General features: G+C 60.7%; 5 protein-coding genes across 15 annotated transcripts; 1 reads left to right on the plus strand and 4 right to left on the minus strand.

Moving 5' to 3' along the window:
* The first annotated feature begins 6204 nt into the window (after positions 1-6204).
* On the plus strand, positions 6205-22578 carry TCFL5 (transcription factor like 5). Of its 11 annotated transcripts, XR_009048344.1 has the most exons (8): positions 6205-6887; positions 7554-7740; positions 8022-8184; positions 9669-9915; positions 11791-11932; positions 14019-14200; positions 21320-21678; positions 22439-22578. XR_009048344.1 is itself a non-coding variant. In XM_057701195.1 (7 exons), the coding sequence occupies exons 1-7, from the start codon at positions 6238-6240 to the stop codon at positions 21360-21362; spliced, it is 1614 nt and encodes a 537-aa protein (XP_057557178.1). In that variant the 5' UTR covers positions 6205-6237; the 3' UTR covers positions 21363-22125. The 11 variants fall into 11 exon arrangements, 10 of the variants coding, with proteins under 10 accessions (XP_057557178.1, XP_057557175.1, XP_057557177.1 ...); XM_057701195.1 differs by lacking the exon at positions 22439-22578 and having other exon boundaries at positions 21320-22125; XM_057701192.1 differs by lacking the exons at positions 21320-21678; positions 22439-22578 and adding an exon at positions 18442-18990.
* LOC130832656 (eukaryotic translation initiation factor 1-like) lies at positions 15870-16760 on the minus strand. The gene has a single exon (XM_057701204.1). It carries the CDS (start codon positions 16648-16650, stop codon positions 16309-16311), a length of 342 nt encoding a protein of 113 aa, XP_057557187.1. The 5' UTR covers positions 16651-16760; the 3' UTR covers positions 15870-16308.
* Positions 22579-22743: 165 nt separating the features above from the next.
* On the minus strand, positions 22744-52781 carry COL9A3 (collagen type IX alpha 3 chain). The gene is given in 38 exon segments (XM_057701191.1): positions 22744-22934; positions 23821-23898; positions 26013-26195; positions 26794-26848; positions 27019-27165; positions 27341-27373; positions 28634-28678; positions 29135-29170; positions 30104-30175; positions 30281-30334; positions 30817-30870; positions 30964-31017; positions 31167-31211; positions 31397-31450; positions 31582-31635; positions 32504-32557; positions 33351-33404; positions 33774-33827; positions 34264-34317; positions 34516-34569; positions 35223-35276; positions 35691-35747; positions 36788-36829; positions 37229-37282; positions 37577-37630; positions 37860-37883; positions 38086-38121; positions 39271-39324; positions 39954-40025; positions 40646-40681; positions 41867-41935; positions 46993-47093; positions 47096-47141; positions 47755-47821; positions 48578-48656; positions 49537-49615; positions 50249-50317; positions 52340-52781. Coding segments are annotated over 38 exon segments (2568 nt in total). The 5' UTR covers positions 52490-52781.
* A 2215-nt stretch (positions 52782-54996) lies between these two features.
* On the minus strand, positions 54997-59717 carry MRGBP (MRG domain binding protein). The gene is made up of 5 exons (XM_057701203.1): positions 59513-59717; positions 59044-59165; positions 56886-56967; positions 56560-56634; positions 54997-56114 (listed from the first exon to the last, which is right to left on the minus strand). Exons 1-5 carry the CDS (start codon positions 59658-59660, stop codon positions 55927-55929), a joined length of 615 nt encoding a protein of 204 aa, XP_057557186.1. The 5' UTR covers positions 59661-59717; the 3' UTR covers positions 54997-55926.
* Positions 59718-85567: 25850 nt separating this feature from the next.
* On the minus strand, positions 85568-128796 carry NTSR1 (neurotensin receptor 1). Its single transcript, XM_057703884.1, has 4 exons — positions 128083-128796; positions 88999-89200; positions 86177-86267; positions 85568-85817 (listed from the first exon to the last, which is right to left on the minus strand). The coding sequence occupies exons 1-4, from the start codon at positions 128794-128796 to the stop codon at positions 85568-85570; spliced, it is 1257 nt and encodes a 418-aa protein (XP_057559867.1).
* Between the last annotated feature and the right edge of the window lie 8835 nt (positions 128797-137631).

Consider the following 137631-nt stretch of genomic DNA (forward strand, 5'->3'; position numbering starts at 1 on the left):
GTTGCTCTGAACTTACCGTAATGGTTGAGGAACTCTCGAGCAAGCAGAGGGAAACTCAAATTTTGTTCAATGTCCTATTTCTTAGTCCTATAAATCTATTAAACAATATTTTAAGAAATCCTTAACCACAATATCAAACACCAAATCACTTAACAATTAATTTTTCCAAATATTTAGAAATCGGTCACAAAGATATTTAATCGAATTCTCCTAAGCGGCTGATGAAAGTCACATCTCTAACGAAGGTTTCTCCGATTCTCTTTCTCCTTAAGGAGTAAACAAAACTCACCAATCACAGCAAGAGCAGGACGTGCAGCAAATGGTTTGCAGCCCCTGGTGCGGCCGTGGCTTTCACTGTCTCTTCGTTATCTGGGCCAGAGAGAGACAAGGCTGGGGAGACGCACCAGAGCTTGGTCCGCAGGCTTAGCCCCGGCTGTGGAGCTGCTGCGGGCAGAGCTGGACGGGCAGGATGGGCAGAGGGAAGGGTGGGGAGGGCGAGGCCAGGCCCCAGGGGCAGGGACTAGCCTCTCTCACGTGTTTCCACCTCCAGCCTTGATGGTGCAGGCACCCGGCCTGAGAAGCTGGCTTTGTCGTAAAGGTTAGAGGCACACCTGGCCGGAGAGAGGCTGAGTGGATTCTGGGGAGGCGGCGGGGCCGGCGGGGCCAGCGGGGCCGCTCCCACCCAACCAGGCGTCCACCACACGTGTGAGCCTGGATCGACCCTCCGAGTAGAAAAATCGGTGCAGCCGTTGCTCCTCTTTCGGCCTCCAGATCTCGCGCAGAGCTCTCCCTGCGGATCCCCTCACCTGTGAACTCACAGGGGAGCGGCTTCTGAGAAGAGGGGCCCAGCCAGCCCGCCACCCATCACCTCGGCCCGCGCACCTCCCCACCTTGCTTACAGCTGCCCTCTGAGCCGACTTCCCAAGACAGACACGCACCCACGCTCCCACCCAACACGCTGCCACCCTCGCCGCTGTCCCCGCCCCTAGGAGAGGAGATCGGCCCTCCTGTCACTTCCGGGTGGGCTGCCTGGGCCTGCAGGCTCTGGGAATACGGCCCGCGTTCTCACCGCATCTCATGTTAGATAATCGGGGAGAAGCGAGGAGGAGGAAACAAAAGCGTGTGGTTGATAAACACACAGGCAAGAGCAGGACGAGATGCGGCAGCCACAGCGGTCCCTTCTGGCCATGGCGGCGGCGCTGGTGTGGCCAGCGACCCTCCTCCACGACCCCATCCACGCTCCCTGGGCCCTTGAGCAGCCGGTGGGGGTTCGTGGCCTGGCGGGTGACCCAAACCCCCGCTCCTGCCGGCTCTGAGCCTCGGCCGTCTGGCCCGAGGGCATCACGGTGGCTGTCTCTGCCGCCGGCGTGCAGGACAGAGGGGACCCAGGTTCCCCAGCTCCTCTCCCGTGAGAGTCGGGCCCCATCACCCCTGCTCTGGGCATGAAGCGTGCAAAGTGGCCAGGCCAAAGCCTCCACCGACAGCCCCGGGACGACGTCGCCGCGTCCCCACGAGGAAGCTCGCGTCCCCTCAGGACGGAGCCCTCCAGAACTGAGAGGCGCAGAACAAGAAGCACGCGTCACAGATTCTGCGGGGAATCAGGAGAGGGAATAGGGAGAGGGGCCGCCCCGTTTCCACCCCTCGATTCCAGATCCAGGAATCCCAGAGCGAGTGCACCTCTGGTGGCGGAGCCCAGACCGTGTCCCGGGAGACACTGCCCCTGCCCTGCCTCGCACGGGGTGGCCACCTCGCTGGCACCGTGACGGCGTCTTCAAGAGGCCGTCAAGCACACCTCTTAGACTGTGCCGCGCGTGCGCCGCTGACAGCACCAGACGCGGGCGAGGACGTGGAGCAGCAGGAACGCTCACTCATGGCCGGTGGGGACGCGGAACGGTGCAGCCACTTTGGAAGACAGTTTGATGACCTCTTACAAAACCAAACATACTCTTACCGTATGCTCCAGCAATCACACTCCTTAGTATTTACCCAAAGGAGCTGAAAACGCGTGTCCACACCGAAGCCTGCACACGGGCGTTTACAGCAGCTGTTTGAACAGTCGCCAAAACTCAGAAACAACCAAGACGTCCTTCAGCAGGCGATGGATAAATAAACTGGTGTCCATCCAGACAGTGGAATGTTACTCAGCACTGACTGAAACGAGCTATGAAGCCATGAGAAGACGTGGAGGAAATGTAGATGCCTTTCACTAAGTGAAAGAAGCCAATCTGAAAAATCTACAGGCTGTGTGATTCCAACTCTATGACATTCTGGAAAAGGCAGAACTATGGAGACAGTGAAAAGACCAGTGGCTGCCAGGGGTCAAAGGTCCGGAGAGATGGGCAGGCGGAGCACAGGGGGTTTTAGGGCAGTGAAACCACCCTGTATGTTAACATGCATGTCCTATACATGTTCTGTTAAACTTACACCTCGGTTTTTCTCTTTGGAGTGATTGTAGGTGCTGTTATACATGTTTTTAAACAAATGTATTTTATTTTATTTATTTTTGGCTGTGTTGGGTCTTCATTGCTGCACACGGGCTTTCTCTAGTTGCGGAGCAGGGGTTTCTCATTGCGGTGGCTTCTCTTGTTGTGCAGCACAGGCTCTAGGCACACGGGCTTCAGGAGCGGTGGCACGCGGGCTCAGGAGTTGTGGCTCGCGGGCTTCGTGGCTCTGCGGCATGTGGGATGTTCCCGGCCCAGGGCTGGAACCCATGTGCCCTGCATTGGCAGGCGGGTTCCTAACCACTGCGCCAGCAAGGAAGCCCGGGGGCTGTGGTCCTCTAATTGCAGTGTCCACACGTCCACTGGTAGGCTGCAGGCACCAGCTGCTGTGTGCACCTGGCCGTGTCCTCTGACCTCACGGAACTCACGGTTCTGCAGGCTTCTCTCCCCGGATCATCGTGCCGCCTGCCGAGTAGACAGCTCCACTTCTCGTCGTCCCCCTGCAGGCTCTGCTTTCTCTTGCCCTGTCACGCTGAGTAGACCCTCCAGTGCCATGTTGAACAGAAGTGGCGACGGCGGGTAGCTTTCCCTCTTCCTCATCAAGAGGGGAAACATTCCACTTTTGCCATTTAAATGGGATGTGAGCTGTGGTTATTTTATACGTGCCCTTTACCAGGTGGAGGAACTTGGTCTCCATGGTTGGTTTGCCGAGTTTTTACTGGGAATGGATGTTAGATTTGCCAGCCACTTTTTGTTTTCTTTTTTCTTTTTGATGTGGTCATATGGTTTTTCTCTGTGGTCTATGAATACAGGAATTTGCATGCCTGATTGGTAATGATTGGTTACGGATTCTTTATGACGAGTTATTTTTTTTAAAGAAATCTTGCTGGGGACTTCTCTGGTGGTCCAGTGGTTAGGAATCTGTGTCCCAATACAGAGGACGCAGGTTCAATCCCTCACTGAGGAGCTAGGTTCCCACATGCCCCTGGGCAGCTAAGCCTGAGTGCCGCAACTCCCGAGCCCACGCGCCACAGCAAAAGATCCCGCGCAACTAAGGCCCGAGGCAGCCAAAAAGAAAATCTTGTTGGAGGCAATTTGTTAAGCTTCTGGTGAGAATGTCTGCCTACCTGTTCGCGCCCGACACTGTTTTGTAGTTTTATCTCCCTGTGACGTTGTCCTCTGGCTTTGCTACGCAGCCCTGCTGGTTTCACCAGATCCATGTATTTGTACAACGGTATCACGTCCAAGGCTTGCCCCCGTCACTTGAGGTTCCCACGGGTGCTGTGCCTGGGTCTCTGGCCATCGGTCCAGAGCCACTAAACTTTGTCCCCCACTGAGGGTCTCCCCCACATGCTGGCCTGTGCACAGAGCGGCTCCCCCTGTTCTTGAAAGCCAGCCCTTTGCATCGGTCCACGATGGTGTTTACTTTTTTTGTTCTTTGCATGTTTGGGGCAGGGGTCTGCTCTTGGCTCAGGGGAGCAGGCGGGGGTGGGGCAGGGGGGCTTTCTCCCGCCCTGACCTGCTCCCCGGGGCTCTGCCTGACTCCTCGGCTAGGGTCCTCAACTAAGGAGGGCTGCCCCTGGAGGGCTAGACCAGAACCATTGGGGGCCACGTTTAGAGTTTGAAAAAGCCATGTTTGATACCTTCTTCACATTTTATTTATAAAATAAGCATCGCTAAAACCAGATCATTCTCACGTTTCCTGTCTAAAGAAAAGAGGGCTTGAAACTGTAAGGAATCCACCCAAACCAAGAAACACAGAAAGCAATGGAGGTGCCAATGGCCTTTATTTCCAATAAATATAAAGCCAAGCTGAATGTAATCTTGATTTTATTTTCTCTTTCAAGCATTGTAAATTTCACCATACTCTGTGATTTTGCTACTCAGCGTGGGGTCAACCGATCAGCAAGCACACGCGTCAGCTGGGGGGGGTCCTTAGAAAGGTGGGATTCTGGGTTCCACCCAGGCCTGCTGAATCAGAATCTGCTTTTTTAAAAACATTTTGTTTATTTTTTGGCTGCGTTGGGTCTTCAGGACTGCACACGGGCGTTCTCTAGTTGTGGCGAGCAGGTGGGTGTGTGGGGGGGGTGGCTACTCTTCATTGCGGTGCTCAGGCTTCTCCTTGTGTCAGCTTCTCTTGTTGTGGAGCATGTGCTCTTGGCTCACGGGCTTCAGTAGTTGCGGCACACAGGCTCAATAGTCGTGGCGCACGGGCTTAGTTGCTCCGCGGCATGTGAGATCTTCCCGGGGCAAGGATCGAACCCATGTCCCCTGCATTGGCAGGCGACTGCTTAACCACTGTGCCACCAGGGAAGTCCCTAGAATCTGCTTCTCAACAAGATCCGCAGCACAATTCTGTGCACATGACGGTCTGTCTTGATATGCTTAGCTAGAATCTTCTCGAAGATTTTATCAATATCCTCCTATATATTTAGTGATTGTATATATTTTGCTTTTTAAATTCAGGTATTTGAATGATCTGAAGCTAATTTTTATATTAGGTGTGGGAAAAAGTGTTCTTAATTTTTTTCCTACACCTGATATCTTTTATTAAGTGGTCCATCATTTCCCTACTGGGGAGAAATTAAGTGGAAAAAAAGAAGAGCAAAAAATATATATGTTTGACATAACATACATATTTACTTTTATATACATTACATATAATATATACTTTTACGTTTCGGCCGCGCCACGCAGTATGTGGGATCTTAGTTCCCCAACCAGGGACTGAACCCACGCCCTCTACAGCGGAAGCTTGGAATGTGAACCACTGGACCACCGGGGGAGTCCAGGATGATCTTATGCTGTTCAAAGTAAAGATACTGCAAAATAAATGAACGGTACCCCACAGAGAGACGTCAGAGCTCTGACAGGATGAGCGGAAGATTCAGAGCCGGGTGGAAGAAAACTGCCTACATCACAGGCCCTCCTGCGAGCCCCCCGGCGCCTACGCAGAAAACAACCGCCGGCTGGGATGGGTGAGAGGTGGGTACAGTCACTGTCTTCTGCAGAAATAATTCTTCTGCAGACCACCTCTTCTCGGACAGCATTTACAGGGCCGGCGGACCCACAGGGGCAGGAAGGAGGTTAGCGGGCGGGAGCGCTAAGGGTGTGGGGCTGTCCGCGCGGGGCAGACGGGACGCGGGCGCATCGCCTGAGCCGTAGCCTTAAGCGCCGAACCCGCAGGGCGCGCAGGCCGCTCATCACCGGCCGGTGCTCCTCGGGCACTTATTCACCTGGCTGGGTGTTCACCTGGTGCAGGCCGCCTCGTCACACCTGCCTCACCTGGGTACTGTTCAGGCCCCTTGCCCCGAGAAGGGGGGTCCGCCCCGCACCCCGTGGGTCCATGAACTCGCGGCGAAGCGTCACCTGCAGAGGCGCCTCTCGCGGGCGCCCTGATGCCCCGCCGGGCTCCGGCCATGTGCGGCCGGGGCGCGCTGGACGCCGGCGGTCTCCACCCACTGACGCTCGGCCCGGGAGGGGGCGCGGGCGGGGCGGGGCCGCGTAGCTGGGCGGGGCACGGCCGCGGAGCTGGGCGTGGCCGGGGCGTGGCGTGGCCGCGGCGCGGATGGGGCGTGGCCGCGGCGCGGGGGAGGGGGGCCGCGGAGCCGGGCGGGGCGGGGCGGGGCGGGGCGGGCGGTTGGCGCCGCCGGGCCGCGGGGCGGGGCCGCGCCGGGGAGGGGCTGCCGTTGCGGGCGGGCGGCGCAGGCGCGCTGCGGCCGGCGGTTTCCGCGCCCCCGCCCGCCCGGCCCGGCCCCGCCGGCCGGCCGCGCGCCCCCCCGCCGTTGGCGCCGGCATGTCGGGCCCCGGGCCGCGGGAGCCGCCGCAGGCGGGCGGGCCGGCGGGCCCCGAGGGCGCGGACGCGGCGCTGGGCGAGGCGGGGTTGAGCTTCACGACGGCCGACCTGAGCCTGGTGGAGATGACGGAGGTGGAGTACACGCAGCTGCAGCACATCCTCTACTCGCACATGGAGGCGGCGGCGGCCGACGGCGAGCTCGAGACGCGCCTCAGCTCGGCCTTCCTGGCGGCGGCGGCGGCGCCGGGGGGCTTCGCGGCGGCGGGGGGCGCGGCGGCGGCGGCGGCGGGGGGCGCGCCGCCCGTGTACCCGGTGCTGTGCCCCCCCGCGCTGGCCGACGGCGGCTTCGCGGGCGCCAGCCCGTGCCTGGGCGCCGTCGACGTGCAGGAGCTGCGCAGCATGCTGCTGAGCGAGGCGGGCGCGGCCCCCGCCGCCGAGCGGACGCCGGGCGCCGACGGCCCGGGCCCCGGCGCGCCCCGGCCCCGGGCGCCCGACGGCGCCGGCAAGGAGAACGCGGAGGGCGGGCCCGAGGCGCGGGCCAAGCCGGCCGTGCGCGTCCGCCTGGAGGACCGCTTCAACAGCATCCCCGCCGAGCCCCCGCCCGGCCCGCGCAGCGCCGAGCCCCCGGAGCCCGGCGTGGCGGTCAGCAAGTGGGTGCCGCTCCCGGGGGGCGGCGGCGGGCCTGGGGGCGGCGCGGGAAGGCCGTGCGCGCCGTGCGAGCCCGGGGAGCAGGTCCGGCGCGCGCTCGGCCTCTGCGCACGGGGGCCCGGGAGCGCCAGTCTCCCGCCGCAGTGCCAGGAGGGGCCCCGGCTTCCCCCTGTTCGCCGCGGGCTGAGGCTGACCTCGGGGGGCACAGACGCCGCCCCTGGAAGGCGAGGTGTCACGTGCTGAGGCTTCGCGTGTAACATGCAGGCGGCCTCACCCTGCAGCCAGACGGCCGCCGATCTCCCGGCGGCAGCTGTGGGAGGGGGGTGGCCTGGCTGCTGCGCTGTCTCCTCAGCCTTCTGCCTGTCCCGCCCCGTGGTTTCCCCCATTTTGCCCATAGTTGTCAGATTTTGGAGGATGGCCAAGGAAACCACAGAGATTGGTGTCAGAGTGTGATGGGAAGGGAGGTGAGACTGAAAGATGACAGGGCGGCACCTTCCCGTGTGCACTTGCCCCCTGCAGCCCTAGTTGGTAATTGCTGTGTAGGGCTTTCCGTGATGAGGGGCATTCGTGGTAACCGATCCGAGTGCCTGTCTAGTGTGTCAGTAAGTGACTGTGGTGTTTCAGCAAACTTACCTGCCCCTGTTTCTGGGCTTCTTTTGTCTTGGCAGTTTGGTAACTCTTATTCGTCATCCATCCGAGTTAATGAATGTGCCTCTTCATCAGCAGCAAAACAAATGTACAACATTAGTGAAAAACAAAACTGCTGCTGCAACGACCGCTTTGCAGTTTACATACCCTCTGTTCACTACCAGTGCTTGCTCTACTAGTGGAAGTTCTAATCTTTCCCAAACACAGGTAGGGAAAATGACTTGCGAAGCTTTGCTTTTTTGTATTAAATGGATAAATTGTATTTCAGTTATGTCCCAAGGATGTTTTTTTCTTTCATTGAGCTCAATAACTTTTTATAATCGAGGATATTTATGCGGTTGGGAGGTGTTTAAAAATCCTTAGTGCACCTAAAGTTCTTCAGGTTCACATGAATAGCTCTGACGTTGCTTCTGTTAAAGTGTTTTATTTGTGCCTAGAGAGGAGATTGTCACGTGTTGATAAAGTTTCTGTTGCTGTATTTTTTCCAGAGTTCTAGTAACTCATGTTCTATACTCGAGGCTGCCAAGCATCAGGATATTGGATTGCCGAGAGCATTTTCTTTCTGTTATCAGCAAGAAATTGAATCCACTAAGCAGACTTTGGGTGGTAGAAACAAAGCTTTGCCGGAGCAGGTTTGGATTAAAGTCGGAGGTAAGCAATAAGGCAGAAGCTGGCGGGTGCTTTCTCCTTCTGCCCGAGCTTTGCCCGTGATGTCGGGGTTTTTGACCACGGGTGGGGGAAGGGGGAGAGGTGGTTTATAAACATAGGACATCATCTCTGAAGTCTGCTTGCGTCTTGGGAGTCCTTCCATCCCTCGGCCCTGGTCCCTCACTTTGAACATTCGTACGGATTTTGAACATCGGGTTTGTACTTGGCCTGGAAACGCTGAGTTTAGAGGCTCGTGTTTCTTAAACAGAGCAATGAGAGCGTTAGTGTACCTTTCTCGTTACCTTCAAGTTACTGACGGCACTTACAGGTTTGTTTGTTTTTCTTTCTTATTTCATGCTTCATGAGTGAGGCAGGAGTCTGAAATCCGCTCACAGCTTTAGGGGACAATCTGCAAGTGGGCAGAGGATTGAGTTCGCAGCAAGAGGCCATGAGGTGATTCAGGAAGTTTTAGAAATAAAGAAACGGCTGAAAGCAAATTTTGCTTACCTCTGACATTAACTCTCAATCCGTTTTTCCTGGGAAACATTCTCTTTCAAGTTTTCCAAGACAGCTTACACTAAGCTTTTCAAAAGCCGATGAAGACAGGATAGGGATGGAGGGCTCCCGCTTTCCCCCACATCAGTGATTAATTTTTCCGTGTTACTAGGACATGGTATGCAAAAGTATACGTTAACACTTGTAAGGTATAAAGGTTAATGTTAAAGTAGTCCCTGTACTGACTACTCAGCTTAAGAAGCAAAATATTACCAATACTTGTGAATTCCCCTCTGTGTCTTTTAAAAAGTTATCACCGTTCTGAAATTTGTGTTAAGCGGTTCTTTCGCTGTAGGGGATTTGGCTTTGTACAGAACCTCGGGCACGCATATCACCACACGCACTAATGAGAAGCCTGCTGTACTTTGATGGAAATTTGACATATTTCTGTAGCACAAGTCAAAGCTATGATGTGACTATTTCTTTTGTAGGGCGATCTCACTTGTAAGATGAGGGCATGTTTAATCCCAAAACACTTAGGTTTTGTCTTCTGGGCATTGCAGTTAGAATATCAATTGTATTAGAATAATTGCGTATCAAGAAAATCTTTTGGAGAAAATGTTTTTAGGTTGTTTTTTTTTCCCCATTCTGAATATCAGAAAAATCAAACAACTTCTAGGTTTTTCTATTCATAGATGACTGTTAAAACGCCTGTTGATTTAAAAGGGGGACTTCTGACAAGCCGTATTGATTATCTAATACTTGGGGTGTTTTAATTTAGTTTATGTTCCGTTTTATAATTTGAAACCTACAGCTTTGTGCCAGCTGTTCCTGTGGGATTTCCGAGGGCTTCCTGTTCGGTTCTGTGTGCTCCTTACCCATTTGTGTTTATATCTTGGATTGAAAATACCAAAAAATATATTCGGCATTCATGACGGTAAGTTAAGAAGAACGAAAAAATTAAAATACCACTTTTTCCTTCTTTTGCAAAGAAGAAGCGCTATGTAAACAAGCAATAAATAAGAGGAATCGGAGTAGGATACGCCAGTTGGACACGCACATAGAGCGAAGAGCCCTTGGAGAGATTCAGAACGTGGGCGAAGCCTCCACAGCGGCGCAGGCTGCTTGGCCGTCGGCGGAGCCGTCCCAGGCCACCCTCGGGGAGCAGACACAGAGCGGGCCCCAGGGAGGCAGGTCCCAGCGCAGGGAGAGGCACAACCGCATGGAGAGAGATAGAAGGTAATGCCTGGAGTAGATGGTATACAGTTGTCTTAGACGCCAGGCTGATGGCAGTCAGTGGTGCTAACGGGCAGCTTGGTGTAGAAAACAATGGTGTAGCCATTTCTGTGTTCCAAGGGAGAGGACGTGGGCAAGAGTCATCAGTCCCCTCGTTTTGCTGGGTGGGTGGGGGTACCCAAGCCCACCCCCAGGTCTGATGACTCATCAGGAGGCGCGTGGGGAGAGGTCCAGGGGGCCCGGGCGCCAGCTCCCAAGAGCCCCTCCTCCCAGTGGAGCCACACAGGATGCCCGTCACCCCCCAGCACCGGTGACAGGTTCCCAGGCAGGAGAGCTCCGAAGAGGCTCGGGGCCCCGGGATCCTCCTGGGGGCTGGTCGTGGGGGCTGCCCTGGGAATGCTACCTGGCATGCAGCCAAACCCCAGACGCCCGCCCGGAAGGAAAGCTGGTGTTTCACATGAGCCAGTGGCTGAGGGTGGTGGGAGCCCTCCCGAAATCCCAGTTCCCAGGTGCTGGCCGGGGCCGCTTCCGGGAGGGAGTTTGCCTGCATGCTGGCTTCCTCGGTTTTGCTTGGTTCCTTTAGGGATGTTCGAGAAGGAGCCGGTTACAGCTTGTGCGCGTTGTTTCACCTGTAGGTTTCGCTTGCGCTGTTCTGTGTACGGTCAGAAGGTGGTTGATTTTTCTATCACAGCTGGGTTTCTACATGATGATTCCTTCACATAGTCAGTTAACTTATTTATTGAGCACTTTGCCCCAGTTTCTGTTTTAGGCTCAGGAAATAGAGCATTGAGCAAGACAGGTACTCATCTCCGAACCTACAGTGTTGAGCAGTGGAGATGTGTGTATTTAAAGGGATGGATTCAAGCGAGGCAGCTAGACAGCTTTCCCAAGGATGTGTCCGCACACACATGCTAACTGAAGAGCGTCACTGAACTCACCGTGGACCATAACGGGCACTGTTTGAACTCTGACGTTTATTTAATAAGCATTTACCGGATACACACCGTCTGAAAAAAAGCCTTATGCTTACTGTGTGTTGACGGTAGAAGGTTGAATTTTCACGTGCCATTTCCGCGTTTAACAGCCTCCTACACATTCTTTACTTCTCCTCCTGAGCTTCTTGTCTGTAAAATAGGGATATTACCTACTGCGCAGATGGGACTCAAGAGTGAAGCTGAAATGCAGTGTCTGGCCCCGTGCCTGCAGTCACAGAGCACCTGCTGGATTCCTGCTACTGTCGTTACCTTACGAAGTTGCCCTAAAGTTCTGAGGGTCCGGGTGGGAAGATGAGAAACAGGGCTGTGTTTTATAGGTTGTTCAGTGCCAGCTCGTATAGGACTGAGTGTAATACGTAAAAGTTAAAAATGGTCTGAGAGTAAGACTCCTGTTGTGACGTAAATCGTCTCTTAAAGAGACCGGGTTTGGGGATACCGACAGACTGGTCGTCTGTGGGCCTTTGTGAACCGGGGCCTCTTGGAGAATCAAAGCTGTGAGTCCTGGCTTGTGCAAGTTCCTTGGCCCCTGGAGGGCAGGTGAATACCTGTTGAGTGAAAGAATGTCCTGCCCAGAAGAAACTCACACAATTTTGCTTCCAGTCTCAGGGGTTTGGGTCCATCCTTGGTCTAGAGACTTGGACCTGACCCTTGCTCTTGGCTCAAGAGAAGTAAGCGGGGGAAACTCTGCAGGGAGTGCGGCAGGGCTCCGCGGGCCACCCAGGGGGCTGGCGGCTGTAGAGGGGAGCCCCGAGGTGGACGGCTGCCCTTCCTAAGCTCTCCGCGGCCAGGCTGCGAGCTCATTGCTCGCGGACCACAGACACTTGCTCTGTTCCTTTGTTCTGCTTCAGCTGCTCTATGTGATTACTTTGGGTTTTGACTGTAGGCGCAGAATCCGCATCTGTTGTGATGAGTTGAATCTTTTAGTCCCGTTCTGCAACGCCGAGACCGATAAGGCAACGACCCTGCAGTGGACCACGGCCTTCCTGAAGTATATTCAGGAGAGACATGGAGATTCTCTTAAAAAGGTTAGTGTCTAGGCCAGGAGATTTTCAGAGTCCTGTAAATGTATCCGCGTTGTTATTTATCCGCTTTCTTCTAAGGCGTCCCAAACCGTCCTTTGTTTCCGGGAACCTGATGTCAGGTGCCGAGTCCAGGGCACATGACGCCCAGCTCGTTGTTTATCAAGGTACTGGTCACAGGCTGGGTCTGCGGTCGGCTGGCAGTCAGGCACCTGCCGTGTGCAGGGGGTTGTTTGGGGGCTTGAAGGGGTGTCAGGGATCTGCCTGTAGGATGTGAATTTTTTTTTTTTTTTTGCCCCGAGAAAATGTTGTGAAAGGGATAAAACACAAATAGAAAAAAGAAACACAGAGGCGACTAAACGTGAAATAAATAGTCTAGATTTCAAACATGTTCAGAAGGCAGAGAAGAGGCACTGCGGCCTGGCAGACAGGGGGCGCCTCGGGGATGGAGCACTTCCATGCCTTAGTCCAGCCAGCTCAGCCCTGACCCTGTCTTTTTTGGCCGAGAGGCCGTCGATCCCCTGCAAGCCAGAGGGGCTCCAGATGCTGGGCGTGAGTGAGGGTCCCGCTCGCCCCCTCCTTGGGGGTTCAGATGAGAGCACGTTTCCTGCATTGGCTTCTCTGCTCTGCCTCGGGGGCACCTCGGGTCCGGGTACCGGCCTCAGAACTCTGGGGTCAGGGCGCGTGGTGATGGGGCCTTAATGAAAAGCGCCCTGGTTTTGCTCCTGGTCCCACCTGTCGTGTAGTCGCTGTGTTGACGACAGCGCGAGTGGGTAGAGAGCTGAGCGGAGGTTGGCATGATAAACGGGGAACCTTTTTAAAAAGAGCCTCCTGTGTTCAGATCCCAGGGGGCCTGAGCGCTCTCCCCCCGCCCACTTCCGGCCGAGCGCCCCAGGCCGCCTGGGATGAGGCCCCTGGGCTGAGTGCGGAGCATCTGTCTTCTCTGGTTCCCTCTGCGGTGCCCACGTGCATTGCCATCTTGTGTCTCATCCTTTCGTCCCATTCCTTATTCCCACTGTGTGTTTCATTGCCTTTTACAGCGATGCCTGGGTCGCACGTGTGCTAATTGCATCCGTCATGGGTGGGTATTTATAATGTGGTTACGTTATTTTTTAGCGCTAGACTTGATTTACTGTCATAAAATGGAGCTTTTATATTTTAAGAAATGCTCTTAACGGCTGGCTCTGTGCACCAAGTCTGGGAAGTGATTATCTGTGAGTCATTCAGGCGTGACACAGGTGTTTACAGCAACAACAGCAAAGCGGAAACTGTCTCTGCGGAAACTCAAAGATGAAATAAATTAAAAACTTATGGACGTGAATTTTTATGCATATGAGGATTCCTGAATATTTCTGAAATGTAATTACCTTGAATGTGTAGATTGTTTCTGGGTCGGATTACAGGACCCAGGAAGAAACAGGCTGAGGCGACGTCAGCGGCACTTTGCGGGGAGCTGGGGTGTAAAGAGCCTGAACCTTTGTGTCCTTACTGCTTCCTGAGTGACTTTCCCCCTCTTACTTACATGAACTCTTTTGTTCTAAAAGATGCCATACACGAAAGTCTTCTGTGATTTTCCTAAATTATTTCAGTACACATCGCATCCCACAGGCCTTTCCGACTAACCAGGCTTCTGTCCCAGACACGGGGGGCACTTGGAATAAGTCAGCGACCCCGTGGGCCAGGTGGTCGAGGATGAGCGGGTCGCCTCCGTCCCAGTGTGGGGTCTGGTTGACATGTTGCGAAGGTAGTCCTCCCCGCGGTGCAGGGAGCTGGACTCCAGGAGGAGAGGTTGGGGGGCAGGGGTGAGACGCAGACCCCAGCCAGGGGCCGCGGGACCGGATGTGGGGCTGCCGGGCTGAGGAATCGGGGACTGTGGGGCAGGGGTGGTTTCTGGCTTGAGCCGTGGGTGGATGGTGCTGTTTGCTGAGATGGGAAGACGTGGGGAGAAACAGGACGCGTGGGGCGGATGCCATGTTCTGTGTCTGTCGGGCTAGGTTTTCAGTGCCCAGGAGGCGTCAGGGGGAGGAGCTGAGAAGATAGACGAGTCTGCGCGTGGGTGGCTCCCTTTGTTTTATTTCTCCGATGAACACAGAGTCCGGTGAACAGCTGCCCACCCCTCACCTGGTCCGAGCCGTCAGCACTTACCATGTTCAGCACACACGCATGCACGCATGGCACGATTTCAGAGGCCGCGACAGACGCCATGACCCTCCACCTCCAGATAGTTTCGCCTGCGTCTCCCACGTGGCCCGCCGCCACTTTCCTGCTTCACAGGTGGGTAGTAGTTCTCATACCACCTGCTACCCAGTCCCTAGTCCCATTTCCCCCACGTGTTCTAAAGATGACTTTCATGGCTGCATTTTTTTCCAAACCAGCATCCCGCCAGCATTATGCACTGCGTTTAATGGCACGTTTCAGTCTCTAAGCCGCAGTGGTGCTCCCTGCCCCGCAGTTTCTGTTATGGCATTGAGATTTTGAAGAGATCAGGCCAGACAGGTGTCTGTAGAACCCTGGGTTTAGATGATTCGTTGTGTTTATTTATGGAAATTTAAAATTTTTAGAAAATTTTAGAAAATTTTAAATTTGCAGAAAAATTCCAAGATGAGTGCCAAGAGCTCCTTGTGTGCACACCCAGGTTTACCCAGAACCCCCGGTTGTTCACATTTTGCCCCATTTGTTCTGCCTCACGCACTTCGAACCATTGGATGTTGAACTGCAGACACCATGCCCCTTGACATCCGAACACTTGTGTCTGTGATTTTAAAGAATATTATGTTACCTTACGTAACCAGAATAGGATGGCCGAAATCAGGACACTTAACATTGGTGTTTTAGCCTTATCTAATTCCGATTTTCCTCTCGTCCCGATAACATCCTCTACAGCATCTTCCCCGGTCCAGATCCCGTCCAGGGCTGCTGGTGCCGCAGTTGTTGGGAGGGGACATTTTGGGATCGTGACCTTGAACCCCAGCCAGGCTCTGGGGCTGCGGGGCAGCCTCTCGCTCTGCGCCTCCCTCTCCTCTGGCCTGTCACCGTCATCGGGCAGGACGGGGGCACTGCCTCCCCCGCTTTGTCTTCCCTCCTCCATCTGAAGTTGAGCTGGGGGCCGCCCACACCCACATTTCCTTGGGCACCAGCCCCGGTGATTAGGTGCAGCCGTACTGTTATTTATCCCTTTCCTGTGCAGTGGGCACTCTGTCCTTTTTTTAAAAAAAATTAATTGAAGTGTAGTTGATTTACAATCTTGTGTTAATTTCCGCTGTACAGCAAAGGACTCAGGGGTGTGTGTGTGTGTGTGTGGTTTTTCATATTCTTTTCCATCATGGTTTATCACAGGATATTGACTGCAGTTCCTTGTGCTATAATGTAGGACCTGTTGTGTATCCATCTTAAATGTAATAGTTTACGTCCGCTGACCCCAGACTCCCAATCCTTCCCTCCCACACCCCCACCCCCTTGGCCGCCACAAGCCTGTGCTCTGCGTCTGTGAGCCCGTTTCTGTTTTGTAGACGAGACTCTGCTCTTTCTAAGGACAGCGTTTTTTTGTTTTTTTTTTGTTTTTTTTCTGAAAACAAGTTTTATTTAAATAAGGATTTAAATACATTACATAACATTAAAACTGAAGGGGAAAAAAAACCCACCAAAAACCAGTTTGTTACTTCACATGGCATTGGGCAGCTGTTGCTAGTAAGTTGCAAGCTCTACAGCTACATGACGGATACATTGGTTTGAAATTTGTTCCCTTGTCAAAAGTTTACCTGATGGAAGGTTGGCCTCACATTCTAGTTTGGACATCAATCAGCTAGGATATGTCTGGTCAAAAAGACCTTGGTGGCAAGCCAGATGTCCCATCACCTCACTAGAGGGAAGGTGAGGCTCTAAGCTCTGCCCACCTGGTCACATTGGAGACAACAGGGGATCTTTCCCTGATGATCAGACTCCCTGTAGCAGTGCAGCTGCCATTGCTGCCTTACCCCATCCTCCACTCTCAGCTTCACCGAGGGCTGTTCAGGTGGTGACATTCTCTTAGAGCAGGGAACACTGTAGAGGGATTGCTGAGGAGCTTCTGGCCAGACATAGCCTGTCTGTGATCTTGGGGCTCTGGACTTGGCTGACACATCACTGTTACTGCTTTGTTTCAGGCTGGACACTGCCAGGTGCCTACTGCTTGACCTCTGTTTAAATGAGGGACTTCAAGACTAGACAGCATGGCTCTTTTCAGTTTATTGCATGAAGGAGTTACCCTAGTCCAAGTTAAAAGCAGACCCCAAATGGTTACATGATACAAGCTGTGAGGTTTTTAAACTTGTGACAAGGGACAGAAGGGAAATTCTACTCATTGCAAGGAAATCCTCACGTAAGCTTCAGTGAGCCAAACGCACTTAAAACCCATGAACCTTCAGCTGGTCGTCCTTAGCCAGTCCAGTCTCCACGAGGAACTGGCATATGTTCTTGCGCTGGTCACCCGGTAGCTGAATTACTTCTCCATGTTCTGGATGCTCAGGTACAGTACGACTGCAGGCAAATTTCTTCTTAAACGCCTTCACTAGTTTCTTTCTATCGTAATCATCAGTGATCCCTTGGACCGCAGTAAGAGTCTTCCTGCCGTTTCTCTGTGGAATTCTTACATGGGTATAATCCTCAGTGCCAGCAGGAAGCAGATCGTCCCCCTTACTCGCATGCGCAAAGGGGTCGAAAGAGTGGAGGTTCTGGAGAGCGGACATACGATACGATTCCTTTTCCTTGGTGGACACGGCCTGCGGAAGGCGGCGGCTGGAGAAGGCGGGCGGGGGGGACGGAGCGTCGGGAAGCGAGGGGGCTCGAGGGGGAGGCTGCTGAGTCCTCGGCGGCGGCTCAGTGACTGGGCAAGGACAGCGTTTTAGCTGTTGCTCGCATCTGCTCCTCACGTTCTGATGGGTGCGGATGGCAGTTTTTAAAAGCTGGCTGAGGCTTCCATGGTGACCTCTCACGTGGTCAGTTTTTTAAAATCCTGTACTTGGAAAGGACGTGCATTCTCTGGTGAATTCTATATGTTTATCAGGTTGAGGTTGCACCTTGTGGTTCAGGCCTCTCCTGTCCTCTCGTGTCTGTCAGACCCGTTGCTCTGAGACCCCGCGTGGCGCCTCGCACTGTAGCTGGCCTCGTCCCGTCTCCGTGGGGCTCTCCGCGTGGCGTCGGGGGCAACTCTCCCACCTGCGCCTCGAGGTTTGTCATGAACGCCTTGCCTTTGATTCTCTCGTCTCTCTGTACAGATGAAACCGGTTTTCTTCCTCTTCCTGACTTCCTGGTATAATCTCTTGACGTGTAATTGAAACGATCTTTCTTTTTCCTACTAAAAATAGCTTTTGTTATTGGCATTCTCCTATTTACACATCTAGTGTGAGTATCCAACTTTGACCAGACGTCACCTCAAGATGTCTGTTGAATTGTAAAAAGCCCTTAGAACTCAGCTATTTCACTTAAGTTTCGTCAAAATAGACACTGAGAGAGCAGAGTAACAGTTACTAACTTAGCGTTGGCGCAGTTGAGGGTAGGAGACGTCCACTTGCCTCCCTCTTTCACGGTCACCCTGAGTCCCCATGAATCGTGTCCCAGGGACCTTGTGAGAGTCTCGATTGAGCTACCCCTTAACCCCACTTCTGGCAGAACTATTCAAAATAAAGACGCGTGCCCAGGGCTAGCGTCTGCAACGTGTGAAGATTGTTTAGAAAATCTCTTGAAGTACTTTCTTACATCTGAGAGATGATTATTTTCTTCTTTCTGACTTGCATTTAGTTCTTTACAAAGGTAAACTCTACCTTCTCAAATAAGGCAAATGTTTTATAGTTGGGCTTTGGGTATCAGAATATAGAAAATGATCAAACCGTGGTTCATCTTACACTGCATTAAGACGCACTGAAAATCTTTTAAATTTTGGGAAGAAAATTAGAATATATTTATATGCAGATATAGCTTCTGAGTGTAGGTGGTTGTTGCAAATGGCAGATGGCCTTGGTACGGATGGTGCTTAGCGTGTGGATGGGTGGAGTGCCCCGGCTGTTCCAGATGACTCAGAAATTCGAGCAGTGGCGGCAGAGAGAGCGCGTATACTTCCCTTCCTGGACACGAATTCAATATAAACCTACTATAGTCCAGCAACAAAAAGACAACACAATTCAAAAAAAGGGCAAAGGACTTGAACAGACGTTGCTCCAGAGAAGATAAGCAGATGGCTGAGGAGCATATGACAAGATGCCCAGCGTCACTCACGACCAGGGAAGTCAGAAGCACTTTAATGGATGCGAGATACCAGTCCACACCCATTAGCTTTGGCTGTTACAAAACAAAACAACAAGTGTTGGTGAGGATGTAGGGAGATTGCAACCCTTGTGGTTGCTGGTGGGAATGTAGAATGGTGCAGCTGGTGGTTCCTCAGAAAGTTAAACAGAATGACCATGTGATCCAAAAGAATAGAAATTACCCAAAAGAGTAGAAGGCAGGGACTTGAACAGACATTTGTACACCAATGTTCACAGCCGCGTTATTCACAGTCACCAGAAGGTGGACGCGACCCAGTCAGCAGACGGATGGATAAGCAGGATGTCTGAACGGCCAGTGGGTCACGACTCAGCCCTGAAAAGGAACGGCGCTCTGGCACGTGCCCCACAGTATCGACGGGCCTCAGGAGCAGGATGCTGCCCGAGAAAAGGCAGACACAGGAAGACAAAGACCGTGTGATCCCACTTATGTGACGTGCCTGGAGGCATCAGATGCACAGAGTCAAAAAGTAGAATGGTGGGGGCCAGAGCCTGGGGGAGGCGGATGAGGAGTTAGTGTTTAATGGGGACAGAGTTTCAGTTTGGGAAGATGAAAAAGTCCTGGAAATAGTGGTGATGGTTACACAACATTGTGAATGTACTTAAGCCACTGGATTGTACACTTACAAATGGTAAAAATGGCAAATTTTATGTGATATGTATTTTACCACAATAAAAATATATAAACCTAGACTTAATTATGTAAGAATACTATGTTTAAAAAAAAAAAACCACTTACAGAAATGTATACATGCACAGAAATGGAGAGGCTAGAATAATGAGTTCTCACGTCCCATAACTCAGCTTCAGGCATAACTTTGTTTCACCTGTATACGTCCCCATCCACTGTCACCGAATTATTTTAAAGCATTTCCAGACATCACGTCATTTTCGTTAACAAATGTCTCTCTAGAAAGAAAAGCACTGTTTAAAAGCACAGCCACATCATCCTCATCTTCCTTAACCTCCATCCCTGTCCAGATTTCTCCGATGGCTCACAGCTGTCTCTTCCCAGCTGGCTTATTTAAATCGGTGTCTCGGCACTGCGTTTGGCTCATAGATCTTACATACCCTTTGATCTGCAGTGGTTCCCCGTCCCTGTTTACCTTGCTGTTTATTTACTGGTGAGGCTGAATGTCACTGAACTGAATTTGGGTCCACTAGCCTGTGCACAGCAAAGCCAGATACCGACCTTGGGTTGTGGAGAAAGAAAGTGCAGCATTTACTGCAGGTACCAAACAAGGAGTCTGGGTGGCTAAAGCTCAAAAGACCTGAACTTCCTTGTTTGGCACCTGCAATAAACGTTGCCCTTTCCTTCACCACAACCCGGTGTCAGTGGATTGGCTGTACTCTGCGTGGGCGAGTGGACCCAAGTTCAGTTTCTATCCCACCTGGGGTGCCAAACGTGGTTACCAAACCGAACTTGGGTCTGCTCACCCATGTGCAATGTTACATGTCGTGAGTACTTACACTCCGTGATGACTTCAGCAGAGAACTTTTTTCCATGTAATGTTTTTCGTGTAATTTGACACACTAAACAATCTTAACTCGTTTAATATTATTAGACACACGTCTTGTACCACATTAAAGAGAAAAACCGTGCTGTAGGAAAATGTAGGTTTTTAGAGGTTATAGAATGTGTTCATAAGCTTGCCAATCAAAACATGCTGATATAAAGAATAGTTCAATTACTTGCTTCTTAGTTTTCACTAAAGTTTTTAAGTGTTAAAAATTGTAAAACACATGTAGTTAAGCTACCAAAGGTAATAAGGGAAGCATTTCAGTGTGTAGAAAAAGTAGGATATATGTTGTTGGTGAGAGAATGTACAAAGAAGGGAAATGTCTTTGTTAAGGGAAAACAAGGAGAATAATTTTGTCCCAGAGCTGGTTGTTTCTGGCTGGGAAAAAATGAGGGACAAACCAGTGTGGATACAGAAAGTGATGGAAAGATTGTGGAAAAGGAAGCTTAAGGAAAGAGTTCTGCATGGGGTCAAGATTGGCTCAGATTAGACTGAATTTAATTAAGTAAATGAGCTTTGCTATTAAAAGTAAGCTGGTGCAGACTGGATGTGGCTTTCTCTCTCTGTTAAGAGAGCAAAATTTTCCTGGAATATGGAGCTGGTTTTGATAACAGGTTGTAAATCTCCTTCTCTAGCTGACTTTGAGATTTCCAAAAGGCCCCTGAGGCATCTCAGAGAGAAATATTAAACGAGTTAAGATTATTTAGTGTGTCAAATTACATGAAAAACATTACATGGAAAAAAGTTCTCTGCTGAAGTCATCACGGAGTGTAAGTACTCACGACGTGCAACACTGCGCGGCGAGCAGACCCAAGCTGGGTTCAGTCACCTGAATACTGCCTCCTGCAGGATGGGCCACCTTCTGCATCTTCTGTTTCCTGGAGGCCAGTGAGCTTTGGGTTGTCTGCTCACACCTGCCTTCTCCTTTTGTGAGCTTGAGACTGACTCAGCCATTAAAATTGAGGCATTTTACAGTGTTTAGAGGCAGAGTGGCAGGAACTTGACCCGTGGCCAGCAGAGCACTGGGGAGTCAGCTCTTAGTCTGGCCCCGTTGCCACAGCTAATACCGAGCACTCGGGGGGGTGGGGGGGGGGGACAGAAAATGCCCATGGCGGGAGGGGTGTGTAACGGTGCAGAGTGTCTGTGTGGGTGGTAGAAAGTTCTGGAAATGGATAGTCGTGGTGGTTGCAGAAAAGTGTGGACATACCTGATGCCACTGAATTGCACACTTACAAATGGTTAAAATGGTAAAGGTTCCGTCTGTTACCACAACGAACATTTTTTTAAATGGCTGCTTTTTAAAAGACTATCAGAAGGGCTTATAATATGGTCAGGCATTTTGAGAATCTGTTGGAAAACTAAATAAAAACACACGTAAAGGTAACTATTTGAGAAAAATGTTTGAATCCCCATTTTTATCGTCTGTATCCCCTCACAAGATGTGACATACGTTTGTGAGTGACACCTGAACTATATTCTGAAGTCGTTTAGGTCTTAATTTCAACCTTTTGGGTTTTTGAAGACAGCAGTTTCCCATCTGTGCACATGGAATATTAATGGTCATTTCTCAACTTTAGGAATTCGAGAGCGTATTTTGCGGTAAAACTGGCAGAAGGCTAAAGCTGACCAGACCAGACTCCGTGGTGACGTGTCCCACACAGGAGAGTCTACAGAGTAGCCCGGCTATGGAGATCAAGTGACTGAACGTGAACACGGATTCCTGGGACGTAAACGGCCGCTCCTTCGTGACCCGTGAACATTTCCTAGGACCCTGGGACTCTGCTCTGATCGTCTAATTCTGAAGGGACATGACTTAGCTGATGGGACTCCGGTGGGGACTTTGAAAGCACATTTTGTAAAAATATTTATCTGAAACAAAATACTTACCCATTAATGTCCTCTTAGACCATTTGGGGATGAAGACATCTTGACAATTGTAAGTACTTTTTCAATTATCTGTCTGATTCCATCATGTTTTCTTAACATGATAACTTAAAAAGAATTAACATCCTTTGTAATCGCTTTAGTCTTAAAAGGGACATTGCTTTTTACTTATTTTATTTACATTTTAAATATGCCCCCTTAGCGACTAGAACAAGTTAAATTGTTCTTAACTATAAGTAGTTTGGAAATTTTCTTTCATTTGTTTATCGCTTCGCCTTGTGACGACTTCTAGCTGCATAGAACTGTATTGCAGGATGCAGTCCTGTTTTCAACCTTTTTGCTAGAGGTTTTCCAGAGATCGCCTTTAAAGGTGCTTTTGTCCACAACTGAAATACTGTCACAGTGGATTGCTTCAATGCCCTCATTTTCATATTGAGAGTCATTACTTTCTGTGTAATAAACTGTAGTGTTTGGAACTGAGTTTTTCAAATGAGTGGCTTTATTTATTACAACAGATAATACCAACAGACTTTAGTGCAATACAGTCACTTTCAATAAATACTGTCAATAGGAGATAGTTAAAAGTTTGTACACAAAAGAAGCAGGTAAATCAGACGAGACCTTTGTGTGGAAGGGATACCGTACGTTAAATTCTTTATTTTTTTGTAATACTGTGGCCAGTCATTAATCTGAAGATTTCACATATCATTTTATTGAAATGTCTTAGTCTTTACACAAATGCCATGTAAACAAGGTACTGCATATTTTTTCTCGGGTGGAACTGTACAAAACTTGTTACATGTACACCCTAGATCCTGTGGAATGTCGGGCTGGCGATTTTATCACATAGGCCTGTGTCTGAGGTGTGACGTCACAGCCGAATGGACCAGTGTCAGCACATGTAGAGACAGAGCACTGGTGACAGCAGCTCGATGGTGGATGCTCTCGGGGACCAAGTGTCGAGTCGCTGCCGCGGAGGATGGGGAGGGGCAGGCCTCGCTGGACGGCACGGCAGCGTCCGCCGTGGACGCCAGGACACTGCTGGGCCCTGAGGGGCCTTGCAGAGCTGGCTGCTTCAGTCGGCATCGCTTGCTCACTTGCTTCCTGAAGTTGTGTTTTAGGAGCTCCTGGGACCCGATTTTTCTGCGCCCCCTCCCATCACGGCTCCTTGGCAGGCGGAGGTGTCACAGATGCCAGGGGTCCCCTGAGTGCCAACAGCACCCGGAAGGCCAGGATCGCCAGGGAGCCCGGGCTCACCGTGCGCCCCGTCGTGGCCGTCTTTGCTCACGCCAGGCACGCCTTGTGGTCCTTGAGGCAGACCAGGAAGGTGAGTGGAGACACAGAAAGAGGACATCAGTGGTGTGTCTGTTCAGCCAGCCCAACTCTTGGGTTTCTCTAGCTCGTTCTTAACTCTGGGAGGGGCCCAGGCAGGGGAGGCACGCTCAGGCCAGAGAACAGCGAGGGCAGGGGCCCCAGGAGGGGAGGATGAGCCCCAGGGTGCGGGAGTCCGGGTTCTGTCCTAAGCTGGGCAGCACAGACTTGAGAAAAGTCAGCCGGCGCCTGGTGAGGGGTGGGTCTGGGTTGAGCGAGGGCGATGCGGGTGATGATGGTGGTAGCCACGGAGGTGGGCTGGGTGTGAGACAGGAAGCCCCTCCCCGCCGCCACCAGGTAGTGGGCGCCTGGGCAGGTGGGCGGCAGGTGGAGGTCAGCAGAGGAGAAACCAGGAGCGGGGGGTGCGGGGAGGGGTGGAGTGAGCAAGAAGAGGGGCCGACAGGCGTGTGCGTCCTCCCAGGACGCGTGTGCAGGGGAGGTGGCCCCAGGACAGCCCCCGTGAAGGCTCGGGACGGGACGCGGCGGGGGCTGCCCTCCTCCCTCTTGGCAAAGCATTTATATTTGACATGAAAGTGTCAACACGTGGTTCAATTAAGAGAAAATTCTGTTAGAATTTAACTGAAATAGATACTTGATGGCTTTCACTGAATAGAATTTACCTGCAGCTCCTTAACTAAAACAGGCACAGGGCGATCTGTTCATTGATTCGACTTTTACGTATTAAAGTGGTTATGAAAGCAGCTCCTAACCTGGACTCTGAGGATGCTTTGCCAAGAGGAAAGTTGTGCCCTTAGGGACTGGGGTGATGCGCGTGCCTGTCACCCAGAGGTGCCGTGCAACGGTAGCGCCGGTAGCCTCGTACCTTGGAGCCCTTGGTCTCCGTCAGGCCCGTCCAGGCCCTCGCCCGCCGAGCCTTTGTCTCCTCTGTCCCCCTGGTTTCCTGTCAAGGGCGAGGGACACACGCACGTGCTTAGAAGCCCTGATTCAAGTTCAAAGACGGACTTCCACTGAGGCGAGCGAGTGACCCTGCCTTTTAACAAGTCGGGTGCCCGCTTCCTAAGCGTTTCACTCAATCGAAGCACGTTTAGAAAAGGACACACAGCAAAGCGTTGGGCTCGATGGATTTGACGGAGAGAACCCACCAAGGGGTGCGCCGGCATCAGGGCGGCACTTCTGGACTTCTAGTTTCTTCAAAATGTGTGTGCCTGTTAAACGGCTAACTGCTGGTCTTGTATTCCTGAGTTCAGCGTGATTTTTGACAGAGTGTCGAAGGTGTTTTAAATGACCCCTCTGTTCCCACGCCTCCACTGCCAGCTGGTTTTAGTCTTTGTGGCCCGTGGCCTCCGGGAGGTGCACGGAGGCCCCGCTATGAGGGCCTGCTTGCCGGCCTGTGCTGTGTGACGCTGCCTGCAGACGGCTTATCCTGAGGGATGGCTTTGGAAGATTGAGCCTCTTGCCAACACAGTGGCGCTCAGTGAGGCAAACGGCGTTGCTGGGCGCGGTCTGTCCCGCCCGATGTTCGGAGCAGGGACACCCGTTTTCCTTTGGTTTCTGTGTGTCACTTTTCCCATCGCAGAAGGAAACACACCTTCTGCAAAGGATCAGGAGCCCTGGGGCTGGGCAGTCGGGGCCTCCTGTGGGGCCTGGGCGTTCCCGGCCTCCGGAGCTGGTCCCTGACCTGTTGTGTCTCCGGGCGGGGGGCGGGGGGCGGGGGTGGGGGCAGGGGTGGAAGCTCAGCAGTGACAGGGGCTTCTGCCTGGACCTACAGCATGCCTCCTCTGGGGGCTGCCGGATGCCTCCTCTGGGGGCTGCCGGGCTGCCTTCTGAGAACCCATGAAGGTGACGAATGCTGTTTTTGAATTTTATTTTCAGAAGTCCTAAAGGCATTCACATCCCTGTTTGGAAGAAACCTTGTTTGGTCTTTGAGAACAAGCCTCCCTCCCGCAGACTGTACTGGCACAGATGGCCCAGGGATGTCAGAACGGTAGACGCGTCTCCAAGGCAACAGGGAGCTGTCTGATGGTGCACTTGGGACCGGATGAGAAGGCGCATTTGACACGTTTGCCCTCTAGTGTTGAAACTATTTAATCTCTCAATGTCTTAACAGTAATGAAATGATACCTCTAACTATGGAAGCATTTTCATCTGCTGAAGGACTTAAAACGTGACCTCACAGATGAAGAAAGGAACTCACGGAAGTGAGTTTCCCTTGGAAACTTTTTGCTTAAGCTGTTTTTCAAGAACAGAAAATTATTTGGTCAATAAGTTCGGAACGAACTGCAATCATGAGCTTTAAATCCTGAATTCGGGCCGGGAGCCTGGCTGCCTGGAGGCAGGCCAGCGGCAGCGGCAGATGGTTAGAATTCAACGGGAACTAAGTGTTGAAAGCGGTTTTGGAAAAGGTTTGCGGCCAACCGCCCCCACGGTTGTGTTACTGTCTGCCCCCCGCCAGCCCGCGTGGGGTCAGGATTTTCACCTTGCTCCTAGTTCTTTACGGTCCTTAAAATGGATTTTTGAATTCTATAATTTTTGCCTTTGCCACAGAAATGGTCTCACTTGCCCGTTTTCATTAAGGGAAGTGCTCTTGCGTACAAATGGGACTCCTGTCCGTTCAGTCCTCACATTCTTCTCAACCCCTTCTCCCCCAAAGGTTCTAATGGTATTTGAGAAAAACATCCCATTTTGAAAAACGCTGTACTACCCGTGGGTTTAATAAGGAATTACCTGAGCTGGGCCTAAAGCACGTAGGGCTGTACCAGAGACAGCCTAACCTCCCGGGCTTTTCCAGATGAGCCCTGGACCCGGGGGGAGGGGAGGGGCAGGGGCCCCGGAGCAGCTCAGACGTGTGTGGGGTGTCAGACACGAGATCCATCGATCTGCGAGGCCAGAAGGCCCCGGGCTCAAGTCCAGGTGACCTTGGGCCAGTTTCCCCTCTGGGTCTCTTCCCTGCCCTGTCCCCGCAGGGGAGCAGGGAGCATCTCTTCGTGGAGGGGGCGGGTTTTACAGCTCTGGGACGGGCAGGTGTGGCCACGTGCTAGGGTGGACTGCACTCACCTCTGGGTCCGGGGTCTCCCAGCTCTCCGGTGGGACCGCGGTATCCGGGGGGCCCTCGAGCCCCAGGGTGACCAATGGAGCCTGGGGGGCCCGGGGGACCGGGGGGGCCAGCGGGACCTGGCCGACCGATGGACCCCGGCGCTAAGGGCTTCCTCAGGTGCGCGGCTAGCTGTGCGATTTGCTCTTTTGGAAAACAAAAATCAGAAATCTGTTCATCAGAGGCGTGTTATGTAAACCATGAATATACTGCCTTTCAAAGGAAGCTTGTTCATTGACCGAAAAGGCCTTTAACTGCTTTGGGTATGTGACAAATGCAGTCAGAGTCCTCGGTGACCCCAGGAGTGAATCACAGCCCTAGAGAGGAGCCCCTCGGAGACCCCATGAACCAGAGTAGCCAAAAGATGTCCACTTGGTCTATCAGAGCCGAAAGGGCACAATTATCTGTCCCTTGTAACCTCTTCATTCAGCACCAGGCACCACGGTGAACCCTGGAGGAGGAGCCCCATCCAGTACAGAGCCCCAGGACCGTGGGTGGTGGGCCCGCCCGGAGCGCGGCTTGGCTGGAAGGTGGTGGAGGGTGAGGCTGGGAGAGGATGAGGGTGGGGGTCACGGTGAGGCTGGGGGTGGGGATGAGGCTAGGGGGGAGGCCGGGGGTGGGGTGGGGGTGGGTTGAAGGTGGGATGGAGGTGGGGGGGGGCTGGGGGTGGGAGTGGGCGAGGCTGCGGCTCCAGGGGGAGGAGCCTCGGACGGGACCGGACGGGACAGGCTGGAGGGCACTCACCGCTGACCATTCCCCCACACAGCTCCCTGATATGCTGCTCACTGGCTTCTTTCCCCTGAAACGCACCCCAAAATCCATCATCATATTGAAGGGCACGCTGGCATCTCTGAGGCACCCCCACTATCACACGCTTCAGAGCAACCTCGACCGTCTAGAAAAGACTTGCTCTACATCCAGGAAAAGCCCAGCACGGATGAGCCCTGGCTCCAGGAGGGAGACACGTACCGGGACTCCGGGTTTCCCAGTGATACCGGGCACGCCTCGCACGCCCTGGAGACCCACGGGGCCCGGGGGGCCGGGGACGCCGTCTACGCCGCTGGTGCCGTTGGGGCCCTGGATGCCCTTGGGGCCCAGCTCCCCTCGGCTGCCGGACTGGAGGGAGACGCAGGAAGGGGTGGGTCGGGGCTGAGCTGCCCGACGGGCCTCTCCCTCCGGGCCGGCGCGTCCCTGACTCCTGACCAGAGCCGGCGTCTGTGCCCTGCCCGGCCGTCCGCGCCCCGGGGTCGGCCTGGGGGCCCCGAGGAGCCAGCGTCTGCCAGGCACTCACCTCTCCTTTGGGTCCAACAGGGCCGCTGGGACCCTGCAAGAGAGCAGAAGGGAATTGTGCGTTTTAATGATGTCGTGTTGTTAGCTGGTGGCAATTAGTTCCCCAGGGACCGATCTCATTGCTGGCTGGGGATGAGAGAGAACAGGAAGTCGTCCCTGAAGCGGCAGCATGGTGGCCACAGTGGTTACTCCCTTTTAGTCCAGGTTGGTGTCTTTTCCTGTTGCTGAGATTGTATTACAGCTATTGACGTTTTTAAACGTATTTTCCCGAAAGACTGTTACTTGCTGCGTAGCGCTCGTCTCACCCACGGTTACTTTGTTCCCACTCTTCGCTGTCACACGTGAGGCAGCGCTGAGGGTCTCTGCCTAAGGCTCCCCCTTCTCCAGCTGTGACCTCGGGAAGCCGCCTGGCAGGACGTGGACAGGGACGGGGCCCCAGCCAGACAGCCGACGGCCCAGGACCACGCGTCCATCCGGCCGCCGGCCGGCGCGAGCCCGATGCCAGCCTCTGCTCAGGCCACAGCTGGTGCCCCCTCGAAGCCGGAGGGAGACGCAGGGGCCACGCTTTTCAGCTCAGACAGCCCGGGCGGTACGTCGCTGAGCGCACAGCGCGAGGGGCCCTGCGCGCCCCGCAGCAGGTTAGCGGAGCGGGGGTGGGGAACGGGGGGAGCAGTGGGGGCTGTTCCCAGGGTCCCTTGTGTCACGGTCATCGAGGAATTCACCGCGACAAACAGCACCTGCGCACGCAACAGAGCACCTCGGCTCGCGCTGGAAAGGTCGGCTCTGGGCTGCAAAGTTAAGCCTGAGACGCGGGTCCCTGGGGCTGAGCCTTTTCTGTGTCCTCCAGATGCAGGGAAAGGCTCCGTCACAGAACCAGAGGCCCTCGCCACGCGGGGGCCGTGCCCGCTGACGTTGTCCCCAAGCCCCCGGACTGTTCCATTTCGGTCACCTCCTGAGGCGTGACCCCATCGGGGTTCTATGCGAAGCGTCACCTGAGTTTTAGCTCCGTGGAAGCAGTTTTCTGTGGCTCTGTCTCAGCTCTGGCTAATTCACGCTGAAAGGCCACAGGTGGAGCGCAGGAGGGTGGGGTGGGAAACCCTAGAGCCGGGCCTGGGGCCGCCCTCCGCCTTAGGGGCTGGTCAGCGGCCAGGGCCTCAGCTGCCCCTCGGTCCCCGGGGTCCCCGGCTCGGCCCGCCCCCGCCTGGACCCGCACACGCTGCCCTTCCCCCCACCCCACCCGCACGGGGCGAGTTCGTCCTGTTGTCAGAAGTGAGGCCGACGTCGTCACACTCACCAGTTCTCCTTTATCCCCAGGAAGGCCGTCGGCGCCCGCGATGCCCTGAAACGACACAGCCCGAAGTTGCAGAACCATCCACGCTACCAGCCCGCAGCCTTGGTGGGAGCCGGTGCCCGAGACCCAGGCCCAGGCGCCAAGCAGACGGCGAGCAGAGCCTCAGGTGGGTCTAGACTGTTCTAGGTCCCCCTGGGGCTCCTGGGAGGCCGGACGCAGAGCCGCGGGCCCCCCGCCCCTGGGCCCTCCAGAGAGAAGGGGCTGCGTGGAGAGCAGACGCGCGTCAGTCTCCTCCTGGACCCAGGCAGCCAGCAGGCGACACGCCCCCTCTACGGTCCCAGAGAAGCTGCCCGGGCCCCAGGCGGCCTCTGTTGGACCCCAGAGCCAGCTGGTTAGCCTGGGGGGGGGCGGCAGGAGGGGGAAGGAGAGGAGAGAGGTGAGGCGGAGGCCCCCACCCTGAAGACAGCAGCAGCCCCGGCGCTGACCGGACCGCCCGCTGCTCACCTGGTCGCCCTTTGCGCCTGCGGCTCCGCCTGGGCCCTGGGCAGAGAAAGCTCGGCGTTAGAGAAACCTCGGGCTCCCCGGGGACCCGCGCCCGCTTAGAGCCGGGACGAGCGGGGGGCACAGGGGCGGCTGTGGAAACAGCCCCCCCCCCCCGACGTGCGGCGTCCTGGCGTCTAGGTGTGCCGGGCTCCTCCTGCAGAGCCCTCGCCCCGCGTGGGTGCGCGAGCGTCCTCCGGGCCTGCTGCCGGACAGCACGCAGGCCCAGGGTGGCTTCCCGACGCGAGCTGCCGAGCCAGGGCCCGAGGCGCGGACTGATCATCTTTCCTGGGGACTGGGGGGTGAGGGGCAGGTCTGGGAACGGCCGGATCCCCCCTAAAACGCTAGAATGAAAACTGTCCGTCGCTTGGATGGCCGTGTGAGGAAGAACCCGCCCAAAGGGCGGAGCGAGTGAAACTTCCCTGTGACCTCCAAGTGCAGATGCGGGTGACCGTGGCGGGTCCAGGAACTGGCCCCCCACCCACCTCCCTCTCTACCTCTCAGAGGCCCTGGTGTCCCCGGCGTGTCCCTGACCCCTGGAACTCCCCGCCTGCAGGCTGATGAAGGGCCCGCTGTGCCAGCCCCAGTGCAGGGGCACCTGAGACGGCGGCTCCCGGACCCCGTCGCCGCGGGTGGGCGGGCCAGCGGGCGGACGGCCAAGGAAGGCACCTGGGGTTCCCCTGGGACCTGGTGTAGCGTGGCCTGGCCGGAGCCCAGACACAGCCCACAACCTCTTCCCGGAGGCCCCTGGTCACCCAGCCTGGGACCCTCTGTGTCCCAAATACATGGGACGACGGACCGCCACAGCACGCGACCACTGAACACCTACAATGTGAGGGGCCTCTGGGGGCCTCTGAGGTGGCGCCTCTGTGTCCCGTGGACTGTGGGGGTGGGGTGCAGGGGCAGGACACCCCTGCCGGGACAGCCACTTACCCGGTCGCCCACGCCACCTCGGAGGCCTTGGGGGCCCGGCAGGCCGGGATCTCCCATGCTGCCCTTCCGGCCCTGCAGACAAGGGTCCAGCGTGTCAGCACCACAAGGGAGCCCCGTGGAGACCCCTCCCCAGCCCGGCCGGCCCACCTGCGGCCCCTGGGTGCAAACCTCACCCACCTGGAAGCCACGGATGCCAGGGGCCCCCGGGGGACCTTGTGGGCCCAGAGCCCCCTGAAAGACAGACAGTGTGAGTCCAACTCTGCCTCCCCACGGGGGCTGGGCAGACGCAGGAGGTGGTCCCCAGCCGTCTGGCCCAGTCACTGGGGAGAGGTGTGGGGGGTGGGTCCTGGGGGGCAGCCGGGGGTCGCAGAGGTCAGGCGTGCCCTCGGGACCCGGGCGTCAGCCGGGCTTGGTGCCGGGCACTGATGCCCTGGGCCTCCCTGGGCACCGAGGCCGGTGGTGTCACCACCTTGGTTTAGGTGGGGCCGCGAGGCGGGGGTGCTCCCTCGGCTGGCTGGGTGCTGGGACCTTGCTTCCTCAGCACGGAGGTCTAGGGCAGGACCGCACGGGCCTGGCCACCACCATGTCCCAGCTCTCACGGGCTTGGCCCGTTCATGCATCCAAAGCGCCACCCCAGGCCGCACAGAAACAGGGGCCGCCGGCCGCGGCCCCCTGCCCACCCCCACCCCGGACTTCATTCCCCGAGGACTCACCGCGGAGCCCCTGTGGCCAACCTCGCCGCGCTCGCCTGGCACGCCTGCATCTCCCTGCGTGGGGGGACGGGGGGGACAGAGGGTGTCAGCGGGGCCACACGCGGGGCCACGCACACTGGGTCGGGGCTGAGGGCTGCGGATACTCACGGGGACACCGGGCTCTCCCGAGGGGCCAGCCTCGCCCAGCTCTCCGGTTCTGCCCTGCAGGGGAGGGGCAAGCCCTGTGTGAGCCCTGCCCACCTCCCTGCCCAGGGTCCTGGCTGCAGCCTGTCCTCCCCCCCCCCCCCCCCCCGCTTCCCTCCTCTCCCCCTTCCCCTCCCCCTCCCCCCTGGAAGGAAGAAGCCACATACCAGTTCTCCTTTCTCACCCTTGGACCCTGCTCGTCCAGGGAGACCCTGGAGGTCAGAGGTTGGAGGTCAGCATACAAGGCCAGAGGCAGAGCATCCCCCGAGGGTGAGGGGCTCCTACAGCTTCTCCAGCCTTGTGGCAGAGCCCCCTGTGTGCGCCCCCACTCAGGAGCCCACTGGAGACGACCCCTGGCATCGTCCCTGGGGCCACGGCAGGAGCCCCGTGCACTCACCGGCAGCCCGTCGGGACCCTTCTCTCCGGGGGCACCGCTGCGACCAGCGTCTCCCTGGGGGAGTTTGGGGGGACACGGGGTGCTGAGGCCCTGGAGGCTGAACTCCCTGCAGACCCCTCCTCCCCTGCAGACCCCTCCTCCCCTGCAGACCCCTCCTCTCCTGCAGACCACCGGCCAGGACCAACCTTCTCGCCATCGAGTCCTGGCAGGCCGTCCCGGCCGTCCTTGCCCGGCATGCCCTGGAAATGGGGGATGGTGTGAGGCCTGGTGGGCAGTGGGCCCCTGCCCCAGCCTGGTCCCCCTCCAGACCACGCCCTCCAGGCCGCTCCCTTCCCCATCCCCCCGCACCGGGTCTGCCCTCCTGGGCTCAGGGGGCAGGTGAGGGCAGTGAGGAGGCACTGGACCACGTGCTGCCCCCACGTGCACCCCGACTCTTCGCCGCGCCCCTGGGAAGTCCTGCTGTGGCCACGTCACAGATGGGGAGGTAGGCTTGGGAGCCAGGGTTGGGCTCCGGCATATCTGGTCCCACAGGCACGACTCATTTTGGAACCGTGGACGTGGCCACGTGCTGGGAAGGCGGCAGGAGAGCCGCTGGGGTCCCTGCCTCCCCTCCTTCAGCCCTGCCTTCCACCACCAGGCGCTGCTGGCCCTGGGGGCCTCCCGGGGGCCCATCCTCTAGGACCGGGGTGTGGGGGCCAGGAGGAAGCGGGGGTCTGGGCTGAGCACGGCACGTGGCAGGGGTGAGGGGGCACAGGCGCAGAGGGCCAGAGCTCGGGACCTCAGAGTGCCCCCCGCCTGCGCCACCGGTGCCCCACCGCCCTCACGTGCCTGCAATACAGCTGAGCTCAGCCCAGGACCCGCCAGCTCTGTGTGGTCCACACGGCAAAAGACTGTGCAGCCTCAGGCAAAACGCAAGTGTGCGGGCCGGTCAGCCACGCACAGGCATTTCCAGGTGCCGACAGCAGCGCTTAAGGCAAGGGAGGGCCAGCGGCCGCAGTGGCCCGAGGACAGCCCAGGGCATGGGAGGGGGACGACTCCCCAGGGAAGCAGGTGCAAAGGGCAGGAAGGAAGGGGCCGGCAGAGCAGCCCAGCACCCCCCGCACTCACCGGCTCTCCCACCGGCCCGGACATGCCGAGAACGCCTTTAGGACCAGGCCTGCCCTGAAAGATGGCAAGACGCGGCAGTCAGGACCACGGGGACCGCTCCTCCCAGATGCCTCACGAGGGCCGGGGAGGGGGCCGGGGAGGTAGAGCCGGGCGCCTCGGACGTGCCGTGCCCACCACGTTCTAGACTTGGGGTGTTGAGGTCGGGCGGGGGACAGCGTGTAGGCCAGGCCCGACCCCCAGGGTCAAAAGGCCCGTCCACTGGGGCGCTATCTTAGGGTCCTGTGGACGCGGCGGCACTTGCGCGGCTGCCTCCTGGACCTCCGGCCAGTAGGCTCAGGCCGGGGGAAGATGGGATTGGTTTGGAGACCGTCACTTCAGTGCACGTCACGAGATGCTTAATCATCTCTCGGCTTCACGTCTGTTCTGCTTAACCCGAGAGTCGTTTGCTCTGTTATCCGTCTCACCGCTGGGCAACCCTGGCATAAGGTCAGGCCCCACTGCCCACAGCCTCTCGACAGACGTCAGGGGCCGGGATTCGCACCCAGAGTGTGGTCCCCCGGCCCCTGCCTGGCTGCTCCCGAGAGGAGCTTGTGGAGGTGGCAGTAGCTCCGAGGAGCCACGGGGGAAGCAAGGCCGGGGGGCTCCCAGGGGCGCCGCCTGGGCGGGGGGGCGGGGGAAGGGCCGGGGCCCGCGGCGCGGCCTGGCAGTGTCCAGGGGCGCTCCCCACGCGCAGGAGAGACCAGCCGCCCCCGCCCCTCACTCCCCGTGCGGGCCACACTCCTCCGCCTCCCCCAGCGATCAGGTTCTCCTGAGGAAGGACCCAGAGAGCCCAGGTTCTCTCACTTACGAGGTCACCCTTGGGGCCGCGGAACCCCTCTGGGCCCCTCTCGCCTCTGTCACCCTGCAACGACAAGGGGGGACAGTGAGAGCGTTAAACTCAGGAAAGCGGGGGGGCAGGACAAGGCTGCTGAGGCCGCAGAGGCCAGAGGGACGCTGGCCACGCCTCACCTCACGTCTGGAAAGAGAGCAAGTGTCCCACGAGGGACAGGCAGGCTCCTTTGGTAGGTGCGCCCCTCCCCCAGCCGTGTCTACTGGTACCTGCCCAGGTGTCACGTGTGACACCCCCCCCAGGTGTGCCCACGGGACGGTGCAGCCCTGGGAAGGGCCGGGGCAGCTCAGTGGGGCTGGGGAGGCGTCTGATGGAGGAAGAGAGGGGGGAACAGAGCCTGGGCCTGCACGGGGCACCCTCCACCCCCGGGCACACACGTACCACTTTCCCAGGGGCTCCTGGGATCCCAGGGGGCCCGCGGAACCCGATGGGACCCTGCGGAGGAGAAAGGTGCGCTTGAGCCTCTCGTCTGGAGCCTGGGCAGCGCCCCCCAGAGCACCCGGCTCTGTCCAGAGGGGCGCTGCTGGGGACCCCCACCCGAGCCCACCGTGGTCCCCAGGCCCCCGCCCCCCCCACCCTTGCCAAGGCCTCCCCTACTGTCCCCCATCTGCCCTCCCATCCCCCTTGGGCCTGAGCCACAAAAGTCTTCACAGGCCCTGGTTTGGGGAACCGTCCGGCGCGTGGAGGCCCAGAGGCAGCCCTGCGGAGGGCACACAGCCACCTACGGCCACTGCCGAGGGCCCGCGCCCACGGGGCCCACCTGGCATCTGGAGGTGCCCCCCACAACCACCTCTTGACCTCGGGCTGGCCCACAGCCCCTCAAGGGCCTGGCGAGCCAGGGGCGGGGGGGGGTGGAGGCTGGCAGACTTACGCGGTCCCCGGGGGGTCCGAGTGGCCCTGGAGATCCTCGTAGGCCCCGTGGACCCTGCAGGGAGAGAGCTGGAGCTGCAGGGGCCGGCCTGGCAGCCCTCTGGACTGCACACCCCCCCGAGGAGCCACCAAAGGGCCCTGGTATCGTCCCTAAAAGCCCTCGCTCAGGACCCACACCCCAGTTCCCATCCTGGGAGTTGGTGGACGGGCCCTACCTCACATCCTCACCTGTCAAACCCCTCCCCCTACTCACCTGCAAACCCACGGTGCCCGGGATGCCAGGGGGCCCAGGGGGGCCAGGGTCGCCCTGCAAGAGAGGCGGAGAAAGCAGTGGTTGGTAGGGTCAGCCCCGAGCTCTCCATGCCCGCTGCCCGCCCCCCACCCAAGCCCGTGCGGTGGGAGGCACTGCCCCCCTTCACAGCTGAACCTGGGAGGCCCAGCGAGGCTGCCCTGTGTGCTCCGCTCCAGCAAGGACGCCAGCCCTCCCCAGACACCTCCTCCTGGGGGGGGGGGGGGACGGGCCCTCTGCGGCTCCCGTGGCTGTCTGGCCGCTCCCACCACGCTGGAGGGCGCCCGGCCCCCGCCCCAGCCTGCGGGCGAGGACGCAGGGATGGCCTCCAGGCAGTGGCCATGAGGGAGGGTGGCAGGGACTGTTGGGGGCCCCTTTGGGCCTGAAGCCAACCTTCTCCAGCCTCCAGTGGGCCTGTCCAAGCTCAGGGAGCTTCCACGTGAGGCCAGGTGGGGGAGGGGTCTGTCCAGAGACCCCAAATCCTCCGGCTCTGACAGCCAGGCCCCGAGAGGGAGGTGTGCACAGAAGCGGCTCTGTCAGGTGCGCCCACACCCGCGGGGCAGCCAGTGCCGCCCCACGCGCCCCCGACCCCAGCAGATCCCAGCCCCCGAGCGCCTCTTCCTCCCCGCCCCCAGCCGGGTCGCCACCGCCGCTGCTCCTGCAGGTTTCACCTTCTCCCCGTCCTTGCCGACCTCTCCTGGCTCCCCTTTGTAGCCGGTGGGGCCCTGAAAGACAGCGGTGGGTGCACGGTCACAAACCCGCCCCACAGGCAGCCCTGAGCCAGTGAAGGCCTGCCTGCCCCCCGCCCCCCACCCCCAGCCAGGGAAAACGGAGGCCGGGTTGGGAGGAGCTGGGCCGGGCCCGGGGGGCGGTGTGGGGGCCTGATGCCAGCTTTCCCCCAGGCCCTCTTTCAGTGCCCCCTAGCGGGTCACCAGAGTGAAGGGGACAGGGACAGAGCAAAGTCCCCCAGCAGGGCAGGGGCCAGTCCCCCTTGCTTCCTGCAACAACCCCGCAACCAGAGCAGGCTTTCTGGGCCCCCACCTCCCCGCCCCCGGTCTCCGCCCACGTGGGGGCCTGGCCGCCTCCTACAGGGTGTGGAGGTGGACGGGGGTCTGAGTCCACCCTTGGGGGCCGCTCACCTTGAACCCTGGCATTCCCGGGGGGCCTGGGGGGCCTGGCGGGCAGATGGCCGGGCACTGTTGGGAAGCAGATGGGTCAGACCCCTCTCAGTACAACAGGGGCCGGCGCGGAGGCCAGAGGCCAGGGATCCTGAGGTGGGCCAGGTGGTGTGGATGAAGGGGCGCTCGGGCCACAGGGGGCCTCCTGGCGAGCCCGGACAGGGCCTCACCCAGGGCCACCACGGGGCGCGGCGGGGCGCCGCGGAGCCAGACGGCGGCCGCGAGCCCCTCCCAGCCGCCTCCCCACACCCCCAGGGCAGCGTCAAAGCAGCTATTCAGGCTGGTGGCTGCTGGCTTCACAAAGGGGCCTTTATCCCGCGCCCGGCTCTGCTCGGCGGGTCCCCTTGGTGCTCGGGGGCCTCAGGGAGGGACGGGCCGTCCTTGGGCACAGGCCACGCGCGCCACAGCTGGGGTCTCGCTGAGCCCGGGGCGGCGAGGGGGTTTCGGGATCATTCCACGCTGACGTCCCCCAGCACCCGGGGCCCAGGCGTCACGCATGGGACGCCGGCGGGGGCGACAAGGGCCGGCAGGGGCCCCGGCGGGCAAGCGGGCTGGGCCCGGCTCTCCCGTTAACAGCTTCCAGCCGCTCCTCCGAGGAGGCCGGGTGTGGGCCCCGCCCCGGACAGCTGTACCCACGCAGCCCACGAAGCTCGGCCTCCAAAATCACTGGTTTTCTTCTTAAATGAGAAACAAAGCTCGACGACCAAAAGTGGGTCCCAGAGCCTCGTCTGGAAACGTCTGCGATGGGGAAACCTCCTGTCTGCACCCCCAGGGCAGCCAAGCTCGAAGAGGAGGCGTGGGATGGGTCAGCACGTGATTCCGCTTAAATGAACATCGATGCGCGACCTGCGCTGCCGTGCACGCGGGGGGATGGGGGGTTGTGCTGGTGCAGCGCCAGACCCGTGGGGAGGGGTTGCTGTCCTGAGAGCTGGTGCCGCCGGCCCTGTGCCCGTCCTTAGGGCGCCCCGTGCCTGCCTGCCTGTGCTCTCCAGGTGGGGCCCCTCCCACCAAGACAGGCGCCCCCACAGAAAGCCTTCACAAAGGCTGCACGTGCTCACCTGAAGGTCCGTCGCGCCTTCGGGAAGGACCCCTGGGTGACCCTGGAACACAGAGGCGCCCCCTTTGACGTGGCCCGCGGACCCTCCCTGCCCACCCTCCACCACTTGACACCACCTGGGGACTTGGGGCCCTTCATCCCCCCGGGGCCAGTGCCGGGTCCTGCTGGCTCCCACCCCGCAGGGCACGTGACAGTGATAGAAACCACCTGCCCTCGGGACAGGGTGGCCACCAGGCCTGAGCCCCACGAGCCCCAGGGCGGCTGACCCACCCCGCTCCAGCCTGGACGTGGCCAGACTCTCCACGCGGACACGGGTCCTGGGGCGGGGGACCCCGGGGGCCTGAGGATGGGCACCCTGGGGACAGGAGGGGCAAGCCCACCACGCAGTCATTCACGCCTGGGACTCCCCCCAGGAAGCTCTAGAGCCCTGCCCAGTACTCACAGGAGGGCCAGGTGGTCCCGGGGGGCCAGGGAGGCCTGGGAGTCCAGAGGGTCCCTGTGGGGGGTCACGACTTAGAGCAGGACCAGCCCCACCTGAGGGGGGACGGCCAGCTGCCTCCAGAGAGACGCCACCCCCTCTAAAGATGCCCGTACGGGGGCGCTCCCGACACCGCCCCCTGCCCCGCCCCGGCCTTGGGCAGCCTGAGATCTGCTCTGCCCTGTCCTGGGCGGCAGCCACCAGGGCCCACCAGGAAAGGGGCGCAGGAGGGGGAGGGGGAGGGAAAAGGGAAGAGAAGCTGAGAGCCCCCCCCTCCATGGCAGCATCTGGGGAGTCCTGGGAGCCACTCACCGGGGGACCCCGGAGGCCAAGTCCACCTGGGACGCCGCTCACCCCTGCCTCTCCCTGGGGGAGGTAAGAAGTGAGATCCCTGGGGGAGTCCAGACCCGGCTCCCGCATCCCCACACAGGGCCACCTGCCCCTCCTAAGGGGTGGGGACTCAGGGTGGGGGGTCAGGCCGCTGTTCCCTTCCAAGAAGCCCCACCCCCAGCCCTGGTTTGGGACCTGGTGGCCATGTCGGCTCTGGGTGTGGCGGGCACGCCTGGGGCGGGGCACAAGGGTTCCTGGTACTCACGGGGGGTCCAGGGAGGCCTTTGCCCTGCAATGCCAGGCACGGGGTTAGAACTTGCTGCGGACGGGAGGAGGCTGTCCACCACCCACCCCATCCCCCTGAGCGGTCAGGTGGCTTGTTGGGGACGAGGGGCCCAGCCAGGGAGCAGCCCCAGGAGAAGCTGCAGAGGGGCTGCAGACGTGCAACTTTGGGGCCCTTCAAACTCCCACCAGGAGGAGACAGTACTCACCCCCAGCCCAGGTGGCCCTGGGGGTCCCAGACTTCCCTGCAGAAGGAAATGGGGCGTCAGGGGTGGGCTGGCCCATGCACCCTTGCCTGTGTCTGCAAGCCTGTTCCCCGCCCTCCCAAGTCCATCTCCCGTGAGGAGGCAGTCCCTGTTTTACAGAAGACTGACGGTGGGGGGACCTCTGATGTCCCAGGGGCCTGGGACGCGTCCTTTACCAACAATCCTGCTGAAAAAAAGCCAGAAAAGGTCCCTTTGTGGGGGCGCTGCTGCAGGCAGGACGGGCCACCAGGAAGGCCCACGCCAGGTGTGACCTGAGCCACACGAAAGAGCTCCTGCAGGAAGCCCTCGGGCCTCCTTGGCCCACCGCTGGGAGACCCAAACCTCAGCAGCTGCCCTGCCTGTCTGCTCGGCACCCTCCTGGCCCTCCTGCTGCCTTGCATCCCAAGGAAGAGGTCCTTGTACGGGAGACCCCTTCTCTCCTGTGTCCCAGGCTCCCTGCCGAAAAGTCTGGAGCCAGCCCACCCTCCCTTACCTCCCCCCCGCCCCCCCCAACCCGCTCGGCATCACCAAAGGACCTGCCGGCTGCAGGCAGCCACTCTCTTCCTTGTTTCGCACTCAGAACACTCCCATAGCCCAGTTCCCAAAGGCAGGGCTGTGTCCTGAGTCCCTCCCACCCCCACCCCAGCGCGGCCCCCCGGCCTCTGCACCCCAGGGCTGGGGGACGGTCTCTTCTTGAAGGCGGCACGGAGAGGGAGTGTTGGGCTCAGCTTTGCACTTGGAGCCACAGGAGGAGTTGGTTGAACAGAAGGGGGGTTTTAGTGAACAATGGTCAGACTCGGGGAACGGGCTGGGTGACCGTGGGCCACTGGGGTGGGCACAGAGGGAGGGGCAGCGGTTCACCAGGGCAGGAGGGCACGTGGGGCCAGTCACGCCCCACCCATACCAGCCCCCCCAACACAGTCTGAGGGCTGGGACAGCTCTGACCAGAGGGGGCGGGGGACAGGGCACTTACCCTGTGTCCACCTGCCCTCCCGCCCCCTCCACCCCACGGCAGGGGCAGGGCCCAGCCAGTGCAGTCACGGCAGCTGCTCAGAACCCACGCCCTGCGCACGGGCGGTGCTCAGCCCGGCCGCCCCGGCGGGGACCTCGCCACCGCGCTGCCCCCGCTGGACGTGGCGCCCGCCTTACCCGTTCTCCGGGCGCGCCCTTGGGTCCAGGGTGTCCATCCTGCCCGGTCAGTCCCTGGGGAGGAGGCGAAGGAGGCCTGGAGGACCCGCCCCCGCAGGGGAGGAGCCAGCCACGGGCCCTTCCCTAACTAAAGCCAGTCCAGAGAACAGGAAGACCCTCCGGTCTGGCCCCTACCCCTCTGGCCCCACCCACCGTCCGCCGGGTGTGAGGTGCCAGGGTGGGGGCAGGGGTGGGAAGCTGGCTGCCCAGCGGGCAGGAGAGTTCCCCCTCGGACCTCCTCCAGTGCGCGCAAAGCTCCTGGTCCTGGGGCCAGGCCTTGACTCCCAGGGACCCCCGCCCTCCCCCGCCAACGCAGCTACCCCGCAGCTCTGAGGGTCTGGATAATGGGCCTTTGTTCCCAGAGAAGCCAGAGCTGGCGGACATTCACCTCTCCTGTGCGCTGGCGCTGTCGTCTGGCAGACAGAGCCAGACACTATCGGGCCTGGGATGAAGGCCAGGGGACCCTGCTGGGGGACATCCGGAGACCCTCTGGGGCCTGGCTTTCCGGCTTGAGCTGCCCCCGCTGGAGAACAGCCATTAAACCTGACTCCTGGGCGCCGGGATGGAGCCCCTCCAGGCCGGGAGGGGAGTGGGGGGCTCGTGGGAGGAGGAGGAGCAGGGGAGGGAGGGGCCCGCACACTCACGTCCACACCCGGCAGTCCCGGCGGCCCGGCCTCTCCCGCTTTTCCTGGCTTCCCTGGGGCCCCTTTCGGTCCCTGTCGGGGGAGAGGGCGGAGGCGTGAGGGAAGCTCTGGCCAGAGCCTTGGCCTCCACCAAGAGGGAACGTGTCCCCCAGCGGGGCACGCCGCAGCAGCCCGCCAGGGGCCCCTCTCCAGCACAGCCCCGGCCCGCCCTGTTGGCCGGCCCACCCCTTGCTGGCCCCAAGAGGGCGTCCCCCTCCAGCTGCCTCTACCCTTCTCGGGTCACATCTGCAGGACACTCCCCCAGGTGCTTACACCTCCCCAGTGGGGCCCTTTGTGGGACCCCCCATGGGTCCGGACTCTCAATTCCGGGGCCTGAACAGCGCCAGGACGGCTCACCTGTGGGAGCTCTGACGGGCTGGACGTGCAGAGCTGTCTCGACCCCTCCCCTGGCCCGCGGGGCACGTGCCCAAACAAGCTTCAAAGCCCGACGCTGCCCGTAGACGCACCGGGCCCCACCCCCTCCTCCTCCCCCCCTCCCGCTCTGCTCCTGCTCTGAGGCCTCCCCTTTGGTGACCCAGGCCCCCGCGTGGTGGGAAGGGGTGTCAATGACCCCCCTGTTCTGAGCCCACCCCTCCCCTGCAGAATACAAGGAGGCCGCCTCCCCCCTCCCCCACCGCCGCCAGGACACTCACCGAGGGCCCAGGCACACCGGGAGGGCCAGCTTCTCCCTGCAGAGGGGGAGATGCCCACGTGTGACCAGCTGTCCCCGGGAAACGCCGCCCCAGGGGAGGCCCCGGGAGGTGAGATGGAGCCCCTCACCCTGTCGCCCACCCCTGGGGGCACCTCCCCTCTAGGGCCAGGCGCAGAGGCAGATGGTGGGGGGAGGGTTGAGCCGGACAGACTGGGGCGTGAGGCCACTCTGAGGGCACAGGGGCACCCCAGAGACGACGGGAGGTGTCAGGAAGCCACACCCCTCCTCCTGCCTGAGAAACTCCAGAAGACTGGTGGGCGGTGGCAGCCGCCCAGACACACAGAGGACCGGGAAGGCACCCTGGCACCCCCCACCCTGACGACCACGAGGTCTGGAATCTTCTGCTGGAGGCTTCCAGCCCCGGTTTTAAGTGGAAACATCCCCAGAGGGAATGACTGGGCACCTGGCTCCTGTCCCCTGGGGAGCCCTGGGGCACCAGGTGTCCAGCCCCACGGGAGGGGGGGGGCGGCCACCTGGGTCCAGGGCCCCACGCGGCTGCACTGAGCCACGGCCCCGTGGAGGGTGTGGCGGGAGGGAGACTCGGGGCCATCAAGGGCCAGGTGGGGCCCTGGGGACTCAGAAGGAGGCCGGTGAAGGGCGGCCCCCCCGGGCAACAGTGCTGGTGAGGAGAGGCCTGGAGGACCTGTGGGCTGGGGCTCTCTGCCCAGGCGGGTCCTGGGGGCAGCGGCCGGGTCTCACCTGCCTCCCACGCTGCTTGGGGCACGCTAGGCTGGGACGCCTTAGAAGACGCCACGTCCGGGGCACCGCCAGCCCCCAGCCCCCTCCAAGGCTGACTCCAGCCTCGAGCAGCTGCCAACGAGGCCCACCCAGGGGACAGGCCGCGCACCTGGGCCTCCAGCCCCAGAAAAGAGGAGGGTGGGCCCCTCCGGGGACCCAGAGACACACACCCAGTGCCCACACTTCCAGCCCAAAGAGCACCACGGAGCCCCCCTCCCTGTCCCGGGGGGCCACCCCCGGAAGGAACAAGGATTGTCTTTGTCCCCTTTCCCATCCCACGGGGTGCCGCCTCATCACCCCAACGTCGCCCCAGCCCTGGGAGGTGAAAGCAGTTTTCTCCCCATCAGGCCTGGGGCTCGGGAGGTCGGGGCCGGAGCGAGGACCCCACAGGTGCTCCCCCGCCGTCCCCATCCCCCAAACTCACATCGATGCCGTCCTTGCCCGGCTTCCCGGGTGGCCCTTGGGGGCCGGGGGGGCCTCGAGGTCCCAGTTTCTGAAATGGAGAAATGGCATCCGACAGCTGCACCCCCGCCCTCTGCTGCTGGGGCGGTCCCCCTGGCCGGCCCCGGGGCCAGCCCGACGGCGCGCCCCTTCTTCCAGCGCTGGAGAAGAGCGAGGGCCTGCTCAGGGGCCCGCACCCTGCGCCCCCCAGACCCTTGGGCCTTGGCAGTGTCCCCTGCGGCCTCCCCTGGCCAGGAGGGGCCGCGCCAGGCCCCAGCGCCACCGGGGACAAAGGCCACATTGTGCCCCTCTGGGGGGGACACAGCGCTGGCCGCGAACCCCGCCTGGTGAGGAAGGGCAGCCCCCGGCTCATCTCCGAGGTGTCCCGGCTTCCGGAGGGGCGCGGCCGGACGGTGGGGAGCCCGTGCCCAGGCGGTGAGGAAGCTGCGGGGTGACAAGACGGTGCCTGCCGTCCCCAAGCGCCCAGGGCCTCCTGGCTCCCTCGCTGACCCAGGGTGGCTTTGGGTGGTAGCTTCGGCGGGCGACGGGGGGACGCTTGTTCCCGGCCGCGAGGCTCGACGGCCGACCTCGGGGCCACGGACCCCCCCGGATCGTGTTCGAAGGCGAGCCCAGCGTGCCCGGGGCCCCGTGCTCACCTGCGCCCTGGTCACGGTCACGGTCACGGTGACGGCCAGGAGCTGCCCGAGCAGGAGCAGGGCCAGGGCGGGGGCTCCGGCCATGGCTGCACTCGCGCTCTGAGCGGAGCCGGCGGTGGCAGGGCCTGAGCTCAGCTCGGCGGGCGGGGCTGGCGGTGGGCTGGACGCCGGCCAGTTCCCGCCTCACCGGCTCTCCTCGCACAAGCCCCCCATTCAGCCGGGCCCACCTGGGTGGGCGGGGGCTTCCGTGCGCCGCCCCGCGCCTCCCTGCAGAGCCAGCCACGGGAAAAAAAGAAACCCAGCGGCAGTCTGGGGGCCAGCCTCCGAGTTAAAATTATCCTGGGACCGGTGAGTTACACACATACACCTTTCAGCAAAAAAGAAAGAGGCTCTTTTCTCCCCTTGGTCCTCAACCAGGGTGTGGAGAGGAAGAACCCCACGCTGAAGGCCTCCTTTGGAGGAGGGGCAGTCCTAGTTCTGTGGGGGAGGTGGGGTGAGTCTCCCTCTCCTCTCCAGGGTCCTGAGAGGGCCCCAGGCTGCCCAAGGCCCGGGGAAGACCCCCAGGGAGGGCGGACGCGCCCGCGCCAGGGCCCAGAGGGGGCCACCACGGCCCTGATTCCTGCTCCGGTGCCCTGCTGTGGGCAGAATAGTCTAGGGTCATGCCTGCTAGGCTGGAACACTGCCTCCCTCCCAGCCCCCAGGGCCCTCACCCCAAACTTTAACTGTACTGGGTGGTCCGTCCACGTGAACCAGCACGGGCACCCGGCAGCCCCACCCCCAAATCAAAGTGGGGGCCCGGCAGAGGGGAAGACCCACCGTAACCCTGGGGCCCGCGCGAAAGCGTGACGAAGAGGAGCTGAGGCTGGTGTCGGCTGTGCCTGTTTCGCACAAGCCTTGGCAGCTCAGGGGTCGCCACATGCGGGCAAGCTGTGCATGGGGAGCGCACGGGGACAGCAAGGTAAGGGGTGCGCCCAGGACAGCACCTGGGGCCAGGAGGACTCGATCCCCCCGCAACACCCAGGTCACCCATGCAGCCCACGGAACGCTCAGAACCCCAGCCCCGCCCCAGGTGTCCGAATCTTTAGAATTCCCCAGGAAATGCTGCTTTAGCATGAGCTTCTTTTCTGCAGGTGGGAACTCAGAACTCCTGAGACGATGGGAATTAGCCCAGGAGGCAGCGCGCACGGAGGCCAGTTAAGACGCTCCCTCCCTGCTGGGCTCAGCTGTGGGCCGCGCTTCAGGCGTGGCCACACCCCCCAGAGGGAAGGGCCCAGAGACTCTCCCAAGCTCCCCCGCTCCGGACAGGTCAGAGTCCTCCTAGGACGGGGCGGGGCAGGCTGCTGCACCCCACCGCGACCCCCAAGGCCTCCTGCCTGGTCCCCCTCCTTCCAGCAGCCCCATGCCCGCTACGTGCCAGAGGACCCCTGCGGGACCACACTCCGAGGAAGCCTGGCTGGGAAGTCAGGGAGGCGACCTGCTGCCTGGACTCGCGCCCCCGCACCGCGCCCTACAAACCCGCTCCCCGCCTTCTGCTGCCGGGAAGCACCCCTCCCCCTGGAAAGCAGCCCCTGCCTCGAAGCCCGAACAGCCGCAGTGGCCTGGGGGGAGGCCACGGGGCCGGCCGGCCCCACGCCCACCTGTTTCGGGCCATCGCTCTCCCCGAAGCTGGGGGTCAGGCGGGCCCCAGCCGCCGGCCCGCCCGGCCCCAGGCCCCACCGAGGGGCACGGACCCTGCCCCCCGGGGTGGCTCCAGTGGGGTCTACCCACTTCAGGCTCCAGGCTCCTGCATCTGAACCCGAGGCCCACGGTGGTCTGGACGGAGACCCTGACCACCGGGGCCACTGGGAGCTGACGCCGGCCCCACGCCCATCCCAGCAGGCGACTTCCAGCTGGTCCACCCCTCCCCACGGGACGGGAGCTGCCGGGAGCCTCCGCCGCTCAGAGCGACCTCCACTCCCTTCCCCACCCGGAGGCGCGACCCCCACCACTTCCGCGTCGCAGAAAGGCCTGTGTCAGGAGGGGAGGGGTCCCGGCCCCGGGGACGAAGCCAGCTGAGGGGCGGGGGCTGCTGGGGGAGGGGGCGCTCCGTGGTCCCACGCCCGGTCTCGGAGGGCCTGGGGGTCTCTGTGCGGAGGACCGCCGGGGTGGGGACAGAGGGGACAGAGCCGCGGCGCACACCACGACACGACGCTGCTCCCCAGCTCCGTCTCCCCACACTTTTGCACCCGTGACAGAAGACAGCCAAGGGGCTGAGGCTCTGGGAGGGCGTGGGGTCAGGGTGCGTTCTGGGGCTGAGTGCTGGGGGGCACGCGTGCCCAGGAGCGCGGCACCCCAGGCACTTCCAAGGGCAAAGGGGTGCCACGGCCGAGCCACGTTCACCCATGGGAGTCCAGCCAGGGTCGCTCACGAAGCCAGCCCCTCCCCCGCCCCGGCCCCACGGGGCCACTGTCCACGCCCGGACGCGCAAAGTCAAATCCGTTTATTCAGAAAAGGAAAGGCCTCCGCACCAGGTTAAGAAAATGAGCCCCCCTCCCACCCCCAGACCCTGAGGGGCCACGTTACGACGGTTGGCGGGGGCCCTGGTGAGAGGAGGAAGGAGGCGGGAAGTGAGGTTGAGGTGAGGAGGATGCGGAAACTTTGGCCTTCCCCGAGGGCGGGGCCCGTCCTTCCCGCGGCTGCAGTGACCGCTGCAGTGACCCCCAGGGAGAGGCCCGCAGAGCTGGGCACTGAGAAGAGCTGGCATCATGGCTCCCGGGCCAGCGACAGGGCAGGGCCAGCAGGCCCCCGCGCATCTCCTTCCCTAAGGCTCTCCGGGCTGGACAGAGGACCCCGCCTCCGTGGCCTCCGCACTCTCAGCCCTGTCATCCGCCTCTGGTCCTGCGGTGGCGGGGCTCCCGGGGGCACCCTGCTCTGGCCCTGCCTGGCCTTCTGCTTCCTCTTTGACCCCATGCTCACCCTCTTCGGCCTCTGGGCACCCTGAAGGGGCAGGGGGCTGGGTGGCGGCCGGCGTCAGGGCACCGTCAGCAGCTGCCACCCCACTGCCATCCCTGGCACCCTGGTCCGTCTTCCTTCGCTTTCGCACCTCATCGGCCACCTTGGCCCCTAGGGGCTGGGGGCAGGGCTGCGCGGCCTCCTCCGGGGCCTGGCCGCCCACTTCCTGGGTCTCCGCCCCAAGGCTCCCCTGGCTGAGGGCACAGCCCTCCAGGTTCAGGGCGATCTTCTCCACCTCCGAGGCGCTTGGGCCCGGCTCCGCTGGGGCCCGCTCCCGCAGATTCGCCTCCAGCTTCCTCTTCTTGCTCTCCTTGGGGCTTGGAGACTCCGGCCCCTGCTCCTCACCGGCCTCATCTCCCTGGTCCTTCTCCAAGGCTCCGACCTCCCGGGGCTCTGTGCTGGGCGGCTGCGGACCCTCAGCAGCCGCGTCCCCCTCCTCGTCCCTCCCCGGCCTGCAGGTCTGCCCCTGGGTGCCGGCCTCAAGGAGGGGGTCCCCGGGGCTCTCCTCCCCCTTGGCCCACGTCGGGCGTGCTGGCCGGGGCGAGCAGGGCGGAGAGCACGGCCTGAATTTCCGCAGCCTGTCGTGGGGCCCCCAGACGAACCTGCAGCGGGGCCGGAAGTGCTCCCAGGCGAAGTACAGCAGCTCGCGGCGCTGGTGCCGGCACCGCACGGTGAACACGAAGTAGTCCAGGGTGCTCTGCCGCAGGCCGGGCAGCTGCCGGCGCACCAGCGTCTCCTCCAGGAAGAAGCGGGCCAGGGGCGCCTGGTAGTGCGCCAGGCCCAGCTCCCCCAGGGACTTGAGGATGCGGGTGATGCGCAGGTTGTTGTGGCTGTGCCTGGCGGGGACGGGGGGGCGCTGGCGGGGCTGCACGTGGGCGGGCGGCGCTCAGCGAACCCGCCCTTCCCCCCCCGTACCCCCATCCTCCCTCAACAGCCTGAGGTCCACCAGCAGAAGCACTCTGGCCCACAGGCCAGTCCCCATCCCCACCCGCTGGCCCTCCAGGGCCCCACTCCCCGAGGAGACAGCCTCTGGGCCTGGGTCGTGTAGGTGGAGGACTGTGATGCGTCCTCCAGAAGGGCGACTGTCCCCTTGGTCCCACAGAACACCCACCCCCAGCACGGCCGGTGGAGAACCAGATGGGGACCCTCTAGAGGCGGGGGCCTCAGTCACCCATGTGCGAGGTGCTTGTCCCATCAGCAGTCATGCCCTGTGCCCCCCCCCAGCCCACTGCTTCCCAAGGGGGCAAGGGGAGCAGGCCTGCCACGCCCACCGGGCGAAGGTGACGGAGCCCTCCGGCAACGTGACCGATGCCCACGTGGGCAGCAGGGCACAGCCAAGCAGCCTGCAGCCACGTGGCTTTCTTTAGTTCTCACAGCCCTATCGGGAGGGTCCACCTAGACACGGAAGCAAGGAGGACGCCCAGAGCCTCAGGCCCTGGCCCGGGAGAAGGGGCGTCCTCACCAGTTGAGGTTCTGGAAGCGCTTCTGGTAGTTCTGCGCGCGGCACACCCGGCCCGTGTCTCGGTCCTTGAGCTGGATTCCGAAGAAGCCCAGCATGAGCTCGTAGGCCTGGACCAACCGATCCCTGACCTCCGTGGAACTTTTAAATGCCTGGAAAACACCCCCAAAAGCAGCAGAGAGCTCAGTAGTGGCACCAATGCGGTCGGGGGGCTGCACACCTCCCTCGGGCCCCGATTCATCCCTGGCCTCAGCTCAGACCCTTAGAGTAAAGCGCGAGGGTGCGGAAGCCCGGGGACTCTCTTTACTCTGAGCTGCGCAAGGTCTCCCTGGGGCCGGAGGGATCTGCTGCAGCCCCGAGAGGAACTCCCTGACCTGCGGGAGGACCTAGGAGATTCTGGGGCTGGACGCGGGGCAGCAAGCACCCACCCGGCCCCCCGGTGCACCTGCTGGGCCTTCCTCTCGAGCTTCCTGGCTCCTGGAGTCCCCTCCCGACCCTCCAGGGTATCCCCGATCCAGCCCAAACCAGGGCTGACCGAGGCAAAGCCCGGTCACAGACTCTGGACCCTGCCCTGGACCCCCAGATGTGAGCAACCCTTGCCGTCCGATTTCTCTGGAAGTCTGCAAGGAACACTCGGGGCGAAAGATGAAGACCGCTTGGGCGGGAAGGGAACCACACAAGGGGGTGGGCGGGGGTGTTTCTCCCAAAGGGGCACGCGAACACCGGCGGCCAGCTGCGACCCCTCCCCAGGCCTTCAGAGCTCACCTCGACCTCCTGGAGCGTCAGGGGCTTGGCGTGCCAGTTCACTCCCGGCTCCCGCAGGGGAAACAGCCTGTGAGAGAAGAGATGGCACCGGCCCCGTCAGTGGCAGACGTGGGCCACCGGCCCCTGGGCACTCACTGGCTGGGTGGCCTGGGGCAACTCTCTGCTCGACTCCGGGGGCTGGCTGGACCACACGTGCCACACGTGCTGTGGCCTCTCGCCAGTCAATAAAGCCAAGGGGCAAGGGCATGAGAACTCCAGGGAGGGTGCCCGGGATGAGGGCCCAGGACAGACCCACCTGCCGGAGTCCCAGCCCAACCGCCCAGCAGCACGGGCCCCTGCCAGCCACACCCCGGGCAGCCCCCATTCCTTTCCACGCTCGGTCTTCTCTTCCTCCCGTCGCTAACGCTGCCGGATTACTCCCCGGGGATACCTGTGCCCCGGGGAGGACCCCTGTAAGCCACCCTTAAAGGACTCTGCGTCTGCGGGGCAGCGTCTGGGGCACCTCAAGGCACGGTGAGAACCCGCCCCGCGGCAGAGGGGCTCCAGCAAGCCAGCGGGCCTGCTGCTCTTCCTGCCCCCCAGGAAGGGGGGGTCAGCTCCCAGCGGCAGAGGCTGTTGACAGCTAGAGAACCCAGAGGAGCCCGACCTGCGAACCCGGTCTCCTCCACGCTGGCGCGTCGCCGGGCACTGGGCACCGAGGGCACCGCGCCTGCTCAGCAAGCACCTGCCTGGGGAGGCGGAGCCAGACCCCAGCCTCCGAGGGGCCTCGAGCCCCTCCTCCAGAGCCCCTCCTCCGGAGCCCCGCCCGGCCCCGCCCACTCACCACTGGATGTAGGAGTGGTTGTCCTCCAGGAGGTCGTACTCTTCCTTCCAGTTCTTAAGTATGTCCTCAATGAAGCAGCCTGGGAGCCCCACGGGGACAAATCAGGGGACACGTCAGCCGGGGCTCCCGAAAGCCCCTCGCCTCCCCCCACCATGAGGACCTTGAGGCTTGTGTGACTTTAACCCAACTTTGGCTGACTGCCACTCTGCAGTCTGGAAGGCGGGCCTTTACTGCTGACGGAGGGCAGCCCCGAGTGGGCAGCCACGCTGGGCACTCTGGGTGGGCGAGGGCCCGGGAGGCCCCATCGGGAAGGGACAGGCAGTCCCAGACCTGCAGCTGCCTTTGCGGAAAGGGGCCTCATCGCACCCCACAAAGCCCAGGCTGCTCGGGGGAACTCTGCCCTCAGGCAGAACCTGCAGCCTGGTCCCCCGCAGGGCAGCCCATTTCTGCAAAGGGCCAGGAGGCGGAGGGTGGAGGCTGTGCGGCCACGGGCCTGCGCTGTGACCGGAAGGCAGCCACCGACGATGCGTAAGCGCACAGGTGTGGGTGGTTCAGGTGAACGCTCACCATGGACGCCGAAAGTTGAATCTCGTGTGATTTTCATGTCACAAAATGTTATTATACCTTAAAGTTCCCCCATACATTTAAAAACATAAAACCTGTTCTTTTCTGTTAGTTTATATAGGCGGCTTTCCCACTAGAGAGAGTCAAGTAGTCGTGACAGAGGCTGTGGGGCCTGCAAAGCCCCCAACATTCACTGCCTGGCCTTTCTCAGAGAATGTTGGCTAACGGGTCCGGCCAGAGCGCTGGGCCCCGGCAGCCCCTCAGCAGCTTCCGGGGGCCGCCGTGAGGCTATCTGGGAGCCACATGTCCAGACCAGGTCCCAGCAGGCCAGACAGGCAGAGGGCAGAAGGGAGCCCCCCCAGGACGGAGCTGCCCGTGGCTGAGCAGGTACACACCGTCCGGCAGGAATGGAATCTCATTTTTGTAGAAACTCAGGTTGGGCATGTCCCCGTTGTCATCTCCTTCTACCAAATCCTGAGGAGTCAGAGAGGGTGACGGTCAGTCAGGACCTCAACAAAACAGGCTGCCTCCAAGGGCCCCTCACACGACAGCATTTCGGGACGGGTGGGAGGGAGGGGGGCGTCTGCGCTCGGCCTGGGAACCTCCAGACATCCCGAAGGCTGGTGAAGAGCTCCTGTCAAGCCTGGGCCCCCCGCCCCGCAGGTGAGGACCGGCCTCCACACTTGGGGGCAGCAGCCCCGCTGACCACCAGCCATGACCTTCCCCTCCTCACCCATGGGGGCCAGGACTGGGAGGTCCCCTTCATCTGCACCCCAGAGACAGCCCAGGGGTTGCCTGAGACTCTTGGGTGCAGAGGGCAGGGGCTGAGGGTGACAAGGAGGCCGAGGGCTGGGCTGGCGGTGACACCCCCTGTGGTTGAGCTGCCAGCTGCCACCGTCACGTGTTTAAAGCTGGGAGTCAGGGTGTCGCGCTGTCACCCTGCGATTCGGGGAAGGAGGAGCCGGCCCGGCTGGGGTTTCCAGCAGGACATGGGACAACGTCTGAGAAGAAGGGCTGGGGGGACGCTGGCCAGCTGGCCTTCTCTGGGAGGAGGATTTGGTCCTGGGTGGGCTGCAGGGGTCAAGGGCGCTGCAGGCAGCTACGTACCGGGTAGTGGTGCCGGTACCTGCGTGTGTCCCGTGCGGCTCGCCAGTTTCGGGACCCTATCACCTTGAGCTGGGAAGAGAGGAGCCTAGATGAGACCCTCCCCACTCCTCCAGACAGCCAGCAAGCAGGACCCACCCCAGGGAGCCCCCATCCCGGTGAGGGTAGAAGGACCTGGGCGAGCTGTCAGCAAAATCAGAGGGGGCCGGAGCAGCTGGCGTGACGCGGGCCCCCTGCTGCCCGCTCCAGCCCTCAGGACCCCCAGGCCAGTGTGCATTCTTGGGGCGGGGCCCGGGTGGGGCCCTCTCCCACTCCAGCTTCACCGTCTCCTCCCGTGTCTGCTGGCTACCCGGCTCGGATCGCACCCCAGGACCTCACCTGGGGACCCCGCCTCCCCAGCACTTCCTCCTTGCATTATGCTCTAAATTGTCACCTAAGGGGCTGTGTCCCTAAGGGCAGTGGCCTTGCCACCTACAGCCCCAGGAGGGGCCCCGGATGCTTCCCACGAGGGGCTTCTTAGCCAGATGCCAGTCTGGCCAATGGACAGCGGGTGAAACTGAAACTCAGCAGAAGCTGGCAGCACCCATCCATCAGGTTCCACCTCTCTGTCTTCCTGGGTCAGCGCAAGAGGCTGGGTGCTGACCGACGCTGGTCGCATGCTCAGAGCAGGACCAGCTGCATGAAGGACAGGGCCCAGGACCAAGCACCAAAAAAGCCACACGGGGACCTGGGGGGGGGCGCCGCTGGGGAGGACCACAGAGGCCCCTGGGGGATGGGGAGCGGACTGGGGCTTCGTAAAGGGACGGAAACCACAGCAGGGAGGAGACAGGGAAGAGGGCAGAGGACTGTGGGCATCTCACAGGGAGGTCGAGGTGCCAGCACACTGCTTTCGGAGCGCGGCCTACGGAACCATGGTGGGGACCGTGTCCTCCCACTCAAGCTGTGCCACGCCCAGTGGGCGTCTGGGGAAAGACCCAGATTCCTGCCCTGTGACTCCTGTGATCTGTGACCCTGACCACTGTCCAGCCGACCTCCCCGAGGAACTCGGGCCCGCCTGAAACACTAGAGATGTGCCGAGGCCGCCCCTGGGGTCCCTCTCACTGGCCCACCACAGAGAGAAACCTGAGACCCAGAGCTCTCATCTGCTCCAGGGGGAATCCAACCCTGAGACCACACAAGCTGGAATTCAAGACTCCCTAGGCAGAGTGCCAAGACACCCTCGTCCCAAAGCAAGGGGGACACATGGTGACAGCTGTCCCCTGGGGCCTCTCTCTCACCTGGAACCCCAGCTGGAATAACCGCACCCACTCCGGGAATGTGACACCCGGTGGGTGCTATCAAGTAACCGCTGGTAATGAGTAACCGTGGTTGTGACAAGTAACCAGTGGTGACAAGTACGCGTAAGCGGTGGGCACAGCCGGCCGCCCTGGCTCAGGCGAACCGCACACGTGTAGCCTCCAAAGACGACGTGGGGCCAGCCCCAGCCGGGGCGGGCGGGCGCGGCACCCAGGGCGGGTCAGCGGGGGCGGGGCAGGCCGGGGGCTCCCGGCCTCAGGGAGGCTGGAGTCTCCGGCGCTGGGGCAGGGCCAGGTGCTCCCCGAGCAGCGCCAGGGTGGAGGCAGGGAGCGCCAGGAGGCCGAGAGGAGCGGCGGAGGTGGCCAGCGCTGAGGGCCGGGGCCTATGAGAGGACAGAGCCGAGGGCCTGAGGCTGGGATGCACAGGGCCGAGTCAGGGATGTGCGGGCATCCCCTTGGGGAGGTGTCACCACGCAGATCTGGTCCTGGGGACACAGGTCTGCGGGGGCCCATGGGACCCCTGCAAGGTGCCCTGGTGGGGGGGGGCGCGCGGGAGCGGGTGGGGGCGGATCTCCGGGTGTCCTGGGGATCACGACGGGGAAGGCGGGGGCGGGGACAGGGCCGGGAGGAGGGCAACCGCGGGAGATGGGAAGCCGGGCCCCACGCCGGGGCTCCGGGGAGACGCCTCCACACCCGGCCCCGGGGTGGGGGGAAGCGGTTTTCCAGGAGCCGGGCCTCGCCCCCTATTCCGCCGCGGCCTCCCCGGGGGCGCCGGGTCCCCAGCGCGCGGGGGCGGCACCTGGATCGCGATGGGCCGCGCGTCCGCCTCGGCCTCCGCGTGCCCCGGAGCGCCGGCCTCGCCCTCCTCATCGACCCCGGCCCTCCGGCCCTCGCCGTCCTCCTCCTCCTCGTCCTCCTCCCAGGTCGAGTCGCAGTCCGGGTCCTCCATGCTCCGGCGGCGGCGGCGGGACCCGCTCCGGCGGAAGCGAAAGTGAAAGAGGGAGGAAGCGCGGGGGCGGGCCGGGGGGCGGGCCGGGGGCGGGCCCGGGCTGCAGGCTCCGTCCGCCCCGCCCGGGGGAGGCCTGTCCCCAGGAGGCCCCACGGAAGGATGTCCCCCTGGAGGAGGAGACCCGTCCCCCCACCCCAAGAAAGCCCCTCCAGAGGTTGCTCCCCCATACCCGCCGTGGCGGTTTCTCCCTGGAGAGTTCCCCTGGAGGATGCTCCCCGAGGATACCCCTCAGGAGCCCCCCAGATCCCCTGGGAGAATGTCCCCCTGCAGGATGCTTGCCCCCAGCCCACCAACCTGAAAAATCTCTTCCATTGCCTGGGCATGTTCCCCTCCACCCCAGGATCCCCACCGGGAGCGTTCTCTCTTGGAGGATGCCCACCCCATCGATGTCCAGAACCATCTCCTGGAAGAAACCACCCACCCCCACGTTCCCCTCAGAAGAATGCAGCCCAGGATGCCCGCTCCTCTGAGGACGTTTCCAGAGGATCCCTGTCCCCCAGAGCACCCCCTGCCCAGAATGTCCCTTCCCCTCCAGAACATTCCCCCCGGAGGATACCTCCCTCCACCATGATGCCTGCCCCCCACCCCCGGGATGCCCTCAGGGAGGATGTTCCCCTGCAGGGTGGCCCCCCTGGAAGCGGTCCAGAGCAGATGTCTCCCTCTCTGCGAATGTGTGGAGGATGTCCCCCCAAGGATGCCCCCGGGCAGCTGTCCCCCAGGTGTCCCCCATCATGCCTTCCTTGGGAGACCCCCCCCCCCAGGATGCCCTCCAGGTGTTGACTGGGGCAGCCGTCTCATGAGATTTCCTTTGGGGAGTGACCTGCTTTCAAGCCCCCTCAGAGGGTCAGCAGAACCCATCTTCCTGGGGCAGTAGGACAGAGATCCCTGTGTCCCTCCCGAAGGTTCACAACGGGGCAGTGTGCTTCTTCAAGGCCAGCAGGAGAGTCTCTCTCCAGTAGGGAGAGTCCCATAGCGTACTGTCCTGGGGGGCTGACCTCCTGGCCCCTTTGCTGCATTGTAACGGTTATGAGAAGGCACAGGTGCCGCCGGGACGTACGAGCAGACACCAGGCAAAGACCCGAACACCGGGAGGCGGACATGACCAGGGGTCCCCCTCAGGGCTGTTCCACACAGACTGAGGCCCAGCCCCGCCCCCAGGGATGCCGACCTTGCCCATCCCTGCAAGTCAGTTACCAGGCCTCGGGGGATGTGACAGTCCTCGGGACATGACAGAGCCGCGCAGCTGGGGACGGCCCAGAGCTGAACAGAACCTGCTGATCTCAGCCGTGGGCGCAGCTGAAGAACCTTCTTGGTGGTGGTGCCAGCACCTTGCAGGCTTACCAACCTCCATTACCTCTCCGGGTACCATCTCACCTGGACCACTTTCTAAAAGGACAGTGGTGACTCCCCCAGAGGTATGGAGCTCTGGGCATTTCCGCAAATCGTCTGCCACTGATGGCTGGGTAGGTGTCGTAGGTGCCACGAGGAGCAGGAGATAGAGGCACTGCCCACAGTGGGTGGGGCTGGCCCACCGCAGAAGGCAGCCACGGGCCTGGCCTTCTCCTTAGCTGACTTGCCGCTGGCTTTGGGGACCCTGTCTGTGACTTCTGGGGGAGTGGGGACCTCTGACGGAAGCATCGATGGGTGCTGGGGTGCCCTCCAGCGCTGGGCGGCTCTGAGAGCACTTAGGGGCACAGGCTCCCCCCATCAGCCCCAGAAAACAGACAAGCACGCAGCAGAGGAGACAGGGCTGCGGGATGGCTTGCGGTGCTCAGAGCACGGCCTGTCCACGGCCGCCTGCTGCCACACACGAGGCTCGTTCTCAGCCGTTGCCCAGCTTCCACTTTACAAGTGCCAGTCGCACCCAACAGCACCTGGGCGCCGTCGAGATCCCCCCCCGTGGCAGGAGATTACATCCGACAGTGTGATCTTCCGTTGGAGTCGCCCCACGGGGCCCCCACGCAGCAGGTCTGACGGTGGGGGTGCCAGCTTCGGCCCCAGCTGCCCGCACAGGGTGGCTGGGCTGGAGGGCCAGGGCTGCTTGGGGTCGGCAGACCTGACACAGGACCCCCTGTGCCGGGCGTCGTCGGCCCTGCTGGGAACGTGGGCCCCGGCCGCGTGCTCACAGGCCCGAGGTGGCCGGGGACAGACCCCGAGCCGGGTGACCTCTCTGCCCATGGAGCTCCTGGCCTGGCCTGGTGGGCTCAGCGTGTTCTGACCTCCTGCTCCTGATGGGGGGAGACGGGTGGCATTCAGTGTCCTCGTGGTTTGTCACGATGAGGGCGCACACCTGCTGTCTTACTTGGGGGGCAGGCTGCTCCTCTCAAGACCAGCTCAGCCGGGATCCTCAGCTTTGTTGGTGGGAAGGAGGCACCCGCTCCGCCCCCTCCTTTGACATTTTGAGTTGGAAGTGGTTCGCGGGCAACAAAGTAGCCCGTCTGAACCTGCTGCTAGTTTGTGTATTCAATGTATCAAGTGCTGGAGTGCATCAAAGGGGAGCTTCAGTTATAAATCTTTCAAAAATACAACTTCCTATTGTAGGAAAAGGAAAAGTTAACTTAGTTTGGTATCAAACGCAGGCCACTCTGGGTTGCTTTTTGTGCTTTAATGTGCTTCCTTCAGTCAAACGCCAAGCGCCCCTCAGGCAGCCCGGGGCCCAGGCTGCGGCGGGTCGGCCCCCGTCCTGCCCCCTCCACACGCTCATTTGGTCTGTTTGCAAGTTACTCAGGAATACAAAAATAACCGCTACAAATTCTCTGTATCCGGCATATAAAAACTGAGCAAAAAGTATGTCAGTAGTCTGTTACCTTAAAACAAAACATCTCAGAAAAAATACAACAGGGGCTTAACTTCTGCAGTACTTTTTTCATATAAAACACTAGTAAAATAGGCTTCTTAAAAATTAAATAGTGAAATACCAACCAAATTATATACATCCTTACAGTACAAGTGAATGAGGCAAAATACCCAGTTCTCAGCCTCTCGGGTGGTGGAGGGGCCAGCGCCTGTGGCCTGACGCTCTCCCGCGGCCGCAGTCAGTTGGGAGGGAGTGGCGGACAGACGGGGAGGTGGGGGCCTCAGGGCAGAGGGAGGCCGCGTGCGACTGTCTGCGGTACCCGGCGCTCTGCCCACGCAGCCTGGTCCTCAGGCCCGGGCCGCCGCTGGCCACAGGCGCAGCTGCCCGACGCCACGGAAGCCACGTGTGTCCTGGGTGGCTGCGGCCCAGGCTCCCAGGCTCCTAGCTCTCGGGTCTCAGCAACTGGGCGGGGCCCGTCCTGGTCCTCGGGGGCATCCGGCCCCATGGGCTGAGGCACTGCGGGAGCCTCTGGCCCGAGGGCAGGCAGCAGGGCCGCGGGCATTCACTGCCGCTGCGGTGTCTACGTCCGGCGCCGCTTGGCCGCGCTGGGACTGGAGGGGTTGCTGTTGGCGGTCAGGACTTTGTCGGTGACCCGGCTGCGCTTCCGCTTGTCCGGCCCCTCTTTGGACCCCAAGTCCAAGTTGTTCTTGTCTTTGTCTTTGCTGGGCTTTTCTGTTGCTTTCCCCAAGCTTCCTGAAGATGAAAAAACTGGGAGACAAAATCATTTGGCTGAAAACAGAATATCCAAAATTTTATTTCATCTTCCTGTTCAGTGGAAAAGACCTACACCTACACACACGACACTGACCCCCAAAGGCTCCTCCCGAACTAGGGGCGCCCGTGTGGCCTGCCCCTCGGGGGAGCGAGGCCGGCCGCATCTGTCTCTGCTCCTCGGGGTCCGCCCTGCACTCTGACGGCTGCTGCCTGTCCTGCGTCAGTGGGACCCCCTCCTGCACCCTGTGACCGCTGACCAGGCCCGGGCTCAGGCCGCCCTGTACTCTCCCCCCACCACCGCGTGGGCCTGCGCAGCGGAAGCTGCCTTCTCAGCCGCGGAGCCAGACGCAGGGCCCTGGCTGCCCGTGACGCGGAGGCCTTGCTGGCTGGGTGCTGTGCCCCGGGGGCCCCAGGAGGCGCGGGCGAGCTCCACACTTACCATCCTCGGCCCCGTTGTGGGGGTCCACGTCTTCCTTCATTTCCTCTTTCATTTCCTCCTCAATGATCACCTTTCCTGTGGGGAGACGGCTGACCATGACCTAGAGCCCACGGTGGTGGGCGCCGTGACCCCATCCGACCTGCCGTGGCTGCTCCCGACCCGGGGGGCGTGTGTGTTCTTAAGGAAGCACCCGCCCCCGCCACCCCGGGGCCGCGCCCCCATCACCCTGCCAGTGACCCTCACTCCCCGAGGCATGTGACCGTCCCCCGGCACCACCGCCTGCCCCGGCTTCCTGGTCCCCAGATCTGCCCTCACCCAAGTCTCACCTTCTCGGACTTCTTGGATGATTTCTTCTGGAAGCACGAAGTTCCTCTCTGGATTTGGGAACGGAAGAATCTCAGACTCGTGCTGATAGCAAATAGAGCATTTAGGTTTTTTTTAAGAACCAAAAAAGAAAGTGTGATTTTTATATGTGACTTTTAAATGTCACATTTAAAAGAAAAAGTGACTAAAAATGTGTAAGAGCCAACTCAGGAGTGACCCACGAACGCACGTGACTGTGGGGGGCTGCAGCAGGCAGGCGCGAGGGGCTGAGACTTTCCTTCCTTCTCTTGTACAGTCTAGGAGGGCTGGCTTGTCACAGCAACCCCGAGAAGGCAACACTACAGTGTCAGCTACAGCAGGTGTCGTGGTGGAAGAATAAGGGTCTAGTGTCACCTGAGATGATGCCCGGGCAGCCCGGACGCTGGCACGCCCCCGGGGGCAGAATCAGGCCGTGCTGTCATGCTGCCTGGCGGCTGCGTGGGCTCTCTCTCCAGCAGGGTGCCTCCAGAGGCTGTGGCAGCCGTGAGGAAAGGCCACAGGGCCTCTGGTCCCGTCTACGGGGGTGGGAGCCCGGGAGTCAGCAGGGAAAGCCACCCCCATGGAAACCAAGTAGGTAAAGCAACATGGAGGGAGGTCACACATGCCAGAAGGGACAGAGACCCCAGAAACACAGACCAACGGACGAAGGGAAAGGTGAGCTGGCGGGAAAGGTCTCTGGGTTGGGAGGGAGATTCAGGAGACAGGGCTTCCAGTCCCCAACTCGGGAGCGGTGCTGACATGCCAGGTGGTCAGCGTGTAAATGTGCCGAACGTGTCGACCAACATCCGGGGGCTTCACAACCCCTGAGGGCTCTTGGGCTCACGGTCACCTTGCGGGGTGGGGTCCACGGACGTATCTTTACAAGGCCCCAGGTGACCGTGGCATCAGCTCCACAGGGGTGCTGGGGTCTGAGGAAGCGACGGGGGAAGGACTACCCGTCCTGGGGCTGAGACCCCTGGGTGGCCCCTGCAGTGTCACGGGGGCCCTGTGCTGGGTGTTGCAGCCACCGGACCCTCCGAGCCAGCGTTTGCACCATCTGTGTCTCCTACCGCACCAGGGGCCCCCCAGGACAGGGGCCCTGTCACACTCATCTCTGTGTCCAGCTCCTGGTCCCCAGCTTGGAGCTGGGGTACAGGAAGTGCCTGGGGGCCAGGTGACCCCCACCATGACAAGCACGGGAGCCCCGTCAAGCCGCTGAACACGGCGATGCTCGGGGAGCACAGCCCCAGTCCGCGGGCGCGGCGCCTCCGCACGGCCCGCTTTAGCTCAGAGGCTGCTCTCCCCTTTCTGCGCAAACGACTTGACTCGCCCGAGGCCCCCAAGGAGCGAGCAGCAGGGCCGCTTATGGACACAAGAAGGCCCAGGCTTCTCTCTCTGCATCAAGGACGCGCACCGGGTCTCAGCTGGGGGGCGGTGCAGCCCCGAGGGCTAAGGGGAGGCAGCGCCTGCCTGACCCCAGCACAGGCTCCCACCTGCTGGTCACCTGGCATCCCCACGCCCACCCACGCTCCAGACACCCCGGCCTCCTCTGTGTCCCCTGATGCACCGCTGCCTGCTGCCGCAGGGCCTTGACTCCTGCTGTTCCTCTGCCGGGAACGTTCACCTGTCTTTTCTGCTGTCCTGATTACCTAGTTAACCTGCTACCCCTCAGACACGGCCAGCTGCGGGTTCCGAGAAGCCCGGGCCCCTGCCTGCCTGCCTGGTTCACGTGGAAGCCACCACGTTCATCTTAATATGACCCAGACTTGGTCACCTCCCTGCCTACAGCACTCAGGGACCTTCCTCGAAGCTGACAATGGCCTAAGAGCCCCCTCCCATGGGCCTCGGCTCCCTAGTTATCTCCTGGCGAGATCTTAACTGACACCCCCTGTCCCCTCACCTAAGTTAGGTTCCATGCAATAACTAGCTATCGTCACCAGGCCTGTTTTTTTGTAAACGACTCAGAGCCATCTTGTTTAACGACTGGTCCCCCGTGGGACCTCCCAGACATCAAGGTCCCTGAGACCAGGGCCCGGCACAGACCCCGGAGGTGGAGAGGGCTCCCTGCCACCAGCTCTGTCTGGGGGAGGGAGGGAGGGGCTCTGGCCCCGGGAGGGCTGGGGAGGGTGGGGTCCAGCTCACCAGGGCCTGCATGTCATACATGGTGCTCAGGTGGTCCCAGATGACCTTGGATGGGACCTGCCGCCCGATGTTCTGGCTGAACTTGTCGCGGATACAGATCATGTGGAAGTGGCGGTTCACACCTGCAGAAGGAAGGGGTCAGCTTGCGGGGGCGCGGCGGGCCAGCAGGTCGGGTGGAGAAGAAGAGAGGTGGGGGGCAGAGGGGACACGAGCCGGGGGTGGGGGGGGAGAGGGAGGGAGGGAAGGCGGGAGGTACGGGGGGAGAGAGTGGGGACAGGAAGAGGCGGGCTCAGCGCGGGAGGAGGAGCGGGGCCCAGGCGGGCGCGCGGGGCGGGAGCGGGGGGCGGCGGGGTGCCCGCGCGGAGGCCCCGCCCCGCCCCGCGCCCCGCCCCCGCCCCGCGCGCCCCCGGCTGTTGCCCCCGCCCCGCCCCCACGCGGGCGCGCAGCCTCGGCGCGGCGCTCCGCTCACCGACGGGCTTGTGGCCGAGCATGGCGTGGAAGAGGCACACCTCCACCTCGGGGCTCCACACCACCGTCTCCTCGGCCGGGCTGGTGGCCGCCTCCCCCGGCCCCTTGTCGCCCGCCGCGCCGCCGCCGCCCGCCTCGGCCTCCCCCATGGCCCGGCCGCCCGGCGACGAGCCGCCGGCGGGAGCGGGCGCGGCCACGGGCTCCGCGCAGGCGCACTGGCGGGGCGGGCGCGCGCTCGGCGGGCTCGCAGTCGGGCCCGCGCGCGGCGCCGGCGCAGGCGCAGCTGAGGGCTGGGTCGCGGCGCCCCCTGGCGGCCCGCTCCCGCGGCGCGGCGCCGACCGAGCCGGCGGACGCCCGCAAGGAGTGTTTGGGGAGGGGGGCGGATGGGAACGCCCTGCATCGGGCGGTGGCGATGTCCGCACAGCTCGGGGCGAATCCCGCTGACCTGTACGCTCTAAACGGCGGAACCTCAAGTCACGCCTCAGTACAGCGGCCACGAAGAAAAAGGACAGGCAACCTACAACGCCTGCGAGTGCGGGCCCCAAGGGCTCCCGCTGCCCCTGGCCGGCCCCGGCCTGAGGGCCTCCTGCTCACCGGGGCAGCGGCGTCCGGGTCGCGCCTCTCCCACCCGGGCCTCCAGACCCGCGGGCCGGTGGGCCCTGGGACCTTAAGCTCGGGCGCCGGGGCCTGGGCGGGGCCTGGCCGCAGGGGGCGGGGCCAAGCGAGGCGGCGGGCGCGTCGTCAGAGCAGCAGCCAATCAAGGCCGCCGGCCCCGCCCCGCCTCTCGGGCTTCTCCCCGCCCCCTCTCCGGCAGGCCACGCCCAGTGCGGGCCGGGGCGGGTACCCGAGGCGGGAGTGTTCCGCGCCTCCCGCCGGGTGTGGACTCGCCGTCGGGCTTCCGCGTCCCCTTCCGGGCCTGCGGCCCGCCATTTGCGTGAGCCTCTGCAGGCCGCAGGGTCCTGCTCCACGCGACGGGGCCGACGACGGCGCCTTACCCGGGGGTGCTGATGGGGGCTGGTTTCTGCACTGGCCTCTCTTGACCCCAGGGACAGCTCGGGGACCCAGAGCCTGAGTCTCGGCTTCCCATCTATGAAGGGGGCTGATGGCCATGCCGGTCCCCGCAGAGCGGGGAGCCGTGGCCCAGAGAGGATTCCACAATGGCCCAGGGCCAGCAGCCATCCTGGGAGCCACGATGTGGCTGGACGTGATTCCGGCCAGGCCTGTGCGCCCCTCCTCTCTCAGACCCACAAGTGGGGCTCCCCTCCGCGGTTGCTGCGAGGCGGGAAGGAAGCACGGCCCAAAGCCACTTAACACAGGCTCGGTCACACAGGATGTGCTGACAGACCGTGGCCCTCACCATTTATCTCCCTGTGGTTCCCAGAGAGACACCTCGTGGTCCCTGCTCCTCCACCAGGCTCACCGTCTGCTCACCCCCTACCCCATCCCATCCCTGTCTCCTTCCATCTGGAGAGCCTCCCCCTCAGGACCCCCCCCCCCCCACGCCAAACCACCTTGGTCTGTCTTGTGCAGTCTCTTCTGCCCTGCCTGGGGTCACCTCTGCCTGATTATTTTCCCTACTGCACTGGAGGTTCTGGGGGCTGGGCTGTGTCTTGGTCCTCTCTGGTGGCCATTGCACCTGAACCGTGTTCGGCCAGCTGCTGTGGTCCGTGGACACCTGGTTCCTTTTGTTCCAGGCAGATCCTGGAATGTGTACTTGGCAATCAGACTGGATGCAGAAAGATGGGTTGGATGATTTGGGCAAAAGGAAACCGCCTTCTCCACATCTTTCTTACTTGAAGCCTCCCAGTTACTGCCTGTTTGTCTGCTCTACCAGGTACATGTGGAACCAACTCTACCAGTGGGTTTGGTGCCCGCCTCTGTGCCCAGTGTCAGGATGGAGCTGAATGCCAGGCTTAGCTGCCAGGACTTTGGCTAATCCCAGTGATTTGGCTCATTTCCTCGTGTCACGCAGATGTGAGCACAGTTGGAGCTAGACTTAGCAGGATTAAGGAATCTGGAGCTCTGTGTCTGTGCCTTCAGCCTCTGGGTTTCGGTGAATCAGACATCAGGCCTCAGAGGGATGCCCAAGCCTAGACTGCACTGGCGACCCCGCGTGGGTGACCGGGCCATCTAGGAGTTATTTAGGATGGGCAGCCTCAGAATAAGATGAGGAAGAAAAAACGTTAAAAAGTCAAAGGCAGCTGGGCAGAGAGAAGTGTGTGGGCCCAGTGTGTGTCTTTCTGGGACAATCATGAGAGTCTGGGCTGAAGGAAGCCCCTTTAGCCCACAAGTGGAGAGCTGCTGGGGAGAAATTCCTCCGTTACGGGCAGTTTCTTCCCACCCGGTTAGGAAGGCAAGGGGTGGGTATCATCTAGAGATGAAACATGGCTGCTAGGAAGGAGGTGGTCACTCGGGTGTGTTAGCAGTTGAGTGTTGAGTGCCTCCTACATGCTTGGCATGGGGGTGTGAGGAGGAACTGGGTGTGGTGCCCTCTCCCCTGGGAGCCCATTGTCTGGGGATCACACTGAAGAAGATGTAAGACCTTATGTGAAGGAGCGGAAGAGAAGGGAGCATCCCTGGGGATGAGGACAGCCCCAGGTGGCAGGACTTCAGAGAGAGGCCACAGGTGCGACAGGACCCTGACTCTGAGCCCCACACTCCTGATCTCAGTGCACAGGGGCCCCTGGATCCTGGCGAGGCTCAGACATCACCCCCAGACCCACTCTGTGTGCTCGAAGGCCTGGACATGCACTGCAAGGGCTGGCTAAGACTAACGGCTTCCCCTGGACATTCTGGGCACCTAGACCTCCAGGGCCCTGGGAGGGGCGGGGGGTGGGCAGCTCCTCCCCCAGTAAAGAAGACATTGGATCAAAATAGCAATGTTATGCTTCACAGAACTAGAACAAATAATTTTAAAACTTGTATGGAAACACAAAGACCCCAAATAGCCAAAACAATCTTGAGAAAGAACAGATCTGGAGGACTCAGGCTCCCTGACTATACTGTGAAGTTACAGTCACCAAAACAGTATGGCACTGGCAAAAAACAGACACATGGACCAACAGAACAGGATAGAAAGCCCGGAAATAAACCTACACACTTATGGTCAATTGATCTATGAGAAAGGAGGCAAGGATACACAATGGAGAAAAGGCAGCCTCTTCAATAAGTGGTGCTGGAAAAGCTGGACAGCTACATGTAAAAGAATGAAATTAGAACACTCCCTAACACTATACACAAAAATAAACTCAAAATGGATTAAAGAGTAAATGTAAGACCAGAAACCATAAAACTCCTAGAGAAAACATAGGCAGAACACTTTTTGACATAAATCATAGCCATATTTTTTTGGGCTCTGTCTCCTAAAGGGAAGGAAATAAAGGCAAAAATAAGCAAATGGGGCTTATTAAATTTAAAAGCTTTTGCACAGCAAAGGAAACCATCAACCAAACAAAAAAATCTACTGAATGGGAGAAAATATTTGCAAATGATGTGACTGGTAAGGAGTTAACATTGGACATATAGAAACAGCTTATACAATTGAACATCAAGAAAAACAAACAACCTGATTAACAAATGGGGAGAAGAACTGAATAGACATTTTTCCAAAGAAGAAACGCAGATGCCAACAGGCACATGAAAAGATGCTCAACGTTGCTGATCATCTGGGAAATGCGAATCAAAACCACAATGAGATATCACTTCACAGCTGTCAGAATAGCTTTCATCAAAAAGAACACAAATAACAAATGTTGTCGAGGATGTGGAGAAGAGGGAACCCTTGTACTCTGTTGGTGGGAATGTAAATTGGTGCAGCCATTGTGGACAACAGTATGGCGCTGTCTCAAAAAACTAAAAATAGAACTACCATATGACCCAGCAGTCCCACTCCTGGGTATATATCTGAAAAACAGAAACAGAAAGACTAGTTTGGAAAGGTACATGCACCCCAGCGTTCATAGCAGCATTATTTACAATTGCCAAGATGTGGAAGCCACCTATGTCCACCAACAGATGAATGGATAAAGAAAATGTGATATATGTATATAATATATACATATATATAATATATACATGTGATATACACACATAGACACAGTGGAATACTACTCAGCCATAAAAAAGAATGAAATTTTGCTATTTGCAGCAACATGGATGGACCTGGAGGGTATTATGCTAAGTGAAACAAGTCAGACAGAGAAAGACAAATACTGTATGTTATCACTTATGTGTGGAATCTAAAAAATTAAATAAACTAGTGAATATAACAGAGAAGAAGCAGACTCCCAGGTATAGAGAAGAAACTGGTGGTTACAGTGGGGGGGGGGGCAGTACAGGGGCAGGGAATTAAGCAGCACAAACTGTTAGGTGTAAGATAAGCTACAGGGGCTTCCCTGGTGGCGCAGTGGTTAAGAATCCGCCTGCCAATGCAGGGGTCACGGGTTCGATCCCAGCTCCAGGAAGATCCCACATGCGGCGGAGCAACGAAGCCCGTGTGCCAAAAAAAAAAAAAGATAAGCTACAGGATATATTGTGGGACACGGGGAATAGAGCCAATATCTTATAAAAACTATAAAAGGAGTATAAACTTAAAAAAGTGTAAATCGCTATATTGTACACCTATAATATATAATATTGTACATCAACTATACTTCAATAAAACAAATTAATTAATTAAAGAAAATGACACTGAGTTTCCTCTCCATCTGACAGTGGGCACTCGCCAATGCCACCCGCACAGAGCAAGTAGAGTCATGTGACCAGCATCCTGTCAAAGCCCCTGTGCCCCGTGCGTGAGGTGCTGGGCGGCTTCACTGCCCTTCCCGTGTAAGCTGAGGGAGGGTGGGTGGGCACACCCCGGGGGCTACAGACCGGCCAAGGGAGGAAGCACTGGGAGAGGCTGGTGGGAGAGGGGAAGTTGAAACGAGGTACTTGGGGGTTGTGTGTGAATGTGTGTGCACACGTGTGTGGTAAGGAGGAAGCCTTAGGGAAGTAAGCCCTGGGAGAGAGAAATACTGATAGAATCCACAGATAATGGGTAAAGAGCAAAAGTGCTGTGTATTAAAAAGCAAACTTTGAAAAGAAATCAATCTACCATCTACCTTTCCATCCTATCATCTATCTATCTATCTATCATCTATCTATCTATATCTATCTATCTATCATCTATCGTCTATCATCTATCTATCTGTCATCTATCATCTATCATCTATCTATCTACCCATCTGTTGTTTATCTATCTATCCATCTATCATCTGTCTTTTCTACCTCTCTACCTGTCTGTCTATCCATCTATCAACCTTTCCATCTACCTATCTATTTATCTATCTATCCATCTATGTATCTATCTACCAATCATCTATATACCGATCATCTATCTACCTTTCTATTTATTCATCCATCTATTTATATCTATTTATCTATCTATCATCTATCTATCTATCTATCTATCTATCATCTACCATCTATATCTATCTATCTATCTATCTATCTATCTATCTATCTATCTATCTATCATCTATCCATCCATCCATCCATCCATCCATCCATTCATCCATCTATCTATCTATCATGGGAGGTAAGAGACAAATAATAGTGGCTCCAAGGTGGGGGAGGTGCTGGCAGATGGGGTAGGGGTACAGGGAGACCCTTTCCCATGTGTCCTTTTGTACACAGGGTTTTTTGAACCACACAAAGTGAGTTGCCTATTCAAAAGATTAAATGAAAAAAAATCTAACCTGCAACATACTTGCAATCATTAAGAAATGATAAATCTATTTTTTTATGAGGCATGATTGACATGTAACATGCTATTAGGTTTTCGATGCACAGCATAGTGATTTGATATTTGTATACTTTGTGAAATTGTCTACTTATTGAGAAAAGATGGCAAATTTCTCATCCGCAAAAGAAGAGGTTTGTGAAGAGCCAGTGGGTTGACGCCGGGGAGGGGGTCCTGAGGAGGGCAGAGCTCCGGGGCTCTGCAGGGAGACGCAGGCTCGGCAGAAACCTGGGCTCTGCTCTGAGCTCCGGTCGTGCGTTCACCGCGACCCCCCCACAGCCTCCTCTGCAGGTGCCACAAGGCTGGTACGTAGGCCACCTTGCCATGGTCCCACAGCCAAGGACAGGGCCAGGAATTGACCTCCAGAAGCCAGCCGCCTGTGACCCCCTCTCTCCCGGCCGGCCAGGCCTGGCCTGCTCTGGTCCCCACGTGACCTCTCCTGGGCTCCCTGTTGCAAGCCACCCTCCCGCCCCCCAGGGCCACAGATGCCTCCCCTACCTTTGCCTGTCTCTCTCCTGCCCCGACGTCAGCTCTCAGGTCCAAGGCCGCCGGCCCAGGGGCCTCTCCTAACTCCCAGACGAGCGGGGCTGCTCCCCTCCGGCGCCCCTGCGGAGCCCCGGGAGGGATACAGGGAGGCAGGGGGAAGAGCTGGGGGGCCAGCTGGGGGTCCTGCTCCCCAGCGTCCACCTGCTCAGCCTCGGCCATGCTCGGGCCTCGTCCGGACACCTGCACCTGGAGGACGGCTCTGCCACCCCGGTCCCGGGGCGGAGGGGCCTGGACCGTGAGGAGCCAGCCTCGGCGTGCAGTCCCACATCACACCGCTAGGGGGTGTTTCCCACCCACTGTCTGGACCCAGACCAGGCTCCTGTCTCAGAAACCTGCGGGAGGAACCAAGGGAAGGCGCCCTTGTCCCCAGGGCCTGGCCCAGCCCGAGGGCGCCCGTGCGGGTGTTTGGGAAAGGAAGTCCAGCTCTGCACACGGTGATGACCGCGGGGGACGTGCGTCCCGCCTGCTGGCCGAGGCTCTGTGCTCAGCAGCTGCCCCGGTACTGTTAGGGCCATCCATGGGGCCCGGCGGGGGGAGGGGGAGGTGGGGAGCCCGGGGCGGGGGGCTCAGCTGCTGGTCACTCCTGACTCGTCGGGAGGCGTGCCTGCTTTTGGGGGGTGCCGGATATAACACGTGAAAATAGGGGGTGCTCAGGTAAATCTGAATTTCAGGGAAACAGTGAGTAGCTCTGCAGTGCAAGTGTGCCCCAAGTGCTGCATAGGATAGACTTATGTCCAAAATGACCCGTAGTTTATTTAAAATTCTAAGGTAACTGGGCCGCCGGTCTTTCATCCGCTGCTCCTACTGCTTCTGACGGGGTTGCCTTCCGGGCGGCAGCCTGATGCGTCTGGAAACGTGGGGGCCGCCGGGTCCACGGTGTTCCGCCGGGGTCCTGCTGAAACGAGCGGCGGAGGGAGGGACGGGGCGGCGCCGTCCCCGCGGGGGGCCCGTTAGGACGTGTAGAGGGACTGGGACGCGGGCCCGGGCCCCGGCTGTCCAGCACTGGTGCTGTGGGTGCAGAGGGCCCCCAGGGAGGGATGCACAGCCTCCCGCCTCGACGGGGGGCTTCTCTGTGCGTCTGTGCTACGAAAGCCACGAGGAACCCTGCGCGCGGGTAGGCCTGCGGGAGGAGGGTGCACGTCCTGAGAGCCCGGGGCTGCTCCGTCGGCCTCTAACCGCCAGCCTCGGCGTCACCTGGGACTTGTCGGCAACGCAGACTCTCCCCACGTGTGCACACACACGCGTGAGCAGGCACACGCACACGTGCACACGGCTCCCCTCCAGTGGCCTCGCAGGGGGTGGGCCCAGGGCTGAGCTGCTTTTTATCATCTTTTTATTTTCCAGCCTCTCAGGGAAGGGGACCCCATGTTTCCTGCCTGTCCTGGGACGTGTGGCTGTCCGAGCCCCGGGTCACAGCCCTTTGTCATCAGAGCCTGGCCCCGCTGGAAGGGCCTTTGTCCAGCTGGCAAGTGGCGGCTGTGAGAGCGGTGGCCTCGCCTGTGAGGGCAGGGGCTGAGCTGACGGGAAGTGAGTGGAGGGTCTCCTGGCAGTGGCCGTCCCACCCGCTTTGTGGTGGGGAACTGGGGCAGGCCGGGTAAGTGGTCCCCCATACCGGATGGTGGCCAGGCTGCGTGCTCTGCTCCTGCGACCCCAGAGCACCAAGCCCCGCCCTCTCACCGCCCCTGAGGGTGGGGTCCCAGGGGACAGCGCTCATTTTCCCCTTCCCTCCCCCTCTCCTCCGGTGGCCCCAGGGAGCCCGTGGACCCCTTTTCAGGGGTGCCCGTCTCGGGGAGGGGACCACCTCTGAGGGCTGTGGCGGGGGGTGGCTCGAGGTGCCGGGGAGGGGCCCTGCCGCACGCAGGAGGGAGAGCGGCTCTGGGCCGAGGCTGCACACAGGGTCCCTGTCCTCCGCTTCTCCGTGTGGTGCGGCCCCGCCCGCGGGGTGGGAGGCAAGGAGCAGACCCTTGATCTCCAGAGGCTGGCATCTCACTGCTGTCGGCTCTGAAGACCCCTGTCCCCAAGGTGACTCAGAGCCAGCTCCAGCAGCGCGCCGGCCCCGCAGAGGCCCCCCTGCTCCCCCACACCCTGTTCTGTTTTTTCAAACGCGGCTTTTCCGCGGCGGCTGGTGGCGAGGCATCCGTCATTTCCCGCCGTCACTCTTGCCGCCTGGAGCCCTGGGACGATTAGGACTTCAGAGGCGCCGCGGGACGCGATGTGGCGGTCGCGAGGTGCCGCGGAGGCCATGCCTGGTGGCCAATCATCTCTGCTCTCAAGTCAGTTTCAGCGGGACTAGCCGCGCTGGAATGTATTTAAAAAGATGGAATCTCTCCCCATTAATTCAGCTTTCAAAGGCCAGCTGTGCTTCCTTGTGCACAGACAACAAAAGGAAATGATTCTTTGGGTCGACGTGGAAAACGGATAACGTTGTCTCTGTAAAGGAGCGATTCCTTTCACAGGCAAGACAAATCATTCCGAATTAAAATCCCTTCTGCCTCGCACTTTCTGGAGCCGGGCTCCACGGCACCTGGGCCTCGGCGTGGCTTCTGTCCACCCTGAGGAGGGACGACGTGGCCTTTGATGGTCACCAGCCTGGACGCCAGGTGCGTACAAGCTGCAGCTCAAACACGGACACAACGCAGGGGGACAGAGAAGTGGCCACTGGGCTCACAGTTACCCGGCAGGACCAAAGCAAAGGGGCCCCTCCTGGTGACGTCTCAGAACCTGGGGCCTGGAGAGATGCCAGGAGCTTGGAGAGAAACAGGCAGGGCCCTTAGAGATGCAGAGCCAGAGCGACTCAGGCCAGTGAGGTTCACGAGGAAAGGGACGTTGGGCCAGGGCCTGGCCAGCCCGCACCTCCTTCAGTGGTGAGGACGAGGCGCCACCAGGCGCGGGGCCTCCCTGGGCGCCACAGCTCGGGAAGGAGGTGGACACACAAGCCAGACGTGACCCCCAAAGGGAGTGTGGGCGCGGCGGCCTGGTGGGAGGCAGCGGCACACTTCCATTCCCTCCCCTGGGGCCGCCAAAACGCGGAGCTTCTGGAAAAATAACGTCTCTGTCGTCGTAACGCGTGAGGACTGTCGACCCGCGTCACCTGGTTAGAATCACTGTTGACCAAAGAGGACGTCTTGACGGTGTCGTGGAGCAGAAGGTGAAAGTCCCAGATCAGACACGCGAAGGGCCGTCGTGACTGGCAGGGAAGGAGCGTTCACACCAGACGGCGGGGGCGGGCGGCCAAAAAACAGGTTTCACCGTGTTCTTGAAAGTTACGAAGGCGTCCCCTGGAAGACGGAGAGTAACGATGCTCTAACCGAGGGAAACGGGGGGTGGGGGTCAGGAAGGCACATCGAGGCCCCAAGGCTACCATCCTTCAGAGCAAGCGAGCGTGTGTTGAAAAATCAGGAAATAAAGCGGCCGGCAGATTTAAGGTTCTTCGGTCACCCTGTGTCCTATAGCTCGGGCTGCTGTCACGGAGACCGCAGACGTGGGGGGGCTTATTCACAACAGACGTTTGCTCCTCCCGGCCCTGGAGGCTGGAGGCCTGAGATGGGAGCCGGCGTGGCCAGGTCCTGGTGAGGCCTCTTCCCGGCTGTAAATGAGGGTCTTCTCCCTGTGTCCTCACGAGGCGGAGGGGGCGAGGGGCTCTCTGGGGTCCCTTTTACGAGGGCACTAATCCCATTGCGGGGACTCCTCCCTCATGGCCTCATCACCTGCAAAGCCTCCACCTCCTAGCACATCACTTTGGGAATTAGGGTTTCCACACAGGAATTTTGGAAGGACACGAACACTCAGACCGTAGGACCCTGGAAGAACTAGGAGGAAACCCTGCAACAGACCCCCCCCCCCCACCAGGGCATGGGTGGGGGTGAAAGGAGGGACCCGAGAGGGCCTGGCTCCCCAGCGTCCCAGGCTGTGGTGAGCACCTGCTGCCCAGAACAGAGCCTAGCACACAGCCAGGTGCCACAGGCAGAAGCTGTCACCACGTGACCCCTCTCTGTACCCGCGGTGCTATCCAAGCTGTCTCCCACCAACTCTCTGTACTTTTATTAAAAAAATTATAACCCACAGAGGCACTGATCTCAGACGGCCCCGAGAGGATCCGTAGAGAGTCGGGGGTGGGACAGCAGTGCCTTGGTGGGTCTGGGGGTGGGGGCGGGGGGTCGGCCAAGATGCTCTTATGAGTCATGCAACTTGAGTTTGAAATTATTTCAGAATAAAAAATTAAAAAATATATAGAGGTGGAGAGGAAAAAAGACATGTGAAGGAAACCTACCGCAGCGGTGAGTTTTGCTTTGTTTTAGAAAACAGCATTGTGTAATTTCATACATGATCGCTTCCCAAATCCTGGCCTTTCTAGGTACTCCAGGGCAAGCCTTTCTGATTAAACAAATTCCTGAAACCTGCTTTGTGAAATGAAATCATTTCCATTTCACATTAATCCGCAGATGGAGGCGGTCAGTGTGAGGTGGGGGGGGAGGCAGAGGGGAGGCAGAGGGGAAGTTTCAGGGCTGACCCCTTGGAAGGGTCTCCTGTGAGCGTTGGGGTACCTCCCACAGGACCACATGGACCAGTTACAGCCCTAAAGATGGGGTGGGGGGCCTGTTGGGGTAGGGGCCACTCTGGGATCCTGGGAACTCACCTAGATACAGGTCCTGGCGCTTCTGGAAGGTTCCAGGGATGGTCGGAGGATACGCAGTGATGAAGAGCTACCTGCCACTTGGTTTTACACAGGACAGGGAGGACCCCCGAGCCTTGGCCTGGGTACAGCTGAGGACCCCCATGGCTGCTGGCGGTACCAGAACCCACCGTGTGATCCCGGGCCCCTGTCCCCCCAGCACCCACCACGGTCCTGGCCGTGAGCGTGGTCTGTCCCGGGACGGAGTGTCTGGCGGGAGCTGCCCTGAAGCAGTCACACGTTATCCAGCCCACCGGGTCCTGGCTATGAGTCTTGCCCATCTTCGGGAGCCGAGTTGTCGCCGGCACCCGCCAGGGCAGCCCTTGCCCAGGACGGGCTGGTGGACCCGAGGAGGCTCGAGGCGGGATGGCCCCGGCCGGCAGCTTTCAACCGTAAGTTCGCAAAGACAGCAGCCGCGGCTTTGCACATCCTCAGCGTGAGCGCGCACGCCCGGCTGCGGGGCCTTCCTTCCTTCCCGAGGGGTCTCCCTGGTTTCTGTGCTGGGGGTCTGGGGTGGTGAGCGGCAGAAGGGAGCCTGGCCGGCGCGGGGGTCGGGGCTCGCAGAGCTGCCGGGGCGGGGCGCTGGGGCCGGGGGGGACCGCCTGCTCTCCAGCCAGGCCCCCGTGCGGGGAAGGTGAGTCTCCCCAGTGCTCGCCGGCTGGACGGGCCCCGGGGTGGGAAGGCGGCCCCCGCGGAGGGCCGAGGTGCTGCCAGAAGGGGCGCACCCCGCCCCCGAGAGACTGTCTCCCGGCTGCCTGCACGCTGGCTCGCGGGGCCCGGGAAGCGGGGTGGCTTGGGGAAAGCCAGGATGGGCCCCGACAAGCCACCCTAAGCAGACCCCGTCTGAGAGGCCCCCTGCCTGGGCTCGGGCTCTGTCCCCGGGTCCCGGGCCCCTCGCCTCGCCTGGTTGGGGACGCCCACCTGGGGCCTGGGCTGTGTGCCCCTCTTGGTCACTCTCTGAGGTCTGCGTGAGGCCAGGGCAGGGCGGCCGCGTGTGCGGACCTGGGTCAGGTCAGAACAGATGGTGGTGCCGGCCCGGAGCCCAGCGCCTCTTGGTGTTCATCTGTCCAAGCGGGGCCGTGCCGCCCGTGAACGACCCTTCCCATCCTCCAGCCGAGGCTCAGGGTATGAGGCCTGGGCAGCGGTCAAGGCGGAGGGCTGTGCTCAGTCCCCTGGGCCCCTCCACGGTAACGAGGGCTGTCTCCCGTCTGCTGGGCGCGGGAGCCAGTCTGGCCCCGGCCCTGCTCTCCTGACTGTCCTTGCCGGGAGATGCGGAGAACGCGGGCGTGGCCTTTGTCTGAAATGTCCAGATAATTAAGGAGCATCGACTTTGCGGTCACGGAGCCCGAGCAGCAAGGCTGGCTTTGCTGTCGTCGGAGGCCTCGGGGAGGCTGCTGGGAGTTTCGTCCAGGGAGGCTCGGCAGGCACGGCCGGTCTCTCGGTGGGGCCACCGTGGTCTGAGCCTGGGGACAGAGGCTTCCGTAATGGTCCCTGGGTCCAGAGACCAGAGAGCCTCTTCTAGTTCCCTGGGTGCACCGGGTCGGTGGGGGCTCGGGGACGCCGCCCTCGCGGCCTCGGCGCCCGGTTAGCCTCTGGACCCCGGCCCTGTTCCCGCCCCCCCGCGTGAGGACGCCCGGCCCCTCCCTCCTCGTGACAGCCTGCACGCCGGCGCGCTGTGACTCCTGGGGGGGAGACCACAGCACTCCCCATGTTTTCCCGAGAACCCGACCCATCACAGCTGACTCACAGTGTCGTCCGCAGACGCGGCTTTCCCCAGAGGCCCCCTGGGGGCTGTGGGGGAGGCGCCGCCATTTCCTGGTTGGGAGCTTCCCCAGAGGAGCCACAGGGAGGAGGAGGTCCCCCCCGGGTCCACCTGCTGCCCAGAATCGGGGCTCGCCGCAGCAGACGGGGAGGGTGCTCCCTCCCTCCCGCCTCCCCACCTTGTCCTCTGGCCGGGATGCTGGGGGGCTGCCACCCACCCTGTCCCTCCCCCATTCCATCCTCACGCCATCCCCACCCCCCCGCCCCCTCATCCTCTCCCCAGGTCTAGGTTTCCCTCCTGCTGTCCTGGCTGTGTCCTAATCGCACCTGGCAAACTGAAAAGAAAATGCAGAATCTTTTCCTTCACAATTGTTGAATCCAGCCGGTGGACATCCAGGTGCCCCCTGTGTACTCTCTCAGCTTTTCTGTACGTGTGACACTTTTTCATCATAAAAAAATAAAGAATATAAACACTGTTTGTATGCCGACAAAGAAGATTATCATAAAAACCAAACAAGTGATCCCAACATGGTAAAGAACATTCTGGCTACAAAAAATCTGTGTGGAAAAGCCACCTAGGCCCGCTGCCTAGAGCTTGGTTTTCCATCTGTAATTCCCCTAATTAAAAAAAAATAAATAAAGACACCCAAACCAAAGCCCACTCTGCCTGCTGCTAACCCTTCACTTTGTTTTTGTTTTTTGAACATTCATGTATTTATTTATTTATTGGGCTGTGTCAGGTCTTCGTTGTGGTGTGCGAGCTTCTCCAGGTGTGGCACGTGGGCTCCAGAGCACACAGGATCAGTAGTTGCAGGGAGGGGGCTTAGTTGCCCCATGGCATGTGGGATCTTAGTTCCCCAACCAGGGATCGAACCGCGTCCCCTACATTGGAAGGTGGATTCTTAAGCACTGGACCGCCAGGGACGTCCCTTCACTTTGTTTTTAACACAGCAGTTCGTCACAAAGATGATTCCATTTCAGCCTGTGTAGATTTGCCTCACTTGGCAAATACTTGCTGAGAGCTGATGGCAGGCCAGCGAGGCCTGGGGGTGGGCTGGGTCCCCGTGCGCAGAGGTCCGAGCGAGACGTGGCCGTGGACACGCCGCCTCTGTGTGTCCTGTGGGCTTTGCTGGCACCTGGGGGCCTTGGTGGTGAGCCCCCCTCCCCCGCCCCTTGGTGGGACCTCGTGGCGTCTCTGCACCATCCCCGAGGAGGCCCTGGTGGGACAGAGCCCCTGTGACCCACAGATGTGCTCGTTGACCCCCGACCTGCTCCCGGATCTCCTCCCAAGGACACTTGGCCCCCTTGTCTTGGGCTGCATCCTGGGACTGGGGGAGCGCTGGCTGCCGCGGTCAGAGCAGCCAGGCTGGGGCTGCAGCGGGCATGTCGTATTTGAGAAACGGAGCAGCTGGTGGCCCAGGTGGAGTGGATGGGGGGCGGTGGCAGGAGGTGTGAGCCCACAGCTATCTGGGGACCAGAGCAGGGGGCCCCCTGGCCACCATCTGGACCCGGGGTTCTGTCCGGAGTGAGAGGGGAGCAGAGCAGGGGCTGGGCTGACCAAGGTGCGGACGTGGAGGGGCCAGCGGGAGCCCGTGCCCGGTGCTCAGGATGTTTGCGTTCTTAGGAGCAGCGGTCAGCACTGAGGCACACACACCTCGGCCCCCAGGCCGCAGCCCCCCTCACCGCCATCACGGGCCCAAGGTGCACGCACTCCCCACGCTGGGTGGCCGGTGGGAGGGAGGCCCTTCCTGTGGGAAGCCCCTGGAGGGGGAGGAAGCATCTAGAAGCAGCAGGCAGAGGGATGGTGGGGAGGGCTTGGGTCCCCAGCCTCCACGTGGGGCCTGTTTAGGGTTCCCTGGCACAGCATTCTGCACCAGGTCTGGGCCTTGGCCCGTGACTGACATTCTGTGGCCACAGTCACTGTCCCACCCCACCCGAAGCAGCTGGCAGAAAGTTCTAATTGTGAGGTGTGCGCTCAGGCACCAAATCCCTTCTAGTCCTCTGGGTGGGCACAGCTGTGCAGCCCATTTCCGAGCTGACGAACCTGTCAGAATCTTCATTTTCAAATGGAAATTTCCTTGGCAAAGTTCAGTAGGCACTGGCCTTGTTATTGACTGCTATTGTGGTTCTACAGGCAAGGAGATTCCCCACGTTGCCTCTCTGCAGACAGAGGGACAAAACAATCAACAAGCAGACCATGGTGTCCTCCTGTGGTCTCCTTCCTTTACCACCCACCCATCCATCCACCCATCCATCCACCCATCCACCCACCCATCCACCCATCCACCCACCCGTCCATCTATTCATCCACCCACCCATCCATCCACCCATTCACCCACCCATCCATCCACCCATCCATCCACCCACCCATCCATCTACCAATCCACCCATCCACCCACCCATCCATCCATCCACCACCCACCCATCCATCTATCCATTCACCCATCCACCCACCCATCCATCCACTCATCCACCCACCCATCCATCTATCCATCCTTCCATCCAGCCATCCACCTCTCCATTCATCCACCCATCCATCACCCATCCCGCAGATATTTGCTGGATGTGCACTATGTGCTGGACAGTGAGGTGTGAACACACACGATTCCTTGTGTTTGAGAGACAGGAACAGATGATAAGAGAGCAAATCAATGCATCAATAGTGGAAAAAAGCAGGACAGGGCGGAGGTGAGTGGGGTCTGACACTTTAAGTGGCCCCATCACTCAGAGGCCACGTGGTACTCATGGTGGGGGGGTTTCTTCCGGCTGTCGCAGGGCTCATCTTTCTGCATATCTGAGAACTGTCTCTCCCTCAGAATTGTACCGTCCACGTTGTCCCCCTCACACAGCATGACGGCATGGCTGCTAATTATCTATCTGTGTGTCATCATTTCCCACCCACCTCGGCTCTCGGCCACTGAGAACTGTTTCCCACAAGAATCGACACCTGTTTTCCCACAGCCTTCCCTGCCCGTCCTCCACTCTCTTGCAGAGCTGGGGACAACGGCTGCCTTCGTGGGCTTTGAGGCTCCACAGGGGCCAAATCGGGCGGGAACGCCCGACCATGGGAGTGAGGGAACCCCGCCTCACGGCGTGGGGGCCACACAGGCCAGGCCGGGACGTTGGACCAAACTGTTTCCTCCACGCTTCTGGCACCACCTGCTCGGTTCTGGGATCGGGGTCCGCTGCACCCCCCGGAGGAGTCTGCGTGTGTCGAGAAAGCGCCTGGAGCATTTTCCCGCGAGGCAAACCCTTTCTCCTGAGCTTGAGTGAGACACGGACCAGAACATTCAGCCCGTCTGAGCACAAACCTTCTGGTCACCCCAGAACCGAGCCTCTGTCACAGCCGGACTCTAGGGGTCACAAAGATCCTTTCCAGGAAAGGCTCACGGGGCGGCCACCCGAGCAGGTGCACACCGGCGGCCCCGGGACCCGCAGCAGAAGAAAGCGGCCGGCGAGGCCTGGGTCCCAGCCGGGGGCCTAACGGGGCTGGAGTGCACGGCCACATCCTGTCCCCGCCGTCCCCTCGCGGTCCCAGGCTGCTCCTGCCCTCCAGCCGTCATCCTCAGGAGCAGGGCCTTACGGCTTCAGGACCTCAGAGCCGTGCCCTCCTTGCAGCCAGGCAGCCAGAGCCCCTCCCCACCTCCCTTGTCACCCCTGACCCAGGTCCAGGACGCCGCCATCTCAGGACGAAGCAGGTGACGCCGCACAGCACCCAGGGTCAGGCGGTCCCCGCGGGGAGGGCCCCGGGGCGGCCGGGCCAGCTCCCGGCGGCGGCTGGGGGCCTGCGCAGACGCAGCCTCTCAGGGCCTGCAGGAGAGGGTCACCTCAGGGCTCAGGAGCAGGTTGACCTGCACAGCGTGTGCCCCAGACAGCGTGCAGGGGTACGTACTGCAGAAGTTTCTTAACAGCAAAAGACTGAGAAGAACGCAGGTTTGGGCCGACAGGGCGCTGGTGAGGAGCAGCGGGGAAGAGCACAGCAGGCGTGTGTATCGATTCCCCGGTTCCCGCGGCCGGGGCAGCCGCGACAAGTGACCACAGCGTAGCAGCGCCAAACAGCACCAGTGACGGCTTCACGTTCCGCGGGGCGGATGGCCCCACGGCTCAGGCTGAAGTCGCAGTGTCACCCGCTAGGCTCCAGCCGGCTCCTGGAGGAAGCCGTTGCCCGTTCGTCCAGGCCAAGCTCATGCGACCCCGCTGGGCCCACCTGGGAATCCAGGAGCTCCTCCCCGTGTCTGTCACATCTGCCAAGTCCCCCCGCCGGGGCCGGGCTCCAGAGCCCAGGCAGACCTGTACGTGAGCCTGACATGGGAGCATCCGGAGCTGCCGTGAGAAACGGGGGCTTGCGCTCACAGAACGGCCACCTGGTCACCCACGTCCCTGCGGGGCTGCCTCTGGGGAGGACCAGAGGGGACGTGGGGGAGGGCCGGTGACGTTTCTCAGCATCAGCTTTGCGCCTCTTTCGGCTGCGCTGCGTATATATCACCTATTTGAAAATTTGTATCTATGTGTATGAAAAAGGCATGTTTTAAAAACAAACAATGAAAAGACCAGATGTAGAATCAGCTGTGGGGTGTGGGTTGGTGCTGGCACTGAGGCTTACATGTTGGGAAGCTATTTTGGGCCCCCCAGCAGGTCATTAGTGGAACGTCATTCAAAGTCACCGGCAGGCACTTGCCTTTACAGAACCCCGAGCTCAGCCGGGTGTGGTCGGGGGCCAGCCGCGAGGCTGCCCTTGAATCACGAGTGGGGTTGGCTTTCTGGATGGATGGCAGAGCGGTTACACACTCGCAGCCGGCCGGCACCTCCCTCTGCCCGGGAGGCAGCAGGGCATCGGGGCAGCGGAGCTGAGTGCCTCCTGCCTGGTGGGCAGGTCTGCCTTTTCTTTCCGGGGGTGCCAGCATCTCGGTATGGCATGCTCCACTCTCAGGGCACACGGGCTCCTTTCTGGGAAGCATATCTATGGGCGTGTGGGCTCCGAACTGGAAGACAGCCAGGTAATGTGACGGGGACATGACGCCAGGCACGCGGTGGCACGCCACGCGACACGGGGTTGCGGTGTCGGGGAGATAGAACTAGGAACGAAACCTGCCAACCCGGGAAACCTCTCCCCAGAGGGAGAAGAGGAAGAAAACAGTTTCCTTAGCAGTGAGCATAACGCAGAATGGGGGCGCATCACAGGTCCTCTGCTGAGAGACGCGGAGCCCCAGGGAAGTCGCGGCTCCGCTGCAGCCAAGGGGACACACCCGTGGCCCACACACCCTCCAGGTGAACAGCTGCGGACCCTCAAGCCACAGGCTTCACCATCTGTCACACACCGTCCATCCTAAGTCCACCTGGCCGTGGAGGTGACCACCTGCGGCTCACTGGCTTCCCCCAGAGGAAGAGCAAGCCTCTCGCGTCTCTGTGGCAGGAGGTAGTCTGGGGTCCGACGCCGGCTCCCACCGGGGCTGGGACAGGGCACCATCCTCCTTCACGACTGCGTCCCGCAGAGAGGTGGCTCCCAGCTCCCTGAGAAACACAGGCCTGGGCTGGAAGCTGGCAAAGGCTCGTTTAGCTTTTAAAGGGACGTATTCTCCTCGCAAAGGGCGGTGTGATCCCAAGCCTCTGAAATAAACACTTGAAGACGCGGGGAAGGGACTCTTTCCCGTTTTGCACCAGGGAAAATTCTTTTTTTCTTTTTTCGTTTTACCCATACGGGGGCAGCAGGGCGGTGTCCTGGCCAGCCCTGCTGTGGCACCCGTGGGCCCGCGCTGAGCACACGGGGCGCTCAGGCCCAGGGGGCCCTGGCTCTGGCCCCCAGCCTGCCGCTTCTCCCCGCCCGGGGGTCCCAGCCAGACTGCCTGACACCCTGGAGCCTCGGCGCCTCGGGAAGTGGCTGTGCTGACAGTTCCTTCCTCTGGGGCCACGGCACGGATGAAATCGCAGGGCGCGCTGGAGGTTCCAGCCACCGGTCTCACTGCTGTGGTCACGAGCGGCGCCCAGGACGCACTTAAGGGCACGTGGGGCACGTGGGGTCTGCAGACAGGCTGCCACTCAGGGGGGGCGTGGATGGGAGGTGGGTGCCACAGCAGGCTTTGGGAACAGGGGAGCAGCAGGAACGGGGCCTCCTAGGCCAGGCTGGGACCCCCAAAGTGGGCATGAGGTGGTCAGAGTCCATCGCAGTCACCCTCCTGGTCACAGATGCCACCTTGCCATGCACGAATCTGCCTCTCTGGCTTCTTGGCGCCCCGAGGGCTGAGGCCAGGGCGACTCTGGCTGGGGTTGGGGTGGGGGAAGGGGGGTCAGGACCCCAGGGACCCCAGGGTGGAAGGTGGGCTTTAAAAGTCCTTCCCTAGCCAGCCCCACTGAGGCTGGATCCCCACACCGGCCGCAAGGCAGGGTCTGGGGGACAGACGCTCAGGGACACAGGCCTCTCCCCTGGCCTCTCCCCCAGCAGTAAACCAGGAACAATGCAGGGGCCCCTCCTGGCGCCGAGGGGAGGCTCAGGAGGGGCCGGTCTGCGCCGGGCAGGACCCCATAGCTTCTGGGTGAGTGCTGCCTCCCAGGCTCCCTGCGGGAGCCCCAGTGCGGGGGTCCGAGCACCGGACAGCCTGGCGCTGCAGGGGTGCTGCACCGGGGCAGGGGGGCCTGAACGGAGGCCGAGGAGGCCTCCCACCCCGAACCCCCGACAAGCTGCTCCCTCCTGGCTGGGTGCATAGAGTAGGTGCTCATTAAATGTGTCGAGGGATGGAAACAGGCGCAGACAGGTGGGCTGGGCTGTGGGGCTGGGTGGGAGGCCCCGGGGGACTGCCGTCAGATGTGGGGGGGCTGTGCGGGTGGCTCTGGGCCCCGTCAGCCCCGGGGTCAGCTCAGGTAAGGGGTCCACGCCATCAGACCGGAGGTGGGGCTTTGCCTCCCGAGGCCCCCCCAGAAGCGTCACCCTCTAATGCAGACGAATGACAAGGCCGCTCGGAGGAGCCGGACTGACTGCCTGCGGAGGAACTGGGTGATTAAGTGTCATTTGGGCCCAAGCGCTGTGACTGATGTGGACAGACAGCCTGCAGCCCTGGCCGCCCTGCTGGCCCGGCTCTCTGTGGATGCCGGGGTCCCGTCGCTGGGCTGGGACCCCTCCTGTAACATCCGTCCTAGCACCCCTGCCCACCTGTCCCCCTTCTACCCTCGGCTCTCCTGTCCCAGCCACACAGGCATCACCATCCCGGCCCCCGAGGGGGCCTGCTCTTCCCAGCCTCTCTCTCCGCCTGCTCTCTGAGAGCCCACCCTTGACTCTCATGTGTCCCCCCACCGGCCAGGCCCGGGGTCCCACCCTGCTCACCACTGTGTCCCTGAACAGCCCGGCCTGGCCCTCAGGACCCCTGGGGCTCAGGTAAATGCGTCTACAGGAATCTCCACCTGCTCAGTGGGCTCCGGGGGAGGGACGCCAGGGCGGCCCCTCGCTGCCTCCTCCGGGCAGCCTCTCCAGGTTGGAGCCACCGCGGGCCTGGGGGGTGGGGACTCTGCTGCTTCCCTGCGGGTGGGAGGCCCCAGGGACCAGGGAGGGTGGGGGTGGGGGGAGTCGGCGGTCTCTCGGGCACCCACTCCCTGGTCCCACTGGGGCACCAAGGGCGAGGCAGGCGGTTTTAAAGTAAGGTTTCCGTGTCTCCATCAGGCTCCTCAGACGACCCCGGGCGGGAGAGGCCGGGATCTGCGTGTTCATTAGTTGTCCGGTGAAAGTGCATTTGGAGGAAGAAGGGATAGTAAGGTGACCGTTGCGGGGGGTGTGTGTGGGCTGACCAGGGCAGAGCAGCTTCCCGGGGGCTGTGGACCTGTGGCCAGAGACGGGGTCGGGAGAGGGGCTCCTGGGGGAGGGAGGGCCAGGCCGGAGCTGGGAGACCCGAGTGCCCCCTGCTTTGCCAGGGACCCCGGGTGGTGCGGGCAGAGACCCCCCTCTGAGCCTCAGTCTCCTCATCAGTTAAAGGAACCACCCCCTTCCCTGTGGAACAGACGCGGACGCCAAGGCCGGGGGTCCCAGTGGCTCCTGTGAGTTCGCACACCCTGAGAGAGGGCGGGGGGGTTTCGCGTCCCCTCCCTGCCAACCCCCCCTCCTGTCCCCCTCCCTGTCCCAGGCCCCTCTTTGCTGACCTCTCAGCCTCACTTGGGCTGCACCAGTGACAGCAGATAAGGAAAGGGGGGAGGGGTATAAAGGGCTCCCCGTCCCAGCCCCCCAAGACACCCCTGAAGGGCCAGCCCCATCTCTGGGCTCCCGTGGGGTCGGCTGAGGCCTGTCGGGGCACGGCACGTCCTCTGCTTGGACACTTGGGGACGTCTCACCCGCACAGGATGGCCTACGTGCCTCTGGAAACTTCTGAGTGTCAGAAATTGGTTTTAACGTCATGTCTAAAAAACGACTTTTTGGGTGCACACGAAGGAAGAGGGGGGCGCGCAGTGCACTGACATGGCTGAGCTGTGTGTGCAGGCGTGCGTGTGTGCATATAGGTGTGTATATGTGCACGTGTATGTATGTGCAGGTGCACACGTGTGCATGTAGGTGTGTGTATGTGCGTGTGTATGTATGTGCAGGTGCGTGCGTGTGCATGTAGGTGTGTATATGTGCACGTGTATGTATGTGCAGGTGCACACGTGTGCATGTAGGTGTGTATGTGCGCATGTATGTATGTGCAGGTGCGCGCGTGTGCATGTAGGTGTGTATATGTGCACGTGTATGTATGTGCAGGTGCACGCGTGTGCAGGTAGGCGTGTGTATGTGCACGTGTATGTATGTGCAGGTGCACGCGTGTGCATGTAGGTGTGTATATGTGCACGTGTATGTATGTGCAGGTGCACGCGTGTGCATGTAGGTGTGTGTATGTGCGCGTGTATGTATGTGCAGGTGTGCACGTGCGTGGCAGTGTGCCCCCCGTTCAAGGACTGACGTGTTTGCACGGCAGCGGCTGGCAGTGCCCACGGCCCCGGGTGGTTGCTCGCCTATCTGCCGGCCGTCATTACCTCCAGGTGGCACTAAGCAGAGACTTCACTCTGTACTTTGTACTCTTTCATGTTATTTCAGTTTTTCACAAGAGAGTGAATCGCTTTTATAACAAAAGATAAAGGTTTTGCATCTTGAAAGTTAATGTGCGCATAGCAAGCTAGACAGGCGGGGGTTCCGGCGGGGGAGCACCGGGTCTAGGCGCCCCTCTGCAGCCGGCCCACTCCGTGGGTCCTCACGCCCACTCCATCCCAGGTCCAGTTCTCTCCCTGGAGAGGCGGAGCTCACGTTCTTTGAGGAGAGAAGAGGCAGGTAAGAGGGTGTGTGTGTGTGCGGGGCGGGCGGCGCCTGGAGTCACGGCCCGGCTGGAACCCAGTGCAGGTGCCGGGCACCGGCTGGACCCGCGTTCCCACTACCGCCTGGGGTGTCCTTGGCCGTGGCCAGCGTTTCCCTTGAAGCTTCCTTGTAGCTATGCCGGGGATGCCCAGGGGGTTCCGAAAGCAGGATAAGGCCCCATGTATCTCTCTTCACCCCGAAAGGAGGAGGGGATGCGGGCCTGGGGGGCCCAGGTGGTCAGGACGGCAGTGTCCAGGGGCCACCCCCCCCCGCCCCAACCCCCCCGCCCCGAGCTGGACCTCAGGCTGAGAACTGGCAAGCTCAGAGCCCAGGAATGAGGCCTGTGGGGGAGGGGGGACGCAGGTGCAGGCTGGGCGTGTCTGTGAGCACATGCGTGTGCACGGTGGGGCTGCATGTGTGTGTGTCGGGGGGCCCTCCCGGGTGAGCAGCAGCCCCCTCACGGCCCCCCTTCTGCCCCTCCTCCTCCCCCGACCGGTTCCCGGGTTTCCTTGTCCCTTTCTCTCCTTCACGCATTCAGCCTGGATGTGGTTTCCATGGTGTTCTGATAAAAACTGGAATTCAAATCATAATTGTGGGAAGCGGTGGGGGGCAAGGGGGGGGAGGGGATGGGGAGGAGACCGTGGGGAGGGAGGGTGGGAGGAGGGGGAGGAGTCTGGGGAGGGGCTCCCGCAGGCCGCCACTGGCTGCTCTTCTCTTTCCTCACATGGATTTTAAAATGTATGGAATTCTCTGCCAAGCCCTCCTCCTGTTGCCTAGCAACAGTGATGGGGTCAGACGTGCCTTCCTGTAAGAGAGTGGATTCCTCTCCTGTCCCTGTGCTGGAACAGGGACCGGAGCCCAGAAAACCTAGAAGAGGCGAGGAGGGGCTCGTCCAGAGCTCTGGCACCGTGGGACAGTGGCATTGAGGTGCGGCTGGGGTTTGGGACTGCCTGCCACTGTCCCCAAATCTCTCTCTCCGTGACTGGCCTGAAGTCCCACTGTTAGAGCTTCATTCCTTTGGCTATTCTTGTAAAATGTCAGTGCACGTATTGGAGCTTGCCGGTGAGTCCTTTACACCTCAGAGTGAGCGGGAGTCCTGAGACGTCCCTGCTGATGGGGGTGGGTGAGTCAAACGTGCAGAGGCCTCGACCCTCACACAGCCCCGTGCCAATCAGAGTGGGGCAGCTTTGAGGAAGCCGGGCCTCGAGGGGCACCGGGCAGGTGAATGAATGAACGAAGGGGAGCGGGGGGAAGACCACCGAGGAGACTCAAGGGGGAAGGACAGCAGGCCTGTAATCTGGAAGGACGTTTTCCTTCTCGTCCCGCAGGCTGCGTGCCTCTGGGGACGCTGCTGTGGTGGGATGAAGGAAGAGCAGGGGAAGACGAACGAGAAGGAGGGGGACACCCTGCTGCAGAAGCCCGGCCCCGCCCCGCCCTGCTGCCGGGAGGCTCCAGACAGGGCGGCTGAGGACAGGCTGAGTGCCCGCCCCCCGCCCCAGGTCCTGGCTCCCCACCTGCGGACCCCCAGGGAGGAGCTGCTTTGTTCCCTCACTTCCCCGGGCTGGTCGAAGGGGCCATGGGGACCAGGGCCAAACAGTCACAGGACCCCGCATTCCCCTTTGTTGGACCTCACCTGTGACACGGAGGGGCATGGGGTGGCCACATGACCAGTGTGGACCCAGGTGTCCTGACTCCGGGGTCTCGGAGACCAAGAACATGTGTTTTCCATACAAGGGCCCAGTGGGCGGCTGTCTGCTGCGTCAGTGACCCTCTGATGAATGGGTGACTGAGTGAGCTAGGGGCTGCAGGCGGCCGGCTGGCTCCTCCGCGTGGAGTGCATCCCGGGTCCACAGGCTCCTTCGTTCCTTTATTGAAGGTCAGGGGCTGTCCCGGTTGCTGTAGGACATGTGGGCAGTTGGGGGGGTCAGTGCCCACCGCTGGGTTTTGCCATCCCTGTGACCAGCCACACGGGCGCTGGGCTCTGAGACCGGACACGCACAGTGCACAGAGCTGGCCTCGGGGCTTCCAAGGCGACGGGCCAGGAGCTGGGGCGGTCAGGAGGGGTGTCTGGCAGGGCACGGACACGGGTCCCCACTGACGTGACGTGGGCAGACGGTAAGAAGACGCGGGGCTCAGCGGCGGACCCTGCCCGTCTGCCCCCAGGAGGGTCCGGGTGGCGGACGTCTCATCCCGCGTCCACTCTGCCCCCACCTCAGGGAGCAGTCCCTGCTGTCCGTCCCGGACCGGGTCCTCCAGGCCCGTCACGTCCAGCCGAGAGGGTGGAGCGACCACGCCCACTTCTCAGATGGGGAACCCAGGGCTCCGGGGAATCGTGGTGTGCCCGTGGCCCGGGGGGCCAGGGAGGGCTGAGGGCCTGTCGGGAAGAGTCCAGGGCCTCCTTCTGAAGCAGAAGCCCAGCCCAGACCCAGTCTTTGCTGAACCCTGATGCCCACTCGCTGAGCAGGGCTGGGGCTGCGCTGACCTCAGGCTCGTCCACTGGACTCCTCTGTCCCCTGCGCAAAGCAGACGCCTGCTTGGGAGCTCCGAGCGGGTCTCGTCGCCGGCGCCGGCGGCCACGGGGTCACGGGAGGGTCGCCTGGCCCGGGGACCGCCTGTGGGCCTGACTCCCCGGCCCTGCTCCTGGTGAACGGCTTGGGGGAGGATTCTGTGATACCCTGACCCGCAGCAGAGCCCAGAGCTGAAGTGGCCACGGATGTGGTAGCAGGAGACTCACCATTTTTGCGGGCGGGGGAGCTGAGTCCCAGCTAAGCCCAGACCAGGAGCGGGTCTCCTGATTCAGAGTCACTGCCCCCATGCATGGGGTCTGCCTGTCTGCCTGTCTGTCTGACTGTCTCCCTTCCGGGCAGATGTGCTCTCAGGCCCAGGGAGGACCTGCTTTCAAAGGCCTGCATTTCACTTCTGGGCCCCTGGGCACCCGTGGTCCCAGCTGGTCCAGGGCAGCTCCCCTGGGACCCGCCTTCCTCTGGCTCCGGGCACCTTCCTGGGGCCGGGCCATCCTGTCTGGAGACCGGCTCGCAGAGTCCAAGGAGGCGCCTGCCCTTCTGGGCGCCTGAGCTGGGGCCGGGCCTGCCTGCCGGCCGTGACACATGAGCTGGGGCCTCTGCCTGGCTGCCGGCACCACGACTCCTCCTCCTCCTCCCCTGTGGCCAGGCCCCAGGGCTGGCCTCTCTCAGAGACCCAGCCGACTCCCTCCTGCCTCGGGGCGTCCACGCTGGAGCAGCGCAGAGCTGGGCTGGAGGAGCCCAGCTGGACCCGGGAGTGAGGGCGCGTGTGGCCGTCCCCGTCCCGGCTTGGGTCCCTGGGATCCCACTGGCCCAGCCTTGCATCCGCAGAGCCGGGATGGAGGACCGTGAGGCTGAGCTGCCCGGTGGTAACCCTGCAGAGCTTTGACGCCTCGGCCTGGGAGGACAGGCGAGGAGGGAGGCCCCGGGCCGGGCGATGCCAGGCTGACCCTTTCATTGACCTCTTGTGACATCAAGGCTTCCTGGGGCTCGCCCTTGGAGAGGTGGGGGCCGGCTGCCTGGTGCGCAAGGGGCTGACTCGGTCCTGAGCTGCCCAGGAGCCCCCTCGGCGGTGCCAGGACAGTGGTGGTCCTGCCGGCCAGGCCCCTCCCAGCACCCGCCCAGCCGCCTGAGGGCCCGGTCCCGACTTGCTCCTTTCATTTCTTCCTCCCTCAACATCCATTAGTCCGAGAACAAAGAAGACTGCCTTTCACCCGACGCTACTTTCTCCTCATTAAAGGCCTCTTTGGATCTGGGAGAAGATCAATCTCTCTCTCTCTGGCTTTCAGAGAGGAGGGGGCGGCAGGGAGGGTGAGCGAGGAGAAGCTGGAAAGAAATGGGGCCTCCGGGGTGTGGGTGCCGGGTCCTGAGCCTCGGACGCCACGGACCTGGCCTGGGGCCGACCCCAGGTGCTGGGTGGACAGGGCTGGAGGCCGCGTGGCAGCCCCTCCGCGACCCCGCCCGGCCCGGCCCTAGTACAGCGTCTCCCGGGTGGCGTTGCTGGAGAAGGTGTGGTTGCTGGACACGCTGTTGGCCTTCCTCGAGAAGGCCGGCCTCCTCCTCCTGCGCCCCCACAGGGGACAGAGGCAGGCCAGCGTGGACAGGAAGACCTGGCGGAAGTTGGCAGAGACGAGGTTGTAGAGGACGGGGTTGATGGCGGAGCTGACGTAGAAGAGGGCGTTGGTCAGCATGTAGAAGTAGTGGTAGAAGTCGTAGAGGAACCTGGGGTGGGAGAGCGTGCTCAGGCCGGCGGGGGGCCTGGGACGGTCGTTAAAGACGGCTTGGACATTTTTTGAGGTGGGGATATTTCATAATAAGTTCTAGGGCTCTGGTTTCTCTCGAGCGTTCGGAAGCTCTGAGCAGCGACCGTCTTAGGACCTGCTTTCCTTGCCTGTCCCTCCACGGCCTTCCGCCCCCTCCCACCCCAGTGCAGCCACACCCGAGGGCCTACTGGAGGACGCCGACCACCCCCCACCGCCCTGAGCTGCCCCGTAGTGCCCCCGCGCCCCACACGCAACCGGTCTGGGGAGCACGCCAGCAGCTGGAGCCTCACTGCCTCGGCCCCAGCCCCCCGTACTCACGGGGTCCACTGAGTGTCCGAAATGTAGCAGAACATGAGGCGTCGCACATGGTAGGGCAGCCAGCAGACCACGAAGGCGATGACCACGGCGCCTGAGACACAGAGGGACACGGGCCTCAGGGAGGTGGAGGGAGACGCCCTGTGTTCACGGAATGAAAGACCTCACCCTGTTACGGTGACAGTGCTGCCCAAAGTGGCCTAGAGGTACAGCGCAACTTCTATGTAAATCCTGGTGACGGTTTTTGCAGAAATAGAAGAATTCACTGGGAATCTCAAGGGAGGCTGAACAGCCAAGGCAGTCTCAAGAAAGAAGAGCAAGCTGGGGACTCACCCTCCTTGACTTCAAAACCTACCACAAAGCTGCAGCCACCCAAGCAGAGCAGTACCAGCATGAGGACAGATGTGTAGACCCACAGACTAGAACAGAGGGCCCAGAAATAAGTGCTCCCATACGTGGTCAGATGCCTTTCTACAGGGCACCAAGAGCAAGGGGAAAAGGGCTGTCTTTTCAACAAACCTCCTGGGAAAACTGGATCCCCACATGCAAAACAATGGAGCTGGCCCTTCACCTCACACCATCTGCAAAAGTTAACTCAAAATGGATCAAAGATCTAAACATAAGAACTAAGGGTATAAAATTCTTAGAAGAAAATGCAGGACAAAAATTTCACAACACTGAATCTGAAAATCAGCTATTGGATGTGGCACCAACGACAACAAAGCAAAGAATAAAACATTTGGATGATGTGAAAAACAAAACAAAACCTGTGTATTAAAGGTCACAATTGACAGAGTGAAAAGGCAACCTACAGAATGGGAGAAAATATTTGCATCACATATCTGATAAGGGATCGATATCCTGGATATATAGAAAACTCAACAACAAAAATCAAACAACCCAATTCAAAAGGGGGCAGAGGACTTGCACAGACATTTCTCTGAAGAAGAGATACTAATGGCCAGTGAGCACATGAAAAGATACTCAGCATCACTGATCACTAGGGAAACACAGATCAAAACTACAAGGTACCCCCCCCCCCCATACCCAATAGGATGGCTACTATTAAAAAAAAAAGGAAAATAGTAATTTGGGGGAGGATATGGAGAAACTGGAATCTCTGTGCACTGTTGGGAATATAAAATGCTGCAGCCGCTTTAGAAAACCCTTTGGCGGTTTAAAAATAATTTTAATTCAAAAAATTAAAAACGGAATGACCATATGATTCAGCCGTTTTACTCCTGGGTGTATGCCCCCAAAGAATTGGAAGCAGGAACTGAGACAGATACCAGCAGCTCACAGCAGCACTCCTCACGGCAGCTGGCATCAATGTGGCCCATCTGCACAAGGGAATGTTATTCAGCCTTAAAAAGCGAGGACATTCTGACACAGACGACAACACGATGAACCTTGAGGACGTTACACCCTGTGAAGAAACCAGTCACAAAAGCCCCAATACTGCGTGAGTCCACTTGCAGGCGGTCCCTAGAGGAGTCCAGTTCAGAGAGAAGGAAAGCAGGAGGTGGCTGTCGGGGGCTGGGGGGGGGGGGTGTGTGGCGACTTGGTGTTTCATGGGAAGGGTTTCCGTCTTACGAGGGGGTGACGGCCTCCCAGCAACCCCTGCTCAGCCGTGCACTTAAAATGGTCAAGACGGTGCGTCTCATGGTCTGTATATTTTGCCACAACGAGAAAGACCGCAATAAAAACACAACCACTTGGGACAACGTGGGGCTGACGGCTGTCCCCGGGCAGAGAGAAGGCTGGTCCCTGAGGCGTGCGGCATCGCCTTGGGGACGTGGGGGGATCTGTGGGAGGTCCTGGGCTTGGGAACCCCGCACCGTGGCTGCTGCCCTGACCCCACGGGCCCAGGAGGCCCGCCCTGGGGGGCCCGTGGAGACCCTGGGCCGGGGGAGGCCGCAGCAGGAGACAGCGGTTGGTGGCGCAGCACGTGTGGCGGAAGCAGACGCTGCGACGCTGCCTGCGGGTCACCTGAGAGGAGGCGGCGGGGAGCGGAGCCGGCCCGAGCGCAGGACAGCCCCGCGCCCCCCGGCTCGCTCCCGGCAATCACATGACACGGGCAGATGCAGAAATGATGCTATTTTGAAAACACTGGACTAATAAGTGATCAAAACGAATTGTACCGATTTCTTTTTACTGTTTAAAAACGTGGTTACTGGACCATTTGACATCCCACATGGGGCCTGACTCCCGTTCCTGGAGGACAGAGTTCGGGGACATTTTCCTTCCAGGACCAGGGGCTGCAGAAGGTGAGGGGCAGGCCGCTCGGGGCAGAGGGGGCCGTGGGGGGTGCTCTGGGGGCCGGGGGGGGCCTCAGGAGAGCGGGGAGGGGGCAGGCCGTGCTGAGACCCCTCCTCACGACACACGTGCAGGCCCAGGCCAGGCCCGGGGACACACGGACAGAAGACAGAGGCTCACCACCCACAGGACTGTGGGGTCCGCACCACACGATCCTTCAGGCCTGCAGGATCCCCCGTGGGAACCTGTGCAGAGGAGCTGCAGCTCCAGCCTCTCCAGGGGGCACCTGACGGCCTGATACGCACGGGGACCCCGACTCTGTGGCCCTGGCCTTGTGAGCAAACTGCTCGGCTCAGAGCCGGGGCAGGACCTTCAGACGATGAGGAATTGTGAACAAAGTGCAGCCCCGACCCCGACCCCGGGAGGAGCCGGCACTCCGAGCCTTGGCCCCGACGTGCTCCATTCCCCGGTCCCTACCTCCTGTTTGTGGTACCGAGCTCGCTGCTTTGCTGGCCCTGGCGGCCGCCCCCCCCCCCCCCCGCCCCCATCAGGGCCCGGTGGTTACGTACGTAAGACCCGGACGCCGTGGCGCAGGGCCTGGACCCGGCCGGGCTCCACGGACATGCTGAACGAGCTGTGCTGGCCCCCGACCGCGCACACCTGGCCCTGCTCGGCCGCCTGGCGCACCATCACGGTCAGCTTGTTGGCGATGACAGTGTTCAGGACGGAGATGACCACCATGGGGAACAGGAAGGACATGAAGGTGTTGACCTGCGAGAGATGCGGAAGGGCGGCCGTGAGACCCGGGCGGGGGACTCGCCCTGGTGCGCCCCGCCCGCCGGCCCAGGCTGGGGGCTGAGCTTGGGAGGTACGCAGTCTGTCCATCTCCAGCGTGAGCCTTCGCCCGCTCCCCACCCCTGGCTCGGGGGAGGCTCGTGGACGTTCCACCACGTCGGGGAGCCCCTGAGCACGGGGTCCAGCCTGTACACCGTGTGGAGCAAAACCCTGGGGCGTCCCGGCTGCGGTGAGGGCCCGGGCTCTGCGCTCCCAGGTCTGGACAGGACGCAGCCCCCCTGACCTCTCTCCGGGACGGCCCACCCGGAGTCCCTCATCCTGCACGCGGACAGCTCACGTTCGGACACCAAGGGAAGACCCTCCCCCGCACTGCCCTCCCGCCCACTGCCTCCCGGCGCACTGAAAGGCACTTCCAGTTGACACCTCCAGCTTCCACGCCACTCTTTCTCTGGGGAAGCCGAGTCTCCAGGTGTGAGGGGTTTGCCAAAGTCACCGGCTCAGAAGTGGCTGGACCTGGACTTGAGCCGCAGCCCGGCCCTTCAGCGACACCAGGCTGAGACCCGCCTTCGCGGGCACCTGCCGGCCCGAGTGGCCGAGGCCTCCCTGAGCTGGTGCTGCCGCCCCCGACAGGGACGCAAACCCGCTAGCAGATGCGCGTGGCCCTGACCCGCGAGGGGTTCCCACTGAGCTGGTCCTGAACCCGGCATCACCGCCAGGGCTGCGGAGGAACAGCCGCTGGTGTAAGACCGAGACGGGTGCTGTCTTTTGAGTGCTCTGGTCCTCAGGTCATATTCTGACTCCCGTGCTTCCAGGTGCGAGCCCGGGAGCCCTCGTGAGGGGGCAGTGCCTCCTCTCCTTTCCCACGCTGCTCCTAACGCTCACTCGAACTTCAGAGTCAAAGAGGAAACGGCTGCACCTGGAGAGGCACCTGTGCTGGGCCCACCTGGTGGGTGCGATTCCAAGTTCCTGGGGCCTGCACGGGGGTGAGCCCCGCCTCCTCACTCGGGTTTGCCCGCAGCCCTGAGAGCAGAGCGGAGGGCCCCGCGTGGAGGCCTCCTCGACTGTATGATGGGATGGTCTCGGCAGGGTGAGGACAGTCCAGCTCTGTCCTGCGGATGCGCCAGTGGCCACCAGGCGGCCACGAGGTGCTGGAGGTTCCAGAACGTCAGTGGGTTTGCCTCCTGCACCTCCTGGACATCAGGCGTCTGTCCCGAGCCGGGTGGCGCGCCCCCTGCTCCCTTCGGGGCACGGGCCGACCCTCCTCAGGGCCTGCCCACCCCGCAGTGGTCCAGGCCCCGCCTGGGGGGACTGTAGGCATCCAGGAGACAGCGGCTGAGGTCACCTCCGGCTCCCTCGGAACAGGACTCCCCTAAACTAGAGGACAGACTCACCGGACAGGGGTCGCCTGGGCCCTCGGGAGGCGGGCTTTGCACACTTGCTGGCTCTGCGCCCGTCCCCCGTCCCCCCCCACCCCGGGCTCTCGGGAGCGGCCTCCACAGGCTTCCTTCTCTCCTGCGTCCACCGAGCTCGAGCGGCAGGTCCGGAGACTTAGAGTCCGCCTTCCACAGGACGACGAGGGACTGGTGAGGCCGAGGGGCGGCCCTGGGCCGGGGGCTGGGCGGGGCGCAGGGCACGCCGGGCCCGGGCCCAGGACACAAACCAATTCCTGAGCGTCGCCGTGGCCACCATACGTTAAACAAAATGAGTGTCTCCAACACAGATTTTAAATGTCAAGACATTTGCAACACCACACCTTGCCGAGCACAGACAGCAAAACAGCCACCTCTGGGGACGGCGCGCGGCGGGGTGTGCCGTCGGGTCTGAGGCCCCCAGGGGGTCCCCCCGTTGGGAGACGTCCAGGCCCTGATGCCGAGGTTCTGGAGCAGGGAGAGGGGCCCCGGCCCTGCAGCCCCCCCAACAGAGGTCTGGACACGAGGCTTGGGCCAGCCCAGGCTTCCAGAGGCGGTGTCTTCCCTCGGCGTCCCCCGCCCTTGCAGCCTGGAGACGGGACTGAATCTGGATGGCGGCGGTGCCCAACTCCAGGCTCTGCCTTCTCTTGCCAAGGCTCCCAGCACGGATGGGGGCTCAGCCCGCACCCCTTTCCTGCACTCTACCCCCCACTCCTGAGAGCAAGGCAGCAGCCCAGCCCTGGCAACAGGCTACGAGGAGTGAGTCTGCTAAGCCCTGTGCGAGATGTCCGGGGAACACCTGAAGTGCAGCCACAGGAGGACAGAGGGGAAGGGGCAGCCGGGGCCCTTGCGCACGGACGCGCGGACACGGAGGGAGGTGCCTCGTCTGTGCACGTGTGCCACTAAAACGTGAGACCACTTGGAGAGGGACAGGGTGACTCCAAAATTCAAATGGAAAAAAAGATAGTCTGAGCGTAGCCAGGAAAGTTCTGGAACGGGAGCGTGACAGGTCAGTAGGGGACGGGAGGTCTTACCCTCTGCGGGGGCATAAAAAAGAGTCCGTGTGAGAAGAGTTCGGCGCAAATAAATCAGGGGAGCAGGGGAGGGGCCAGACGTGTTCCTGATGGGGCACACGTGGCAAGTGGTAAAGGCAGCGTCTGAGCCAGCAGGAGAAGGTGGCCGCCGGGCTGCAGAGCCGCGGGCTGGACCCTCAGGGCCCGCGGCGCCCACGGCCCCTCCCGGGACCTCCACCCGCTGCCCGGGGACCGCCCACCCCTCTCCGCTCCCGGCCAATGGGCGCGTTCCAAAAGGCCCGGGTGAGTGCTCACTGGACACACACAGGCCGCACGCTCCCCTCTGCACCAATCACGTTTGTCCTGTGAGGACCAGCCCCAGGCCGGCTGTTCAGGAAAGAGACCCCACCTTTGTGGGGGGTCTGCTGAGCAGGAAACTGCTTTTGTGGCCATTGGTGCTATTTTCCCACCTTGTGGGGAGGAACTGCCTAAGGATGAAGCCCCCGCAGGCGAAAGGAAAGTGCCCTGGTGACACTGATCTCCTGGATCCAGCTCTGCCTGCAGCCACCACTCCTGGACTTTTAGTTTTTCTGTGCAAAATAAATATCTCTTTATTCCCCTTAAGACAATCTGAATAAGTTCCTGGAACCTGTACCCTAACTCACAGAGATCTCACTCACACACACACACACACACACACTCACACACACATTCTCACACACACTCCCACACACGGACACACTCACGCACACTCTCTCTCACACACACACACACACACACTTACACTCACACACATGCACACTCACCCACACACACAAACACTTACACACACTCACACACACTCTCACACACTCACACACACACACATTCTCACACACTCACCCACACACAAACACACACACGCACACAAACATGTACACACACTCACACTCACACACACTTACACACTCACACACACATATCAAGATGGAGCAAAGACTACAACACAAAAACAGAAGCCACAAGACTGCTGGAAGAAATCAGGGAACTTTTACTTTTCACTGTGTATGTTATACTGTTGGAATTTTAAAAATAAAGTAGTTTAGGCACTGCTGGAAATTTTTGCTATAAAATTATGTAATGGAAAAAAAATAAATTCTCTGCATCCCAGGAGAAATTCCTATCCCACTCACTGCACCCTCCAAACGCTCCTCTAACTACGGCCCCGGGCCCTCCTGCCTCATGCACCTCACACTGTAGGACGCTGAGGGCAGGGACCTGGCTCCCCGCCCCAGGGAGCCTGGGAGGACGCTGGTTGCAGAGCTGGAGCCTTAAGGGTCCGGGTCCCATGTGGGCGGCTGCACGTCTACCCCTCAGAGCTGTCTGTTCTGTCCCTCAGATGGTGGCCAGACACACTCCGCCACAGCCTGGACTGACCCCTGGGCCAGCTCTGACCACACCGGGCAGCCTGCCTGGGGGAGGACGGTCCTCTGAGTGCCAGGGGACACGTTGATGTCTCCCTGCCTCCCTGGTCCGCACCCTCCTCTGCGCTCTGCATCCCTGACCTGAGCTGAAAACTGCGGAGACGGGTAGGACCGCCAGGAAGTCGCAGGATGCCCGGCCTGTCCACTGGCTAGCGGTGGCCTCAGGCAGTCCTGGAGGGGCCTGTCGGCCTCAGCGTCCTCATCACTAACAGGGGGAGAATAACAGGACCCAGTGCCGGCAGCAGGGTTTGTGCTCAGTCCCCCGGGACTAGGGCTTCAGCCTGGGAGGGGATGGGCACGCCGAGAGCACTGCTTGTGGCCGGTCCTGCCCGGGGACTCGGGGCCTGGTCTCTGCCCTCCGGCATTTGTGATTTTGTGAGGGACAGAGAGTGAAATGGTTAAACAATGAAAAGAAAGTGGGATGGGACACAGGTCTGTCTGGGAGGGAGGGCTGCCCTCCACCTGCTGCAGGGCGCCAACGTACGCGGTCTGGCCCGGCCCCCGCCCCCACAGCCAGGGGTCCGCACGCCGAGGCAATGTCTTTGCCTCCTCCTGTCGTCCCGTCTACCCTTCCTCTGAGGAGCAGTAGCTTGTTTTGTACCGGCCTGTTTCTATCTAATTGATCCCACTGTGTTTAGGTAAAGAGACGGCCCCCGGAGTCCCGCGCTTCACGGCTCAACAAGCAGCCCGCGGTGAGTGGGAAGGGTGCAAAGCATCGCTCAGGGTGTTTGCAAAACTCAGCAGCTTGTACAACAGTTTCTGCGGCTGCTGGGGTGGTCGGCCGGCAGAAGGGACTTCCTATCAAAGCCTCGATGTGGACGGCCCTGCAGACGACCAGCCCGGCCAGGCCCAGGCTTTAGGGACCACCTCCTCCTAACCTCCTCACCCAGTAAATGCTGAGAGTCCCCTCCCTCTCGGCCACCGGCAAAGGCAGAACAATGATGTAGGTCACTCCAGGGTCCCCGCGTGTCACCGTCACTCAGCGCAGCCTTCCTCGGAAAGCAAGAACAGTGTCAATGCCCACCCTGCGGGCTGGTTGATGAGTTATGACGTATCCACACCACGGGGTGCTGTCGACACAAGAATGACCAACAGGGAGGGCCAAGGTCATGGTTCAGTGAAAAGAGCAAGCAGAGAGCAGCTGGGGCCTCCGTGAATGAAGTAGGAGCCAGCCCTGCGCCCAGGACGGCTCCCTGGAGAGAAGCCTACTGGAGGCCGACCCAGGCCGGCTCGGGGAGAGGGCTGGGAGCCGGGGGCTCCTGATGGAATGAACATGTGTCCGGTGACAGGTGCCCGGGCCCCTGCCCCCACGGTGACACGACACGAGACCCACACCCTTGACCCCTGGGATGGGGGTATAGGGGTGGAGGCAACTGGATCTCAGGGCATCCGCCCTCGCTTCAGGGCCGGAAGGGCAGAAACAGCCCTTCAAGGTGACACAGCCCAGAACCTCCCCGGGCTGACGTCGTCCAGGTGGGGTGACTCTGCCCTCCGTCACCCCTCATCTCACGAGCACCCAAGCACTGCGAGCGCTGCCGGGATCCCACCCAGGAGGGCGCCCATGGGCCACGGCAGACAAGCGTCTGGGAAAGAAGACAGACCAGCGCCGAGGGCCTGCTGCTCTGTGGGCCAGGTCAGCACTGACCGCAGGCCTGAGTGTCTGAGGAGAAGTCCAGCGTGTGCCTGCAGGGCAGGGGCCCTGAACACCCCCCCACCCCCAGAGCTGCCTGCATGGCTGAGGCACCAAGGACGTCATCCTAGTGCCTGAAAGGCCACCTCGGGGAGGGGCTCCATGGACTGCGTGCGGCTCGGGGTTTAGCTTGGTCACTCCGGCCTCTAGTCTCAGCTCTTCACAAGGCGGTCCCTCCCACCACCAGGCAGCTCTAGTGCCAGGTTTGGGCTCAATATAAAGAAGGACATTTTAGGTCCCTCTGACTTCCACTTTCTGGTTGACACATACCCTTTAGCTAACCCTTAGCAGAGCACTTTCCATGAGGCAGACCACTTTATAGGAGAAAAACCCCAGACCCCGTCTGACCCACAGCCCAGTGCTCGCTTTGGTGTCCTGGGGCCCGTCCACAAGCAGAGAGTGGACGAACGGAGCACCCACTGGTCGTGGGCCAGAGTGCGGGGCCCTCGTCCTCACCGCTGAAGCTTCAGTGGGGGCCTGCCTCACCCCCAGCTTCCCAGAGGGGACACTTTGGGTAACTGCAAAAATGTGAGAACAACTTCTAGTCCAAAGGCCATGTCTCCGCGGTGACCTCTTGGGACTGAAGCTCTGTCCACTACCCTCTCGTTCTTTGATCTCCCTTCTGCTCCGCCCTGGTCCCCGTGCTCCTCTTCCGGTTTGCAGTTTCTGGGGGAGGATGAACCGGCGTCACCAGGACGCAGAGTGGAGAGAACGCTCAAGCCTCCGGAGCCTCGGGGTTCAGCACCACGGACAGTGCCCACCACACGCGGGGCGACGGGACTGGGCTGCGAGGGACTGGGGTTGGGGGGAACCGGGGTGGGGAGGGACTAGGGTGGGGCACCCCTGAACCAGCTGGGGGCAGGGATCAACAGGAACACTCCACCTTGTCCCCAGACCCTTCCTGCCCTCTGATGAGGGGCAGGTGAGCAGCCTGTAGCCTCTGCAGGAGGCCCCCGCCAAGCTCCCCGCTGTCCGTACAGCCGGCAGCCCTGCACGTGGGAGTTTCCCCTCCTGGAGTGCTGGAGCCACAGAGACCCCCCTCCCCGCGCAGCCACATCCTGTCTGCTCCCGGCTGTGCTGAAGTGCTGGCACCAGCCGGGCTGCCGGGAGACCCTCAATCGGATTAGGGAAATGGCCTTCCCACCACCTGTGCCCGGGCAGCCGTCCTCGAGGAGGGACAGGATGGGACCCTGCCCTCGCAGCACACAGGGCGGTGCTGGGGGCCTGGCCTTGGCCGTGAGTTGGGGGAGGGGGTGCTTGTTAATCACTCTGGATACGGAAGCTGGGGTGCGGAATCGCGTTTTGGTCATGCTGGCCCCTCTCAAAACTGCATCGAAACCATTTGCGGGCCCAAGGCCCGTTTGTGGTGTTTTCAAATATCTGTTGGCTAAGAAGCCCGTGAGAATGTTCAGATCAGTGCCACATCTGCTAACTAGCAACCAACAGGGCTGTAAAACTCCTGACCAAGACAGGCGCAGGGCAGGGGTGCAAGTCTGACCCCGGGCACGGCCCCCTCTCTGTGCCTCGTGGAGTGTGGGCAGGAAGGCGCCTTCGTGGTCACGTGGTCGCCTCCCAGGGAAACCATGGCCCACGGGGGTACACCCCAGCTCTTGCCCCCACCTGCTCCTCCCGCTACAATGGCAACTATCTTCCTGCTTGTGACAAAGTCTTGTCTTGCAGGGAGGCTTCCAGTTTGTCGACCCCACTGTCCAAACATGAGCCCCTGTGGTCGGTTACCAAGCTTTCTGTTTGTGTTTTTCTGCCGTGCACGCCTCAACTCAGGACTGAAAGTGGTGCCGACTCTGCACGGCGCGTCCTGGAGGCTCCGCGTGCGCCCTCGAAGGAAGTCAGCCAGCGGAGAACGTCCTCTGCTCCGCGCCAGGAAAACGCGGGGCCTGGTCTAGTCAAGAGCCCCTGGGGGCCGGCGGATGGGAGGAGTGGATTTCCAGAGAGCCGTGCGGATCCCCCGGCCATGCCTGGGGGCGAGTCTCAGGACTGGGCACTGCCGTGCTGTCGGGACCGGGTCCAGGCCGGTGTCGAGGACATCTCAGAAAGCGCTCAGGAAGGGGCAACGCTCCAGCCGTGGCGCGAAGCCTGGGCTCAGCCCGGGGGCCAGGCCCCCACCTCTGGGGGCAGGTGGGGGAGGGGCCCTACCGCGTGCCCGCCGGCGGCTCAATCTCCAGCCCCACAATTGCCAATGTTTTCTTGGCACGTAATTGTGTGGGCAGCTCAGCAAACATCCTGTTTCTTCCCAATTTCGATCGCCAGCCACTGGGCACCCTGCTCCCGTGGACATCTGGCCCTGTACCCAGCGTCTCGGCTCCTCTCAATAGAATTAGCGCTCCATTCCTGCTTCAGGGGAATCGGATTACGGTGGACGTGGAGGCGGGCCGGCGTGGGGAGGGGGGGCTGGGAACAGCCACCCACATCCCCCCGGGCCCAACGCGACCCGTGTTTGGCTCTAGGTATCTCCCAAGCGGACCAGCCCTTGGGCATGGAGGGGACTTTGTGCTCTGGGCTTAGCCCGGGAAGTGACACTTTTGCTCCTTTAGCCAGGCCTCCTGGGGCTTCCACCTCACATGGCTCTGATTAAGAGCCAGGGCACCTTAGAAATGACGGCGGGGGTCCTGCGCCCCACCCTCACCAGTGTGGGTGGGCCTGGCTGTGCTCCCCTCCAGGACGAAAGTCAATCAGTAAAGTGAGAGGGGACGCCGGTGGGTGCTGGCCAGCGGCCCGCCTCATCCCAAAGCTGGTCCCCCGATGACCGTATCTGTCACAGACCTTTCTTCCTCCCTCCCCGAGAGACCGTGGGCCTCGGTGCGGCCGCGTGATCACACAGGGTTGCACTGTGCTGTCCCTCCCGGCTGCCCAGGGCCCTTTGCAACAGTGAACAGGCGTGGCTTTTGCGTGTTGTGAATGGCCCAGGGCACACGAGACTCGCTGCTCTCTCCACGCGTGTGAGATGGGGTCTGTGGGGCGACTTCTGTTCCTAGAACTGGAGTGGAGAGCAAGCTGGGGTCTCGCCACGCCACCTGGGCACGTCCCCTCTCACGCTGGGCCTGTCTCCTGCCTGTAAAGACGGGGTGGCTGGCCCACCTTGAAGACCAGGGGACCGAGGACAGCCCAGGCCGGCCCCCAGCCTGGCTCCTGCCTGGCTCCTGCCCCTGCAGAAGGACCCCTGCCCGACCCAGGCCCTGGGCGCCTGGAGCGTATGGACAGTCTGAGCTCGAGGGCTTGGGATGGGGGGTGGGGGGCTGATTGGCGCCGAGGCAAGCCTCGCCCTCTTGAGAGCCAGGCCAGCGGCTCGCAGGGACCGCCAAGAGGCCTTCCTGATGCTCCACTCAAGGCTCATCAGCCCTTCATTTCCTCCTGGGACCTGGGGTGGGGGTGGGGGGGGGAGGGGGCAAGGCCGTTTCAGGAAACGAGGCTGTGCTGCCCAGGCCTCCTGTGACTCAGGCTATTACCTGGAGACGGCCCAGGGCAGCTGCTTCCTCCCAGCCTGGGCGCCCTGGACTTGAGCAGGGACAGGCTCTGGATCTCTTCTGGAATGTTCCAGCACCCTCCCTTCTGTTTACCTGCAGCCTCCCCGCCCTCCCACCGTGGGCGCCCCAGCCCGTCCTCCACACGCCGTCCTCCACCCTCTGAATGCACTGTGCACCCAAGCCCACCTTGTCTAAACGTCACAAGCACTTACTGAGCACCTGCTGTATGCGAGGCGCCCTGCACAGAGACTGAGGTGAGCGTGGAGGACGGGTAGGGAGGAGAGCACCAGGCCCAGGCTGGGGGTGGGACCTCCCTGCGGAGACCTGAGGGGTGAGGGGCTCCCGTGGGCCTGAGAAGGAGGGGAGTGCGTGAGACCTCGGGAGCCCTGGGGTGCCGGGCGGATCCCAGACAGCCTCCTGATCCTGGAAGAGGGCGAGGGGTGAAGGGAGGGCAGGGGTGAAGGGAGGGCAGGGGTGAAGGGAGGGCAGGGGTGAAGGGCAGGGGTGAAGCAGGCGCAGCGGGTTTGCATCTGGGGAGGGCTCTGCGGGCAGGCGGTGGGCCTGGGAGCAGAGGGCCCAGGAGGTGCCCGGGCCCAGGCGGGAGGTGCCGCAGCTGTGTTAGGGCGGTGCCTGCCGGGAGGGACGTGTGGGGGTCTGGGAGAGGCTCGGGGGCTGAGGCAGCACCCGGGGTGGGGGGGGACGGGGGGGAGCGAGAGGGCGTCCCCCTACACCCTCGGCCTCTCGGGGCCCCTGGCGCCGGGCGGTGCAGGCGGTTCCGGGCAGAGCGCGTCCCCAGCCGGGGAAGCTGCGCGCGTGCACGGGGACCTCCAGGGTCAGAGGCTGCGCTTCCATCTCTCCTCCTGTAACCTGAGCCTCTTTCCCGGGAAGGGCCCTGAGCAGGAGTCGCGTGTCTTCCAACAAGTCCATCTTCCGGGAGGGCCCCGAGCTGCCGGCCCCGCCCCCCAGAATGAGTCACTGAGGTGGTGAACTGGGTTTTTTCCCTCCGGTAGAATCGCGGGGTACACGGCCACGCGGAGGCGTCTTGGCGCTGCCTTCCCAGCCGAGCCTGGGGACCTGCAGCCTGCAGACCCGTGCGGGCAGACGCAGGGGCCGGGGCGCGGGGCCTCCGTCGCCGGAGGCGGGCGGGGGTCCCAGTCCTCTGCTCCGGGTGCTGCCGAGCCACCATCAACCTGGGTGCCAACTGCAGCCTCTGGAAACGGGCTGAGCCCCACCCCTCAGCTAACACGAGCCCCTCCCGGCAGGGGAGTTTTCTCTGGGCTCTGAAAGGGCCACTCAAAGGCACTCCAGGCCTCGGCCTCCCGCCCTGTGCGGGCCTGGTCCCTGCGCCGGGCCAGGCCTGGGCCGAACCGGTGGACAAGCCGCGTGTGGTCGGTTGTGTGACGGTCAGCGCCGTGAGGTCTCTGCTTTCTCTGGCCAGTCTGTCGTCGTCCCCGTGAACTAACCACAGACTCTCACCAACGCAGAGGCTGCAGGTAAAACCCACAGCAGTGCTGGCCCTGAGCATTCCTATGACCGGAGAAACAACTTCAAGGTCACCCCTTGGTCGGGGGGACAGCTGATCACCGGGGCTGCTCTTCCCCAAGACCCAGCACGGCTCCGGCCCCACGTGTCTGCTCTGTCCCTGGACTGGCCACCACAGGCCCCCACGCTGCCAAGTGGCATGCTTGCCCACGGGCAGTCCCGTGCCAGCCCACACCCTGGCAGTCACCAGGACCCCAGGGGCATGGAGAGGCTTGGCGCTGTGCGGTGGCGCCTAGGCCCCCCTAGTCGTCCCAGACAGTGAGGCAGCTCCTCACGAGCTCTCCTGGACCAGACTGGGCTGTGAACTTGCTGCCCCGTGGCCCGTGGCAGATGACCCTCAGGACAGCCGAGGGTGTTTCCACCCTGGACGCCCACCTTTTGCGATGTGACTTGGCCACTCCTCGCGGAGAGAGGCGGGGTCTGTGGCCCACCCCTGGACTGGGCTGGTTCTGCCCAGTGAATGCCGTGGCCTTACTGGCCTGTGCCTTCCCAGCCAGGCCTCACACTCTCCTCCTGGCTCTCTCAGAACGTGGCGGTCACGATGCCAGGAAGCCCTGCTTTGCCTCCTGGAGAGAGAGGCCCAGGAGAGAGCCAGTGCCAGCCTCCAGGCAGGTGAATGAGGCCATCTCGGACCCATCCAGGCCCAGTGCAGCCACAAGATGACCGAAGCCACGTGAGTGACCCCGGCCGAACCTGCCCAAGTTGCCATCAAATGGATCACAAACAAATAAATGACTATTGTTTTAAGCCAGTAGGTTTGGGGCTGTTTTGTTATGTGCCAGAGGCTGGCTGATACATGGCCTCACAAAGTGCTGCCTTCTTAATTTATCCATCCCATTGCTGCATCTTCTCCTTGGGAAGAAACCTTACTTAAATAAAATACAACTCCCTCCCACCAAGCACTGAAGAGAAGTCCTGTGAAGGTAAGGGGATGCGGTGGGAACGGTGGGCAGGGGTCATTTGTGTGGCCGACTGGGCTATCTGACCCCGGAACTTGGGGACTGTTTTATTCTCTCTTTATAGACTCTGGTCTAGGGACGGGTGGCCAGTGGCCAGCTAGCCAGGTGGGGACGGGTTTTATAAAGGTAAGTGGGCACCAGCTGTGGTGCCCCACCCCTCCTGCCACACTGCAGAGTGGGGTAAAGACACGGTGGTGGGGAAGAGGGGGGCAGTGTCTTTTACTTTTATTTCCCGTGAAGAGGGACTCATCAGCAAATCTGACCTGAGGGTCTGACCTCCTGAAAAGCCAGCAGCAAGTAATTAAAGCGTGAAGGAGAAGAGCCAGCTGCTGAACCAAACTCAAGTGAGTGTGAAATCAAACAGGAGAGGCCGGGCAGCTGAGCCCAGCCTGAGACAGTGGCCGGCGGCCTCTGAGGGGGCTGTGCGAGCCCCCAGACCTCACTCCCGCTTACTGCACGTGTGTGTGTGTGTGTGTCTGTGTGTCCACGGGTGTGGGAGCTGCATGTGTGCACACTTGTCTCCCGTGTCTGGTCCCGTTTTGCTCTTGGTGTAAGCAAGCAGTGCCTCTGGGGCCTTCCCGGGGCAGACCCCTCGCCCAGGTCCTCTGCTGTAGCCCGTCTCTGAAGTGCCCAGATAGCAGCATCTCATGCACGTTTCCTGAGCTGTTTTTCCGATGCTAAAACCCCCACCAAGTGGAAGACACTAACTACCTGATGCTCTTGAGCATGTAGCCCCCAGGCCCCCTGGAGCCTGAGGACGGATAACATGAACCCCTGTGACCCCCACCCTGGCACCTCACCATCAGCCAATTAGAGAAGCGATTGTGCACGAGCCCATCGCACACCCCGGGACCCCTCGCTCCCACCCAATCGGGCCTTTAAAAATGCCTCCCTGAAGCCCGCTGCGGCGCTCGGGCTGTTTCGGCAGGAGCTGCCTGGACTCCTTGTTTGGTGCTGATGGTAAACGCCGCATTCTCCTTCACCACAACCGGACGTCAGCACACGGGCTCTGCTGAGTGTGGTTGGGGGACCGTGGCTGATGCAGGGTCCCGGGGGGCCATTTCCACACGGGAAATGCCTCGTGGCAGCGGAGGCCTTGGCCTCCCCCCACGTGGCTGCTGAGAAGGCCGTCAGTTTCCACGCCGTCCAGCTGCTGCACCCGATTCCAAGCAGACCCCGTGCCCCGCCAACCCGCGCCACCACTGAGGGGACGTGTTTCTGAACAAACGTCCCCTCGGCCAACACCCAGGCTTTTATAGTCCCGCACCCTGGTTTCTGTGGAGGGATGAAAATTAGCAGATTTAGATGATAATTACCAGGCTCTGAAAATTAGACTAATGAAGAGGGTGGTTGAACGCAGAATCCAGATTTGGTGTTCAGACTCGACGCCTTTGAAGAAAGCCCTGGGCCAGAACAGGGCTGGGCCGGAGCCCCGGCTCTCCGGTCACTTGGCAACTTGCCACCCACCCCTCCTCCTGTGGGGTCTGCAGCCCCAGCCCCACAGCCCCACAGGCCACGTCCCTGGAGCCCCCTCTCACTCAAGTACTTAATTTACCCTCACTCCAACCTCACGTTACAGGAAGGGCTGACTCTGCTGTGGACCAAAAGTGTGCCCCCAAATTCACCTGCTAAATCCTAACCCCCAAGGTGATGTGTTAGGAGGTGGCCTCCCAGAGGTGACGAGGCCCTGAGGGTGGGGCCCCATGAGGGGGTCAGAGGCCCAGGGAGGCCCCTGTCCCGCCCCCGCCCCCCCAACGCAAGGACAGCGAGAGGATGCGGTCAGTACCGGCGTCTGGGTCGTGGATGTCCAGCCCCGGGGCTGTGAGAGACACGTGTTCTTAGAAGCCCCTGCCTGGTCTGTCAGAGCAGCCTGAGTGGGTGGAGACAGCTCCCCGGGGGAGACCTGCTCCGCAGGGAGGGATGGGCAGGGTGGCCGCCTGCCTGCAGAGGCACCTGGGCGTGGCCACCATCCTGTCCTCTGTCCTCCGCAGCAGCGTGGAGGAGGCTGGGGGCCCTGACCCGTGGGGGGTGTTCCCTGCAGTGGGCATCTCATCCGAGGCCACTTCCTCTGCATCCTGTCCCCGCCCACACCAGGAGCTTAATCTCACTCCTAACCGTGTTTGTCAAAAAGGCATAATCGGTTCCTTTGTTAGGCTGGGGGTGTGTCAAGCTGCTGAGGTTGGGTTTTTGATGCAGAAGCAGCCGTCCAGCTGAACTGCGGCCGCCCCGTGAGTGGAGCAGACGGGCTTTCCGCGTCGCCCGGGCCCCGCCTCCCGCCTGCAATTACAGAGATTTGCACAAGTGTGAATGGGGCTGGCTCTGTGCGGCGCGCCAGGCGAGGACAGGTCGTCCTCCGCCCCCAGTGGGGAGGGTGGAGAGGCTGAGGGAGAGCGGTTCCCCAGCACGTGCGATGGTGGGTGTCTCTTGGTTGGCCCCCCCGCCGAGGGGGTGCCTGGGAGCAGAGCTGGGTGCCCTCCCGTCACCCACACAATGGCCCTGTGGACCCACAGGGACGGGCTGCGCGCTGGCTGCCCGAACACAGAACCCTGAGCCCAGTGGCTCATATTTCTCACAGCTCTGGAGGCTGGAGGGCTGAGACCGGGTGCCAGCGTGGACCAGCTCAGGTGAGGCCGCCTTCCATGTCCTCGTGCAGCTGAGAGAGGGCGAGGGGCTCTCTGGCCTCGTCTTACGAGGGCGCTAACCCACGCGGGGGCTGCACCCTCACGACCCCATCACCCCACGGAGGCCCCACCCTCAAAGCCATCACTCTGGGGGCAGTGCTTCCGCGCGTGAATTTGGAGACACAAACGTTCAGTCGGAACAGCCGGCAAAGGGGGGGATGAGGCGCCTCCACGGGGGGCCCACCCGGGGGAGGCCTGGGCAGCTCTGGAGGACGCCCCGACACACTCGGGAGCTCTGTGTGCGGGACAGGCGGCTTCCTTTCTCGAGGAGGCACTGTCTGCAGCTGCACAGCCCAGCAGAACAGCGCAGCTTGTCCCAAAGGATTTAACGCTTTCTAGTGGCTACATTAAAAAAGTAGAAACAGGTGAAAATAATTTCATTAATAGATTTTTTTTAACTCAATATATTCAAAATATTATCCTTTCAACATGCAGCCAGTATAAAAAGCGTTAGTGAGCTCCTGTACCTTTTCCCTTCACACAAGCCCTCTGGAATCCTGGGTGTGTATTTTATACCGAAAGCTCCCCGGGATTCAGCCTGGACACCGCACCGCACAGGGCAGCCGGGAGTTCTTAGGAGAAGCCGTGCAGAACGGTTTCCAGGTGGCGCCCAGCCCGCAGTCCGACGGCGCCTCCACTCCCCTGGTCCCGCCTCTGGTCAGCAGGGGAGGCGGAGGTGCGGCCCCCGGGTCACCCCCAAGCCGGAGGCATCAGACTCTACACCAGGGCAAGGACGTCACTCATCTAAAAGGAGCAAAGCTGCGCTCAGAAATGAAGCCCCCGGCAACGAGAGCGGGCCAGCCGTCCCCTGGAGGACACCACGGGAGCGGCAGGGACCCCGGGGCAGCCTGCGTGTGGGTCCACGGCTTCCAGGAACACATCATGGTCTTCTCTGCACCCCGTGAAGCCTCCAGGCGCACAAGAGTTCCCGGGGGGCAGGGGCCACAGGGCGCGCTCCCGGGAAGGCACCCTCCTCTCTCGCCCCATCACCCAGCAAGCCTCAGAAACAAACCAGACCCACGCCGAGGAGCTACCTACCCCGAGAACAGGGTGCTGGGGGGCGGGGCGTCCCCGGGGGAGAGGCAGAACCCGAGCCTCGGTGTCCCTGTCCACAAACGGGGACGTCGGGCGGGCCCCCAGCCCCGAGGGTGTGCGCGGGGGTCGGAGCCGGCTCTCGAAACTATTACCAGTGACGCGAGGGGCGACCACGCCCGGGCTGTCGTGGTGCCCGGCCGGACCACACATTAGTCACACCTGCGTCACAGTCCTGACCCCCTCCTCCTGTGAGGTCTGCTCGTGCAGCTCGGAACCTTCCTCGTCACCTGAGACCCAAGGCAAGAGCGGCCACCAGAGGGTGGCGGCCTTACCGCCGCGCCGTGCCCTCCCCGAGCTGACCCCCCACCATCAGGGGAGGGGCCCCAAGCCAGTCAAGCACCGCCGTGACTTCTGGACCTTCTCCTCCCAGCCCGGAACGCTGGGATGGACGCAGACGGGCTCCACGTGGGCAGCCCCGAGGGTCCCTGCCCAGGGGACACCCGTGTCCCGGCGGCGGTGCCCGCGGCCCGCAGACGGCAAGGTGGGCGAGCGTGTCGGGGCGGCTCAGCGGAGCCCGCCGCTTCCCTCCCCCGATCCCTGCTCACGTGCCTCCCCCTGGAGCTGAGACTTCGGAGGATGGTCGCCCAAAGGCGCCTCCGGGCAGCCTTGCGAGGAGGCGGACGCAGAGGCCGTTTCCCTGTTAGACTGGGGATCAAGACTCATTTTCCCTGACAGACCTTATCCTGAAACAACATCCACACACTGTTTATGACATGTCGCTTACTTGGGATTTGCACGTCGACTGCTGACATGAATATTCGTGGGTGCGTGATACCCATGCGAGTGGGACCTACGGTGGCCCCCAGGACACAGCCCCCCGCGGCCCCCGGCCTCTCGCAGGGACGTGAAGAGTCTGACAGACGCCCACACACCAGAGGCCCCTTTCACGCAGATGTCAGCAGGGTCTGCAGGCCGGCTGCCCCACGGTGACCCCGACCGGCGACCGGCGGGAGGAGAGATGCTGCAACGCGGGACGGGGAGGAGGGGACCCTCTCGCCCTGTTGAATGACCTACTTCTCCTAAAGCAGAGGTGGCCGCGTGGGGCTCTGGACGAACCCCGGGGCCCCCTTGACCTCGGCCAGGCGGCGGGAGTGGGACGAGGCTGTGGGCCCCTGGGACACGTGCACACCTGGCTCCGTGTCCATCAACCGACACGGGGCGGGGAGCTCTGGGGTCCTCTTCTCTCGGCCACGGGCAGCCGCGGGGAGCAGCGGCGGCCGGTCTGTGAGCTGGACACACGGGGGAGGCCCCTGGCCTCCTGTGGCAGCCGCGTGGCTCACCCCCCCCCAGTGGTGGGTCTTGTGTCCCCTCCTGCTTGTGTGGTGAAAACATGCATGGGTGCCCAGCAGGTCAAAGGCCCAGGAGTGTGGGCCTCAAAGATACTGCTCTTGAACCAAAGTAAAGCGGGTCTGGGTTGGGCCCAGTGCAGGCTTCCTGTTGCAATGGTCTAACTGCTAAAGCCAGTTGTAGAAGGAAGTTTGGAAACCTCCTGTGTGAAGAGCAGAGGCCAGTGGCCTTTATCTCCAAGTCCTGGCACACGGGCTCCCCGCCAGGCACAGCTCTCAGTGACCTACAGATGCCAACTCACTGTGTCCTCATCGCATCCAGACGGGGAAACTGAGGCAAAGAGAGGTTCCCGTGGCCCCGAGAGCACGTGTGGGGTGGAGACATACATGCAGGCTGCCCTGCCCGGCTCCCGCCTGGAGCTAGTACCCCCAACATGAAACGCTTTAGGTGTAAATCTAACAAAGTATGTACGGGATCTACAGAAGGAAAATTACAAAACTCTAATGATAAAACCAAAGCATGTCTAAACCGATGGAGAGAGAGCCCACGTTCACGGGCAGGAAGGCTCAACATTGTTAAGATTTCAAGTCTCTTCAACTTCGTCTGCAGATTCAACTCAACCCCAATAAAAATCTCAGCAAGTTATTTTGTAGATACTGGTAAACCGATTCTCAAGTTTAAGTGGAGAGGAGGCGAAAGGCCCAGAACAGACAACACGATATCCAAGGAGAAGAGTAAAGTCGGAGGACGGACTCCCGGACTTCAGGACCTACGGTGAAGCCATCAGTTCGGCATGACGCTGGGGAAAGAAGAGACACAGAGACCAGAGGAGCAGAACAGAGAGCCCGGAACTACGTCCTCACAAATACAGGCAACTGACCTTGACAGAGGAGCAAATCAATTCAATGGAGAGAGGACAGTCTTCTCAGCAAATAGTCCTAGAACAACTGGACAGCCATGGGTTAAAAAATGGGCCTTAAAACTTAAACATTAACTCAAAATGGATCATAGACCTAAATGCAAAAGGTAAAAGGCTCCAGATTGTGTGATTCCAACTCTGCCTGACATTCTAGAAAAAGCAGAACTATGGAGACGGTGAAAAATACCAGTGGGCTTCTGGGTAGAATCCCAGGACACCCTTCGGATGTTTGGAAACGACTGGGTCCCCTTGATCCCTCGTTCCCGTGGCCTTCCTTCAGTGCCCCCAGCCAAGTGGTCTCCTTCCTCAGGACACATCCAGTTTCACGTAAAATGGGCACAAAATTAGAGGACTGAAGACTCAGCAAGGGGCTGCCAGGTCCCTCTGTGTGAACAGGTGACCCTGACTCAGCCCCCCACCCCCCACTGAGCAACCCCGTCTATGACGTCACACTCCTCAGGGCCACAGGGCTGAGCTCCCGCTGCCACCCTCCCCCCCACACGTGGCCAAACTGGGCTGAACCTGGCTCCCACAGAGGGGCCACGCGCTGTCCTTGCACAGAGTCAGCTGCCCCCGTCCCCCACAGGTGGCAGGGGGTGATGTCCCGGGGTCAGCACTCCGGCCCTGACATGCTCTCCTGTCGTCCAGAAGCCCTCTCCTCCCCCACACCCTCCCTGCCTGTGGGTCCCGCAGCCTCGCGCTGAGGGCTGGAGCCCTGGGCGGGATGGGGTCTGTCCCCACCCTACAGATGAGGAAACGGAGGCATGAGAGCTCAACCGCCTGGCTGAGCCCTGGGTTGATGTCTGGGGCCTCTCGTGCTCGCCGGGGCACCTTGTTTCCATGGGGGCCCCTCTCCAACTCAGCACCCCAGGTTCCTGCAGAATAAAACCCACCCTCAGCCCAGGACCCGGCCGAGGGGGCTGCGGCGCGGCGGCCAGCGCCCGGCCTGAGCATTTGCCGGCCCGTCCAGCCGGGCCTGGTGGACGCCCCTCCATCTCGAACGCGGAGCAGGTGTTTGTCCCCAGAGAGACTGCCTCGCCATCCGCTCGGCAGAGAAGCCCGGCCTCCCGGCCAGCCCCCCGCCCGTCGCGGATGTTCCTTTCTTTTTTTCTTTCTGATCAAGACGCGCACATAGAAATACACTTCCACTGTGCACACGCTATCTTCTGCAGCACCCTTTCCGGCCCGCGTGGAAACGGGCCCAGGGACTGCCCGGCAATTAAAACCACAAATGCCTTCCATTTTCACAGAAATAGAAACAGCTTTGCAGAGGGGACATTGAAAAATGAGCCCTCTGTCATTTTTAGAATCAAACATAAAAACCCGCAGGAGCGCTGCTTCGGTCAAAAGGAAGCTTCGCTCGCTCCTGCTTGGAGCTGTCCCTCCGCCCCCCACCCCCGGCCCCCACCCCCGAAATGTGGCAGCTTGCAGCCCAAGCCAGATGCTGGGGGGTCCCAGCTGCCTCGCCCGGCTCTGCCCGCGTTACTCAAGGAGGAAGTGGAGCTTGAAGACGGCGGCAGGAGCTGTGAGTTTGGAGGGATGGAGGGCTTCATGGAGGAGGTAACCCCGGGGCCCAGCTGAGCAGGTGTGGGGAGCTGAGAACGTCCAGGCCAAGGAGCCCAAGCCTCTGTCCTGCTGGGTCAAAGCTCAGATGCTCGGGGAATCTCGGGGACAGCAAACCACCCCTTTCCCCAGACTTGAAAGCCCTCAGTCCTTCCTCCAGGAAGTCCTCCCTGCTTCAGAAAGCCTGACTCTGCTTGCAAATCAACCTCACTTTTCCCCGCGCTCACAGGAGCCCCGGGAGGGATGCAAAGAGCTGACCGGCCCAGTCTGGGCCCCACACGAGCCATGGGCTTTGGGCCATCCCGGGGCTGGGCCGGACCTGGGCACCATCTGCCGTGACAAGCGGTGAGCAGTGCACGGAACTGGGAGCTGGGCTGGCCCTGCGTCGTCACCGCACGTGTGGCCCAGGGCATGGGACACAGAGGCTCTGCCCCTTGGCCCAGTTTGCCAGCCCTCGCCCAGGAGCCTGACACGGCCAGTCTGAGAGGACATCTCCCCTTAGATGCCCAGGAAGGACAGCTTCGTGGGCAGCCCCGCCCCCCGCTGGGCAGCGCCTCATCCCCTCGCTGGCCTCGGGAAGCTCCGCAGACCGTGGTCCACCCCGGCTGCCCGCCTGGTTCCCAAGGTCCAGGGGCCATTTGCTGAAAGGCTTCCAGCCGGAGACGATGACGGGCGCAGGGCCCACCTCTTCAGGCTCGAGGTGCTCCCTCGGCCACCCGGGACACAGGCTCTTGTGGAAATCCGGGCCCCGCTCCCCACTGAGGTCGCTCCGCCACTGGCCCGGGGCTCAGAGCCCCGCCCAGCATCTGCCCGCAGGGACACCCGGAGCCTCATGGAGCGCAGGCGCTGGCCCCGGCCCTGCGGGCTGGATGGGCCGCCCCAGGGGAGGAAGCCGCGGGCCCGGGTGGTGGCAGCCGTGTTTATTCTCAGGGGCGGGGCACGTTGTTCACGCTCCCGCACTCAGACCCCCCTGTGCCCGGCAAACTCCGGGCTGGGCCTCCCTGCGAGCCCCGCTCCCCGCCAAGCCTTGCTGGTCCCCGACGCACGGGGACTCGGGGACTGTGCCCACAGGATCGGCACCGTGCTGGGCGGGGCAGAGGGCAGAGGTAGCTGCAGAGAGAGAGCCCACGGTGACGTGTCTGCGGGGCCCTGCGTGCATGGAGGCCCCGACCTGCCCCTGGGCCAAGGGGGCCTGCATGGGCTCCCGTGGGGGGCTCGACATGGCCAGCCCTGGCTTCACGAGGCAACGCTTCCCGATGTAGCCAGATGGTCTCTCCAGGACTCCAGAAGCACCTGGAGCCTTTGGGACCAAGGAACACAGGTGACACCGAAACCATTTTCACTCCTGACAAATGCCAGCACCCGCCCCTCCAGCCCCGCTGACGGAGTCAGTTTCCCGACTGGACTCAGAGGGTCGGATGCAACGCCGAAGGTGACGGTGTGACACCCAAAAGCTGGCAGAGATGCACGAGGGCCACCAGCTCGTTCAGCGTCTGTCGCCTCCTTCGGTGGGAAGGGATAAGCAGACATCCTGGCTGGGCGCTGTGGGCACCCCCATTATTTGTGGAGATGGAACCACTTGACCCCCAAATCCGTACACTGACAAAGCTTTTGACGTTTGTGAAGTGTTTCCGTGTTCTTGGGGCCACAGTGCATGGGACAGTCAGGGTCTCCCGGGACCTGCATGCGGGCAGGCGGCCAGGGACGCAGGCTCCATCTCCCAGACGGGGCATGGAGTGCGGAGAAAGGGGTCACATGGGGCCTGCGGAGCCCCGGCCCCTCTGGGGGGTCCTTCATCAAGAGCCTGCCCTCCTGGGCTCCGCTCTCTGACAGCGGCCGTTTCTCCAGCACGGGAGAAACAAAAACAAGCCTAATTTATTGGCAATAGAAGCGGAAGTTCCCAGGCAGCTGGGGCCTGAGCTGCCAGCTCCTGGAGCCCGGAGCCTCCCTGGAGAGCGGTCTTGTCTGTGTCCTGACACGTCGGCGCTCCCGCTGTAACTGTGGCTCCTGCGCCATGACCCCAGTTCACAACTTCTGGGAGAGTGTGGGGGAGTCGACCCAGCGATGTCCCCTCTCTTCTGTGAGTTGTTGAAAAAGGTCAGGGAAGGATTCCATTAAAACTCGGCAGGATGTCCCCCAGAAACGGCTGGAATCCGCTCTAAATGCTTTAAATGTCAACCAGATGCTCCCCAGGCTGCCGGTAACCTGAGCCCCTGGGCCCTGCCCAGCAGCTCCTTTTGGTCCCCCGTTGGGGCAGGACAGGGAGGAGAGCTCTTGGCTCTTTTGGGAACCACCGGGAACCCGGGGGATGGAGCAGGGATGTGGGGGCTGGAGGCAGAGCCACCAGGAGGCCCCTGTGCCCAGGCCAGGGAGCCCCGCAGTTGGGGAGGGCACCGCGGAACTGCCCTCGGGCCAGCGCAGCCTCCTCCCCAGGGTCCCGGCCTCCACACCGGCCGCTCTGGGCTGCCCCGCACAGCAGAGCCATCTCAGGTGCCGGGTCCCAGGAGTAAGCCCAGGCCTGTTCTGCACACGTGTCCCCTCGGGCTTCACATGGCCACTTGGAGACGCCTTCTCGGACCCTAACCCAGGCTCAGAGACCCCACAGGGGCGCTAACACGTTCCAGCTTGGAGCAGAAAGGATGGACCCTGGAGCCCCAGGCCTCCCCATACCCTTCTCGCTATGGCTGGCTCCCCCCCGACCCCCTCGACTGTCACAGGCACCTGTCCCCCCACAGGGGGACATGTGGTCAGGCTTGCACGTGGTCATCAAGTCCACCTGAGCTCGACTTTGCCTCATCCCAGGGTCGGACGGGACCCGGCAGGAACCAGCCAGCACGCCCAGCAGGCCACGTGACGAGGTCTCAGCCAAGGGGCTTCCCGACAAGGTGTGCACAAACAGGGGGGTCTACCTGACGAGGCTGGGCAGGTAGGACGACCGGCCAGGCCTGGCGCAGGGTGCGGAGGCTGCCCCCAGGGAAGCCCTTTCCACCCCAGGCTCGGGAGGCAGTGATGGCAGCCACGGCCGCGTTGGGAGGCGGCGGGGTAACGCGGGCCCCAAGCTCACCCGCCACCTCCCTCTGCCTCCTCCTGCGTCTCCTGCAGGGGTGGGGCCAGCTATCCGGACAGCTGGGCTCGCTGTGCCCAGGCCCGGCAGGCAGGACAGAGGAGGTGGAGGGGTCCAGGCGAGGGGACAGGGGACGCTGCCCAGACTTCTGGCCGCAGTGCCTCATCGTTGGGGCGGAAAGATGGGCCCCTGGTCCCCGCCACACAGGGTCACCATGAGGGTCACGTGAAAACAGCTGTGGAAGGTGGTCGAGGCCTGCCTGACCTGTGTTCCCCTTCCTCCCCATCCCCCACCCCGCCTGGGGCTGTGTCCTTGCAGGGAGGCCAGAGGGCATCGCCTCTGCTGGAGACACAGAGGGCCCCATCCTGGCTGTCCCGGGACTGTCCTGGCACTCTCACTGGCGGCCTGCGGGGTCTGCATTCAGCCCGCGTGTGCTCCTGCGTTTACGAAGGGGCCCCGCGCTGGCCCGGGCCTGAGACGGTCCAGGCAGGCAGCACCCCAGGGCCCAGCCCTCTGTCTGCGGGAGCGGGCCCTCGTCCTGCATTCTGTCTCTGCCCTTGGAGTGCGGTCTAGTGGGGCTACTGGTGGCCCCCGAAAGATATGTCCAGTCCTAACCCCTGGAACCTGTGAACGTGACCTTACTTGGAAAAAGGGTCTATGTGGATGCAATTAAGGATCTCAAGGTGAGGTCATCCTGAATTGGGGTGATGAGGTTATCCTGGGTTGGGGTGATAAGGTTATTCTGAATTGGGGTGGCCCTAAATCCAATGATGAGTGCCCTTAGGAAGAGACAGAGAGGAGAGACACACACACAGGGCAGAAGCCATGTGAACACGGAGGCAGAGACAGGAGGAACGTGGCCACACGCCCAGGGACACCTGGGCCACCAGAAACTGGAAGAAGCAAGAAGGACGCTCCCCTATAGCCCCCAGAGGGAGCCTGGCTCTGCCCACATGCTGATCTCAGAATCTGGCCTCCAGATCAGTGCGAGAATAGATTTCTGCTGTTCTGAGAGGCCTGGCCCCTGGTCCTTTGCTGCCACGGCCCAGGACAATCAGCTCAAGAGACCCAGGAGTTTCCCATGTTCTCCGTGACAGACAGAAGCACAAAAGGTGTTTGGGGTTAGAGCTTTTTCCAAACATGCAGATCCGCCCCTGGTGGTTTTAACTGGAAGCTTTCCGAGCACCTTCTAGCTGCTTTCCAGATCTGACACAAAAGTAGGTATTTTTAATACACGAGACGGGCGTCTCTTAAACAAGCTGTCAAGAAAATGAATTGCAGGAAGTTTAACGGGTGTTAACCCTGTCTAAGTGCCCTGCAATTATCCATGTCGAGTTGCAGGTGAGTTTGACAGGATGGGGGCCTCAGAGGCGCCTTGCTCTTCCAGAGACGCTTCCTTGGCTGGGGTACGCTGTCTGCTCACTGGCTCGCCGGGGCCGGCTGCTGTTCCTTCCCAATCTTCTGGGCCTCGGAGTGTGCAAAAAGCCCAGCGTCCTCAGGGCCCCCCGTGAGACCTGCACCCCCGAAGCCCCGGGCCTGGGGGCGGCAAGTGCCCTCACCTGCCCCCTCCTTCCCAAACCCCATGCAGCCCTGGGTGGAGCAGATGTCCCCGGGCGGGGCTCAGGTCCACCTCGGGGCTGGGCAGAATCTGGGGCCCAGGCATCGTGCCAGCCTGTGGGGACGAGGGGCCTTTGGGCCGGCTGCTCGCCCTCCCGCCTCCTGCAGAAGCCACGTGGCGTCACCACAGGCATCGGCACGGGACCCACCACGACACGACGGCCCGACCGCACGCTCACGGGGGCCTCCGTTCTGTCTCCCACTCAGGATGCTGGTGCCTGTGCCCCTGCCCTGCTGTCCCGGGGAGACGGGCAGACCAGCAGGAGGCCCGCGGAGGGTGCTCTGCTGCGGCTTGCCCCTGCCTCCCCGGGCCCATCCCTGGGTGAGGAGAACAAGGAGTGACGTCACAGGGCTCCCTGCACTGAGGACAGTCGGGGGGCGGCAGTCCCCTGACTGGGTGTCCAAGAGGGTCCCTGGGATGGAGAGATTTCTGCCCCCACCCAGTGCACCTTCCTCTTAAAGTTCCCCAGGAGGGGCCGGCGGCAATGGTAGCGGTCGGTGAGCTCAGATCAGGAGCGCCGGGAGACAGGTCAGCGCAGATGTAACTGCTCGACCCCCACCCCTGGGCAATAAATAGTGACCCTGGACAGCGCTTCTGACCGAGCACATCCTGTTGGGCACAGAGCCCGGCCAGACCGGCTCGCAAGTGAGTGAGGCTTTGGTTTTGGCTCTAAACCAGCGTGTCCTGGACGGCTTGACAGACAGGGCTCCCAAGTGACGCGACCCAGATGCACTTTCACTCCCTCCTGACCCTCGGGAGCTGAGGTTCACGGTCCTGCCAGACAACGCGGGAATGATGCTCTGGACAGCAATATCCCACAGCCTGCTGTGCACGGTCACAACGTCATAATCCGTCAGCAGGGATGATTCCCAAACAATCCCGGCACCCTCTGAACTTTAGGAGGTTGGAAGTGGTGTGTTTTTTAAAACAGAGGAACCCTTTTTCAGTTACTTGCTGAAGAATGCTCTTAACCTTTAAAAATGTCCAGAGAGAGTTACTGAAATTTACAATAAGTCCACCTTTTAACAGACAAAGAGCTAAAAATGTTTAAGTCCAAATAATGTTGCACTTTTTCATAAGCCAAACCAGTGGCTGTCTTCAACTTTATGTTTCTAGGAAACTATGTTTCTTTTTATGTATTCTTTTGCAACATTGTTTTAATCATCCCTTTGAACCAAGTCTTTTATCATCAGCCGCCTCAGATATTTTTGAGAGTAGACAGTGTTTAAAATCCACAGATGACTTCCACTTGGGGTACTGGACAAGCTCTCCTGTCATAAACAACTATAAAATTGTATACAATTTATCAGGAGATTGTTTTCAGACACAGGACAAGGCACAGTGCACGATCATGGCCCCTGACAGCAGGAAAGTCACAAGGCGGGCCCCACTGTCACCCAGTTCTCTTCTTGGGGATGCTTTCCTGGTTGTGACATTAGGAGCTGGGGCCTTGGCAGAGTGTGGCTACTCCAGCTCAGGAGGCAGAACCAGAACTTGGGGCTGCGGGAGTGGCTTCACTCTGCAGGTGAAGGCACTGGAGAGGGGACTGGAGATGTGGTCCTCAGAAGCCTGTGAGGGGCTCTCCTGTGGGTCTGGGCTGGCTGGGCTGTGTGCACAGACTGAAACCTTGGAGGGCTTATGGGAGGGCAGCCGGCATCCTGGCAGAGCTGGAGGGGAGAGGAGAGGCCCCCCTAACATACCGAGTACTCGCTGAGATGCCAGCAAGGCCACATCCTAGGAGCAAGGACCATTCCCAAGAGGAAGGCCAAGTCTAGACCCACCCTAACGAAGCCTAAATGGCCAATATCCCCAGAGGAGACTGAGTTCAGACATGAGTCCACCCAGGTTAGGAGGGCTTGGGCTTTCTACAGAGCTGCACTAGTGAGGCATAAACCAAGCCTGCACAAGTTCAAGATGATCAGTCTACAACTGAATGGCCTGCTAAAACAAGAGCCAACACTCTTCAGAGGAAGATACCAGAATCCAGAGTGTCTTCAACGTGTCATCTACAATGTCCAGTGTAAGTAAAACATTACTGGATGTGCAAAGAAATAGGACAATGTGACTATTAACAAGAAAAAAGAAAGTCAATGAAAACAGACCTCCAGGTGAGCAGTGAGCACGGGAAGTGTCAGGTGTGAACGGGTACAGCATGAACACAGGTGAGCAGTGAGCGGGAAGTGTCAGGTGTGAATGGGTACAGCATGAACACAGGTGAGCAGTGAGCGGGAAGTGTCAGGTGTGAACGGGTACAGCATGAACACAGGTGAGCAGTGAGCGGGAAGTGTCAGGTGTGAACGGGTACAGCATGAACACAGGTGAGCAGTGAGCGGGAAGTGTCAGGTGTGAACGGGTACAGCATGAACACAGGTGAGCAGTGAGCATAGGAAGTGTCAGGTGTGAACGGGTACAGCATGAACACAGGTGAGCAGTGAGCACAGGAAGTGTCAGGTGTGAATGGGTACAGCATGAACACAGGTGAGCAGTGAGTGGGAAGTGTCAGGTGTGAACGGGTACAGCATGAACACAGGTGAGCAGTGAGCACGAAATGTCAGGTGTGAACGGGTACAGCATGAACACATCAGACTTTGACAACTTAAGGGTGCATGTTGATAACCCTAGAGCAACCATTACAAGAACATACAGAGAGGTGCATCTAAAAAGTCAGCAGAGGAAGTAAAATGGAATACTCTGGTTTCCCAGCCTGAGGACCAAGAAGCTGGGGAGCATGGGAGGAAATCTCAGCAAGGAGAGAGCTGGAAAAGGGGGTCCCCCAATTCTGTGTATGAACTGACACCAGTCCCGGGTTACATTGACCTGCACATGCTTGGAACACACCCAAAGGACCAGAGTAAAGGTTCTGAAATCTGAACTGAGATATAAACCAAGATCCAAGATCCAAGACTACACCCTGAATGGTGCATGTATGGGGAAAAACTGAACAGCACAGTCAAGGACCTGAAAACAATACCACCACCAGAACCACAACCAACAGAGAGTAAGACAGAACTCCAGGTCTAACTGGGCTGATGGCTAAAAGGAAAGCATCAACGAAAAACATCAGCCTTCTCCAGAGGATCTTGACGTAACCCCAGACACCACGGCAATATTCAAATTGTTCAGGAAGTGATCCAAGGAAGATCATAGAAAGAGCCAGGAAAATACAGCTAACTCTCAAGGAAAAGGCAATTAATACATGCCACCCTCGAGAAGACCCAGATGGTGGAATTCCCAAAGATGACGTAGGGATCATAAGCACACTCCCTGAGGTAAAGGCAACCCTCCTGAAATGCTCTGAAAGAAAAAAGTTCTTAAAAGAGAGAAAGAAACTACATTAAAAGAACCAACGGGAACTTTGGAACTAAGCAGTACAACATCATCAACCACACTGGCCCTTATGGAGTGATACACCCACAGCAGCAGAGCACATACCTGGCAAGTGTGCCTGTGTCACTCTGCAGCAGAGGCTGTTATCCGCAGCCAGAAGACAAACCTTAACGCCGTTAAAGAGCTGATGTCACGCAAGCATGTTCTCTGAACATATGGAGTTAAGTGAGAAATCAATAACAAATGTTACTTGGAAAATCGCCAAACATTTGGAAGTTAAACAACACACTTCTACAAAGGAAGTGTCTTTCCAGAGAGAAATAAGAAAATATTTCGAGCAGAATTAGAATACAGCATTTCAAAAATTTTGAGATGCTACTAAAGCAGTATTTAGGAGAAAGTTTATGGCATTACATGTTTATATTAGAAAAGAATAAAGGTCTTGAACTGATTATCTAAGCTCCCACCTTAAGAAATCTAGGAAAATAAGAAGAAATTAAACCCAAAGCAAGCAGAAAAAAGGAAACACAGATAGAAGCAGAAATAAAATTGAAAGCAGAAAGATTATTTGAAAAAAACCAATGAAATCAAAAGCTGGTTCTTTACAAAAAACAGTAATATTGATAAACTCCTAGCCGTACTGACCAAAGAAAAAAGAGGGAAGACACAGATTACCAACATTAGGAATGAAAAAGGAGGTATCATTACAGACCCCCCCAGACATTGTAAGGATGGTAAAGGAATACTACAAACAACCCTATGCCAACTTAGTTAAAATGGACCAATTCCTTTCAAGATACAAATTGCCAAAGCTTACTCAAGAATAAATGCACAATCTGAATTTCCCTATTAAAGGAATTGAATCAGAAACCTTCCCACAAGGAAGGTTTGGGCCTCAATGGTTTCACTGGAATAGTCTACTAAGCCTTTAAAGAAGAAATAATACCAATTCCACTCATTCTCTTTCAGAAAACAGAAGAGGAGCAAACACTTTCCAACTCCTTTCATGAGGCCGGAACTACCCTCATACCAAAACCAGAGAAAGATATTACAAGAAAATAAAATTATAGACCAATATCTCTCATGAACATAGACACAAAATTCTCACTAAAATATTAGCAAATCAAACCCAGCAACATATAGAAAGGATAATACGCGACCAAGTGGAGTTTGTCCTAGAACTGTGAGACTGGTTCAACATTAAATTAATCAGCGTTTTCCACTGAAATGAGGTGCCTAGCGTACTCAAATTCACAGAGACAGAAAGCAAAGTGGTGGATTCCAGGGGCGGGAGGATGGGGGAATGGGGAGCAGTTGTTTAACGGGTTTCTCTTTGGAAAATGAAAAAAGTTGTGGAGATGGACAGTGGTGATGGCTGCACAGCAGCATAACTGCACTTAATGCCACAGAACTGTGTGCATTTGAACATGGTTAAGATGGCAAATTTTATGTATATTTTACCACAATAAAAATTAATATAGTTCCCCATATTCACTGACTAATGAAGAAAAACCACATAATCATACCAATAGATGCATAAGAAGCATCAGGAAACATTCAACATCCACTCGTGATAAAAACTCTTAGCAAACAAGGCATAGAAGGGAACGTCTGTCACCTGATAAAAAACATCTACTAAAAACTTAAAAACTAAAAACCTCACACTTAATTATAAAGGCAAAAGACTTTCTCTCCAAGATCAGCAACAAGGCAAGGAAGTTTTCTCTCCCACCCCTATTAAATATCACACTAGAAGCTGTAGCTAGACCAATAAGGCAAGAAAAGGAAATGAAAGATTTGGAAGGGATGAAAGAGAACTTCCTCTATTCTCAGACAGCATCCCTGTCGACATAGAAAATCTCAGGGACCGTACAAAGGAGTTTCTAGAATTAATAAGTGTATTTATCATGGTTGTAAGATACAACATCCATAACTAAAAATCAATCACATTTATATATACTAGCTATGAAACATAGGAAATAGAAAAAAAATTTAAGTTTATATATAATAATTCCCAAAACATGACTACTTAGATACAAACATAGCAAAATATGTGTAGGATCTATATGCTGAAAACTACTACTGTTGAAGAAATCAAAGACGACCTAAACAAACGGAGAGATGTAGTGTACTCATGGATCGGAACTTTCCTGATGGCCCAGCGGTGAAGACTCCACGCTCCCACCGAAGAGGGTGCTAGTTCTTCCCTGTTCTGGGAACTAAGATCTCACACGCCGAGCGGTGTGGCCAAAAAGTAAAAGTAAATAAGTAGACAAGATGCCAAGTCTCCCCACATTGACCTATAGATCAACACAATCCCAATCCAAATCCCTGCAAGCAGGCTTCCCTGGCGGCACAGTGGTTGAGAATCCGCCTCCCAATGCAGGGGACATGGGTTCAATCCCTGGTCTGGGAAGATCCCACATGCAGCGGAGCAACGAAGCCCGTGCGCCACAACTACTGAGCCTGCACTCTAGAGCCTGCGAGCCACAACTACTGAGCCCAGGTGCCACAGCTACTGAAGCCCGAGTGCCTAGAGCCCATGCTCCACAACAAGGGAAGGCGCCACAATGAGAAGCCTGTGCACCACAGTGAAGAGTAGCCGCCGCTCACCACAACAAGAGAAAAGCCCGCGTGCAGCAATGAAGACCCAATGCAGCCAATAAAATTTTTTTTAAAAATTAAAAAATTAAAAAATTAAAATTTATGTAGACAGCAAAGAAACTACAGTAGCCAAAACAAGTTTGTAAAAGATGAAGAAAGTTGGGAGGACTCATGCTACTTGAAAGATTGCCTACAAAGCTACGGTTACTGAGACAGCCGGGCTGGAGACAGTATAGACACATAGATTGAAGGAACTGATGACCGTCTGGATACCGCGCCACACATGAGGTCAGGTGATTTTTTATTAAGGTGCAAAAAAACTCCGAAGGAGAAAAGATCATCTTTTCACAGGTGGTCATGGATACACATATGCAAAAAAAGTACTTGTATGTCACACCTTATAGAAAAATTAACTCAAAATGGATCATCAACTTAAATATAAAACATAGAACTATAAAGATCCAGAAAAGAAGAGAGAGAGAAAAAAAACTTTGTGACCTTGGGTTAGGTACAACGCCAAAAGCATGAGCCATTAAAGTTTTTGATAAGATGGGTTTTGTCAAAATTCCAGCTTTTTGTTCTGTGACCTGCAAGGTCAGGAAATACAGAGGTACGCCACAGAGGGGGAGAGAACACTTGCAAATCACATATCTGGCAAAGGACTTAGCTGCAGAATAGCTTCTAAAAACTCTCAAAAGTCAACAATAAGAAAACAAACAACCCAATTAAAAAAAATAGGCAAACTATGGGAACACACACTTTGCCAAAGGAGAGATACAGACGTCAAGTAAGCACCATTAAAGATGCTTCGCACCATGAGTCATTAAGGAAATGCAAATTAAAACGCAATAAGATACCACTACACACCTACTGGAGTGGATAAATGAAAACAAAAAACACTGACAAGGTCAGATGCCGGCCAGGACGCAGAGGACTGTCCTGCCATGTGGCTGGTGGACATCCCAGATGGCACGTCCACTTCAAAAAGGTCTGGCAATTTCCTATAAAGTTAAATACACTTCCTGTGTGACCGCGAAATCTGACTCCTAAGTGTTTACTCGGGAGAAATGAAAGCACATGTTCACACGCTGCCCTGTACCTGAATATCTGCAGCGGCTTTTATCCATAATTGCTCAAAACTGGAAACCACCCCAGTGTCCTTCGGGCAGCGAATGGGTGAACAAATGGCGGAACAGCTGTACAATGGAATCCTACTCCACGCACGAAGGGAATACGCTATGGACGCAGGAGACAACACAGATGAATCCGAAGGCATTATGTAATCGAAGGAAGCCAGTCTCATAGGCTCCATTTACCCAGCATCGGAGGCGGACCCGAGGCCAGCAGAGGGGTGGGGCGGGGGTGGGGTGAGGGGATGGCGGGGTGCAGAGACTCCGTGGGGCGACAGGGCTGGGCTCTGTCTTTGGAGGTGTTGGTTACAGGGCTCTATGTACTTGTCAAAACTCACAGATGTAGGGACTTCCCAGATGGCACAGTGGTTAAGAATCTGGCTGCCAACGCAGGGGACATGAGTTCGATCCCTCATCCGGGAAGATCCCACATACCTCAGAGCAATGAAGCCTGTGTGCCACAACTACTGAGCCTGCACTCTAGAGCCCGTGCACCACAACTACTGAGCCCTCGTGCCACAACTACTGAAGCCCACATGCCTAGAGCCCATGCTCCTCAAAAAGAGAAGCCACCACAATGAGAAGCCCGCGCACCACAATGAAGAGTAGCCCCAGCTCTCTGCAACTAGAGAAAGCCCGTGCACAGCAGCGAAGACCCAACACAGCCAATAAATAAAAATAAACTTTAAAAACCCCCAAAACTCATACATGTAAACAAAAGAAAAGTGATTTTTACTGGATGTAAACTTAAACCTAAGGAAAAAAAACTTGGATTCGGTATCCGATCACTTTCCTGGCCAGGGCGATCACGCAGCGGAGCCCTGCAGCAGCCGTCTCACCGCCCTCTCTCACCCTCCGCTGCATTCTCAGCGAGGCGGGCAGAGCCCTCCCCTGAAAGGCACGTCACATGGCTGCTCGCTCCGTCTCCCGTGGGGCCCGTCTTCCCCGGGTGAGGGACTCCATGCGCCCTGCGAGGCCCTCCGCGTCGTCTGCTCCTTCTCGTCCTGCCCTGGGCTCGCCCGCTTGGCCACGTCGCCCGCAATCCTGGTACCCGCTGCTCCCCCTCCCGGACCCTTCTTCCCCAGACGCTGTCCCGACGGCCCGTCACCTGCCCGGGGGGCCCCCACCCCCGCCGCCCGTCCTGCTCACCTTACTATCAACCCGCTCTCACATCGTCCTTCTTAGTTTTGCGAATTGTCGTCTTCTCCGCCAGGATGTGCACTTCACGGGGCAGAAATCTTTGCCAGTTTTGTTCCCCGCAGGACCCACCGTGCCTCACACGCGGTGCTCCGCGAGTGGCAGTGGAAGGGGGGGGAGGGGTGTCACCACAGGTGACAGAAGGGGATTCTTCACGCACGCGGTGCTGCAGAGACCTGGCTCGGGCCCTTGGCCAGCAGGTGCTTCTCAGAGGAGCTGGACGGGTGCTGAGGGTGGCCCCTGAGCCTACAGGTATGGGGACAATGCTGGGCTCAGGGGTGTCCGCAGGACCCTGCCGGTGCATGCAGACCCCCAGCACGGGACTGAGCGTGGACCACAGGACCAGCTCCCAGAGGAGACGCCTCTTGTTGCCCAAAACAACAAAGCAGGGGGCCCATTTCTCCTTGATGATGCACTCTGTTGTGTTGCGTGTGGGTCCCTGAGCCCCTCCTCGGCTCCTGGACCACAGAGTAACTGTCCCCTCCAGCTGGCAGGCGAGAAAACTGAGCTGCAGAAGGTCACGTCGCTTGCCTGGGCCCTGCAGCTGGCCAGTGGAGAAGCTGGGATTTGACCTTGGGTTCTGGGCTGCCGTAGGTGAGAAACCCTAAAGGGCCCCTCCTTGAGCGGCCTGGGCTCCCTGGCCCCCCTCCCCCTCCCACACCAGCCCCGGGGGATGACGCCACCCCCACAGGTGCACGCATGTGACGTCCCCAAAGGGGGCAGGAGCAGCAGGACGAGGCGGTGCTGGGCCTGGCCTGGGCGTCCCCACGCGCTCCAGGCCTCGGGTCTCTCTTTGGACCTGAGGAGCCTGGGTGCTTCCTCTCGGGGGCTGTGCTTTTACCGGGGACGGCACCGGCCAGGCGCGAGGCCAGGGCGTTGCTGGGTTAGAGCGCAGTCTTAGGGACCAGGCAGCCCCCACAGCTGTGAGCTCAGTGCCACCGCCGCCACCCCCACCCAGCATCTGCCTGGTTTCCGGTGGTGACAGAGTGGGGGCTGGGCGAGCGGCTGCCTGGGGGCTTCGAGCTCCCAGGAACGTCCCTAGGACCCTTTGGTCCTTTCCTGCCCAAAGGCACCCCCCTTCCCGAGAGAGGACCTGGCACCCAAACAGCCTTCACAGGACGGGGCCTTGGACTCTGATCGTTCGTCTCTGACGGACTCATGGAGGCACAATGTATCGTCACCGAAATCACCTCTTTAAGTTCCAGGAGTTTTGATAAATGCTCCGTCACGGAGCCGGCGGCACGGGCAAGACGGAGGACATTCGTCAACCCCGCTGACCCCACGCTCGGCACCCACGCCTGTCACGTTCCTTTCTAGGTCACGTGAGCGGACTCACACAGACGGAGGCCCTCCGGGGCTGGCGCATTCACTCGCGACCACCGCATCTCAGAGACCAAGAAAGGCTTGAAATCCCGTCCACTGCCGGCCTGGAGCAGCCCAACCCTAGACGGACAGTCAGGGCTGGGAGACGAGGGGCAGCGCGTGTCCAGTGGGGACACGGTCTCCCTTGGGGATGACGGGAACGTTCTGGGGATGGGTGGGGGTGGTAATTGTATGTCATGTATGTATCACTGGGAGAGAAAAAAGAGCAAAAGGCTTGCAATTCTTTCCGTCTCGAAACACACCACTAGACAAGCAGACGGGAAGTCTGGCTGCTTCTGTGGCGGAGGAAACGCAGGCCCCCAGCACCCAGCAGGTCGCCGCACGCCTCCCCGCCTCCCCTCGCAGGCCCCGCGCCCGCTGGCCCTCTGCTGCCCTCCCTGCCACCCGGCCTCACTGTCCTGCTGCTGCCCGTGGGCAAGCGTCCTGCGCTGGCACCGAAGCTCCCCGCCGGCGTCCCGGTCCTCCCGGAGCTGAGACTCTAGACTCGGGGGACGGGCTGCCGGCCCTGAACTGGTGGGCGTCACCCAGGACGGCTGCTCACGGGGGTCCCTGCCCCACTCACTGCCCGCGGAGCCTCAGGACAGACTTCATCCTCGTGCAGAACCACAGCCCGATTGCCAAATCAAGAAGCCGCACCGCACACTGGTACAACATCACCAGGGAACCCATGGACCACGTTCGGCCGTTTTCTCGACAGCATCCTTTCTGGACCAGGGTTGACGGGAAACTCTGCCTTGTGCTCAGGGGCTGTGCCTTTAATCCCCTTTAATACAGAACAGCCCCTGGCCTGTCTTGGACTTTCACGACCCGGGCACGTTGTGAGCACAGAGCAGCTGCTTTTAGAACATCCCTCAGTTTCGGGGACGCATGGATGCGTGCAGGGTCTGGGTTCTGGGCAGAGGTGCTGTGTATACAGCAGGAGGCACATGACGGCCCCAGTCTTGGGTGGCACTCACGCTGGCGTCTGCCCAATTCCCCAACAGAACATTATTCTCGGGGGGGGCCCTGTGACTCGCCAAACTTCAGCCACAAGTGTCAGCACCCCTGAGGCCAAGCTGGCTGCAGGGGAAGGAACAGAGGATCAATGAATGGGACGCGAACAGGTGGATGGACGGGGAGGAGGTCACTGGGCGCAGCTGGCGGCGCAGGACAAGAACGCTGAGAAAGTGATCAATGGCCTGATTTTACTGGAAGCAACTTCCTTCCACTTGGTGGAGACAGGTCTCGGCTGCCTCTGCCTCCGTGGAATCATGTCAGACTTCAATGGCCTCGGTGCTCAGGACACCGCCGGGGTTGATGTGCCCACGGACCCGAGCTCCTCCTGCATGGCCCCGCCCAGGGCCGGCCACCCCTTCTGCAGCCGGGCCCCAGCCCAGTGCGGAGCGCTGCTGGCGGCACTGAACGTGAAAGAGGCTACCCGTGAAGGCACGTGACGAGGCCGGGCACCGCAGGGGTGGCCCCAGCCGTGCAGCGGCTGCCAGGGCCGCAGGCCCCAGAAAACGGCAACAGTGACGTGATGAGCAAGAGCTCTCAGCCGTGCTGCCGCAGGCCTGGCGCGCTCCCGCCTGGCGGGCTCCTGCCTGCGGCGCCGGGGGAGGCTGCCTCCGGGCGGCCTCGGTGGGGTGGGGCCCTCTAACAAGGGTGCAGAGGCCCTGTGGTCCCTCATTCACCCTTCCCGGGGCATGGCCGCGTGCAAAGGGGCTTCTCTGACCTGGGGAGCCTCCTGGATGCCCGCCGTCCCCGCGAGCAGAGTCCTGCGCTCCCAGGAGGGAGACCTCTACCCCCGGCCGAGTATCACAAGGACTGGATTTACTCAGTGAGGAGTAACGCTGCCCCAGGGACACTCTCTAGTGACCACACAAGGCCACCATTGTGTGCTAATCGCCACTGGGCGCTAACCACCACTGGGCACTAACCTCCGCCGGGCGTTAACCTCCGCCAGGCGCTAACCACCAGGGGTGTTAACCATCACTAGGCACCAGCCACCAGGGGCACTAACCTCCACTGGGCACTATTAAGCATGAGCCCGGCCTGGGGCACTGGGCGCTCTGCCTGCAGGTGCCCATCGGCACCGAGGCTGGAGGTGCCCCTGCTCCTGGGGCGTCCCTGCTCACGTGCCCAGTTAGAGAAGTCAGGCTGTGGCCTGGGGTCGAGACTCCTAGCTCACTTGCCCACGCGCTGCAGGTGTGGCCCCCCACATCCTGTGCCCGGAGCAGCCCCGACGCCTCTGCACGTTGGAGGGAGAGAGGAGCCCCCAGGCCCCCTCTGTGAACGGAGCTCTGGAGACAGCCAGTGACGCGGGCAGGACGGCGCGAGGGCCCACAGCCCAGCCCACGCGCAACCCCAGGCCTCTGCCACTGAGGCCTCCTGGGCTCGCTGCCCTCCCAGCCACCTGCCCGGTCAGTGCCCGGTGCGCGCTCATGCGACAGACGGACACGGGCCCCACCGGACCTGCAGCCGCGACACAGAACCTGTGATGGCAGGGCCTCATCACGCTCAGGTCAGAGCACGAGGCCGGGCCTGAACCACAGTGGACCAGACACGACAGGGCCAGCTCATGTGTGGGGGTCCGCCACCCGCCCTGGGAGACGCCTGAGTGAGCGCGGGCAGCACTTCCCAACAGGGGGGCCCCACGATCCCTGGCGCACGCGTCTCCACTCCAGAGGTCTGCCCTCTGACCAGCAGTCTGTTTGAGAGGATTGAATCCAGTCCCCTCGGGGGTCCGGCAAGGGGCTGGACCGCCCTAGGGCAATGCAGCAGGCCTTGCAGGCTCCCCCTCCCAGGCTCCCCTGTTGACCCGGGGCCCAGGATCTGGGGCCTCTGCTGGCCTGGGAGGCCCTGCCCTCACTGTAAGCTCCTCTCGCCCCCTGTCCTCCCCCAGCCCCTGGCTACACACTCAGGACATGCCTAGTTGTGTCCAGCAGTGCTGATGTCAAGCGGCTCAGAAAGCTCATCACCAAACCACCTTGTTTCTAAACACGACGTCTGTTCGCAAGTGTCCAGGACGGAATCTCACAGGTGTGGAGGGCTGGGAGGGGCCCTGTTTTGGAACGAGGGGTCCTTTTGACTGGCTAACCTCGCCACACTTCTGAACACGGTCCAGGACAGGGAGACACACGGATGCAGGCTCCCAGCCCCTCTGTGGACAGATGTCACTGTTTACAAACAGTGGACGTTGGCCCAGATCTGCCGGATGGCCCAGAAGCCAGGGCGGGGAATGTAAAATCCCCCGAGAACCCTCTCCTGGGATGGCGGAGGGTGGTGACGAAGGGATGGGGCGGGGCGCAAGTGCCCGAGGACGCGGGTGCCCGAGCAGCCTCGCGGGAGTGGTCGGCATCCTTGGGAAGGGCGTCTCTCACAACCGGCCCCTCCGTCTCTCCCAAGCACAGGGCCGAGGCCTTTAAAGAAAAATGGAAACTCCGCTCTCCGAGGGCCCAGGAAGCCAGCAGGTACTGAGTACACACTCGGCAGGTACAGCTCTGGGCACAGAAGCGGGTCCTTCCGCAGCGCGTGCTCGACAGGCACGCACCTAGCCGACGAATGCCCAGGCCACGCCCCAGGCCACATCAGCGTCCGAGCCTCCGACCAAAAGGACCCCAGGCGTGGCCCTGTGGGAGGCGAGGCCCTGTCTGACCCCGTGACCTACACGGCGAGGGTGCTTTGGGGGGGGCCGCGCTCTGCTGCTGTTGTGTTGTCTTGATGATCCAAACCCCGGTGGCTCTGGCCAAGCCCGTGAGAGCCGGAGGGGGCGGGGGGCTGAGGGGCGCGTCCCCCGGGCGGGCCGCGGGCGTTGCGGACCCTGAGCTGCGGCCCTGAGCCTGACACGTCCCACCTGCACAGGCAGGTGTGGCGGCGGCTGCCCCCGCCCCCAGCCCGGGCACAGCCCACAGGAAGCCGGAAGGTAATGCCCACTCCGTGCACCACACGCGCCCTGTTTGCCGCTGCCTCCCGTGCAGGGGAGGCAGCCGCCTGACTCATCTCCCCGCCACATGTGGCTGCTGGGGCCACTCCATGCAGGGACACCTGGAGCCACGCGTTTTCAGCACAGGCGAGGAGGCCTGGAGCTTAAGTCTGCCCCCTGGGCCCATCTCGGTGGTGGCCTGTGCAGGGTCAGCCGCAGCCCAGGGCTGGGCGCGCGGACAGCACCCCTCCCCCCGCCGGCTCGCCAGCTCGCCGGCTCCCCTACCCCGGCACAGCCGTCACGCTCACAGGCGACAGCGTAAATTCTGCTGGGGAGCTGCTGATGACTCGGGCACAGACGGACAGCCAGACGGGACAGCCAGTCCCTCTGCACCCCCCCGCCCCCCACTGGCTCAGCCCAGATCCTCCTTCCTCATCCCACCCTGGGATGAAGGATGCCCCGCCCCTCCGTGGCTATCCACGTCTTCGGGCCACGATGCTGTTCAAAGCGGTATCTCTGCCAGGACTGGCTCCCCTGGTCGCCCTCCTCCCACTTCAGGACTGCCTGGAATGTCCCTGCCGGAGAAGCCTTCTCTCTGGGGCTGGAGTCCCCTACCCGACCAGGCTGCCTCATCCAACCCGATTTCCAGGGAGGGCCCCCACCTGGGTTCCCATGTGCTTGGCCCAGACCCTCAGAGGGCTGTTGGTCGCCGGCTCCAGTGTTATTCACCTCACATGGGCCCCCCGCCTGCCACCACGCCCAACACCCTAGGATTTCCCAGCAGAAACAACGTCGTCACCACCACCACCACCACCACCAGGAAGAGTGTCTCTGAGAGTTCCTACATGCCAGGAGCCAGACGAGCACGTCCCACACGTTCTCCCTTGAATCCTCTGCCTTCTGAGGTCGGGGCTGTGATGGCCCCACTTCACAGATGGAAAACTGAGGCTAAATTAAGGAACCGGCCCAAGACAGCATCAGGCCAGGAGCTGCTGGGAGAGCAGTCGGGGTGGCGGATCTGCTGCGGGGGAGAGGGACCTAGCCTTCGGGGAGCACAAGTCCTTTTGAGCAGCGGATGGAAGGGACTCCCCGGAAAGAAGGCAGCCCCGGCACACACAGGTCTACCTTACATCTCGGGGACTCTGGGGCCAGCTGAGGCCCATCCACGGACCACCCCCTCCCTTAGAGAGGTCACTGATCTGGGGTTCCAGCCCCCTTTGATGGAAAGAGGGAGTGAGATAAGGGGGCTGAGACCTGGCAGCCCTGCAGTGAAAGGTGGGAAGAAGTGGGGCTCAGGCCGCTCTCAGGCCCCACCCTTCCTCCCCCGCCCCCTCCCAGCGTCCCAGGAGCAAAATTTCTTTGGGACATTCCTCCAACTTCCTGTACCCACAGGGTACACGGACTGGAAACTACTTTTGGGGTGAGGGGGGACGTGCCGAGGCGTCCCTGAGGGGGTGCCTCGGACCCGCGGCCCCCCGTGAGCCCCGGCCTGGTGCCCTCCGACTCCTGCTGCCCCGAAGGGGCTGCTCACCTGGATGACGACCTTGACCGCGGCGGTGCCCACGATGGGCGTGCACACCAGGCCGCCGGGGTGCCGGCCGTCGGCGCTGCGGTTCTGCTGGCCCATGGCGAAGAGCATGGGCACGGCCAGCAGGCCGGAGGCCAGCCAGATGGCGCCGATGAACTTCTTGGTGCGGCTGCGCGACATGAGGGTCTTGGCCTTGAAGGGGTGGCAGATGGCCAGGTAGCGTTCCACGCTCAGGCTGGCCACGTTGAGGGCTGTGGCGTAGGTGCAGGCGTCGCGCAGGAAGTAGTAGCCGCGGCACACGGCGTCCCCGAAGGCCCAGGGGTGGTGCACCCAGATGAAGTTGTACAGCTCCACAGGCATGGCCAGCAGGAGGATGAGCAGGTCGGACAGCGCCAGGCTGCCCAGGTGGTAGTGCACGGTGCTCTGCAGGTTCTGCAGGGACTTCTTGCGTGCCAGCGTGAACGCCGTCACAGAGTTGCCCACCGTGCCCACCACGAAGAGCGCCAGGTACACGACGGTCACCAGCACCTTGGAGTAAATGTCCGTGTTCACGTCCAGGTCGCTGCTGGGCGCTGCCGGGACGGGCTCCGACAGGTTGCTGGAGCCGTTGCCGAAGCCGGGGGCCAGGAGTGCCGCTTCCAGCCCCGACGGCGGCAGCGAGAAGGGCTCGCCGGCCGCCGCGACCCGGGCGCCGGGCGCCGAGCCGTTGAGGCGCATGTCAGGTGCGCGGGGCGGGGTGCCGCGCTCCCCGGGGTCCGCGGCGGGAAGCTGGGGAGGGAGCGGGCGCGTCTCAGGCGGGGACGGAGCAGAGGGAGCCCGAGGGGTGGGGTGAGAGGCCGAGGGGCGCGCCGTCCAGCCGGCAGACGCAGACCCGGCCCGCGCCAGCCCGGAGCGCTCGGGGCTCGCCCTCACCGGGGGCTCCGGGTTCGCTCTGGGCTCCGCGCTTTCCCGGCTTCCTCCGAGTCCCAGACCCCGCGGTTCCTCCGGTCCCCGGGGCTGCAGCGCCGGCCCCCGCGGAGAGCGCCCGGCCGACTGGCGCTCGGGCTGAGCGGGGCGAGCCTGCGGCGCCGAGCGGAGCGCACGCCCGGCTGCTCGCGCGCTCTCTCCTCGCTCGCGCTCCCCGCGCGCCCCGCTCCGCGCGCCTCCCACCGCGCCCGCGCCCTCCGGGCTCCGCGCCTCCTCTGAGCCGGCGGCGGGCGCGCCCGGCTGCGGGGGGCGCGGGACGGGAGAGGAGGCGGCCCCAGGCGCTGTCCCCGCCCCGCAAGGGGCAGGGCTGGCGGGCCGCCCCCCGCGCCTGTAGGGGCCCGGGGGCTGCGGGCAGCGCCCCGGGCAACTGGGATGCCCGCGGGGCGCCAAGGGAATATTGGTTTTTTTCCAGGCAGCTCCCCGGGTCTTCCCGGCTTCTTATGCCCCGCCTCCCCAAGGGAGCTGCCCCGGTCGTGGTCGCCTCTGTTTCGCTCAGTGGGGGACAGGAGATGAGGGGGTGGGGGTCCCAAGGAGGAGGAGGCGTCTTGCTGGGATGGCTGGGCCGCCCCTCCTTCCTGGGGTGCCCACAGGGTGCCAGAAGCTGGGCGGCTGGGGGGGCTTTAGCACAACTAAGTGGGGGAGGGGGCAGGGGATGGGTGAGGAGAACAGAAAGCAGAGGACGAAGCAGCACCCGTCCCCGAGCAGGCTGGGCTCCTGCGCCGGCACCCCAGGCGGCCTCGTGGCACTGTGGCTGCAGGTGGTGCGGCCCAGGCCTGTCATCACCACCCGGACGTGGTCATCAGGCATCACCCTCAAGGCCCAGCAGGACAGGGTTTGGACGGACGGCCCTGGGGTCCCACCACCGTGGACCTGGCTGACTGCGCCTGCTGGGCCGGGAGGGGGAGCACTGAGGAAAGGGGGTGAGGCTGAGGGGCCCAGTCCGGACCCCAGACCCAGCTGGGGGAGAAGCTGAAGCCCAGCACGCACGCCTCTGTCCCCAGCGGGCTCTGGGCCTGCCTGCTCCACTGCACCCAGAGGCTCTCAGCAGGAGTCCGAGCTCATAAAATACGTGCTTGAAAACGCAGCCTTCGCAGGAAGCACAGACATCCCTTTGCCGGAGGCCAACTGCGTGAGCTCAGAGGCGACAGGCGTGGTCTCAACCCGCTACTTAATATTTGGGGGAGTGTTTTAACCTCTCTGTGCCTCGACTTAGTCTTCTGTAAAATGGGCACGCAGGTTGAGTGGACGCTCCCGGGGGCCCAGCTGTTCCGGATGCCGTCGGCGCTGCAAACAGCGGGCACTCCGTGGACACCTGTGGATCGTGTCCACTGTTGTGCAGGTCGTGTGAGGACGTCAGAGGGTGTGAGGGTGACGTGCCCAGGACAACAAAAGTTGCTTTAAATCCACCCCGTTAGCCCAGGTGTGCTCTCTGAAGACAAGCCCAGCAGTTCCGCGAGCAGGTCTTGGGGTTGGGAGCGGAGCATCCTCGCACAGGAGTGACGGGGCGACTGTGTGGGGCCCGTGAGGGCTCGTCCCTGCACCCAGGGGCACGTCGGGCTCTGACCACGGACGGTGCCAGCCAGGCACCTCTCTCAGGAGCCCCCCATCCCCACCCCGAGAGGAAGAGAGCGGCCCGTGGCCACTGGGGCCCGTCCCTTTGCTGGCCGGTAGCTGTCGCCGCTCAGGGTGGCGCTGGTGGAGACGCGCTCTTGCCGGGCCGCTTAAGCTGACTGTTTGGTTTTCACAGTCCTGACCTTTCCGCTCAGCGAACCTTCTTTTCAAAGATTTCGAGCCAGCCTAGGCGCTTAAAAAATCATAAAAGACAACTTAGCACAAATATTATGACAAGGCATTTGTTTGAAATCACAGAGGAAATGTCACCTGGAAGGCCTTACTGTACCACGTGGGCAGCAGGCCCTCGCCCGGGGTCCCTGGCCGCTTCGAATCCTTCTTCTGTGAACCCCGGGCGCCTGGACAGCCCGGCAGCCGGAAACTTCCGACGCCAAGCTGTTTGCCCTTTGTCTTGTGACTTTCGCAGACACGAGCGCTTCCTGAACAGCTGAGACCCTTTAGGGGTTGCTCCACTGGGGCGCTCGGGGAGGGTGGGGCTCGGCTGCTGTGTGCTTCAGTGACCGGATCATACCCTTGACCGGCCCGCGTCCGCCTGAGCCCCGTGGGAGAGCCTGGGGCCCTGCGGCCCTGCCCCTGCCACTCCAGAAGCTGCGTGTCAGCGAGGAGGTGGCCCGTCTGTGTCCGCCAGGGCCGAGATCCCCGGGAGGGGTCTGTGTTTCTTGGGGAAGCAGGCGTGTCGCCTGAGGGGGCAGCAGGCACCGCGGGGGCTCCAGGTTCCTGGGGGTCCCGGCGTGATGTAGGCGGGAGGGGGTCCTGGCTGCTGCGCTCAGGGGTCACCCGGACCCCGGGATGAAGGTCAAGTCTGGGACACGGGAGGAAAGACACCTGGGTGGCTGCTGCCGTGGCGGGGGTCTAGTTTGTTGGCTTTGCGAGCTTCTCCCAGCCCCTGCGAGGCTGCCTGTGTGCAGGGCATGCTCCGTGGACGTGTACTGAGCGAGTGGAAGGAGTAAGACAGCGGATGGAGAGACAGTCAGCACCCTTCATCTGTTCCCAACAAGCTTCCAAACGCAAGAGGGTGTCACTAAGGAACCCCAGACAGACCCCTCTGGGCTGCACCCCTCGGCCTGCAGCTGTGGGAGGAGCGGGGGCATCGCATCATCGAGGGGCAGTGGGCGTGACAAGGGCTCTGCTTTCCTGGCTACAGAATTCCGTGCTTGCAGGCCTGGTGTCATGGGGCCTTTTCCCCTCAGAAGTGTGTCCTTAAGGCCCTGTCCCTCTCTTTCCTCTGGTCCCCACCCCACTGCGGGGCAACTCTTGTGAACAAGGCTTCTTCCTAAATAAAAAAAATACATTCACGGCAGTAACTGAATCAGTTATCTGCTTACCTCCTGCTGTGTAGCAAAGGATCCCAAACTCAGCGACTTCGTGGCAAAACAAACATTTTATTGTTATTAATATTATAGCTAGTTTTCCCACAAGGCTACAGGTGGGTGGGGAGCAGTGGACATTTATTTAGAGACACTAAGGATGTGAAATATGCAGAATCTGTAGACTTTAGCTGTTGATTTCCCACCTATGGCATGGAAACTGCACATGTCAGAACGCGCAGCATTCCAAGGAGGATTTTAAAAATAGAGCCACACATGGGTGGGTGTTAGCGGGCGGGGCGGGAGCCCGGGACCACCTTCCAGCCTGGGCACCGGCCTTGGTTCTTATAGCCTTGTCCCTCACGGTCCCAGATTACGCCTTGACCCCTGGCCCCGGCCAGCTTTCTGGAAATCACAGAAATAATACGACCACAAGCCACGTGATGGTCGGTCTCTGATCTATAAACACCGGCTTTATCGGGGGTGGGGGTGGGGGGCAGAGCTGGGGAGGCTGGACAGGAAGAGGAGGGGCTCAGCTCCCGGGACCCTGGGAGTGCGGGCGGGGGCAGGGTCCCCGTGGAGGATGCAGCAGGAAGTCTGAATTCTAGGCTGTCCCTCTGGGGCTCCACCTCTGACAGGCAGGGAGATGGCCTGGGGGCAGTGGTCAGGCCGAGAGGACCCCCCGTCACAATTGTCATTCATGCCCCTTCTCCTCAATCATCTAAACCACCTCGCGATGCACTTTCCGAGGCTGAGGGAACAGAACCACTTGTAGGAGCGACAGCCGCTGGCGCGTGCAGCTGAAAAGGGCTTGGCGGGGCCTGGTAACTGTGGACGCGGCCTGGGGCATTGAAGACTTCAGCAGAGACGTGTCAGGAAAGGTGATGTTTTGGAGGAAATGGGTGTGTTAGATCATCTTCTAAGGAAGAAGAGAAAATCCCATCTCCAGAGCAAGCTTCGCTGCCTTCTCCCAAAGATTCCTCTTGGGAAGCCTGGACCGTGGCATCTGTTTCAGGCTGATCAACACAAAGGATGCTTTTCAGAATTTTCTCTGAAACTGCACCGTGATTTCTGAGGACCAGGTTTGAAACTGGCAGACTAATACCCCCCACCCGAGGTCACCACCTCCCCCCCTTCCCCCACCCTCACCCCCTCCACACCGAAGTCAGGCTGCAAGGAGGGTCCCTAATGACCGGCCCGGGAAAGGCATTTTCTTCTTGAGATTTGCTCTTGGGCAAAAGACCACAGCACATCCATTGCAGAAGGACAAACAATTCCATCTGTTCAATTTGCAAAGAAAAGCAGTATTTTGTCAGCTTTCACCCTTGGAAGCTGCGTGTCTGTGCCCCTTAGAGATTTATCAATTTCTGGTTAAATTTCCGGGAGGTGCTTGTGAATACACTTGAGACTTAAGCTGAAAGAGTCACATTTGATTGTCCGGCAGCTGCTGGGACCCCGCCCACGCCCTCCAGCCCCGGCCCTTCCTCCCAGGGCTTTGCCAGGCGGCCCCTCTGGGCGAGGCTGGAGGGGCAGCTGAGTGACGGCACCCTTGACGTTCTCTCCTCCTGGAGGGAGGATGGAGTTTGCTTAAACATGACTTCTGATGGTTTTGGCTTGTCCTCAGAGATCCGAAGCCTGCACCCTTTGTCTATAATCAAGAGTCCTAGTTGCCTAGAAATATTGAAATAGGAAAACATGTCTCCCATTTCCGAATGACTCATATGAGTTCCGAAATAAAACCTGAGCCGTGCCTCCTGTGTCGTTCCTGCCTTGGAGCGTCGATGCCCATTCATGGGACACCCTCGGAAAAAGGCAGGTGACCCACTTGCCGGGGGCCACCCCTGCTCCGTGACGGGACCTTTGGAGGGAGGAGGGGGTCCCACGGAGGCGCCCGCAGCAGGCCTGGCGGCCTGTGGATTCCAGGGTGCAACCTCCGGAGCAAGTTTGGGACTCTAGTGAGGGGTGACCAGGCGGGGGGCACCCCCTCTCCCCTTTGCCCTGCAGGTGGGCGTGTCACGGGAGTTAAGTTCCGGCCAGCCAGCGTGCAGAGACAGGGCGCCCCCTCCCGTCATGCCTGGGTCCACCTCTGGCTTCCACTGCCTGGCCCAGTGTTTTCAGTGGTGGGACCCTGACACAGAAGCTACGGGGGAGAAGCCAGCACCTCTGACTACTACTGGAGCCCCACCTCCCTGGGACCCCTGCCTCCTGGGACCCTCACCTCCCTGGGACTCTCACCTCCCTGGGACCCCTGCCTCCTGGGACCCTCACCTCCCTGGGATACTTGCCTCCTGGAACCCTCGCCTCCCTGGGACTCTCACCTCCCCGGGACCCCTGCCTCCCTGGGACCCGTGCCTCTTAGGACCCTCACCTCCCTGGGACCCCTGCCTCCCTGGGAGTCCCCACCTCTCTCAGACCATTTTGGGAGTGAAACAGCCTGCAGCTCCCAAGGACATGGTTTGAGGCCCTGGGCCGGCCCCGGCTGTCCCTGTAGACATTCTGGTCCATTGAGCCCTTTGTGCCTTCCAGTCAGTTAGACTTGGGTCTTGGTCACTTGCCCCCAAAGTGACCTGAGACAGTCATGTGTGAATTCACCTACAGGACAAGGAGGCCTGAAGATCTGGGGCAGAGGGGACGGGGCCTGGTCTCCTCTCAGGGGAAACTGACCCAGCAGAAGAGGCCGGGCAGGGGCAGCTGTGGCCAGGGCTCCCTGCAGGGACCACACAGCACAGCCCCCAGGGGCCAGCTGTCCTGTCTCGGCTCTTGGGTCGTGAGTACAGTGGGCCGGCCAAGGCATCACCTGTCGGCCCTCGATGGGGCTCTGGGGAGAATCGCTTTGGCGCACGGGGGTCCGTGTGGCTGTAGGACGGAGGCCTCCGTCCTGGCTGGCTGTCAGCGGGGCTGCCTGGCGCCTGGAGGCCTCCACGCCAGCCAAGCAAGCTCTCTGCTCTCAAGGAAGCTGATGGCACCAGCCCACCCACAATCCGGGATGAGGTCTCCGCTGGAACCATATCTGCAAAGGCCCCTTTGCCGAGTTTCATTACAAACTCATAGTTCAGGGACCAGGGTCAGGACCTTGGGGTGTCGCCTGAGACCTTCAACGATCTGTCCCTGGGGCACCCCCCTCCCCCCACAACCCAGAGCACCAGCCAGAAGTGCCTGGGGTTTGCACTCCCCGGGCAGACTGCATCCCACGACCCACTGTTGCCGTGTCCCTTGAGATGGGACACTCTCTGAGCTGTAAGTGACAGTCCAGGCTTCCTGGGGGACTGAGGTGCCCTGCTTGCCCAGGGTCTGCTTCTGGGACCAGAGTTCAGACAGCAGCCGTGGAGGAGCTGCCAGGGGGCCTTGCCCAGGATGGGTGCAGGCCACCCTGGTCACTGAGGCCACAGTAGGATGGTGAGGGTGATGCTGTTTTGCTGAAATGAATCAAAATGTCGGAAGAGCTGGAAGACTTGAAGGGCTCCTTGGCTGAGACAGACCCCAGTGCGGACACTTCCCGGGTACACAGACCGGTGGAGGGGTGGGGTGGGCAGAGCTGGCCAGCGCTGGCGCTGGGGCCTCAGAGGGGCTTTCTCTGGACCTGCTGACTGTGGGGGGTTGAAGAGTCCTTCTGGGGGCCCCGTGAGGGTCCAGGGCTGCCGTTAACCAGTGACCGCAGCCTGCGGGGCTGCAGTCTCTGGGTGGCTGAGTGCAGGCTGCGCGTCAAGCCCTCTTCTCCAGGGGCAGCAGTGACACACTGTCACTCTCGGCCTCGCTCGTGGGCACCCCGTGGGCACTGGGAGGATGACCCGGCCAGTGGGAGCAAGGGTGGGCCCTCCTCTGGGGCCCAGTCCTGGGAGCGTCCTTTCCTGGGCGAGGCTGAAGGCTCTGCAGACACACGATCCGTCCCCCGTGGGTGTCGTTCCTGGGGGAGCGTGGTGCCCGCGCGTGGAGAGCTGTTTGTTCTCCCCTCGGAAATCTCTTTCAGCACGGCAGTGCCGCTCTGCAATCTGGTTGTTAAAAATATCATCACTGGGCAAAAAAAAAAAGAGCATTAGCACGTTTGAGGGAAATGTGTTCTAGTGTAAATGAGCAGTTAACATACAATCAGATTATGCATGCAGAACGAAGGAGATCTGCTGAAATCACACCCTCTCTCAGGTCCACAAACACACTCGTGCCTCCTGTGCCTGTGCACAGACGCTCCCTCGCAGCCAACAGAACGGGGGTCTGCTGCCTGCATTGTTCTGCGTGCTTTACGTGCGCCATCTCCCTCCCCTCCCCCTCCACACACACACACACACACACACACACACACACACACACCCGGCCACAGATCACATATTAAATACACACCCATACATCATGGCTAGGAGAGATGTCACGTTATTCTATTTTTGTTTTCAAAGGGGCCGCGGCTGCCGGACGTCGCTGAGTGAACAGTCTGGCTGCTGACATCTGTCTCGGCCCTCGAACCTCAGAGTCTGGTTTCTGTAAGCTCTTTTCAGATGCCATTTTGGTTGAACAGGCATGTCCTCCGGACGGGGAATCTGTTGCCCCTTTGTTCGTCTCCACAACAGGCCAAACGGCGACAGCTGGCACTGACTCAGGAGGGGACATCTGCTGGTTTTGCTTGTCCAGACCCACGGGGCCCTCCGCCCCAGGACGGCCCTCCTGCCGGGTCCCAGGGGTCTCTGTTCCTGAGAGTCCACCCTGCATGGCCTTGGGGGGGGGGGGCTGGCCCTCTCCTCCCCGCCCCTGGTAATCAGAGTCCCCGCTCCCACCACCCTGGGGACGCTAGCTGGACGCCCAGAGTCCTTCCCCTCGTTGGGAAGGGCAGGCCCTTGTCGCCGGTTGCTAGGCTGGTTCCAGCCGAGCTGGGGATGGAAAGAGGCCCGGAGCCCTGATGACATTGCTCTAACCCTTGATCCTGCCGTCCCTGAAGCTGGCCCTGCCCACCCTGCTTTTCCTCAAGCTGGTTTGACGTGTGTTTCCATCTCCTGCACGCGAGCGTCCTGACGATGGTTGCTTGAGCAAAACCGGACACACTGAACCCACTGGGGGCCCTTCAGACATCACTCTTGGGGTCCAGATGCACTCAACTGCTGAATCCTTTACGTGTGAGGACGGAGAAATGGCAGCAACGCGTCAGAGAGAGCCCAGGGTTTCATTTTTCTGTGATGAGTTGGAGAATGACGAGGTTGCCGCACAAGAATAGATTCCCGTCTTCTCTGGAAATTTCAAGGCTGGATGAGGAAGACATTAGCTGCTGAGATGCTTCAGTCGGGCGGGAGCGAGTGGAGATCATCTGCCCCTTCCTGTGACAGCGGACGATGCGCTCCGCGACTGCACGTCGCCGTCTCAGACTGACTTGCCTACCCAGTCAGTTACTCACGAACAACAGGTTTTTGAGAAAACATAATTCTAGGGTCCAGGCAATGCTTCTTTCAAAATATTCCAGAGACTGCCCCCGGCATCTCCCTCGTCTGAGCATTCCCGAGCAGCCCGAGTCCGCTGCCTTCCCGCCCGGCTCGGCGGTGGGCGTCCGGCTCCGTCATCCAGGTCTGGGGGGGCCGGAGGGGGCCGTTGGCGGCTCTGCAGCTCGCCTTCAAAATCAGAGCCACGGGAAACTACCCTGAGGCCAGCATTTCGCTCCGTTCCTCACCCA

Source organism: Hippopotamus amphibius, chromosome 12 (assembly GCF_030028045.1).
Source record: "Hippopotamus amphibius kiboko isolate mHipAmp2 chromosome 12, mHipAmp2.hap2, whole genome shotgun sequence".
In the NCBI taxonomy this organism is placed as follows: domain Eukaryota; kingdom Metazoa; phylum Chordata; class Mammalia; order Artiodactyla; family Hippopotamidae; genus Hippopotamus; species Hippopotamus amphibius.

Excerpts from the sequence above, each read along its gene's own strand:
- TCFL5 (XM_057701192.1), top strand. The coding sequence starts at position 6,238 with ATGTCGGGCCCCGGGCCGCGGGAGCCGCCGCAGGCGGGCGGGCCGGCG. Across the intron at positions 7,741-8,021 it reads CTAATCTTTCCCAAACACAG|AGTTCTAGTAACTCATGTTC; the intron begins GTAGGGAAAATG and ends TATTTTTTCCAG. Across the intron at positions 8,185-9,668 it reads GGTTTGGATTAAAGTCGGAG|AAGAAGCGCTATGTAAACAA; the intron begins GTAAGCAATAAG and ends TCTTTTGCAAAG.
- LOC130832656 (XM_057701204.1), bottom strand. The coding sequence starts at position 16,650 with ATGTCCGCTCTCCAGAACCTCCACTCTTTCGACCCCTTTGCGCATGCG.
- MRGBP (XM_057701203.1), bottom strand. The coding sequence starts at position 59,660 with ATGGGGGAGGCCGAGGCGGGCGGCGGCGGCGCGGCGGGCGACAAGGGG. Across the intron at positions 59,166-59,512 it reads GCTCGGCCACAAGCCCGTCG|GTGTGAACCGCCACTTCCAC; the intron begins GTGAGCGGAGCG and ends TTCCTTCTGCAG. Across the intron at positions 56,115-56,559 it reads CCACAACGGGGCCGAGGATG|TTTTTTCATCTTCAGGAAGC; the intron begins GTAAGTGTGGAG and ends TTTGTCTCCCAG.
- NTSR1 (XM_057703884.1), bottom strand. The coding sequence starts at position 128,796 with ATGCGCCTCAACGGCTCGGCGCCCGGCGCCCGGGTCGCGGCGGCCGGC. Across the intron at positions 89,201-128,082 it reads CGGTCAAGGTCGTCATCCAG|GTCAACACCTTCATGTCCTT; the intron begins GTGAGCAGCCCC and ends CATCTCTCGCAG. Across the intron at positions 86,268-88,998 it reads CCACGGCGTCCGGGTCTTAC|GCGCCGTGGTCATCGCCTTC; the intron begins GTACGTAACCAC and ends TCTGTGTCTCAG.